This window comes from Salarias fasciatus, chromosome 12 (assembly GCF_902148845.1).
Source record: "Salarias fasciatus chromosome 12, fSalaFa1.1, whole genome shotgun sequence".
NCBI classification, from domain to species: domain Eukaryota; kingdom Metazoa; phylum Chordata; class Actinopteri; order Blenniiformes; family Blenniidae; genus Salarias; species Salarias fasciatus.
The window spans coordinates 7,343,079-7,482,388 of NC_043756.1; the positions used below are offsets into that span (position 1 = coordinate 7,343,079).

The following is a 139,310-nucleotide window of genomic DNA, read 5'->3' on the forward strand; positions in this document are numbered from 1 at the left end:
ACGACCCGCTCTACCAACTGAGCTACTGTTGCCCCCGCCCCCCCATAAACTATTTGTTTTGCATTATAGTCAAAGAGAAGGCAAAGATTATTATTCTGATTCATACTGATGGAGTTCATACAAGTAGATGAAAATTTCTGAAAATATTTGTGTTGATTTTGACTGCGTTTGTCTTCAGGCTTCAGTTTTTTGTACGAGATACCGTTACTGTGGTGAGACGCATTTCCTCAGCATTTCCACAACTTTTATCTGCAGACTTAATAATGGCATATTTTCAGTTTTGCATCTCTTTTCAGATCTTGCATATTTCTGAACTCCTTGTGTTGCTCTTGTTTTTGCAACAGTTTTAACTTCGTGATACTTCACCCCCCATAATTCAGCATAGTTTGCTGCTAATATCCAATATGACTGCGGACCTCTTCATATCATGTTTTGTTTTGTTCTTATGTGGGCTCAGTGCATCATATAAGTATTCCAGTGAAGGAACCTCACAGTTCTTGTTGTGCATATTCTTTTTTTTTTTTTTTTTTTTGGTCAAGTGTTGTTCTGGTCCTTTTATGGTTGTGGTTTAATTTTCCATTTATAGATCACATCTGGTTTTGTCTCCTCTGTCTTTGCTCGTGTGTACTCTCTCTCCCCTCGCCCTCGTGTCTTGTTGCTCTGCCCTCATGTCGTCCTCTGTGCTCCCTCACTGTGACTGTCCTTGGTCGTTTTCAGCGGCACCATGTCATTGTCGTCACAATCCCTGTGAACGCACATTATGTGTCTCTTGGTTTGTCCTCGGTCATGTTTAGTCTATTGATCTTTGGATGTACTTCTTTTCATCTTGTCCTTTTGTTTTTTTTATTTGATTTTCAATCTGTGTTCAAAGATCATTTTTTTATCCAAGTATCCTCTTTCCATCACCAACATCATAGCACAAATGTACAAAAGTAATTAAAAACACTGGATAAGGAGACACCCGACAGAAAGAAAGATGCTGCAAGCTGCTGAACGCCACCAACTAATGACAATCGAATAAAGGTCAATCACTCCTTGACCTGTGTTTAAAATGATCTGTCAGTAGCCACAGTCCTTCAGGATTGCTTAGTCTGAGCACAAGTGCAAAAGGAGAGGAGACTGGGTGCCAAAGAGCTCACCATTTCCTTGTGGTTTGGGTAGTAAACCTGCTCAATCAATGGAAACTCCTCTGGGCCCAGCTGCTTGTGGAGTCGAGACATCTGAGCGAACTGGAACAGACACAGATGTTTAGGATGCTGCTGTATGTGGCCACAGTAGCTGAATTCAGTGTCCTGAATTTCAATGGGGATATAATTTAAGCAGTACTTGCCACCCATGGTTTGTCACAGAAATTGTACACGGAGTGTAAAGAGTTGGCGCTTGGCACTCCAGCGTACTGCAGTCCAATCACTATGTTGCGGTGATCTCCATTCTTGTCCATGCTGAAAGCGTGCTGTCTGATCAGCACGAAGTCCGGCTTAAAGGATCTGGTACCAAGGAGAGGAGAAACAATTTAAAATGCATTGAAATGCAAACTCATTAGTCAGGATTAATTTTAGTTATTTGGAGAAAACGAGAATTCAGGAAGCATTACAAAGGCTTTTCAAACAAACACTTACTTCGTGACCTTATGTCCATTTCTGATTGCTTCCATATTCACATTATAGGAGCCAGTGGCATTGGCAACCAAGTTGATTTCAGAAAATTCTGCCTGAAAGGGACAATACTGATGTCAATGTCTGTCAAACGCTATAATGCAATGGCAGTGCAGATCACAACTAAAACAATCCAAGTGGGAAGTTCAGACTGTCGGTTTCCACTCCAGCTGTGTTGAACAACGTTCCAGTGAAGAAACATCTTAAGCGTGTTCTTCCTGTTATGAAGCCACAAGGGAAACAGTCTGAATATCAATGCAACTTTAGGTTGAGAGACAAAAATAGAAAGAGGAGATTGCACCTGAAGTAGAGATGATTTTTTTAGATCATTTGAGGACACCTGGGTGGTCTCAATAGACTCAGAGAATCTGATCTAGAAAGATTTTATATCTGTAAAGGCAACCTCAGAGAATGTCACTGATCCATTTTCAGGCTACACAACTAGTTTGCCTCATTAAAGTTTACTTCTTAAACGCCTATTAAATACAGTTTTTGAAACCAGATACAACAGGGAGTACTTCAGTGGGAAAATGACTGTAGCAATCCTATGAACACTCACTAAATAGTAAATCCAGTCAGCTGTTATGATTTTGATGATATAAAATCAGTTGTCCATGGTTCAGTTAGGAAAGGGACTAGTCTTATTTCCTTAAAATTGTGGGAGAATGTGATAAACACAGTAAACTGCTTTAAGACTGCTGAATCAGTGCAAAAAAAAAAAAAAAATCAATTCTCATTGATCTGTGATGGATCAAATGGCCACATTCTACTGAAATACACCAGGCCCTGCTTTTTATCTGTGCAGAAAATACAAATCACGTGTCGTGGTTGTTTTGGTTGATGGCACTGTCTTGGCCATCAATCAAACTGACATTTAAAAATAAAACATGTAACATCTCTCGATCAGAATTTAGCTTCTGGTCTCTCAATATGCTCATCATAATATGTATTTTTTAATCTTTCTCAAGGAGTAAACATAAATACTAACTCAGAATAAAATAAATGATTACTACCATAAACGTACCTGTTCCACCTTGATGTCTATATCACCATGGACTTTTCTTCCTCTGAAGACCTTCACCCTAAATGCAGAACAACATGCTGAAATCAACTGTTCTGTAGCATCAGCATTTTTTCTGCAGTGTAGAAGCTATAATAGTATATATATATATATATATATATATATATATATATATATATATATATATATATATATAAAACCATAATCCTGCTGAAAACTGCATCAAATATATATAAAAGCTTTCCACAGTACATACCAGCGTAAAATGCACCACAACCAGGTAAAATTCCACCTCTATGATTATTCATTGCTTATTCTGGGATTTTATATGTTAAAAATATATATATATATAACTAGTCAATTATCACTCTACATTTTGTTTTGAGGTAATCGTACTGTATTTAATGTACGATAGCTCGTGTAGTGTACACGTCTTGTGAGGATGATGTTGAAAAGGCTCGAAAGACCTGATGAGCGCTTTTTTTCTCTCTCTCTCTCTCTTTTAGCACAGTTTTCAATTACAAATACCTGTATGATCGTGGTGGCACCAGCATACACAGACCTCTACTGCACTGGCGTCATTTTTTTTTTTATTTGTGTGTTTATTTAGCAAAGAGCTGCTGATAGAATGAAAATGGCTCCTGCGCCTTGGGTCTGTTGCGCCTTTGCCATCTGGCACCAAGGAGCGCACTGACATGTCTGCAGGGTCTCTCTGACTGATGCCCACCGGCGCTCTCACGTGATGCACCTCGGTCTGCACTGGATGATGAATCATATGACCTTCTGGAAGTCAGGCCCCTGCAGCCCACGACCTGGCACAGATATTCGGTCTAGACGGAGCCGCGCTCCGCGGTGCGCGCGGCTCTCACCAGTCGGTCTGCTGGTCGTCGAGCACCAGCAGGATCTTGGCGTTGCTGGAGACCCCCGCCCGGTCCGCCGCCTCGGATAAGGTCGCAGCCGCAGCGGCCGTGGTCTGCTTGACAGCATTGGATATGGATGAGAAGAAGCCGGAGCCTCCTCCACCCCCTCCTCCTCCTCCTCCTCCTCCTCCTCCTCCGGTCTGTGGCTGGCTGGTGGACTGGCGCCTCTCCGGTGGCCCCGGCGACGCCGCGGGGCTCTGCTGCGGGGGGTCGGGCCGCTGGAGGTCGGTCATGTAGCCATTGGGGAGGTTGGACATGAAATTGCTGTCCGACAGTCGTCGACGAAGGTAGTTCATGATGGAGGCTGGCGGGGAGCGACGGAGAGAGGGGCCAAATATCCTCCCACTGAACGCGACTTACAACTTGGCTGATCAGTAAGAAACCATGAGCAGAAATCTGGATCAATGTCACCTGAAGAGAAATAAGTCTTGTGTTACAACATGAAGGCGTTCTAAATATTTAATGACAGCAATGGAAAAAAAAAAATCGTGACTGCACAGTAAACTGCTTGATGAGCTGAAAAGCACCAAACTGCCTCCGTCTGCTGAAATAACTCACACCAACACTGTCATTTCTCTCTCTCAATCCGAATAAAAAGCACCCTCCTGCAGCCTGTGGTAACCTCCATAACAAGCCTACCTGGGAGTGTCCAGACTGCTCTGCCCCAGGATGGAGCCGCTTCCTCTATCAGCTCTTTATCTCTCGCGGGGAAGCCTCGGTGACTCTGGCGTGCTGTGCGCACTCATGCAGGTCGTGCATCGGGATTCAACCTGCCCGTGAAATAAATAGAGGCTACAGTCCTTCCTGCATCACCGCCGTCCTTCCCCTCAAGCCCCAGATATATATTTTTCCGTCTGCTCTGCGTCACTCCCAGTCATCCTGAGGGAAAGTGCCTGTGAGGACGCATCGCCGTCAAGACGCACGGAGTGTGACTCCGCACATCCGGAGGCAGCTTCACAAATAAATCCACATTAATTCAGAGACGCATTACATTAATCTGCATTATCTCTATTATTTAAGACTGATGCATTTTACTGCACTGTTTTCAGGAGAAATTTTCTTCAGACGTCTTCAATATTTTTAGTTTTAGTCGTTGAGCTCGAAGGTTTTATTGCATCGGGTTTCCTGTATTGCTCTGTCAGTCTGTGTGACTTGACTCAGCTTTCTGGTGTGTGTGAAAGGGTGGTGCTGATGAGAGCACGGTGATATGTATGGGTGGAGGATAGTGCCACTGTTCGACTGCCAGGAGTACAATCAGGAGCAGCGCGCACGTCTCAGTGTTTGATGCAGTCTGAGTATGTTTTAATTATGAGGCTTGCCAACAGAAAACACTCAGGCTCATCATAAAACTAAGAACGGTGGCGAAGGAGACCCAATCTCTCATCAAACATGAATGAGACAGCATTTATCTCCCAAAACCCCAGAAACTGTTCTCCTCATGTCCCAGACTGAAAAAGTGAAATATAACTGTAAGCATACATTGACCCAACTTTTCTGTGCCTTCCTCTAAAATGGGCTGTTTAAGGATTTGCATTATTTTTGTATCCTTATTTCTACATTTATTGAATGCTGGTAAATAACACAGAATATTAATTAAATTAAATTTTGCTGTTCATCTCTTGTGCACGACTATAAAAATATTAAATCATACTCAGAATGAGCCAATATTTCTCAGGAGATGCTTAGATATGTCACACTTTAGTTATAGTTGATGATACATTGTGAATAAAATATTAGTTTATGGGGTTTATTTAATGTTTTGCATGTTAATGTATTCCCATTTCTGGAACATAGATTTTAGAAAAGGGTGGAAACTAGACCCACAAGAACTAAATATAATAATAATAATAATAATAATAATAATAATAATAATAATAATGATAATAATAATAATAATAATAATAATAATAATAATAATAATAATAATAACAATAATCATCATCATCATTTTTATTATCACATCTTTTAAATGAATACAAACAAAAGTAAGACTGATATCGCGAGAAAATGTCAGTGACACACTCACAGGCCACTTTATTTTAGAATTCCAGATAAAGTTCAAATTACATGGTAAACATCAGGATACAGCATAATTGGATTTTTTAAAATTTTATTCCTAAATCCTTTTTAGAATATTGATAACATCCAAAGAAAATGAATATGTTCTACATTTTCAGACAGCAATGAGCTTCCTGTGTCTCAAAAACAGAAGTGTTCAGCCAAATGGGCCATTTCAGAACTGATGCTTTTCATGCAAATTATCAGGTCTGATTTACAAAAACACATTAAAAAAACAAAAATCCAGTATTCTTCATTCTCAAGAGTATCATTGCTCCAGATAGCAGAGTACACTCACTTCAGATTTTAGAATGACCCTGATTTGGATAAACTGCGACGTTGAAGACAGACAGATACAAAATTATTAGCTTCCTAGCTGCAAAACTATCATCAACCTCAATTCTTCTGATGTGATTTATCCATTGCTGCCTCCTTCAATCCCGGGGCAGGATCCACCTGCCACGCAGCATCTCTCCCTGTCAGACGGCAGCCTGCTGCTGCCTCCACAGGATGCATATGGCTGTTGATGTCATGTGGCACTCTGCAGTGTTCAATAAACAATGTGACACACTTACTGTTTGGCTTTCAGGAGGCGAGCGCACAAGTGTTTCGTTTGATTTTGAGCGGAGTCGATACAGGCTGTAAGAGATGCGTCCTGTGCCTGCCCTATCCAGAGCCAGTGATCATCAGCACAGACCCACTGGGAGCCCCAGGCTCTGTGTAGGCTGCACTGTGGCGGGAAAGGCTTTAAGAATGTCCGTGCAGTCAAGCGATTCCCTAATTCATTTGTGAAACATAAAAGTACTGTTGCCATATTGATATATATCTTAACTGTAGCAGTTTGAATCGTAACAAAAGGAGTTCTGCAACTGTAGTTTGCATGTTTGATTTATAAAAATGTCAACTGACCTCCTCAGGATGATTCAGTAACTGTGATTTACGCTTTGACAAACCAGATTTTAGAACTAACCTGCTAGTTTAGTTTTTTTTTTAATCCATGGTTTGTTAGTGGTCGAACCAGTATTTGTTGTTTACCATTTCACACACGAGTCAAGGTTGTCAGAACATTATTCAGCTTGAGGATAGACAGCATAAAAACCACTCACAAACACAAAACTGCCCTGAAGCAGTGCTGAACGATCCCAGTCCTGGAAGTCCAGTGCCCTGCATGCATTCCTGTTTCTGACCATGTGCACTAACGCACATGAATTTAATAAGTGTACTATTATCATTATCCTCTCTGCAAAAGTCTGCCACTGAACTACACAAGAAGAAGATCTGATGAAAGTCATGAATATCGGCTAAGTTGATTTATTTCTTCATGAATTTGTCTCAGCCAATGTGCTGCTAGTACAGAGTGATCATTTCAATCAGATTTGACTAAAGTAATCTCATTCTTCACTTAAGCACACTCATACAGGTACTTGTGTGTGTGTGTGTGTGTGTGTGTGTGTGTGTGTGTGTGTGTGTGTGTGTGTGAAGTGAAGAGACATTGTATATGTTACAGTGTATTTTACTTTAACTTAAGTAAAGAAAAGAAAGTCCACACCACACACACACACACACACACACACACACACACACACACACACACACTATTGTTGTGGCATGTCACAGCATGTTGTGAACCATGCAGTCAGTGTTTTGAAGACACTGGCTTACAGTATTACTACTGGAAATTCACAACTAAATAGTTTTCTCATTGATTAACAGGATATAACTTGACTGGACTTTGAATAAAACTTGTTTCATGTCATGCAGACATTCAGACGGGCTTTCACATAATAATAATTCAGTCTTGCAATTTAGAAATTGGTGATATTATAAAATCACTCTTACTAACCTGTGTTTCTTCTAATGCTCTTCTTATGCTCTCTCTCTCTCTCTCTCTCTCTCTCTCTCTCTCTCTCTCTCTCTCTCTCTCTCTCTCTCTCTCTCTCTATTTGGTAAAGAACAATGTTGAAAAAAATCAATTTTTGCTTTAAAACCAATACACTGTTGCCAACTCCTCAGTCATAATCATTTAATTTGTATAGCTGCTCATTTGCATATCTAGGTCAAATGAGACGTTTGTGTCATTTAAAACTATTCAAAACGTTGCCAACTTCTCAGTCAGTAAAGTTCTAAATGACGTCATACAGAAAGAATCAACTGTCAAAGTGTGCAAAGTGCAAAGTGTGTCATGTGACAATACAGAGATACAACCCTAATCGTTTGAAGGCAGAGTTTAAATTGAAGTACAGACAGTATCAACATACATATATTATGTTTTATTGTTCTTTTAATAAAGTAGAAATTTAAAAGTAACTTGTTCAACGCCGCTCTTGAATTGGTCCACACTTCTGCAGCTTTGCTGTGAAGAAATGGAGCTGTTTTGTTCTTTCACTCTAACTGTAAATCAACCTGAAACAAGCGACCAGTTTTAGGATTGTCATGACTGAAAAGGACAAACATTTGTGTTCAGATGTAGGGAGTAAAAGAAAAAAAAGTCTCAGGAAGATTCTCTCAGAAAATATTAATTATGCTGCCTCCTGTCCTCACCAACAGGCAAAAGAAAAAAAGAATCTGCAACACAACTTTATTCCAGCGACTGGAGATTCACTCATTTGAATCACACCAGTGCCAGAAAACACTGAACACTGAATTGCGTCACCTCTGTTCCACTCCCTTCCAATTTAACGACACAGAACCACTGATGCAGAGTGACACACAGTGACTGTGAAATTTCTCAATGGTTTATTGATTCCAGTTACCCATATAGGAATTTTTTATTTTCCTCATCAGACTCTTTTGTGACAACAAACTGTTGCGTGAATCAGGATCAGAGGCATTACGACATTTATGTGCATCACTGGAGGACTGAAGTCTTCAAAAAGAAAAGCTTTCATAGAGTTTTCTGTCTTTAGACCGTCTTGATTGCTGTTTTTTTTTTTTTTTTTTTACGAGAAACACTCTTCCTTTTTTGGCCTGTCTTTCAACATTTGCTGAGTATTTGCTCTATTATTTCATACTCTGTCAACAGGCTACTACAGTGACACTATTTATCATCAAATCTCAAATCTCCAAAGACATATAAAACATTTGTTCATGTTATTCTGAGTATTTCAGCACCAACTGGATTACATTAACTCATCATAATACATGTGTTTTTAAAATTGCTGTGACTATAAGAAAATAAAATATAAATAATTACGAGAAACATGGAATGTCAGGCTGCATTTTCACTGTGAAATGACAATATTTTTTTTGCCACTTGTGGAGGAGCAAACGTGTTTGGTCGGCATACAAAGACGGCAAGCTTTGTCAGCTGATGATCAGACACGCAAAGAAACGCGTGAGCCTTGAGCCTTCGTCTTGAATGGCCACATTTCTCTTCATTTTAACACCACATTCTTTATATTTTAAAATGAAAACACCGTGTGGAATGTGTCACTCAGCAAAGCATGTTTTTCAAGGTATATGTCTAAATATGCACGCAAACACTTGTTCCTGAACATGTAAACTGCATTCTGACAATGCTTACCTGCTCGCTTGAAGGTCTGCTATTGCAACGCATGACTTAGGAGGGCACTGTTGAGCTTAATTTAAAGTTGACAGACTACTCTTGCACATGTATTCACAGCAAGAACATAAATATATGAAGAAAACTCCACAATTACTTGATAATATCAAACGATATTCTGGAGACAAAACAAAGAGGGCCTCCATACATCGCAGTGCTAGCATCTCTTTTAAAGAACCGAAGCATCTGAGAAAGTGCCCTCTGAGGCCCAACTCCGCACTATTCTCAGATGAGATTGTTCTCATGGCAGCAGCATTTTCAGGACTTAGGAGTCTTTGTCTGGCCATCAACAAAAGCCTTTGGATTACTGGTGAGGCAGGCTCAGAGTACAGCTGCGTGCGTGTACGGGCTGGCCAGTGGAATGACTGGAGCCTTGGTGGGCTAAGCGCTCAGAAAAATGCAGTTTGGTGAGATTGCAGATTAGGAAGGAGGGAGGGGGAGGTAGACAGGTGCTGAATCCATGACTCCATGCAGGAAAACAGGACACATTTCAATTTTAAGGAAGTTTTAAGATGGTTGTTTCATGCTGCATCAGTAAAGCAGTGAGTATGGGGAAAGCTTTTGCAAATGTTGTATTGTGACATTATTCACTTCACTTTCTGTCTTTCAGGCAGGTCTACCTGTGAGTGCACACTGCCTGCAATACAATAACAAGGCAGAGGCAGTGAGCGCTCTCTATTGGTCCAGACTGCAGCCAATCTGGATGCAAGGAGGGAGTCACATGGATGCTGCTGTGCCAATCTGCACTCACCTGATACTTTACCTGAGTGAGCTAAGACCCAGCATCTCATTACCTCTCCTATACTAACTATCACTGAGGCTCATTGTGTCCTGTAAACTGCAGCAGTCAAGGTGTTTCTCTGTATTTGCCTCCACTCAGACAAAGACAACAAATCATGGCTGTGGCCAATTTCCAGTACATTACTCGGATGAGCAGTGGATTCAAGGTCTACATCTTAGAAGGTAAGCTTGATCAACCCTGTCTCTTTTTTTTTTCTTTCTTTTTTACCTGCATTGCTTAATGACAGTAAACATTTGTTTTACCTGAATCGATAGAATAAACTGACTGATATGGTAAATATGTTTAAAAACTATAAAATGTGTATATTTACATGTTTTGGCTCCATGTCATGCCACAAGCTTTATTGATGTTTGTGTTTACAACATTGGTGTTTACCTCCTTTCTGGTCATGACATTCCAGTAAATACAGCATCAAATAGAAAAACTTGAAGGTGATACAAGTTTTAAAAAAAATACATACACAAAATAAGAATCTTTAAAGCGACACACTTTCAGCCGTCTTCTAACATAAATATGGAAAACTGCCTTTTCATACAGTTGTGTCATTAAAGCTTCTTGAAATAAAACGAATAAATAGAATTAAATATGAATGAAATGTAAATAGAATCAAAACCAGAAGGTCAGACAGCGTATTCCCTCCATTAATGAGGAAGAAATATCCACGCCTGAGGCAGTAGAAAATCAGCATAGGTGTGGTTATACCTGCCCCCCTCCACAATGGAGCTGTGTGTAGGAGTCACACACAGGTGTTGGAGTCGTTCCACAGGGGATGTGAGCAGACAATTAACACACGCACACACACACACACAAAAAATGATTTTAATGCAAAGAGGTATTACCAAAACCTTTTAACAGAGTGAGGTTGTTTCTGCTTTTATTTGTTTTAAATTACTCATTTGATGTTGTTGCTTTTTGGTTGTATATTTTAGCACACTGAGCTGTAACCATAGATCACAGTGTTGTTATGCTGCCAGTATACTTTCAGCGCTGGTGTTTGGACTGTACGCAGGACGCATGAGCTTATAGACAGATCCTGTCCCTATAGCTTCGATCAGACCTATTTAAGTGGCCAATACGCCTTAAAACCAACCGCTTGTGACACTTTTCTTATTAGCACACCCATGACACCGTGGGCTCCTTGTTGATGTGTTTCAACTTGTGTGAGTGCAGATGGTCTTTTCATGTCCTTCTTCACAGACAGGTGCAGCCCAATTTAGGGTCCCCAGAGCCTTTTGATGTTTGGCGCTCTATTCTACCGCCCAGCGTTCGGTGCGCCCTTCTGAGCGTGTGACAGGGCCTCATGCCAACATTATGCAGAAAAACAACATTTACCGTTAGGACTGAATCAGCTGTGCAGTGTTGTAACGCTCACTGATCAGGTAGATCGAGTTTTGCAGCTTAACGGAGTTTACGATTAACGGTGACATGCAGCATTTTCCCACAGGTAGCTGTCCCGCAGGTCCATGTCATGGATCAAAACAAGCAGTTACTCATCACGTTTTGTGACACGCCAAAATTTAATTTACCGAAATCACCAGTGACAGCCAGTTGTCCTTTCAGAATCCATTGTTCTCGTCAATGAATCATTAACTTTCTTCGTTGTGAGCCCTCGTGCTGATTCTAATCCTTCATTTATTTTGCTTTCACAGGTCAGCCTCACCTCAGGAGCGAAGACAGGTACAGACACATGGCGAATGACCGGGCCCGAGCGCCGGCAGTGTACCCCATCAAACGCAAGCGCAGCCACGACAGAGGTCTAACTCTGGAGGAAAGGTCAGTGGATCAATTCATAGATGCCATATTGAACATTTGAGTGAAATAAATGTTAAAAACACATCTCATTTTGTGATCGATGACTGTTTTGTTATTTCAGGCGAGAGCGTGCCATAAGCAGAGGCCACAGTAAGATGAACCAGAGAGCAGCGCCAGCGCCGGTGGCGTTCGGCTCCCGACAAAGTCCCACATCCACCCAGAGTCCAACGCCCAGCCCCACCAGCCTCCTGCCCACCCATGTGTACTACGCCCCAGTCATGGACGAGCCCCTCGCCCTCATCAAGAAACCAAGAAAAGACCCTGAAGTTACCGAGGGGACATCAAAAAGCACCGTGGCCAGTCAGATCCAGGTAATGTCAGTGCTGCGTGTGCTTTCAGTCAGCTGATCCCATGATATTTAAAACCATTTAGGGAAACGTGGACTGCATGTTCTTTTGTAGTCTCGGTGTAGCTCCAGGCTACCCACTGCAGGGGTACGTCTCACTGTGAATCCAGAGGCATAGCCATCCCACTTCTAAGAGTCCATGCAGGCCTAAGCTTGCCTGAGCTATGCTATCCAGCCGGATTCAGGGAGAAAATGTGAGCAATGGAGGGAGGAATGCCATCAACAAGACCAAACAGACTGCTTTTTCCCTGGCTTGTTTATACCGCCACACTGGGAGGGAGCTGACTTTTCATGTGCAAACCCAACCTGTTTAATCAGTTTTCAGATCATTTTTTTGTTCTCAATTTTGAACTTTGCATGCTGTTATTGTTGCAGTTGGGTAAAGTACACTGCCAGCTTCAGGCAATATCAAACAGGGTCATAGAAATGTTATAAAGGAAACATCACTGAGAAAAAGATTTCTCAAACTGATTTCTTGTATCTTCTATTCCAGGTGCGGCCCTCTGTGATCACTTGTGTGTCCTCGTTAAGAAATCCTTCCAGCAAGCCGGAGCTCCACAGAAGCCACTCATCGGGTCAGTCTCTAGACGAGTTCACTCACCAGACGGTCACTCCCTCGTCATCACGGTTTACCGAACCGCACACTTTTACTGACTCACCCGGGTGTGTTTCTCACGTTTCTTTTCCATTGTCTCGATTCCAGTGATTTCTAAATCCAACTACGATCACGTCCTGGAGGAGCATTTCCAGAGGAGCCTCGGAGTGAACTACCAGAAAGCCCGCTCTCAGCAGCTCTCCATCAGCGTCTCTGTCGACGACCACTTCGCCAAGGCTTTGGGGGACAAGTGGTTGCAGATTAAGTCCAAGTCGTCCTCCTGCTCTTCCACACCTCCCAGCAGTCCGAGTCTCACCCAGTCCCCCACCTACAGCCACAGCCCCAATCTGTACCACAAAGAGTCCGCCGGCAGCTCGCCGCCGGCTTCCAGCCACTGGTCTGCCAATTAGAGCTCTGATGGAAGATGGACTTTTTGAGGACTTGTAACATTTCACTGCGAACGGCTCGGCTTGTCCTGGCGGTGGAGACGCCAGCGCGAGCGCTGAGAGAGCGAGCTAAGAAATGCAGAACGTGCCGTCACCGTGGACCTTGACGTCCCAAACGCAGACACATGTAGCACGGAGCAGGGCGTCCTTGCTTTGTTACATTTCTACCCTCTGCTTGTTGATAGCGTCTGAGATACTGTAGATGGTAGTGTGGGACGATTGAAAAAAAAAAAAAATCAACTAAATAATCCTTAAACATTTCTTTGATTTTGTGCCGTACTGACAATTCAGCCTGAAAATTCAAACTGTAATGTATTATACTGTATTTATATTCAGATTCATGTGGGTTCCTTATAGTCCAAACGACTAGCCTGTCTGCTGTATAATATTATGCTTCTGAAATGTACACAAAACAGAGTTTTTGAAAAAATTAAAAAAAAAAAACTTTAAAGAATACTTCAGTGTGTGTGTGTGTAAAGAATCTTGTGCGTAAAGGAAACGTTTTCAGGCGGGAAGGTTGTGAACCTGCAGTCACCTTGTAAAAACCAAGGAGGGTGTTGTACCAGACAAATTGTGTTGTGAGTCACAGCGCGCGTCTACAACGCGTCCGGCTTTTAAACGACATCTGCCGCCGATAGTTATTGCTTCACTTGGAAATTAAATGGATGTGTGAGCAACTCATTCTGGACTTTTTTTTTTTTTTTTTCCAGTAAGTTAGCGAGAATGCAGGGAGCGTGTTCCAGCAGGCATTCGGTCTTGTGTTCTGGCATTCCTGTCTCCTGAGAAAATGACTCTGTAAGATCCTACAGATCCTGTTTGGCAAGGGAAAGGAGGGAGGGAAGAGGGGAAACAAGGGTTGGGCTAACATAGGCCTGAGCATGAGAACCAGCATTGCTCTTCAGTTACTTATTTGCATGTTCTGTCTTGTTTCATTTTAAATATGACACACTGCGTTTAAAAACACAAAAAAAAGCCAAAATCTTCTGTTTAAAATTACAGTGTTGGATAAATTTCAGGGGGCGAGGATTACCCTGAATGCACGGACAAGTTGCACATCTTGGGAAATATAAATTGCATTTCAAGGGTGGGAAAAAAAGGGAACTGAATGTGCTGTAAACAATTTAACAATTACATGTTAATGATGAGACATGTACAAACCAAAGTTGTTCCGGGTGGAGTCCCCAAATCTAGACAACACTTCTCAAAGTGGACACTCAGTTTACACCTGAATGCAAACTGGAGCAAATAATGACCTGACTGCTGATCATTACTTTTCCTGATTAAGTCACAAACTGGTCTTTCGGCATTGAGAAGACTCGTCAGCCAGTGTAACCTGAACAGGGGCTTTGATGCCACCTAGAGGCCCCGAGGTAAAACCTTGAACAGCTCACCGTGTCAGATGGTCTCGTGTTGCACAAACAGATAAAACACAGCTCTGTGTGTAAACTTGTTGGTGAAAGAGAGCACTGGATAAACGAAGACATCTTTACAAATTCAGAGGAACGTACTCAGCTTTCTGCCTTGGGGTGACTTCACAGTTCTTTCCAGTAATAAACCAGGACATGGGTTGTGTATCCAAAATGTGAAGCTTGTGTGTGTGTGTGTCTGTCCTCAAAACATTAATGCGTGACACCACCCTGAGGTGGGAAATACATCAGTAACCATCGAGCCGTTTCAGTTCTAGAACGATTCCAAACATCTCCATCCATTCGACCCTAATATTTGTTTGTTTGGTGTGAGTTATTTTAAACACTTTGCTTTATGTTAAATGAAACAGGTAGAGCCTTTAAGCGCTGCTGTTCAGCATTATTATGATGAATGTAGTTCATAGTTCAGATTGTATGGCTCAGCCTGCCATGAGAATCCGAGGAGGGAAATTTCTCATGCTGCTGCAAAACAAATGCACATTGTTGTTCCAGGCAAACAATGACTGATAATTACAATCCTGCATACCTTAAACCCGACAGAAAACAACATTTAACTGGTGGCAATAGTAATTAAGTGTGCTTTAAAGCACGAAAGATCGGCCAAGCCTTCTGGGAAAGCGCTAGAAATTGCTCTGGTCTGTCAAAAGTTAGATGACTGTCAACAAATGGAGAATCATTTTGTAAATAATTAAAATTCATGCACAAATCTCTTGAGAACATGATTGGGTGAAATAACCGTGTAGCTTCTGTGGCCCTGTGGATGATTCCTTTTCAAAGTTTTTCTCAAGCTTTTTTAAATCGACTGATTAAACGCAGTTATCTTGGCTTATTGTTTGACAATGATTATTTAGTTTTTAGAGAAATGGGTGTTCGCTGTCACCAAGTGGTAGTGTCACTGAACCTGCCGCGGCATGAAAATGTGATATGAAAAAGACTTTTTGCTCAGTTTGTCTCTTATGCCCGCCTTTTGTGGAATCACTGTTTACACAGATGCATAACCTCAACGCTCATCCTCCTTGCAAACGCTGCTCACAGACGGCACCATTCTTTGGCTTTTGGATTCAATTGTTCAAGTTTGTAACAGGGGTATCCAAACTTTTACTTTACTTGATTACATTGGGAGTCTAAAGGAAATTGACAGTCAGTATGAGATGCTGATGCTTCAGTCTTTCAGAACAAGCCAGGAATGAGAGAGTAAACTGTGTTATTCTTGGGAAAATATGCGTTATCCTATTTTCATAACACAGAACAGAAGGAAACTCAGGCTGTCAATGGGCCACATGTTATATAATTTGCATGTATACAACACAATCAGGCTGTCAGCATGAGTTATAAATAGATATTTCATGTTGCATTTAATCATTTAACCTGTGTAATAAATAAAAAGTTTTAGCTCAGAGGGCTTTATAACATTTGACTGGGCTGTGATTGGCCATGGCACTGAACTTCAAACATGTCTGGTAAAGTATAATTGAGTCAGATAAAGAAAAAAAAGTAACTAACAACAAATTACCTTTTGTTATCAAAGACAAAAGTTTTCCTTCTTCTTCTCCTGGTGTGAATACAATGAGTGACTCTTGTACCGTAAATGAAATAATTAAGATAAATGCTACAATAATCGGCCTATAATTAACGCAAAGGGTATAATTTATAGCTTATGTAAAGCTGCCAAAGAAGCTGTCAGACAAAAAAGCTGCATCATCTGAGTTCATTATCCACTGGAGTGGATAATGAGCATTTATTTGGGATATTCTCAGCTGATTGCAATTGCTAGAATGTTATCATCTTTGATACATAATAACATACATAATGACTGTGTGAGCGTGTGTGGAATGTATCAGACACTGTGCTCCTGCTATACAAAGCTAGCGTACGGCAATTATTTTTGTTGTACTACATTGGTATATTGGTATTTCTTGCTTTGAGGAATCACATGCTTCAGAGGGGTCAGAATATTTCCACACAGCGTGCACTTCTGAGCACGTGTCACCGTTTCCAACGACATCTTCCAATAAGCTGTCGATAAATAAGTAATGAAGAGGAACTCATCAGCACATTTGGAAGCACTGTTAGGGAAAAAGCTGTTCCTGCTGACGCTGGAGACAGCCTAATGGCCTCCTGGAGTTTCTCAACAAAGGGACCCACAGTGTTCCAGAGGAGAAGCCAGTTGATCAGTAACAGTTTGACTGTTGCTTCACAGTTTTCTTCCGTCTTGCCTAACAAGCGACGCACACCACAGACGATTCTTCACAGTCAGGACTTTTCTTTGATCATGTCATATAGTGTCAAAAGATATTTATCTTGTGGTGAAGAACAAATGAATAAATCTTAATAGAAAATAAGAACAGAATGAGATAAAATTAGAGTGTTGACAAGAGTGCTGTTCCCAGCAGGGTCTGGTTGAAGGGCAAACTTGTAATAGATCGAAGTTTTTTTTTCCCAGTGCTGAAAAATATGGGTTATTGGGTTGATTTAATGTGATGCAGGGGTCAAATAGTTTTATCTACACATTCTGATGAGAATTTCTGTGCAGTCCCCCTCTGGCAGACGTCCGGTGGAATCATGGACATGTTGCAGTATTCAGTGTGCTGCAGGCTGAGCATCAGAATCCAGTATGAGAGTCAGAGTCAGATTTGCCCATGCACACTGAAGCATTTCAGCTGAAGATCTGTGTTTGCACATTTACTTAATAAAATTAATCTAAGAGTAGATTATGAGATGGAGGATCAAATCATAAAGTTATACACAAATCTGATGGATGAATGGAAGTGTTTGTGCTCCAGGGACATGTGAGTGTAGTAGTTAGATTTCTGTGTCAAAGAGGAGCGAGCTCCAGTTTGAGGTAAGTATTTTTTCTATGTGGAGGCATGTTCTCGATGTGCATGTGGGGTCTTCATTGCATACACACATTTCAGACTGTATGTGAATGTGGGAAACATGCCTTTTTATGCCTGGTCTATGTTCCAGCCTTGGCCCACAGTCAAGTTATGATTTACATCTATTTGCACAACAGACACACTGAGGAGAAGCTGTGTGGGAATAGCAGGAAATCGAACCTTATTAAACAAAAAGAACATCACATGAATAATTAATCAAGAGAGGAAATCTGAATCGTGTATTTGCGGACGCCTCAGTTGACCAGCAGGTGGCGCCAGAGTCTGGCCAACGTAGTTTCTGTAATAAACAGACGGAGCAGTCATTTTAACGCTCAAGACTATTTCCAGGAATATTTAGGTCTTTTCGATCGATTGTATAACAACGGCAAAGCCGTGATTACTGCAAACACGCCGTCTCCTTGAATACGTTTGCCAAATTACCTCCAGGAACTGATGGAAGATATATTTAGTCAAAACATGAGACATTTCTGTCTCTTTACGCTTGTTGGGAAAACACAATTTGGGGATAAGGCGAGGGGCGACATAATCGACAAAAAACTGTAATTGTTTTTTCCCCCTAACAACAAACAAGATAAACATTAGCTTTGCTGTGTGTGCAGCCTGTGTCTCATGACTGGAAAGGCGTGTTCTCGCCCAGCTGCTTGTATATAAGGGGTCGCGGAGGCAGGAGCGCCTGAACGCAGCAGGCCGCCGCTCACATCCTCCTGCAGCCCGGGCACGAGCAGCCGAGGCCGCGCGCACCTGACCGCAGGACCGCCGAACACTGAACACACACACACCGGACACACGGAGTGAGGCCACACACGTAAGTCTCACTTTATTATTATCATTATTCATATTATTATTAATAGTGCTGTCTTCCTCCTCCTTCGTTTTTCTGCTTTCTGCCTTTACTTTTCACGGAGGCGTCGCTCCGTTTGAATTATGCAACAAGGGGATTAACATACCGCTACTTTCCATACTGATGGCGAGTTTGCTGAACATTAAAAAAATATCTCTATATATACATTAACTATCTTTTACTTTAAATTAATGTTTAACTGGATTTACTTGCTTTGTTTGGTTTTTTTTTTTAACTTGTTAATAGAATTGTATAATATCAAGCATGCGCCTGTGGCTATAAAATGCAAGTTTATAGTCGAAAACAATTACTGTGCATGGATGGGGTTTATTTCAGTATGATCACAAATCCGATTAAAACACCTCTAGAGATTAAAAAGCCTTTAAAGAGCGAAGTCACTTCCAGTAAAGCTCCTGTACAGGTTCCAGTGGAGGTTTTTAACATCAAAAGTACACTGAAAATAGCATTTGTGTACAACATAAACCCCTTAAAGGCTTTGTCATGTTTGTCACGTAAAAAGTTCACTTCCAGTTTCTTTTGCTCCTCTAATATTTAACTAAATTTCCACCCGCTTCACTCAGTAATGTGAAAGCTGAGTGTGATAGAGAGGTTTAACTTGGTGAAACCAACACTTCCCTCTGCTGTGGCTCAGTAAATCACCCAGGCTGATGCCACTTGGTCACATCAGGCTGTTTGGGCCTGTAAAAATGTACCCTTTATTTATGGTCCTGTAAATGAGAAGTATTAATCACTAACCTGTGTATTCATGTCTTTTCACAGTGTGTATCATCCGAGGCTCGCAGTCACAATGGATGTCTTTCCCTCCTCTATATCCTGCTTTTTTACAATGAAGCCGACACACAAACTCTACATATATAGCTAGCAATAAATTAACAATCCTAATAATTTATCAATATCTTAATATTTTCTTTTCCCATTAGACACTTTAGATCAACTGAAAGTTTTAAATATATATTTTTTTGGTGATTTTTTTATTTAAATAAACATAATACCTCAAACAACAGTGATAAACAGAAACAGATTGGCTTGGTTCTTCTGACTCTTTTGAATAAATTAGTAGTAATGGATACAACCACACTAGCATCTTTGGCAGCTGCCACCACTGTGGCCGTGGCCTCTCAGACCGACATGTCCGGCTACATGTGGCTCCTGGTGATCGGCTTCATCATCGCCTTCATCCTGGCTTTCTCCGTGGGCGCCAACGACGTGGCGAACTCCTTCGGCACGGCGGTGGGCTCCGGGGTGGTCACTCTCCGGCAAGCCTGCATCCTGGCCACCATCTTCGAGACGGTGGGCTCGGTGCTGCTGGGGGCCAAGGTCAGCGAGACCATCCGACAGGGCATCATCGACGTGCGCATGTACAACGGCTCGGAGCACGTCCTGATGGCCGGATCCATAAGCGCCATGTTCGGTGAGCGTTCAACTCTGGAACGGATTGTTAATGTCTGACTGGTGCAGCGAAGGTCACGTGAAAAAGCTCTTCTCCTGCTTGTTGCTCACAGGCTCTGCTGTGTGGCAGCTGGCTGCGTCATTCCTGAAGCTCCCCATTTCTGGAACCCACTGCATTGTCGGAGCCACAATTGGCTACTCCATGGTAGCCAGAGGTCACCAAGGGGTCAAATGGATGGAGCTGCTACGCATTGGTGAATATGCGTCATTTGTTTGCCGCTGTGTTTAAAACTATATGCTATTATATGAGAGATTAATGTCTCCTTTACCTGTCCTCTGCTTCTCCAAGTGTCATCCTGGTTCCTGTCGCCGGTGCTGTCGGGAATCATGTCTGCAATCCTCTTCTATTTTGTACGCAAATACATTCTGAACAAGGTGAGGCTTATCGTTCCCGCATGCAAAGTCATTTGAGTTCATCGGGAGTCCAGGAAGCTTTTTGCTGTCACAATATAAAACATCTGTTTTTATAACAACTTATCCTGCTTTGAAAATCAAAACAAACAAACTGTCTTCATCTCAAAGCCACATTTTTTTCCAGTTTTGTGTTTTAAAAAACACTGAACCAAGTACAGATTATTTGGTATTTCAAACTAACTCTTTGAGACTTCAGCGAAATGACCTGAGACACACTGCGAGGGTGAAACAACATCATTTTGCTCAAATAGAAGTGTCTGCCATTGGCATCATCAAGAGCTGGTTCAGGCGAACAAAAAAAGTTAGAGTGTCGTAGACCATATTCAAGTAATCATAATTTTCTTTGAACTGCCTGGAAGTTGTTCAGGAGCTCCGAGCTGGAGGGCCAGACTCTCCCACAAGGTCACATGATAAATCTGAAAGCTTGTAAGATGATTAATGAAACATTTCAGCTGCTCATTCATTTTATAATTAAATCAAATCTGGACATTTTTGTAAAAAGCTGGATGTTTTCAACACTCAGATTTGGAGAATTACTCAGATAAAACATTGAATTCTGAACCAGACATGATGTATTGCTCATTTTCCATAACAGCTGCAGGGCAGATACAACTAATTTTTTTTTTCTTTAATAATTTTTGATCCAACACCAGGAAAGTAGTTGAGCTTTTCTTTTTAACTTCCCTTTCTCAACAAAATATTAAATTGAATGCTATATTTTATTCTTGCTTTATTTCAAATTTATCAGATCAAAAACAGTACTGGAGACTTTCTCCAGAATCAGAATGAGCTGTTTGAACCAGCTGGTCATTTCCTGCCATTTTTTTACATTACACTGTGGTCTGCTACCAATGGGACCATAGAAATGTTCACTGCACAGGAGCAAAGTTACTCGAGTATAAAAGTACTCTCTGCTCCTGAAAAGGCCCGTCTTCTCTGACCTTATTACCTTATGAACATAATTGTTAAAGAATTCGAATATCTCACATATACAACAGGTTTCTCTTTCAGGAAGGTTTCACCTCTAAAAACAAATGCACACATGACCCAGATAAGTTTGTTTTCCCCCAGGCCAACCCGGTCCCCAACGGCCTGAGAGCCCTTCCTGTCTTCTACGCCATCACGATGGGCATCAACCTCTTCTCCATCATGTTTACCGGAGCACCCTGTGAGTAGCACGTCCACACGACACACCTCCTCTCATTTCCAGTGTTGATTACTGCGCCGTGCGATCGCAGCAGCTGTTGAAAGCCCTGCACCAAGCTGAGGCGAATACATGTGACAGGCTGCACAGAGGAGAGTTGACAGTCCTCTAAGGACAAGAAGTAGGTGTCAAATGAGGGTGTCGTTTAATCAGAGTGTTCCTGCCGCTACTGATTCTCGACCATAAGTCTCTGTAAATATGAGGATGAAAACTTTGGGCCAGAAGGAGCAAACACAGTAGGGAGTAGGTAGAGTAGCAGGGATTCCAAGCAAATGCAGCTATTAAATGGAACATTTCCATTCCTTTTTGTTTTGTTTACAGGATTGAACTTATCAAGAAGTCAACTGGCCTGGGCCCTTCACTGAAGGCTGCAGGCCGGTCAAGGAATTTTACACACCATAACTCCAGCTTTGTAAAATTACAGCATAGTAGAGAGTGTTCCTTTCACACTGGTGTGGTGAAGTTACAGAAAAACAATTTTCTAGATGATTTCATGAATGTTTGAAACCAGTGTGGCTTCACATACTTATATGTGTAAGTTGGAGTAAGCCTGCACAACATCTGCTTTTACAAAGGAGCCTTTTATTTAACGTTAAGACGTTCCTGTCGTCAAGTAAAGCAGGTAAGTTGCACTATTTAGAGGTTAAAAAAAAAAAAAGAATTATTGCCTTACTAACTGATATGAAACGTAACCAAGCAACAACAGCGGTTCAGCTCTTCAGTGGAATGACTTGAAGTGCCAGAGCTTGGTGTTTTATCACTGCGGTGCAAGACTGCCCTCTCTCACTATCTGATGGGGGAAATGTGTACGCTCACTGATACTCTTGTCTCTGAGGACACACTGAATTATGAGAACAGGCCGTTGAGACTTTGTGCGTAATTTCTCAAGAATCACCTGACCTTGCAGTTTACAAACAGGAAGAACACTCTCTGTTATTTACTAAGAAAAAAATGATGATTTTTCTTCAATCATCCATGCTCTTAATATTTTACCTTGGATTTTACAAGCAAAACAAGAAGTACTGGGTTGTTCTGTGCTAACTATTTTATTTCAGTGGTTTATATGAGCAGCATAGTTGTGTATCAATAAAAGCACTCGATATGTTTGCTTCATTTTCCCTCTGAAGCAGACTTTTCTCTTGTATCTTTGATTTGTGTGCACAGTGCTGGGTTTTGACAGAGTGCCATGGTGGGGAACCATATGCATTTCTCTGGGCTTTGCCTTCGTCACGGCTTTGGTCGTTTGGTTCGTCGTCTGCCCACGCCTCAAGAAAAAAATCAAGAGTGAGTAAATGTCATCACCATGCAATCTGAAAAGTTTGTTCGCATTGCTTGTTTCCAGACTTGAAGATGGTGGCATAAGTTGCATACCCAAAATAAGTGTTGAAAAACAAATTAACCCATTAATCAAGGCATTTCACTCAAAGTCAGTTTCGCATTAGAATTTTTTATTGTTTTACACACTTACTTCACTTTTTTAAAACATTATAAATGGTTAAAAAATAGTGTTTTACAGCTTTGCTATGCTTATTTCATCACTGGAGTCTTATTAATAACTTGTTAATGTGAAGACTTGGAAACAAAGTAAAGCAATTATTGTATATTACACAAGATGCTACATTTCTTTGTCTCCATGGTTTAATTGAATATCCAGCAGTTTATTATACTCTGCTACAGATACACCATTAAAATCTGCAGTTTTTTTTTATATGATCAGTAATAATCAGTCATGTCTTCTTGTGTATCACTGTTACTGAATATAAAGATGTGAATTCTGTCATCCTTTGCTGTAAATCATTTCAGTGGAAATAGCTGCTGCTCCATGTGAAACTCCGCTAATGGAGAAAATCACCAACAAAAGTGTTCAGGCAGAGCAGGCCTCCGTGCCTCGTGACCTTCAAGATCAGATCCCCACGGCAGACAAGGTGGCTTTCAAACTCGGAGGCTCAGAGGAGGCTGATTTAGACAACAACGACATGGACACCAAGGATCTGGATATCGTTAATGGTGAGAAATATCTGGCTCAGTCAGTGGCAGAATATTAATCTGCTGCAATTAATATCTACATTCAAGGTCACAGACTGAACTGGAAAAAAACAATGTGTTTCAACAGGTTTGAACGGCTCTGTTGGCCCGATGATGATCACCGATCCTCACAGTGGACGGTCCCACACCATCCACAAGGATTCTGGGCTTTACAAAGACCTGCTGCACAAGCTCCACAAGGCCAAGGTGGGCGACTGCATCGGGGACAGCGACACAGAGGAGCGGCCCATCCGGAGAAACAACAGCTACACCTCCTACACCATGGCCATTTATGGGATCCAAGGCGATCCGAAATACAGGGATAGCATGGACGGTGGGCAGCAGAGGAGATCGAGAGTGGACAGCTACAGCAGCTACAACTCAACGGCCACGAACGAAAGTTCCGTCCCGGATGGGAATGTGAATCCAGAGGCTGGAGGGGAGCCTGTTCCGGAGGAGGATGAGCTGGAGGTCGACCAACCGGCCGTTTCTCTGCTCTTCCAGTTCCTGCAGATACTGACAGCTTGCTTTGGCTCCTTTGCTCATGGGGGCAACGACGTCAGGTATGCAAAGGCTGCGTTTAAGAAATTCATTGGAATTGACATGGGTCTCTACCTATTTTTAAGTGTACTGTTTTTATTACCAGCAATGCTATCGGCCCACTGGTGGCTCTTTGGCTTCTGTATGAGAGTGGCTCAGTGGTGTCCAGTGCACCCACACCCATGTGGTTGCTCCTGTACGGTGGCACTGGTATCTGTGCCGGACTATGGGTGTGGGGCCGGAGGGTAATCCAGACTATGGGCAAAGATCTTACTCCCATCACACCTTCCAGGTATGTTGCACTTCTCAATTCAGCAAAATCTACAATCTATTTTATTGTCAGAATGCGCGAACATATTTCTCCGTCTTTAGTGGATTCAGCATTGAGCTGGCCTCCGCCATGACTGTGGTTGTCGCGTCTAACATCGGCTTACCTGTCAGCACAACCCACTGCAAGGTAACGAGGAGTCAGACGTGCGAAGCCCCTTCAAGACATGTTTTGTTGTTTGACTGTCATGCTCTTTGAACCCAGGTGGGATCTGTGGTGGCGGTGGGGTGGCTACGCTCCAGGAAATCCGTGGACTGGCGTTTATTCAGGAACATCTTCATTGCGTGGTTCGTGACAGTCCCGATCTCTGGGCTGATCAGCGCCGCCATCATGGCCCTCTTCATATATGTTATTCTTTGAGGTTCCCATTGTACAGCTACATTGTTTCTTGAGCTGATGGATTGCTTCCAACAGTTTTTTGTTTGGCTCTGATGAGCCTGTACCAATAAAAATGTCCCTTTGGTTCCCTTTTTATGATTTTTATTGTAGTGTTCAGTGTCAGGCATGACTGCTGTTTAATCTCTTGTGGACGAGTCCATGAACTATGTAACATCTAAAGCCACTGTTCAAATATCAAAGACTGTGATTGTGTATATCTTTTTGTATATTTGTAAAATAGACTTGTTCATAAAATCAATCAGTTTTGACAGGATTAAAGCAGCAACACTCAGAATCTGTTTGCATATTTTAATAGAGCAAAGAATAAAATTGCTGATTTGTATAATGTATTTTGCTCACTATTAAACTTTTTGACACAGATTGATACTCTCTGTGTGACTTTTGTCATGGAGGAATCAGTGAATAATGAACAAAGCAACATTGTGACATGGCATAAATAATGTATAAATAAACATATAACATGTCACACAATCCAAAGGAGCCGCCTGGAGGAGAAAGTGCTGGTGTCCTTCAGCCCTGCCACCTTTGAAAGTGCGCTGACTGAGTCATTATGGGTTTTGCTGTCTGTTCAGCTGTTCAACTCTGCACAGAGTTACGTCCATCCTCGGCAACAGCTGCTCAATTTGCTGCCTTCAGGCAGGTTCAACTCCTTGAGATGTAGGATCAATAGACTAAGGAGCTGTTTTTGATTTGTGCTGTATAAAGTGGATTTCATTTGAGCTGATGTCTGCATGTTTTACCTGTTTTATCTTAAGCCGACAGCAAAGGTTCCCTGATCCTGCAGTGACTTCGAGTGGACAGCAGAGGACACTGTTGTTCTATGTTGCACGTTCAGACAGGAGTCTGGTGAACTGTGTGATCCTCATAATAAACATTTAACAGGTGAATATGTAACACTTTCTCCTGTCCTGCACAAAAACACCCATACACATTTTGATTGAAACTATTCATCTAAAAATAGGATTAATATCTGACCAGTTTTCTTACTTTAAAACAATATTCTGCATCCTAAAGGAAACTAAACCAAATCACATTTTTATTCTCCTTTGGTTTTGAATTCATGTTACAAAAAAAAAAAGCAAATAACTGTTTAAATAATAATAACAATTATGATTGTATTATAATAATGAATAACGTGTAATAATAAATAATACTGTACCCACCTGTTTAAGTGTCATATAATGTTGCAGGTGGAACAGTGGTTAGTACTCCTACCTCAGAAGGTCGGAGACCTGTCCAGGGTGTATCCTGCCTTCACAACCCTGCTCAGAATAAACTGATGGAGAAGATGGATGGACAGAGACATGTTTGATGAAAGGCATTGTAGTCTGTTTCCACCTATCTGTGCCTGTTTGCCTCTGGAGCATTTTTATTCCTCTGAAGTGTTTATATCGAAGCTGTTCTTTCCAAACTCAGCTGATAAATCAGCGCTGAAGGACCCCAGGAGTCTTGGAAACTGTCTTTTCCCCTCCATTTTCCATAAAAACTGAGATTTCCTTTCATTTAAGGGATTAATTGTGTGGTCTGACACAGTTTTTACAGTTTTAAGAACAGGACATTGTTGAAAATACATTGCAAACATTCCAAAAATGACTTGAATGAGACAGACAGATAGATAGATAGATAGATAGATAGATAGATAGATAGATAGATAGATAGATAGATAGATAGATAGATAGACCCACAATAAGGACATTTTGATTAATACAGCAGCCATTAAGAGAAAAATAACATGAAAAATAAATAAATAAGTGTATAAAAACATGACAGAGCAACCTGCAGAAGTTGCCTCCGATGATTTCCTTCCTATTTCCCACCTCCCGCTGCTCCTTGTGCCACCGTGGAGCTTTATTCTGAAACCGGACACCGGATGTTGCATTTTTTTCCCCCCCTCAATATTTCGTGAACTGACACTTTTCGTGCTTTGGTCGTTCATACATACAGGTGTTTCTCTCTGCGGGCAGCGGGGGTCTGCGTGTTCACCGTGGCAGTGCGTGACAGGGGGAGATGCGCGTGCGTCTCTGCGCTCCACCTCACGCGCTGAAAACCGCACAACTGGGGCATGCGTTTACTCAGCACAGCGCACCAACAAGCTGCTGTAGTCTGTGGCAGATCCACGGGAAGAAAACGGCGTCTTAGGTCGGTCTCTCTATTCTTTATTTTATTTCTTTTTCGCTTCCCATCCCTTCCGTGTCGGATTATTTCAGGTTTTGGAGAGAGGTTGCAGTTTCTTGTTTTAGTGGGGATATACCGCAAAGACACAGATGTGAAACGGCAGGTGCGTTTAAGAGATTTGCACCTTTTTTTTTTTATTTCCCCCCCTCTTCTCTCTTCCTCTCTGCCCCTCTCTGTCTCTCTTGCGATCAGATCTCCATCCGGAGCCTGTGATCATGCAGCCCACACCTGACAACTGTGAGGCACCTCGACAGCAGCCTACAGGTCTGTATCACTACCATCATTTCAAGTGTGCTGTGCGTGGAAAAGCATCCAGCCTGAGCTTTTAACGCCGAGGATACATAGAAGCGACAGAGACTGTGTCGCCTGTGTGTTGTTTTGCTCCATCTGAGCAGCTCTCTGTGGAAGATATCTCCATGCATCATTATCTAATGACACTGGTTTTTGCTGCTTTAAGAGCACACGCACTCACAGGCAGTTTGTCCTCACTCCAGTCTGAGTAAACAGTATTGCCAAGAGATACAGGCCATTAATGGTGCTGTAGCACCGAGCACATTAGGTTTATGTCATCTTCTCTGAAACAGCACCTGACTGTTGAGAAATAACTCCAGGGATAAATCACAGCATTTGTTTACCGCCGTGTCTTTCCTCCTTGTCTTGTGTTTAGAGAGTGTCTCCTGTCTACCTGCTGCAGATCTGCTGTGGTTGGCTGTGGAGGACTGAGACTCTGCAAAAGCTGCAAGTCTCATCACCGTCAACATCTGCCACATCAAACAGGACAAGACACCAGAGGACCGAGACTGCTTTTCAGCTGATCAAAGGAGCAGCCGTCAGAAAGTACCTGTAGACGATGACTCCGGCGGAGCTGATTGCTTGAAAGCAGCATGAGATAACTGAGGAGTACTGTACTAACCGCTGATTCGAGCAGTATTTTTTTTTTTTCCCCTTTTTCTTTTTTCCTCTCTCTCTCTGCTGAAAATGTTCCGGTGTGTCAGTTGACTGACGGGGTTGCAGTGGTGTTCTAGCACGGGACACAGCCAGCAGGGGAAGCGCAGACACCACAGCAGCAGGGAGGGAGGAGGGGGAGGAGATGGCTCGTCCGGGATCGGGGCTGCTGGTGCCCATGAGTGGCTTGGGGTACCCCCCTCAGAACCTGGCCAGGGTGGTGGTCTGGGAGTGGCTGAACGAACACGGGCGCTGGCGGCCCTACAGCGCGGCCGTCTGCCACCACATCGAGAACGTGCTGAAGGGGGACGCCCGGGGGAGCGTGGTCCTCGGCCAGGTGGACGCCCAGCTCTCCCCTTACATCATCGACCTGCAGTCCATGCACCAGTTTCGACAAGACACAGGTAAGAGGAGGGGGGAAGCGTGTTGTCTGTCTACACAAATGTCACAGATATCAAGCACAGGTAACGGACGCAAACACGGCAAGAGCGCCCTGTGGTTCCCTTGTCTGAAATACATGATAAATAATTTATACTCGGCTGCCCGCACGACAGATGATGTTATCTGGTTGGGACGACAGGGCGAGCCGCACTGTGGCTGCTACACAAACCCTGTTTAACTTTCAAGGGAATAAATGAGTCCTGAATCCCCCCCCCGACTGCTTCGGGACTAATGCGGATGAGCTACAGGTATTGCTGAAAGGCGCTGAAACAAACCCAACGGGAAGCATCCACACGACAAAATGCCATCAATTGTTAATTCATTTAGGAGCATCCTTCTGCAGCTGCTGGAATGCCACGACCTTGCCAAAGGTCACCACGTCTGACGGGCTGTGCATCCATCAGGCACAGAGCCATATTTCAGCTCATTCTGCTCACCTCATTCTATTCATCCAGTGCAGAAGAATGATGTTTCACGTGTGGCTTGTGATTCAGCGACTGTAAAACTCACTGTATGAGCATTAAATCCTCAGATTTCTCACACATTAGACAGGAGAGTGTGTGCAGTACAGTAGAATCTGTAAAACAGAATTGAATAAAGGATCCCACTCTGTCTGTGAGGCCAATCAGAAAGTTTTCATTGTGGATTATGTGAGACAGCTTGAAACCGGCGTTACTGTGAGTGAGGGATCGGTTGCCTCTGGCCATATAATGTTGACAGTGAATGCTCCCGAACACCCCCACTGCTGGTACGGCATGTCGCTTCAGAGTAAAATCCACCCAGCGCAGCCTTTGTTTGCTTCGCTGTAATCCTCTCTGATGACTGCTACCTTTTTAAATACGACCAGATGTTTTTGTCATTCTCCACCAAGGCTCAGCGCGCTCCTCGTGTTTGCCTCCGTGTATGAATTCACCTTCCTGCTGTCTCAGTGTTTGAAGCAGAAATATGTAGGAGGTTGTAGTAGACATCTGTTAGAATCAGCCGTGGATAAATCTCAGCTCTCCGAGCTAGCTCCTCATGTGACTGTGCCGGAGTCAATTATAAATCTATTAGCTATTTATTGCAACTCCTTTCGTGGATGCTTTGGGGAGTGGACAGGGTCATGCCAGCAATAAAGCAATGCTTTATCGTTTCATTGATGGGGTGGAGCGCGGGGAGTAAAACTCTTCACACTTTCAAGTCGCGGGCGAGTTTCTTACAGTATCTGAAGGTGTTATGTAACATCAGAGCGTCACGAGGTAGAGAGAGGCGCACATGGGATGCACAGAAGGTGACCTCGCTCTGCATGGATCGGCATCATGTCACCTCTTATGAATCTGAAATTGTTTGCTTGCATTTGCATTAATACATATTTGTGCAGCCGGGTGACATTATTGCTCAGAATACAGAAGAAGAAGCAGAATAAACTTGACTTTTTTTTTTTTATCTTTATAGCATCCTTTGTTTAAATCGCCTCCGCTTTGTGGGAAAAATGATCAAATGTCATGAAATGTACCTCTGAATATTTAGAACAGAAACCGTTGAATTAAGTAGCTGCTGTGTATGTGAAATTGAAGTGTGTGTGTGTGTTTGTGTGTGTGTGTGTGTGTGTGAGCGTGCGTGCGTGTGTGTGTTTTACAGCTGGGTGTTTTCAAACTGGCTCAGTCTATAAACTCTGTGGGATGTGAAAGTGGTCAAATGGGAACCATAATAGAAATATTTAGAAAAATGGAGAGGCTGCCAAAGGACCATGTCATTATCCTGCACAAGCAGATGTGACCACTTTTTAGTTTTTTTTTTATAGGCCATATTTAGTGGCGAAAGCTCTCTGTTTCTGTGGTGTTCCAGCCTGTGTGCAGACAGTGTTCCTCTCAGATGTTTCTGAGTGTGAGGTTAGCTTCGGTCTGAGTTGAGATGTGTTTCTGTGGACCGGAGTATTGGCGGCAGCCTGGCTCTGCTTCAGCTGCTGGTGTTTTCCCCTCTGATTGAACGTAACGCAGAGCAGCACATGTGTCTGGGCTCGACTGGCTGTGAGATGAGCCGCTGAGCCGTTTGTCAGCCATTACCGCGGCGCGGCGGCCGGGCCTGACGTTTATCGCTCCGCGCCGTGCAGTTCGGTGTGTTGCCTTCCCCCTCGGCAGGGATAAACCTGTCACGGCGGGGCCGTGACGGACAGCATCCTGGACGGCCGTCGCCTCCTCTCCGTCCTCTCCTGTCCCCTAAACGCAGGGCGGACCACCGCCAGGCCCCTCGCCTTCGCCATCGATCGAAGCTCCCGTGAGGCCGAGCTCCGAGGCCGTTGTGTTGTTGTCGTGTGAGCGTTTGGCACAAAGGGCCTCGATAAGCTTGTTTTGGAGCGGATCGCGATGCATCTGTTTCTCATCGGATGTTTGCTATATCTGTAGCTCAGCAGGTCACCCGCAGCCTCTGCTCTGTTGCAGGCTTATGGAGCGTCCCTGTGGGGAAACCCCATTTTGTCGCAGAGCCAGTGATCTCGCCCTCTTGAGGCTGCTTCTTGGCGAGAGCCGGGAAGAGGGTTGAGTGTGTTTGGTCACAGTGAATATATGTGTGTGTGTGTGTGTGTGTATGCCCGTATGAGTGAGTTTGCTGACGTTTGTGCGGGACGCTGCCGGCCTGCCAGCTGTGGTGACGGTGTCCTGTCGGGGTGCCCTGCTCTCCTGTGGGTTTGGGAGGATCTCCTGTGGGCGGCGACCGGGCACAGTTACTCTGACTAATGAGACAGCAGCTGTAGTTTATCTCCATGGCTCTCTGTAATCAGAGCATCGCGACGAAAACACACACACACACACACACACACACACACGCCACATACAGCAGGGCCCCTCTTTGGAAGGAAAGACTTAAAACACATCTGTATTTCATCGGCATTGAAAAACTCAGGGTATGGATTTCACCGCTGTATGTTCACTGTGGGAGAACGGCGTTCTGTGGTGAAACCCTGGTGCTTTGAGCGCTTGAGAGACGACTCAGAGGCTTATATAGGTATAGTGTGGATGGATATCTGGCTGAAGGCGGGGAGAGGATTGACTCCCAGCCAAGAGGGATCGATTCATTCTCCTCCCCAGAGGGGCATTTGAACCTCGAAACACTGCTGTGGACTGATCCCCTTTCACTACACCCACTCTCACAGCAAAACACAGAAGCTTATCTGCCATTTCCATCATACACCAACACTTGTGGCCTGTCTGATGGATTTCATGCAGCAGGTACCGTTGCTTACCTGGCTTTTAAGCACTGAAATCGCTCCCATTTTCCCTTGTGATGAAGTGGTTGCATGAAACGGTAACCAGATCATCCGCATTTCTCCACATTGACGGGCCATCATTTCAAATTAGCGGAAACGACGTTCGCTTCAACGTGAGCCGAGGTAAAGGTTTTAAATGCACGAGACAGCGTTCACAAAGCAGAGAAGACGTATCTCACCAATGTTACAGCGAAAGTTGCTCAAAATGCTTCTAAATGATCTTAAAACACTGGTAGTGCTGTGATTTTTTTTTTCTCTAGCAGCGTCAATAGAGTGAATAGAAACATATCTCTTGCAGGAAGCTACCTCAGTATTTTGGATCAGTTGTTACAAACTCCAAATGCATGATGCATGATTATATTTCCTTGAAAGCATATGCACAGATTAGACGGTACGGTGAAACTGTGCATCAGTGCAGCATGAAGTGGAGCTGTAGAGGCTCCTGTGCTCGCTGCTGTGAGATGGCCCGTGTGTGACTGCAGAGATAACCCCTATCAACAGCTGCTGGCTGCTGTTTTGCCAGAGCGGAGCTGTATTTGTTTTGGTTGCGGGAGCCGTGAGAACCTCCTCCTCTCGGCTCTGTTTCCCCCCCCCGCTAAATGCCCTCGCCGGCTAATTACAGTGGAACACCCCAGAAGACAAAAGATCTCGTCTTGTGTTTTGTGCTGAGCTGACAAACAACGCCGGCTGCCGTAGCAGTTTTTACACTACCTGTTCACTCGCAGTGAAAATGTGTTTGTGAAGATCGTGGAAGCGGTTGCCTCACTCGGCTTTTGGCCTTTTTTTTTTTTTTTTTTTTTTTTTTTTTTTAATGTCGTTTAGCATGTAGTATGCGCGTGTGGTAACTGTTTTGGTGGTCTGTGGGAGGAAGCTTTAAAAAGGATTCCTGCTATGTATGTGCTAAAGGTCAGCTGCTGTATGCATCAGCCCTGGCTGTGAAATCCTACTTGCGTCAGAAGAAAGCAAAATGAGCAAAGCGTGTAGAAAGAGGACTTTGGACTCTAAAGTTAGTATAGAAAGGTGAAGGAACGAGTCGAAACAGAGAAGCGGCTGAGTCAGCTGGAATCACACGTGACAGTACAACTGCATGTCTCCCTCTTGTTTTTATATTTCCAATCCTTTTTAAAATCCTTAACAAACTGGACATTGGAGAACTGATTTTATACATTTCTGTTACCAACTCAGCAAAGATGTCATTGAAAGGACAAATTGGAGTCTAAAACTAATATTTACTATTTTTAAACAGCCTGTTTTATAACTGAATGTGATGTAGAGATCGTGGAAGGGAATCACAGTCATCAGTGAATTCCTTAAGCAAAACCATGACTGTAACAGATCCACTTTATCAGCCCCTTGGGGAAATTACTTACCTGCTTTTAACACATTCTATTCATAGTTAACCTTAACTACACATACTAGGAGCACTGGGCTTCCACGGCGCAGCGCGGCGTCCGGGGAGCTGATGCTGTAATAGAGGGATTCAAACCTGTGAACCTCCAAACCCACCTCTCTAACCTCAAGGCCACTACAGCCAATTTTCACAGTAAAGGCTTTCAGCAGGCTTCCAAGAGTCTTTTTTTTTTTTTTAATTATCATTATTAAGCAGCTGGTCAATCTGATAGATGAATTTATAACATTCGATTTATATCTTCTTGAATAAATGTAAAACGGATATGAATGGAATTAAAATGCAAGTGAAAAATGGTAAAACATACACAAAATACAGAACTATGTAGAAGGGAAAGATGAGATGACAGCAGAATATGGAGACAGACTGAGTAGTAACGGACGCTGAGTAGCGTCCGTTATAAATCTGCCACCTCTCAACGCAAAAACCAGCAGCGGCGGTTTCATCCCTAAATGGGAGTGTTTGGTCAGAGAGGGTCTTTAGCAGGAACAAAATGGTGCGTGTCCATTAGGTTAAGCCGCCGCCGGGCTCGGGGGTCCATTACAGCCTCCAGCAGCTGGCTGAATTCCACTCGCATGTCGGCAGGAAGGAGATTGGGGATGGAGGGGTGGGAGCGCACGGAGGTGAGGAGAGAAGAGGAACAGAGGGAGAGGTGGAACGTTTTCCTGATGGAAAGTGACAGTCACAGTGGAGGGAGGGATAATAACACTGGAAAGAGCCTGGGCTGCAGCACACACACACACACACACACACACTCACGTTTTCAGAGCTTTGGGCCTCGAGGTGTGCTTATTCCAATTACCCGACATTCTACCTGCATCTTTCATCGATGATCTGACTCCACATTTTGTTTATAGATCTTTAATGAGCAGAGACAGATGTTTGCCAGTCAGAAGTCGTTTACTGTAAGATTTCTGGAGCAACTCTGGCTTTTCTCCGCGTGAATGAGTGAATTAAACACGTCGGTATGTGTGAGAAGGTTTTAATACTTTAAACACGGAGCAGTTGCTCAGCAAAGTGAGGATTTAATCCAGTCTGAATATTACTGCTGCAAACATTAACAGGCTATAATAGATCATAAAGAAGAAATTATTCATTTCGGTGGTTTTCAAAGTGCGGGCCGAGCAGCCGTGCACTGGGGGCACCAGAGAGCTTCTCAGGGGGGCACAGCAGCAAAAATTAAATCTAGAGGTCATTTTTATAAGAGATCTTGGTGAAAGGAAGTAGTGAAGGTTACAACAATTAACCGTTTTAATAAAATATATATTTTTCCAACTGACTTATGATGTTATGGAGCTTGTTGAAACCAGCTCTGTCCTGTGTTTTGGCATGTTTACAGCTCTGTGGTCCCTGTTGCTTTCAGGTTTAAAATAAACTTCAAGCTGCAGCCGGGAGCGAGAGAAGCCCCGCTTCATCTCCCGCATGAGGCCCCGCATTTTGCTGCAACCTTTGGTCTGTCTAGCAAACAGGATATAAAATAATGAGCAGATGTTCTTGGTTTTGCCAATGGGTTTAGAGTGCAAATGTAGTTTTTTTTTTTTTTTTTTCCTGATTAAAATGAAAAATATGATGCTTCCAAGCAAAACAGTCAGACCGACTTCAGTCATGTTTGATGCACACTGTACGTTGAATAATGTGAACCATTGTTCACATTAAGTGAAAACTAACAAATTATTGAGAAACACTGCGAAACGTTCTTTTCCTGATGGTGCTTTAGCGTGCCTGTTCTCTTAAGGAGTGACCTTGTTTCCCGGGTTGCGGCGCTGGGCTCTGCTCTCCGCACATCCTTATTGCATTAGAGTGACGAGCAGGCAGCGCGGCCTCTGGCAGCCTGAAGCGTCTCTCCACATCTCCTTTTAACTTCTAATCCAGCAAGTCACCACTTTTAACTTCTGAAGTGGATATCTTACTTTTTGATCAAGGCAGCCGCTTTAAAGCTGCTCCGCGTGCTTATCGGGCCGGTCCGCAGGTCGTCTGCCTCGGCCCGCAGAGGATGAGATGAGGCATCGTTGCTTGAATGAACTATCCTCCATGTATTGGTTCCGTTTATTGACTCACCACAGCGTCCTCACTCGCTTTTGTTTGTGAAAAGTCATTCTCCGAGTCACTCCCAAATCTGTTCATTCATTAAAAAAAAAAAAAAAAGAAAACGCCACTCAAGTCAACAGAGTTGCGTCAAAATATGACGGAGCGAATGTGGATCCATCTGTTGTGTTGACAAAACTATTTTCCATAGCTTCTCCGTATGCACGCTCTTCAGTATATGTCGCTTGTGAAAGGGACACAGTGTTCCTGCTGTAAGTGTCTGAGGGTCGTAAATGGTCGAACTTTTACTGAAAACATCTTCAGATCGAGAACGGAGCTGCGATGACGCAACTCGGGCTGCCAGCGCTTGAGAGGAGACGAACTCCGACTCCCTTGATCAGCCTCAGCGAGTGCAGAAACACAGCGCGGGACTTTTTGTTTTTGGGTCTCAGCATTTTCTGTCGTTTTTACAAAATAAGTAAACACTCTTACCGAAGGCGCCGCGGAGGCGTGACGAATCACTAAAAGCCAAAATGACAAAGGGGTTTTTCAAAAGCATGTTAGTGGTGAGACAGTTGTCTTTGTCCCAGCGTTAGCTACTGTCTGAACACACACATATACACACACACATACACTCAGGCAGGAGTTCGCCCAGACGCAGTCACGTTCAGCCGCTGCTGCAATTCTGTGAAATGTCCTCATTTCGCTTCTGGCTTCTTGTTTCTTTACAAGCTGCTTTTGGAATCTGCTCCCTGGGGATTGCAGAATAACTTTATTTATTCCACATGAGGACATCTCAAATGAACATGAGCACATATTAGATGAGACTGGAAAGGTCAGCGTGGAGGACTGCGCGAGCATGCTAATGACTTCCCCTTCTGCTTTAATTGTGCTCTGTGTTTTTGTGGTTGGAGCGCAGCCGACGGGGGAAACTACAGGTTAAAATGTGGCAGACATCAGCATGATTCACATGCATCTGTTCTCATGTGAAATTGAGAGCTGTTTTCCTCTTGCGTAGTTACACTTGTGGTGTCTAGCAGTGACGCTAAATAGCTAATCTGAATTCTCTGCATTGCCTGCTCACTCCTTTTTTTTTTTTTTTTCTAATATTCGTGCAGCAACATCATATCTTTGTGTTTACTGCTCATAGTTTTCGCACCATATCTGGAACAGTTTTCTGCACTTGTTATCTTTGTAATGATTGTGTTTGCCCCAATCATTCCTGTGAGCAGGTGCAGCCATCCAGAGCCGTGAACTGGTAATGAGAAACTTCAGTCTGGTATTGTTTTATATCAGATAACTTTCAGGCTTATTGAAATGTATTTTCTTATATTTCAAAAAAAATATATAGGGAGAGAAATGTGGCTTTACTGTAATCCGAGATCGTAGACAAAAGCGAATGCAGGGAGCCACTTCTCTTTTATGATAATTAACAAAGTAGCTCTGAACAACGTGTTCGCCACAGGACAGAGGCCAATAGTAACACGGTTAAAACTCACTTGTAGAACAGTGCTGGTTGTTCACAACAAGTTCTGATCCTCACGGAAACTGTTGTCGTGCAAACTTATCACAGCGAAGTCGGTGGTGATGATGAATGAGAGGAGGAATTATTATTTCAGAACACAGGAAGGTTTCATGCGTTCCACCATTACAACACATCTTCTGATTATTTTCTGCCTGGCTGCTCTGCAGAATATCAATGTGCAGCTCCCTCCTCCTCCTCTTCCTCATCTTCCTCTCTCTCCACGTCACCTGTTAGCGTCTCTGAACCGCGGCCCTCGGGGAGGGTCCCGGTCCTGCGACTGGTCATCACGCAGTCGCCTCTTCTGAGAGGAATATTCAGCCGGGCGCTGTTGGCAGCCTTCAGCTTCTCAAAAGCGCTGCTCACACACAGTCACTATTTTCTTTCTGAGATATTGCTCTATGAATGAGAGCTTTGAAACTCTCCAAGGATTTATACCTTCAGCTCTTTAAGTCTGTTTTATTAGACAGACGTGGTAATTCCCCGCGCTGTCTGTTGATTGCATGGATGCATTTTAGCACAAGACTTTTTTTAAATGCATATTTTAATTCTTGAATCAGATTTATTCCTCCAAAAAAAAAAAAAGGAACTGCAAAGGAACACTTAGGAGATAATTTCTGATTTTCTGAGGCTTGCGATTTTGGACCTTGACTCTCTCCGTCCAGGCACGAAGTGAAATATTTAAACTATTTCACTGTAAACGACTCTCTGTAATCCAGGTCTTTGGTGTGGAGTTGTGTGGTTAATATCCAAACATCTACAGCTGCAGGCGGCGCCTGCGGCTGAGCCGTGGATCCTGGGAGCTCTGAGGTAGGTAGCATCGCAACAGGGTAGCATGCATCGCTTTAAGCCCGCTAATCCCTACCCCAGCAATCGCCCTGTGAGTGCAACACAAATTGAATTTCAAAGTTGACCCTCATGTGTTCTGGAGTAATTACGCCGTCTCAGAAAATCCTAAATGATTTATTCATTACTCCACCATATAAATTATGTAGGTTTCCTACAGCTGTTCAGGCCTGAAGTCATCCTCTTGAACTGATATCACACTGAAAACAACCTTTCATTATGATAACGGCGCAGTAAAACGCGCTCTTCCTTTAAAGCACAGTTTCACATAACAACATCATTCATATTTCAGCACCTTCCCTTCCCTTCCCTTCCCGTTCCTCCTTCTCTCAGCAGCAGAGTGGAGGACTTCTAAGAAGAAGGCTTTGTGAAACGGCTGGTTTCTACATGCGTTGACCCTCCGTGGGGAGAGTCACCTCTGTGGGCTTTGAAGAGGTCCACTGGACTCGGTGTTTGCCTTTAAGCTCGATGAAAAGCTTTTAGCAATCCCGCAGTGACTTTGCAACGAGGACATGACCCTGATTTTATTCAGCCGTGACATTTAGCCTCTGACAAGCATGAGCCAGTTCCCTGAATATCCTCTTTCCCCCCCAGAATGACTTAATATTCACATTTAGAAATTGAAACGTTCAAACACGGCTCCAAAAATAAGTGAGCTCTAAAACTGAGCCATTAATATTGGGGGGAAAAAAATGGATCTCTTCATTAATTTTCAGGTGTGAACCAGAATGTGATTAACTTTGTAATTCAGCAGGGAAATTCAAAGCGGAAGAGGAGCATGCCTAAGGAGAGGTGAGCCACGACGCAGAGCTTCAGGTGAAGCCGGCTTTGGGAAATCTGTCGCTGTTTGGTGGATAAAACGGCGTCGCACTCAAACCCTCTTCCGTGCAGTCCGACCTCTCTCACACCACGTCCAGTTTACTGCTGATCAAAGCAGCCCAGCGTAGTCTGGCACAGTGACAATCCGCGTTAATGTAGCCAGACGTTTCCTTTGATAAGTCCCGGCCGTGTCTGACAGGCATGAAGCGCGTTCTAAGAGCCCGTCTCAGCAAACTCATTTACTGCGTCATGTTCATCTCAGTGAATCAAACTCTTTTCATTCTCCACTCCGCCGCCATCAGAAATCATCACATTTTAGTACTGCGTGATTAATATTTCCACCACCGGAGTCTCTCTCATGTATGTTCAGTAAGTGTTGAGCAGTCAGGAAGCCCGGAGGTGGTTATGTGGATATAAGGAAGTGAGTCAGAAGTCTGTGACGTCTGAACACTGACCAGAGATGAAAACCTTCTTCCTCTTTCAAAGCGTTTAGTGTTGCGCTGCAGTTGTTGAATTCACACGGCGATCTCCAGTGCAGCTTCCCGTGTGCTCACACCTCGCGGAGAGCCATAAATTCATCAGGCAGTCATGTAGCAGTTAGCGCGCCGTGTACGGCGTGGCAGAGGTCATCCGGCGGAGAGCCGCGTGAGCGATTCCTCAAAGTCCCCGCCGATGTGGTTCGGCCATCAATCAGCTTTCTGCTGACTGCGCATAACGCTCTCTCTGATGTACAGTCTGTCTTTGCGCCGCGACGGCCGACATGAAATATTGTGTCGTTGCAGACGTACACTGCGGCGTGCAGGCATGTGAGCAACGGCACACGTGTGTCACTTTCTCCTGCTGAGTGGCCGGAGAAGCGAGCGGCCCTCGTCGGGAGGATCGTGGACGTCTTTGAAAAGTGTCATGCTCGTACATTATGCTGAGAGCTGTTTCTATGATCACTCTCACTATGTAAATAAAGAGGGAGGATAACCCCTCTTAGTCTAATGAAGTCCAGTGCAGCAGCGCCTCGGACTGCCGCCTCTGGAATTCTTATAAATAATAGAACTCTGACACAGTCCAAAAGCTTTCTCGCTTTCTGGAGTTATCACAGGTGATGGAACTCGCATAAATGATAGAATAACACCTTCTAGAATTCTCCCAAATAATAAAATAATTTTCCATATTCTGTAACTGTCAGACAATCTACACCTCTCACATTCTGCAGTGTCTTCATATTACAGAGCAAACATGTTTTCTAAAATTCTCACAGATAGGAGAACTCTCACATTCTTGCGGAAGTGTTGAAAGGGTTAATCATACAACTCAGAAAAATCCAGGGAGACTCTTAATTGGTCTCGATATCTGCAGTACTTTTTAAATACCTGTAGGACAAGTTTTTCAGCTTCACTCGAGCTCTGCTGTCAAAGTTGTTTTCTAGTGTGTGTGTGTGTGTGTGTGTGTGTGTGTTGTGACATTTGGTTAATACTTTTGGCAGCCAGTGAAATTCCGTTGTCAAAGTTGATGTGTCAGGAGCAGAGAAAATGGACAAGCGTGAGGATTTTAATGGTTTTGACAAAGACTAAACTGTGAAGGGTTTTTGAGCTCAGAGTGTTTTCAGAACTGCGGCTCCTTGGAGTTGTTCCCAAACTGCAAGTGTTCAAGGATATTTCAGAAGTGCTCCGTAGAAGGACAAAGCTGTGCCTTGGCAGGGTCATGGGTGGCCATGGCTTACTGGAGCAGGTGGTCTGATGGAGAGGGGGGGGGGGGGGGTTTCCATACATGTTTTTTTTTTTCTTTTTCTTCCATTTTTTTAAGTGCAATCAATCGAATCATTAGAAGAAGAAACAGAGAGGGTAAAACTACTGCTTGTGCTGCGGAAACACACATTTTGAAACAGAGATAATTGCAATTTTAATGGAGGTTAATTAAAATTCTTACTTTAATAGAATTTTACTAATAAGTTATGATTTTTATGAGCTAACAACAGGTAACATGATTTAGAAAAACATGACAAAGCCTGATATTCAACCAACAGTTACACTTTTTTCTCGGATGTTGCGTGACATTATTTGGTGACACTGTGACAGAATTGGACTGATGCCATGATAAGAAAGTTTGGGAGCACCCAAGCAGAAGAAGTCATCAGCTGGCAGCGATCGGGGATGACAAGAAAAAGCCTGTAACATACGGGGTGTGCGCAGGCAGAAATCCCAGGAATGAGTCAGTCTCACATCTCGAAAGGCGTCCTTGTCGGAAACTCTGCGCCGGCCATGTAAAATGTCTCCGCTCTTCATCCTGCCGGGCCGCAATCTAAATCTCGTCTTTAGAGGATGAAGGGGATGCAGGAAGATTGTGTTTCCCGTGTGTGAAAGTGACTCCTCTGTTAACAAGAAACCTGTTTTACTGTAACCTTGACACTTCTCTTTAGAAGCGCTGGGCTTTGGCATGCGAGGCCAAGGCTGCAGGTTTGTGTGTGTGTGTGTGTGTGTGTGTGTGTGTGTGTGTGTGTGTGTGTGTGTGTGTGTGTGTGTGTGTGTGTGTGTGTGTGTGTGTGAGACCACTGAGCCTGGAGCGGTGCCTCCTCCTCCTCTGTCGCCGCGGTGACGTGACGGCATGGCGCCGACATGCTAACGAGGTTCCTGCTGGACGTGATGAGGCTGAAGTGGTGTGAAGTGGAAGCGATTGTGTTGAAACGCACATATGCACACACTGTGCGTTCAGTCACACTCGCCGCTTCTGCTGTGCACACACACACACACACACACACACACACACACACACACACACGCCTCGTGTGCATGAACTGGACACAATCGGAGTGAGTCAGAGCGGCCCGGCTCAGCTGAGGATGGTCACGACATCCGCGGCGTCAGAAGGTTGTTTCAGGGTCTGTTGCTGCAGTACAGGAAGTTGGCAGGTGGACAGCGCTCTAACTTCATTTTCTCAGGTTTTTTTTTTTTTTTTTTTTTTTAACTGCTCTGTCTTCCCGTGTTGCCTCAGTAAGTGCAAACTCTGCACAAGTGCAAAGTAACTGGCCAGCGTCTGGAGCCAGGCTGTGGGAGACTTTGGAGAGTTTGGGATGGGGGGGGGGTTTGGGGGGGTGCATGAGGTTGGTTGCAGTGGGAGTTAAGCCACTTTTCTTCACCGCTTTGTCTTGCTGGCAGCAGAACTGTATTAGTTGGGCTGGTTTTTTACTGCAGTGTTCACGTTCGAAGCTCGGACAGAAGTGAGACATCCTCCTTTTTTTTTTTTTTTTTTTTATTGTTCTTTGGCAGAAAAGCCTCCACTCATCACATGCCTCCCATCCGCTCCCTCCCTCCCTCCTCATGTACGCACATAGCATTTCTACTTCTTTCTCTCATTCCTCCCCTTCATCTGGCTTTTTTCCACCCAGTCTCCTCCCTCCTTCTGTCCTTCTTTTCTCACGTTTCACTCTCCCTTTCTCTCCCGTCTTCCTCTGTTTCCTCTCCTCTTCATCAGTGTCTGCCTTTTCTCTTGCAACCAGCCGCTGCTGCTTTCCTTTTGTTCATCCATCACGTTTGCCAACAAAGAGACGAGGACGCTTAAGGGAATCCGAGTCACCATTCACCACTGTAGCTCATTATAAAGAACCGCATTCTGGGGGAAGCTAAAAGTGTCATCTCAGTATAGAAAATGAGTTTCAGTGTGTGATTTTTGTAGAAAAAAGGAGCCAGAGAAGTGAAATACTGTAACGCTGAATGCCGTTAAAGCAGCTTAATGCCAGACTGTCATGCTCATTATGACGCTCTCTGATCTCTGGGTATTCGTTAATAAGCAGATAATGCTCTTACAGATCAGCGAGACTTTGATGTACAGGTATAACAACAGCTTTTCCGAAGAGAGGGCTTTCACATCTGAAGCCTCCCTGGTGCCTGCGTTTAAATGAAAATGTAGCTTCTTATCAGATCCCCATCCTGGAGCATCAGATCTCTTTTAGGCAGATGTTTTCTGTTGGTCTGTGATGCATTTTTAACCACCACGCAATATTCTTTATCATCCCTAATAGCCAGCTTGGTTTATTGTTTGTGAAGGCCCTTTGTGGAAGATGAAAGTCCTTTCTTTTTTCTCAGGCTGTGCTGTGGGATTTTTTTTTTTTTTTTTTTTAAACATCAAACACGCTTCAATTATTTTATTTCCCCCATACAGTAGACTTTATTAGCATATTCATCATGTGTTCACTATTCATATGTGGGGTATTATGAAAGCTGTATGATGATAATTCATGGTCTGCGCCTGTAGTGACGCTGTGTGGTTTGCAGCGCTGTGAGACAGTCACAAAACTCCTGTGTCCAACTGTGTTTGAACCACAGAGAGTTTATTTGCTTTCCATTGTTTGGATTGTTTTTAATTCAGAATGGATGTACCGCCAAGTTGGTTTTGTAATGCTATAATATCTGATGTAATGAGAGAAATAGATTTTCAGATCTGCATAAAAGCAGCAATAAATAACTTGTTAAACAGTGACAACAGCGGCCTCTCTGGCCACTAGTGGTAATTACACAAAGTCATCACGTTTGTAGTAATATTTCTTAAACAATACAGTGAAAACTAAAGTCTGTAGCATGTAGCAGGGTGAAATTTTCTCAGAGGGATCGAAGCTCTCTGGTCAGTCTATTACTGCTCTTCCAAAATATTTCTTTAAAATCCGTCTCTCTCACAGTAATTACAGAAACTTCCCCATCAAACTGGGGAAGTCACATGAAATGAGTAAAAGAAGGAAACTAGAATTTGGCACTCAGAAAGCGCAGACCTCAGGTGAAATCAGTCACCAACAACAATAAGAACACCATATATAAATATAACTAAACAGATGTAAACAAAGTCTGTCATCAATTTAATTACTGAGGCCCTCTGTTGGATAGATACAGTACTACACTGGTCAAATGAAAGTCGTCACCCTAACATAACTCAGCAATAAAAAAAACAACACAATGACATGCAGAGATGCATAGCAAAGGAAATAAACAGTCCAACATAGGGTGAAATCACTTACAGACGAAGCTCTGATCAAATTTTGAAGAGAAGCCAACTTGTGGCGATTTTGTCATGCTGCTGCGCGACTGTTCCGTCCGTGAAACAGGTTCGACTAGGAACTAAAACTAAAGTTCCGCTGGGCGGTACACCCTATCGGTCAGTGATAAAGAATCCTTTAAAAAATTCCTGGATCCAGACAGTGATCCGGATCATCACCAAAATTTAATGGATTCTAAGTTAGCCCAAGACCCACCTTTCCACAAAGTTTCATTGCTATCCGTCCATTACTTTTTCCGTAATGTTGCTAACAGACCAACAAACCAACCAACAAACCAACAGACGGACGTGATTACATAACCTCCTGGTGGAGGTAATAAAATGTATTATGTGTCATGCTGTAATAGCAAATTTGGGTTGATGTCAGACTCCCTGAAAATATTCATATTTAAAGGCTTTTTTGTTTTAAAGCTGTTTCGGCCCATATGCGATAAAAACTTAAACAAAGGCCTGCAAGTGACAGATTTTCTTTCAGCAGCAGAAGTCAGCTGAGCAGGTCTTTACATAGAAGCCAGCAAACCTGTTTGACTTACAGTTATTCACTGTGGTTTATTTTATTGTTCTATTGTCTTTTTTGAACTTGCCCTTCCATTCAGGACATGGCTGAACAACATCAGCTAAGCATATCATGTGAATATATTTATCCTTTCAGATTCTTCATAGTAACAGTGTTCTTTCTCTTGCCCGGTATTTCCAGTCCACCAGCTGTGACTGGGCTGTGTTTTTTTTTTTTCAATTTCCCACCAGCTCTTCAGAAAAAGAGCAGTTTCTTGACTCTGTTGTTTTAAGGTTTTTTCCTTCATTTTTTGGTACTTTCCGTCTCCATCCTGTGGCCACCATAGGAATTAGTTACAGTCATCAGTCTATACAAAGTTTTTATTTGGTTAATTGCACAACTTTTCAAATAATCACAATAAATACAATTTTTACTCTGCATTTACATTCCTGTCATTTTTACATCAAGAGAGAATTGAATGCTCAGTGCACCAAAACAATATATTGTTCAGCCATTATTCTGCAATAAAAATAGTCTTCTGATTAAAAAAAAATAACACATTAAACTCCACTTGTTTGTTTCTGATCATCATTTTTTTGGCGGGAAAAGTTTGTAAAAGAAGCACAACCTGCCCTTCTGGTCGCTCCACTGATTGTGGCCGCACGGTTAGCCCTGTCACCTCACAACAAGCATGTTTCATGTTCGAACCTGCAACAGGGAGTTGCTCCTGTGCGTGCTTGTTGAGGGCAGATTATTGACTCTGATTTGGCCACAGATGAGGATACGTGCGAAAATGACAGAACAGTACCACACCCCGATGTTTTGGACGGAGCAGGTGTTCCACATGGATGGATGAACTCATATCCAGTCACCAATAAACAAAGACCACAAACTGAACTATATTTACTTAGATTCCTCTGAAACAAAGTGAGGCAAGCCAGATCTGATGACTGACTGACTGCGTTATAAATCAGGTTTTGAGCAGTGATTAAACCATAGTGTTTTTTCTTACAGTTAATAGCTAAACTCTACATGTGAGATAAACCGTTAATTCAGTTTTAGTCCAGTGATTCCTACCTTTTATATAGATGAAGACAAACTTTAGTACCTTTAATACCGATCACCCAAACAGTAGGAGGGCCGCTCCGTCACAACGCAGCAGCAAAGAGAAGGTGTTTTTCTGGCGAAGCAGACGTGAGAACGCGGCTTGAACAGCGCTGCGGTGGTGTACTTTACTTTGTTGTTAAAATAACACAAAGCCGCCGAGCGTGGAGTTGTGCTTCACACACAGGTGACGAGCGGTGGCTGCCTCTCTGCGGCGAGAGCTTAAGTAGAAATTGACTTTGTTTTCCTGCTGTGATGAATTTCACCTTGTGTGACTGCTGGGGATTGTTGCTGATTACTGAGCCTGGAAAGCGGCTGTTATATATTTTGATGTTTCACCTTTGCTGGCTCCAAGTTGACTGAATATCCCTGTTTGGATGAAGCATTGCCGCCGTGCTGGGAACAGCTCGGTGTCATCAAAACTGTGCGAAACCAAACAAGGAGTTCAAAGAAATGCATCATATTATAATACGGGCATGCCATAATTGATGTGCAGTAAGGCTGAAGTGATTGATCCTCCTACACAAGACTGAAGCACTTTTAAGATGTTTCTGTAATTGTTTAAATTTGAATTAAATACAAAGAACAGAGCAAGTAGCATCTTTCAGTACTCCCTTTATTCTACCAGTTTTTTTCTTTTTCACACACTTGGAAAGCAAAGTTTCTTTGCGTTTGTGTTAAGAATTAGAAATGAAACAAGCTCCTCATCTCTGTCAGCAGTTTGATAAACCCCATGCTGTACCGTCCTCCACCTCGAAACTGCATTGATTTGGTGGATTGCTCTTTAATGCCCCCTGCTGTGTTGCCAGGATTACATTTTAAAACATAATCCTAATAAAGACCTTTTATATGTATATAATTTTTTTTTATTTTTGCTACTGTTGCTTTGTAATTGCTGAAATATTTTTACCACATTAGTTTAACTTCTAATATAAATGGCAACAAAACTTTAAAGCAGCTCAATAGAAATAATGCTTGACTTAATTATCTTAATTATCATGAAAGTCCTCATATTTTTACTGTTTGGTGGTGCCTTTTAAAATTCAAATATTTAATGTCTACAGAGTACAGACTATCAGTAACATCAGTTATACAGTGTGGACGTCAAACTAAAGACCCCCAGGTAAAAACTGGCTGCAAAAGGTTGTCATCATAGCACGATGACAAAGAGTGGAAAAAATGTTTTTGATCCTTTTCTTAAGTAACTGTTCCACTTTTTCCACTAGAAGCTGCATTATTTCATAAGATTGTTAATATAAGAACCGATAGCCACAATGGTCATATCTTAAAGATCAGCAGTGCGGTGAAACCTCACTACGTTATTTCTATTGATGAAGCCACACCAGCCATACCATGAGCACGATTTGGTGAAAACATGCTCACTGACAGGTGAAGAAACCCCAGATTCTGATTATCGACAGGCCGATTCCCATAATCGTTGGAAGAGAAACATTATGACGGATAGGATTTCACTTTGAACTTTCTTTTGGAAGGAAACTGACCATGATAGTTTATGTAATTACCTTAAATTTAAACGTTTTCTGGACGCATTAGTTTCCTTTTATTCGTTATTGGAGGTCATTATTGAATCCTTCACTGATAATACCCAATTAAGGTCAAATTTGGGTGTAAAGCTCTGCGAGAGACAAAACATCAAAGTGAGAAGTTTTAAGATTTTGAGTGTTTAATACTTAAGATTTGAATTGATTTATCGGATGTGTAAATGTTTTTGAATAAATATTTTGACCTTCACATGAACATATTGAATATCTTTGACGTTTTTAATTCAGATTTAGGAAAAACAAATCTTTTTCTTTACTCTTAGCATGAAATAAATGTTGCGTCTCGTCTCTCCAGCAGAGACTATAAATGATGAGGCTCTAAATATCCCTCGGAAAGCATGGAGACGTATGAGGCCGGACCTGTTACTGGCCTTCTTTCTTCTGTGGTTAAACGGAAAAATGCTGCACCCTGGCTTAACAGGCTCAACACAGCTCCGGGGAAATTGGAGAAGCTTGTCAATTATGAGGATATATTATGGAGCTCGATCTGGGAGCTCCTCGTCTGACTTTCCTCCCACAGCCGCAGCGCCGGGCGCAGTTTTAACCACAAGGTGATGCGGGCTCCCGTTCAATGACACAGATTCCTCGCCTGCATCCGAAAGCAGAGCGTTGTGTGCGAGCGGGACGGGGTCCAGTGAGTGACAGAGTGGAAAATGTGAAGAATGGCTCGGTGCGACAGCGCTGGTCGAGATCCAGCAGAGACGGAGGAGAGCGAGGGAAAAGCTGCCGTCAGCAGCGGCAGAGGAGGTGACTCCGCCGGTGCCGCTCTCCGGGAAAAGGCTCGTAGGAAGGTTCACATACGGGCAGGCGGGCCTCCCTCCCGCTCCGCTTCCTCTCAGCCTCGCCGGGGACGGCTTCCATGACAACTGAAGCCTTCCTTGAGTGTTTCCGTGACAACAAAGCGTTGCATTTCAGAGCAGCTGTTCAGGTGTTACCTGTGGTAACACTCCGCTGACAGCTTCCATTAAGGGTCCCTTCCTCTCGCCTCTCCGGATGGCCACGCCACGGAGGTGTCCGGTCACAGATCTGCACGCTCGCTGCCTGATGTGAAAAGGCTTTACTCGTAATATGTGTTTAATCTTTCCATTTATCAATTTGCTTGATCTGTCGCCGTGGTCCGCAGGTCATCCCAGCTGATGCTAGAAAGGACACGGCTTTGAGTTCCTTTGACTGACAGTCACAATTTCTATTTTCCAGTTTTTACTGGCTATTTTAGAAAATAAATGCAATATGAATGGATTACATGAATAACTGAATTTCATTAAACAGAGCCAAAGGTCAAAATCATGTGATAATTAGAAAACAAAGCAAAAAATGCTCAAAAAAGAGGAGGTATAAGCGTCATATCTCCTCTTTCTTCACTTTGAGTTTACTCATTTATGGTAAAAACACTGAAGTTGAAGGGAAACACGTAGACCTGAAGATAGATACAGCTCTCCTTTCTCCTCAGTAAATTGCATCATGTACGTCATTAATATAAAATGCTGTGGGAAAAGGTCAAGAAGTCAGAACGCTTTCATGTGAGCACATATCTGCACAAATCCCTGTCAAGATAAGGAAGTGCAAAACTTTTGTTCTTTCCCAATAATGCTCATTAGTAACTAGGCTACCGCAACAAAACAGCAGCGTAGCTGATGACGACCAGCTCAAAGATCACTGATCAGAAACAGGATGCAGTAACGTGGTGCAGCTCCAGCATGCATTAGTAAAAAAGGATTTGACCCACAAATCATGCAGATGATTAAATACGTTATATATTCTAACAAAACTGTCTGATTCGGAGGTGAATATTTTACCTAGGAAGTACTGATGATGCTGTGCAGTAGAGTAGATTTTGTCCCACACAGTTCTGCTTTGTGGCTAAATTACATCGTTAGGCCCCGCTGTATTTCATCCTTAAAGTAATTGAACAGATCTGATAAAAGCATAAAGTGAAACTAGCTGCAAACCGTCACTTTGCCAATCTGCTCTCTTTTCCTCGTCCCTGCCTGGGAGGGCAGTGAAGGATGTTGCCATTTAATGATGCACATCCTTCCATTTAACAGAGTGATTCCGACAGGCCGTCTCTCACTTTAGGAGGAAAACAAACCCATTAAGTGCGGAGACGGTCTCGTATGGCGAACAGACTGCGGGAAGTTTCCCCTCCGGCTACGATGTGAGAAGCCAACCAGGCTCACCGTGAACCCACCTGGCCCTGCCCGGCGGCGGGGTGAGAGTCCCGCGGCGAGGCCCGACGCGGCGATACATCACACGGCTACAGTCTGCCCGAGGGGAACCAATCCGGTGTTGGGAAAGGACAGCTGGAGGACATCATGAGAGGGAGATAAGGGGTGACGGCGGGGGGTGGGGGGGGGGGAGGCAGGAAAGATGGCTGCCGAAGGGACACGGGGTCAGACGGGAAGTGGCCACACTCTCGCTCGGTTTCCTGTTCGGAAGAACGCAAAGGGTCACACGGAAAACATCAACAACCCTGCCCTGGCTTTTTGGCAGACACACAGTATATTCAGCAGTGAATTACAGCAGAATAGAGCTGCGTGTTTTGATTGGGGCTTCCCACATGAAGCCACTGGGCTGCTGTGTTTTTCTGGCCTCTGCTCTTCCCCCCCTCAGGGTCCCTGATGAATATTTTGCTTTGTCCGCGCATAAGAATGCAAATATTTAAAAAAAATCCTCCTGCATTAAATGGATATTTGCTTTTTTTTTTGTCCCTGTTTTTATCACCGTCATTTGCTTTCACAGCAGTTGTTGCTTAAAAAAATAAATATGAGATGTGGAACAGCAAGACGGTCAGAGCCGCAGGCAGAAGAATGAGCAGACAGTCATGTCATTCCAGGAAAAACTTAGAAGAAAAAAATCTAAAGAAAATTGTCACAAACAGGTAAAAAATGATCTAAACTGAATATGATGAGAAAACTGCTGTTTTCAGAGCAACGCCCAGACCAGAGACTACCACAGTGCATTTTTTAAGTAAATGTAAAGACAGCTGTTTAAATGAATGCTTGGAAAAAGTAGATAAATAAATAAAAAAAATGCCGATTTAAACTTTAAGTGTACTGAAGTATAGTTTTTTTTTTTTAAGCAGTCAAATGAAAAATGGTGTAAATGATTCATGTGAGACACTATGAGATGTTTTTTATCTCAAGATGACATCCCCATTTCTATAATATGTGTGCTTCATGCTTGTGGGTGCAGCTTTATCCATCTTCTCTGTGGTGAAAAATATCCATCCATTCTTCTTCTGTGCTGCTCATTTATGTGCAGGGTCGCAGGGCGAACACACACACACATAGGGTCACTGTGGGAGGAAAATCTACACTGCATTTGAACCTGGACCTCATCACTGTGAGGCTGGAGCACTAACCGCTGTGCCGCCATTTGAGCAAAGAATAATGTGTCTTTTAAATTTAAATCATCTTGAACTCAGTGAAGTCAATGAAATAAATACAGAAAACTTTATTAGGAGTAGCTGATTGTAACATACTTTACCTGCTTTTGGCAAAGGAAATGAGCAGAATTCAGTAGAAGTTATGACTCGGTCCTCCACAGTAGTCCTAGTTTTTCATATTTCTCCCCTTGGTGAGATAGATACTCTACCCTTGTCTTGAAAGGAGACTTATGTGAACCACTGTTTCTGCTTTTTGAACCTATAAGTCACAATGTAGAGAAATTCTGCAGCTTATGTGATCCATCTTTTCAATCTAACAAGTTTTGCAGCTGTTCTGACCGAGCAGGTTACAGTCAAGGGTCTCACTTTGCAGCGACTCTCTCTTTACCAGCCTGCTCCTCAAACGTCTCGGCCACATTCGACAACAGTTCTATAGATGGAAAAATGTCCTATTCATACTGAATATGCTCTGCACTTAATGTCATTTAGTTCACTTATTGACGGCACATTTATCTGTTTCGTGATCGACCTCGTTACGGTACTTCCTAGACCGAGGACTCATATCTCCTTATCTTTACACCATCTGACAGCCTCATGCTGCAGCGAGACGAAAACGTGAGAAGTGACATGAATCTGAATACTTACTAAAAACAGTGCACATCTTTTTTGTGTTTGTTTGTTGGTTTTACGCCTGCTGTGCATGAAATTTGCAAATGAAACTGAAGCCAATATCATTGATTTTTGGACTGAAAAGTAGAAGTTTGTGGTGAATCTTAATATAAAAGTAAAAGAAAATGCTTTCCAAAAATGCAAATATAGTGATAGTGAAGCTTCGATACATCTTACACTTTTTGAAAAGAAAATTAAATATTTGAAATCTTGTAATTTTAGCCCAAAAGTCATGAAATTAAAAAAAAAAAAAAAATCACTATAATAGCCAAAAAGATACAAGTTATTTTTCTCAATTTTTTAAAAAGATTTGAAATGCTAAAAGAGTTACCTTCAGAATGATAATTTGGTTTTTTAGACACACCTGTTGCTGGGACAGTTCACTCATGTAAGAAAACGGCTTCAAAACAAATCAAACCATAACCAGCGTTTTTGCCGTGCGACAGATGTGTTGTTTTCAGTCTGAACGGTTGGACAAATGTTTGAGGACTGCCTCAGCTCCACCCTGGGGACAGCGGTATATAAGCTTTGGAAGAGGACCATCTGGGTGTTTCGGGGGAAAACAGAAGAAGAATTGGGCTCCGAGCCTTGACAGTCATCATCGTATTAAGAGTCACAAACTGCGGCGCAGGCTTTGAAGCCCGGGCAATGTTTGGTTCTCACTTGATTTTATCTCAAGAAGTCTGACTGCCAAACAGCCGTCCCACTGAGCGCTGTCGACTGTTTACAGAGAATCTTACAGTTAAACACATTTCATTCGCTGGGCTTTGTCACAGCTCTCGTCAACAATCCGCCGCACTTACTGTCTGTGCGAAGGAGAGTCTGTTGTTCTGTCTTCATCAAACCTCGATGTTCAATTATTTACGGAGCTCGGAACTTGTGTTAATCACAGCGCAGAGCCACGCCGTGTGGAGATGTGCCGTTATCGATCGCGGACGGGAGCGTGCAGCCGTGCTCAAAGTGTTGAGTGTAAAGCGTCCCGCGGGAGCCACGGCGCCGAAGGGTTCGAATGCGTGGCTCGCCGTGATGAAGCCTCCCACGGCTGCAGATAACTTTACAGGGGCAAGGAGTGACTTTGAGGGATTCTGCATTTTAAGTTTTGTCTTTATTGTCTTCGTTTGGAAATGTGAGAAACTGAGCCAGCAAGTTGTGAGCGGGCACGAATGCAACTGGCTGGGAAAGTCGTGCATGGCTGACTGACTGAAGACGTGAGAGACACAGGCAGCTGGCTCACTGAGCAGTCATCTGTGAGTGTGCGCCTGTGTGTGTGTGTGTGTGTGTGTGTGTGTGCGTGCGTGCTCACTTCTCAGCAGCTCCAAATGAAATTAGCCATCAAGCTGAGTCCTTTAGCAGCAGTCTGCAGCAGCGACTCAAGGTCAGACTTACTGATTCTGCTGATGCATTTTATTCTCCAGAGCCCGCACCGCGCTGCCAGATGAGGGGATGAGGGGTAACCCCACCCCCCCCACACACACACACATACACACCCGCACCCACCTCCACCACCACCTCATTCCTACACCCATTCATCCCGTGCACACACTCCCATCCCTCCATTATCACCCTGGTCCTCTCTGGCATGGGAGTGTGCATTTACCCGTTAAATTAGGTGGGGAAAGGGGGGATGGGGGGGGGGGCGACGCGGAGTGCCTGGTTACCCTTTGCTGACGTGCAGTACAGAGATGGATAGGCTGAGGTGTCCTGATTTCCCATGTGACGACAGTAATTGTGTTATAATGGAGGTGGGAGCGGAGTGGCCATCAGCACGGCAACAGAAACACAAAGCCACTGGCTCAGTGTCCTCCTCCTCCTCCTCCTCCTCCTTCCTGTTGACATACACAACTGAATGCAGACTGGAGGACATTGAAAGTGTGATGTCTGCGTTTCTGAGAGGCCCTACACACGGTTTCTTGAAGTGAGGCCCCTCACTGAGCGTCGCTCCTTGCTGGTCCCTCGGGCGCACGCTGACATGTTGGCCCTTGTTTTCATCAGCGGGTTCAAACTGCTGTCTCAACACTTGTTAGTTCATTTAATGAGCTTGCAGCTAAAAAATCATGAATCTGCATCGTCTGCATGTCGAGAGTGATTATTTCCTCTTTTATAAAATATAGAAACTAAATCTCATCATGCACCGGTGTAATTTGGATGTTATATGATTTGTAGAAAATAAGCTGTTCTGCACTGGGAATAGCCTCAGTGAGGAAATAATATTTTATATTTCATCCATCCATCCAAGTTACCCTGATAACATCATCAGGGAGATTTATCTACCCTTTGGAGGTTTTCCTGCTGAGCCAGACACCATTATATACAATGGGAAGATATCATCTGTGTCTCATTTCCTTTGATTTGAGACCTTCTGGTCTGTAAAATAAATGTGTGGTGGAATCATTCTGGCATGCAGGATCGAAGAGAGGTCGAATTAAACGTGCTGTTTCATTGCATTATAAAAAAAACGTAATGAATAATGGTTGGAGAGGTTTTGGAGAAAGACTGTGGGATGGTGTGGGGTCTGGACAGGTGCCGGAAAAACAGGTTTGAAATAAATTTGGTTTAGTTTGCATCAAACAATGAAGATCTATTAGGAGATGACAGGTCCAAGACTTCTCACATCCTGTGTTCGGACTGCTCAGATGTATTGGGTCTTAGCTGTAGTCGTACATGAAGTGACTTGCATTAAAGTCTCCAGTGACTAAAAATGTTGAAATTCAAGTCACTTTTCTGCCCTCAGTATTTACCCAGACATGTGACAGTTTCCAATAATGTTCTCCTCTTCTTCTTTACTTCCAGGCACCATGAGACCAGTGCAGAGGAACTTCTATGAGCCGTCGTCCGCCCCGGGGAAAGGGGTGGTGTGGGAGTGGGAGAACGACAACGGCTCGTGGACGCCGTACGACATGGAGATCTGCGTCACCATCCAGAACGCCTACGAGAAGCAGCACCCCTGGCTGGACCTGACCTCTCTGGGCTTCTGCTACCTCATCGACTTCAACAGCATGTCCCAGACCAACAGGCAGAGCCAGCGCAAGCGGCGGCTGCGGCGCCGCATGGACCTGGCCTACCCGCTCATCATGGGCTCCATCCCCAAGTCCCAGTCCTGGCCCGTGGGCGCCAGCTCCGGCCAGCCCTGCTCCTGTCAGCAGTGCATCCTGGTCAACAGCACCAGAGCCGCCTCCAATGCCATTTTGGCCTCTCAGCGGCGTAAGCTCTACGGAGGGACGGCGGGCAACCCGGGCGCCACGGGAACCCTCACCGTGGTGAGGCAGAGCAACACCTTCGCCGGCACCTCCCTCTGGTCGCCGACGTCCGGCTCCTCCAGCACCAACAACAACAACATAAGCGTGGGAGGCGGGCAAGCCAACGCCGAACAGGTGCAGTCGCCGCTGTCCTCTGCCAACTTCCCCTGTTCCCCCGTGATGCCGTCTCTTTCATCCGCTCACGGCCACCACGCGCTCACCATCAACGGACAGAACAACCTGAACCGGCCGGGCACCCAGCGCATTTCCGTGGGGACTGCCAGAGGAGCCATCCCGCCAGGGTAATGATATTTGCGAACACAGTAACATGTTTTACCTGAAATTCGTCCTCTGGGTCCTTCCTGGAGGCGGCGCTAGCCTTTTACTCGCGACAGCGTGGGCATAATGCTCAGATTCGGTTGAATTCATAGTTCCGCCGAGGCACAAGAGCCAATCTCCATGTCTGCTTCACAAAGCTTTACCCTGAATGTGTCTGGCGTGCCGTACACGTTTTCTCTTACTCCACTTCCCGCTCTGCTGATTTATGACGGCTCTCGTTAACGCGCTGATCAATAGATCTGCAGAAAAAGCTGGGCTGACTCTCCCTCACTCCACTCCGCTGAAGAGGAGCCCTTCTCTCCCATTTTCCTGAGTCTGCCTTTGGGTGCTGCTCAATAATGAGCTTATGTTGGCCCCAATAGGCGTGAAATACTGCGGCTCTTCTGGATCATTCTGTTGCTTCAGCCTTGAACTCATTTGTCAGTAACACACTCTGCTGTGTGATTGTTGTGTCGCGGGACACAACGCAGTTTTGACATGGTGTGTGTGTGAAATACCCGAATCTGCATGTGTGTGTGTGTGTTTAACAGCATTTTTGTTTCACTGGTGTGTGTGTGTGAGTGTGTACGCACAGTCAGACATGTGAAGCGGGCTCTGGTTTAGCTGTGGAAACCTATTTGCCATGGAGGCAGAGCTCCACTGGGGAAGAATGAATAATGGATCAAGGAAAAATGGGAGCTTCAGCAGAGCGCTCTGACCTCAGAGCGATTCAGAGAAAGGAACTCGGGAAGAGAAGTGTGTTAGCGTTGTAACCGATACTTCAGTCCCTTATCCTGCTTTCTCCTGCTAAAATAAACCCTCTCCTGATCTAATTTGATTCCATTTTGTTCTCACCGCTCATGGGGAGAGACACACTTACTGCATGTTTGAATAATACCATCCTGCACCGGGGCGTGAATGCTTTCACTTTCTGTGGCCTATTTCGGTGTGCAAGAAGTTTTTATTGCTCGTGGCAGGCTATGAATTTATTTTATACTGTAAATAGGTGGAAAATTATGCATCATCCAGCATACTGAGCAAAGGTGTGTGTGTGTGTGTGTGTGTGTGTGATGGAGGAAAGCGACATACCTGGACCCTGCTCGGAGTCATTTCTCCTGCATCTGAGTGAACTCGGTGAGAGCTCAGGTGTGCAGGCTTGTGGAAGCGTCGGGACTCTTTCGTCTCGCGGCGCAGACGTGTTCTGCAGAGGCAGACCGAGCGAGCGCGTGCGAGAGGAAGAGGCAGAGGTTAAGGAGGGGTACGTGGGTTCCCAGGCGAGTGGCTCGACGTACAGGATGAGTGTGGTTAACATACAGGCAGGAGGACATGACAGCTCGCGAGCGCACACACCAACTGAAATGTGAACTCCCTCGCACATTCCCACGAGCGCGCTGCAGACAGATAACAGTGGAACCCACACAAAATGTAAAACATCAGATCTGTTTTCACACACCCACACCCTAATATAAGTGTTGTTGGGTACAACGGAGGTATTTGGCTCACAAAGGCTTGTTTACATTGGTTTATTTTTCCGTTCTCCCTATATAAATAACCCTATAAGCAGCCATCATTTCTCCATGCGGTCCTATAACTTGCAATGGGATTGATTTTAGCTTTTACATGAGATAACACAGCATCGTATATGCTTTTATGACGGATGTGTCATTGAGGATGAATGCTGCAGTTCACATATTGATCTTTTTATTGTCGAAAAGAACCAGGGCTCGCAGGCGGCGGGGGATCCGGGGACTGGGGGCTGGGGTGTTTCTGTCTCACTTGCACAAATATTAGAAGTGGCACCATCTGCTGGCTTGTGTCAACACATCAGCTTATCTTATTACTGTGTAGCCCACATATCACCACCTGCATGCTGTAGTAGCGACAGATGTAGACTGCCATCGATTTTTTTTCTTCTTCTTCTTCTTCTTTTTTTTTTTTTATTACTGAGCTCAGATCTGATTCACGCTGGAAGCAGACCTGCAATCAGAATCGTGACAAAAGTCTTGGTGGCGAATCCAGTCTCTGGTGGTGGATGGGGAGTTAACGTTTGTTTTGTTTTTGTCACGTCATGGACATTTTTTAACCTCTTACATAGAACTCATTGTTGATTTTTAAAGAAAATAGTATTTTAAAACATGCTTGATTGAAAATATTTCCAACCTAATATGGTAAACTTGTTCTATTTCATTAACCTGTCAGCTGAATCTGTACTTGACTTAAAAGAAATACGGCACAAAATACGAACAATAACAAGTCCGTGTAATAATTTTAAATATTTCATCCTCAAAAGTGTAAACATCGAAATGTGAACTCCAGGTGAGATATGAGAAAAGAGGCCGATTCAGCTTCTAGTATAAAACATGCTGTGTGGTGGAATTTTAGTAGATCAAAAGAGATTATTTTAGGTCTCTAATGTCAGTCAAACCACTTCCTCCCTGACACCTGAGCGTTCAGCAGAGTTAAACTGCACGGCTTCATTCAAAATGGTTGAGTAGCTTTTCTTCGTGCTTCGGGGAGAAGTAAAAACCAAAAACTTCTTCAGTTAAAGCTGAAAGTCTGCTGCGTTTACGAGCTCTTTGTGTGAAGAACACTAGTCTGGGTTTTGACTGGAGGGCTGTTAGTGTGTCGAGTGCGGAGATCATTATCCCTCAGTGGGCTGCTCCGCCGCCTTGCTCCGGAGCGCCCCGTTCAACAGAAATTAAACCTCCGAATAAATGAATAACTCGTGAGAGCACATGCATTCCAAATGGGGAACATTTTGGGGAATTGTTGGTGCCATTACTGTTTATTTTTGGGGCATTTCAGGTGCAGTGTGACATGCGCCCCCACCTCCCACTGTAGCGGGTTGGAGAGGTGGGGGGGGGGGGTCGGCTCTCGCCGCTTCCTCCTGCTGCTGACATCAATATGCAATTAAGCAGTGGTGTAGTTCTCTTCATCCTCCACCCCTCGCTATGCCTTTATGGTGCATAATAAACAGATGAGGAGATATTACTCCTCCGTCAGCACTTTTTCAACTTGGCTTAATGTGGAGAATCACGTCTTATTAAGTCCTTCAGGCGGGTTGGAGACGAGCAGGAGACGGAAGAGGGGCAGTGACCCTGACGACCCGACTTTAAAGGGGCCTCGATTAATTTGGCGCTAAACCAGTATGTTAAGCTGATTTATTGGTTTTAAATCAGAATTCCGGCTGAAACAGAGCTGTGGCTTCTGCCTTGAGCCGTCCAGTTGGAACACACGTGGCCGTCTTGCTGCGCGGCTCAGCTGCTCGGTCTCTTTTGGAGCGAGCGCAGGTCAGGAGGAAGAGGAAAATCAGAGCTGGCAGCGCGAGAGAAACGCGGAGGTGACAAAGTTCAGCGAGGTTCGCTGAGTGCGCCTCATCAAAACTGAGGTGCTGTCACCGTGGAAAAGAGGCCAGAGGTCAGCGCCTGTTTACTGATGATGAGCTGTAATTGCTTGCAAGACACAAGCGTGAGCCAACAGGCCATTGTTCAACATCATTGATTTTTACTTTCTTTATTTATTTATTTTTTTTATCTATGGAAATGCAGTGAGTAACGATCGCCGGTGGGTGTTTGATGCAGAGAATTTTTTTTTTCTTTTAATGAAGTACATGTGCTTTTACCTACAGGCAAGTCACCAATTGTCTTCAAGCTTATGTTTTTAGACTGTAGAGAGAAAACGCTAAAATTTCAAACTGCCAAAAGCCCCCAATGCTGGACCCAGATATTTTTGCTGTGAGGCGAGAGTGCGTACCACTACACCACCGTGACCGTGCAGCCGCACGATTTAATTCCTGCATTGTTGATAACTGTAAACAGGATGTGAGCAGAACGCATGTCTCCTCGGCTTCATCGCTCAAGACGCAGCGAGGACAGACTTTTATATGAATAAACCATAAACACACTGGAGGAAAGTGATAAGACAAGACTGAATTAATCTCACATCGGGGAAAGGGCAATAATCACAGCAGCTTCATGAAGATAAAAAGTATTTAGCTTATCCAGTATTCACACTATTTAAATAAACAGAAGGATCCTAGTGTGTTTAGACTCGGCCTTTGGTGGCATTTCTCAGGAGCGATGACTGGAGCTTCTACAGCCTCGTATAGAGATTGATCCCTGTGCAGAATATCACCCAGGTTACGATGCCTTTGGCCATCAGGAGCTGCAAGTGGTTGAATTTCCCCAAAAAAATACCAAAATTTCGCAGAGCTACGCCCTGTGTATAAAAAAAGAAAAGAAATCAAAGAAATGCAAGGCGTCCTGTGATCTTATGAAGTGTATTGAGATCGTCAGTTCCAGGCTTCAGGGGGTTTTCTGTGTGAAGTTTGCATGTTGTCTTGGGGTATTTGTGGGTTTTGTGTGGTAACTCAGGTTTCATCCATTAACTCAAGCCTCAAAAATCCTGAACTAGGGAAAGTGGTATAGAAGATGGATGGATGAAGATTCTCTGGCGTGTTGTAAGAGCTTTCATTAAACTAAAAAGCCATAAAGATGAAAAGCATTCCTAATTAATGTTATGTTACAGCTCCTTGACAGACCTTCTGTGCGGTGTGCCTGCAGTTTGTGTGAGATGTGCTCAGTGAAATGGTGTTGAGGGCTCTTGTGGTGTGTTGTCCCATTTCCTCCCCTTATGAAAATTATTCTTTTTTGATGACAATGCTCTCTGTGAGCACCCTAAATTATACATGCTCTCATAAAGGAGGGGTATCTTGTTCCTGGTGTGTTCTGATTTGATTAAGGCCTGAGTGCATGTTTAGTCGAAGGAGAAATCCTCCCTCTGGGTGGCACCTCTTTTTTTTTTGTTTTGGAGAATTGGAATCAGCTTTAGCTGATTGCTTTCACTCTTCAGCGTTTACTGTCCAGACGTACAGATAGACAGCCGGCATCTGTTGTTGAGTGAAGGGCAGCTCTGTGCTGTGAAGCATGGAGGTGGGTTCACCCGTTACTTCCGCCACTGTGGTTTCAGCTGTGAAAACCGCTGCATATAGTCTCTGCATTATACATATATATATAAAGTATCTCCAGACAAAGTTCACCCTTCTCCGCCTGTACGTCACTGTACTTTCATTTTGACTCATATCAGTTCAGCACACATCTGGATTTAGCAGATTTCTGTGTCTTCGCATCAGCTGCAGCCATTCCTCATTGCTTTTTGTTGCTGTTGCTGTTGCTGTTGTTGTTGTTGTTGTTGTTGCACTCAGCTTTCTGAAAGACTTCCCCTGGCACAGGAACAGAGCTCTCTAATATCAAAGCAGTCGCTTGATGCAGATTTGTGCAGTGCCTTGGAGCCGCTGTGCCAAAGACCTCATCTGCTTCGTGTTTCAGCTACAAGACCCAAACAGCACACACAATAGCAGGACGGTGTTGGGGACGTGTAAAGAGCTCGATATGACTATTTCAATGCCAGAGCAGGTTTCTGTTGGTTTGACTTTTTAATACAAGTCATTTAGACACAGTGAGAGAGATTCAGACGTTCAGATTTCTTTCATTTTAACAGCTCAGCCTCCAACTAATTACTAACATTTTGAATTGAACTGTGCAACGATATCCAACCCAAGGACTCTGTAAAATTAGCTGAAAGCCACACAAAGACGGAAACCACTTTCAAGACAATTTAAAAGCAAATCCCTAGTAATTTCACACTTTGCGACTTTAATCCAGGCACCTATTAAATATAACTTGAAATGACGAAGCATAAATGAACATTTCTATCCCGAAGATCCTGACTAGTTTTACGTTGGCCGTTAGTACAAATGAGATCTGTCGATTCCTTATATTACTGAAAGGTTCTCGCTCTAATCAACAATCAAAAAGCAGGTTCTTGAGCTTTGACAAGAGTCGTGTGGTTAGAGTCTACGACTCATTCACTTGTGCTCGCCTCGGTGCCGCTGGTGCCTGCGTCCGCTCCGCTCCACAGATCTGGAGGAGTGCGTAAGTCAGCCGTCGCTGTCGTCCGTGTCGGCCGTGAACTCCAACCTCTCCGAATGTCGCGCTGAATCAGGCTCCGCCGCACTGCTTTGTACATGAGTCAGGCTGTCTCATCCCATCGCGGCTGTCCCCGTCTCTGTGCCGGAGCACATGTGACATTTTAACTTAAGTGTTTTCTCGTGGCGTGCGGAGCAGAACTATCTGCTGCTCTCAGGTCTTTTTCAGCTGTGGGGAAATAAGTGGCGCTGAACTCTCGGGACACTTTACTGCCCGTTTTAGAGGTCTCTGAGCAGTGGGAGAATATTAAAAAATATAGATTTGAAGGTGGTTGTTTTACAATAACAGCAAAACGACCTTCCTCTGTGTGGCATCTGATCTGTGCTGGTTTTTTGTAGACATTAGTGACTTCATTATATAAATAAACTGAGGGTGAAACCAGCTAACTGCTGAATTGAACCCAGACTCCATAAACAAGACCTGGACCTTCTAAAGGAGGCTCAGACTCTTTACCTGGACTTTTTCACTGTCTACTGGACTTAAATAGACATTGACTCTTCAAACAGACTCTTAAAACTCGACTTGAGAGTGCGTGAAACAGCTGGACCCATCGAAAAACCAGATCTCAACTCTTTCAACGAAACCCACTGAAGTAAACCTGATTTGTTTACACCAGAATTGGATTCTTTGAACTTGACACAGATTACTCTTTAAACTAAAGTCACGTAGAAAACAGATTTCTCAGAAACCAAAAAAAATTTCTTGGTTAAAGATTGAATATATATATTTTTTTTTTCTCTTTTGTTTTCAGTGTTCCTGCCCTCCCGGTGAAGAACCTGACCGGCTCTGGACCGGTACACCCGGCACTAGCAGGTCAGACCACATCTGCTGCGCAGCTTTGATTTTACTGCACACAACTGTTGTTTTATTCCAATCAAAAATTACACATATAAAGCTTATTTATGTGGACTTTTTTTCTCAAACGGGTATGTCTGTCTGTGTTTTTTTCCACTCCTCCGTGTGTGTCTGTGTGTGCTTCACATATGCATCAGGTATGACGGGTATCCTGATGTGCGCTGCAGGTTTGCCAGTCTGTCTGACTCGGGCGCCGAAGCCTATTCTTCACCCACCGCCCATCAACAAGAGCGACATGAAGCCCGTGCCGGGGATCAACGGCATGCGCCGCAAAACCAAGAAGAAGCACCTGAGGAGAGGTGAGACCCAAGAAAACGGAAATTATGCTCCCAACGACCCATATCTCACTCAAAACCATTGTGGGTTTTTTTTTTTTTTTTCTGTCAAGTTTTAGCGAAGAAGAAGGAAATGTTTTGAGGAGAGGGACAGACCAACTGCTGACAGTCAGCAGATTGTCTTTGTCCTGCCAGGCTTCGCAAGATGTTTCCATATCAGCTGTCTGCGAGTCTGTTGTTCAGCGCGAAGACAAAACCACCAAGCAAGCTGTTTCAGCATCCAGAATTGTTCTTTAAACGCCTTGTGTTTTCTCATTGGCCCCTCGCGGTCATTGGCCCCTCATGCACAACGCCCAGGTCTGCTCTAGTGTATAGTAAGAGCTCAGATTTATGAGTAAACATATTGAAACTTTGATGAAGCGTTTCATAGATGTAGCACCATTGGCAGATTGACGGCGGCACTTTTAAAGAAAGTAATTAACAAGGTCTGTTGCATTGAGCTGGTTTGAAAGGGGCTCCGGTGTTCCGCCGGACGGTTCTTGGCTTGAATAAGTGCCGGTCGATGCGAGCTGTGGAAACTGCTGCCCTCCCACGGGAGCCTTTGTCCTAATTGATCAGTGAGGCTGTTTGAGCTTCCATCGCTGCGCCGCACTCGTCCTTTCAGTCAGCCCCTTTCAATCTCTCCTTTACTGTACACAAAAACCGTGCTGTGTGGAAACAGTGTGGCAACAATCTGTTTTTCAGGTCACATTCTTTCCTATGATTACCCCGGAAGGGACTGACACATGACTGTAACTCTGTAAGGAAGATTTCTACGGAGGAAAAACTCATTATGCTGTAATTATTGGGAAAAGTGAGACATTATGCAGATGTTGTCAATTCCAATTACTTGCTGCTGAAACCTAAAGCTTAGAGTCAGATGTCGATAATCTTTATATGGAATGTATATCATCCCGAAATAAGTTCTATTTCAAAAATATTGACTTGGTTAATAGTAAAATTGTGCATTTAGGAATTAGTTGGTGCAAACAAGGCATGAACTCCTACTCACTGGAGAGCTTTGAATTCAATGGGGATGATTTTTTTTTCTTGTTTAGAGAGATTTAGCTTTATCCCTCTTTGCTCTGAGCACAGAAAATGGTCAGAGAGGCTTTTGATCCAGCTAATGAAGCCGTCAAATAGCAGCCGTCCGAAATACGTAATTGAATCTCGTCTGTCTTGCTCTTCCTTTCCTCCCCTCTCTTCACAACTCCGTGCCTCCTCTGCCTGTGCCCTCCCTACCTTCAGCTGTTTTCTGATTGTTTTTTTTTTTTGCACACGCTGTGTCTTTTCCACGGCTCTCTTTTGCTCTGTTCGCTGGCTGTCCCTCAAATGAACAAACAAAGGCTCCGGGGGAAAAGAGGTTGCCTGTAAGCGTATTAGGGGTGTAAGCTGTGGGTGTGCTCTCAGCCATGCTAGCCTGGTCGCACACGGGGATTATCAGAGAGTGTGAGGAAGGCTGTTTGGTATGTGCCAGTCTGAAGGTGACCTCCTCTTAAACATCACCATCGCGAACATGCACACTCACACTGTTTAATCTGACTGAGGGTGTGTTATTGTTGTCTGGTAAACGACACCATGCGGAGGTGGAAGCTCGTCTTTTATTTGTGGTTTCTGTAAATCACAGATTCTTCTGCTCTTTGATGGTCACTCCTGTCTCTTGTATTTTATGACAAAGGGAAAAACCCGGAAGATGTGGTTCGGAGATATACAGAGAAGATTAAAGTGGTTCCAGACGAGGTAAAAGGAAAAACACAATGCAGCACACGCAATGGACAACAGGAGGGGGGGGTTTAACCAAGGGACGCATTCAGGAGTGGAAATCACTCAATCGTACATTCATGTGCATGTCGAATAGAATCTGAAGTATTTTGTTCGCCTGTCCCAGGACTGTACCATCTGCATGGAGAGGCTGGTCATGTCGTCCGGCTATGAAGGCGTCCTGCAGCACAGAGGCATCAAGCCAGAGCTGGTGGGCAAACTTGGCAAATGTGGGCACATGTACCATCTGCTGTGCCTGGTGGCCATGTACAACAATGGCAATAAGGTGGGTAAAAACTCGAGAGCCAGACGCTGTTATGATGTCAGTCTCGGATTAAAATCCAAAACTCACAACGTCTTACAGCTTGAGTGTGTCGCACGGCGCTGGCAGATAATCACACCTCAATATTGTTGTGCACAGATGGGGATTTTATATTGTCTCATTAGATCAGCAGATCAACCTTGACAAACGGTGTATTTTGCAAAATCACCATAAATACTTTTCACAATTGACTTGCATGTAACACCAAATTCAGATAAAAGCACATTGTGACTCTGAATGGTCAGTAAGTGTTCATTTTGTCTCCCTCTCTGTGTTCGCCTGTACAGTTCAAGCCCCCCGCAACCCTATGTTGGAAAAATAGTTGTAGAATATCTATTAAGCAAACTATTTGTTTTGTTTTCCTCATTTTTTTCCCTTTTATATAGATTTCTTTTTGTAGTTCATATTAGAATAAATTTAATAAAGCTCCCATGTTTTGATTAGAAGCTGAAATCTCAGACTGTTTGCAGAGGTTATGCACTGAATGGGTTTTTAGGAAGGAAAAAAAAAATGTATGATATCTAAGAAACAGAAACGCCTTCCTTTTTCTGCACCGTTTTAACAAACTTAAATAAAACGCTGTTACGAAAGTGAAACACAACTTTTGGGAATACACCTTGTTGATCATAGCGGTTCTAACATCTTACTGAAAAAAGTTAGTGGAAAATGAAACTGCTACCATATTTAGATCAAAAAGTAAATTATGTCTACCTCTTTGTTTCGGTCTTTTGCAAAACATGCCTGCTGCTCGGTGCTGCGCAGCCGTCCTGCTTTGTGCATTTCGATGATGAAGAAAGCCGTCCGCTGCCACCAGAACAGTGGCGACACGAAACCAGAGCAGCAGAGGTGTAGCTCGACAACCGAAAAGAAAAAAAAAACAAAAACCCACACAAAGCTCTGAAAGTAGAATGAGAGCTGCAGCATCGTTGTGGTTTCATTGCCGTCAGAGATTTGTCTCACATTCACCTTTTTCTTTGGCATATTGTTCAGAGCTGTAATTGCACAACACACTCTGAATGCTACCACTCACTGAATCGGATTGTTTTTATGATTATTGAACAGCTTATATTTTAAGTATTTCACATTTCAGTATTTTATTCTGTTTTGTTCTCATCTAAAGCAAAACAAAATCTCTTTCATGAAAGAATAAAAGAATTGTAACATTACATTCAAAATATTTTTTTCCTCTAAATAATCCCATGAAAGCAACATGGATGTGTTAGAACAGAGTTAGCCAACTCATCGTTTTGTCAAAACATTGTTTTTTTAACTACCTGAGCATTTTTACACATATATAGATATTTATTGTCATTAAAAACCACAGTGATTTCTTTGGGAGTGAATTGTGCTCTATTTACCAGTGTTATTAAAGTTCTAAGGCTGATTGTGTCCAAATTACAAAGTGAGTTTATAGAGTTGCCATTTATGTTAAGCTCTCCTGTTTTATTTGTCTTCTACACAAACAGGATGGCAGCCTTCAGTGTCCAACATGCAAAACCATCTACGGGGAGAAAACGGGCACCCAGCCCCCGGGGAAGATGGAGTACCACGTCATCCCCCACTGCCTGCCCGGCTACCCAGACTCCAAGACCATCCGGATCGTCTACGACATTCCTGCCGGGATCCAGGTACGAACCGGCTCACTTCTCTAAATCCACTGCACTGCCTCTGTGCCCTGATTCACTGCCTCTCCCCTCTGAGTCTTTGAACTTTCTACTACTGCTGATCCGCTTAAGTCTGACGGACAGTCAGTCCTGCAGGAGGGTTCAGTGTCCGGTCGCTGAGGAAACAGCATTTTCGAGGATCGCAACGGTGGATATGCTCAAAGTTACAACAATTCGGAATGCAGGGCAATGCGAAGGACGCGTTTCAAATCATAGAGCACATTTAAAAACAACACCACACAAGGGAGTCACGTGGTTTTCCATCACATATCCATCAAATGAATCAACGTGTGTATATTTAGGCACTAGAACCAGTGGAACTTTCTACAACAGAGGTCACATCTGGCATCTGTGAGTGGACAGGATAATTTGCAGCCAGAGTTTGAGATGGTGGGTTTGGAGGCGGGGGCTTTGTGTTTCATCCCAACTGCGTCTGTGAGCGGGCTCATTAGGGTGACCTTTTCCCTCCAGCAGAGTCCCGGTGTCCCCTGGGCCACAGTTAACTGCAGGTCATGTGACCACAGAGGTCACAGCCAGCAAACATTACTCCACATCATCTCTTTTCATTCCTCAGTGAACAATCGGCTCGTCCTTTACAGCGGCAACAAATGGAGTTTTAAAACACGATGAGGCGCAATCATATTTGGGATAAAATAGAAAGCAAATCAGTTAAAAGGCAGCCTTTTTATTTGAAAATTGAAAATAAAATCGGAATGAAGGGCGAGGCTTGTTTGTTGTATAAGGTCAATATCTCGATTACGCTTGAGCTTTTTCCATTATTGGGACTCAGAGTTTGTTTTTCTGTGCAGTACTCAGGATTTCAGATTCTGCTGATGACCTGTGCTGCATACGTCTCCCCTTTAGAAAACCAGTGAAGCTTTTTGGAGCCTTGAAAACATCGCTGCGAAGATAACTGGATATTTACCGCCACATATCTCTGAAATGATACTTACACGCCGCTATTATAAGCAACGTGAACAATAAAGCTTGTCCTCTGGGTGCTGTTGACATTTTCCGCACTGTTAAGTGGTAATTGGATTAGAAGGACTTGTAATGTTTGTCTTTATTCTTGACATTTCCACCAGACCAATGAGCACCCCAACCCGGGGAAGAAGTTCAGTGCGAGAGGTTTTCCTCGACACTGCTACCTCCCGGACAACGACAGAGGCAGGAAGGTGAGTCCCACAACATGCTGATCCGGCCTGTGCTGGTGGCGAGGTGGAAAACGACGACGGCCTGGTCTGTGTCTTCAGGTCCTGAAGCTGCTGATCATGGCCTGGGACCGACGCCTCATCTTCACCATCGGGACGTCCAGCACCACGGGCGAGTCGGACACGGTGGTTTGGAACGAGATCCACCACAAGACAGAGTTTGGTTCCAATCTGACTGGCCACGGCTACCCGGACCCCAACTACTTGGAAAACGTCCTGACGGAGCTGTCGGCCCAGGGGGTCGGCGAGGACAACCTGAAGGACTGACGGCTGCCTGAGCCGGAGGACAGGACCGCAGCCGACCACGCTCCGTCATCTCCACCAGAGAGCGGCGTCACGGGCCGACGTGCAGCCGACTCTTTACCCCCCCCCCCCACCCCAACACACGACTAGATCCAGCAGAAGTGATGGCGCGAGAGCAAAGGAAGCAAAAAATCCCCCCCTCCCCCCCCCTCCCTGCTGTCCCCTGATTCACGGATGCTGTGTCCATGGCGGAGTGTCTCAGAAGGCTGGGGTTTGATGTGGATGTCAGTCCCATCTGTGATTCAGACTGAAGCCGTCCAGATGCAGCCGGGATAAAATGCCACGGTTCCTGAGGTATATACGGCATATGAAGGTTTATTTGTAAATGCTAAACTCTCCGATGCATGGTCCTGATGAGAAAATATCTCCAGTCGGGGGAAGAGTAGACGGAGCAGCTGTTGCTAGATATTGTGGAGATACATTTTTCTGAGAATTTCCCATATAAAAAGAAATCTAAGTAAATCTATTACATTTTTATCATGAATTGCTGATCAGTCACAAGAGTTACAGCTTGAATTTTTTTGACTTGAAGAAGAAGAGATTTGATGATGTCATTCCGGATTATCCGATGCGGCGGCCGGGTTTTTCTGTAAAAGACGGGAATGTGTTGAGTGTTGCATGACGTAGATTCCACAGAGCTGGGGAGTAGTTTGGTAGTAAATGTACGTCGTCTGGTTAACCTTGTGGACCGTGAGTGAGGGGAGGCGTGGAACAGACGGGGCGAGCGTCTGACGAGTTGCTGCGAGGTGTTGTAATTTCGAACGGCGGAGGTTGTGAAGTGGAATCTGTGCTCATGCTCCAAGGTTAAACTCATTTGTTTTGTTGACACTCGGATGGCGCCGGCCTCTGTGAATATAAAGCCCGCATTATTATTCTCGCTGTTGGAGCTCACGCAGGCGTTGGCATGATCCATCATGCTGGCCATACATGAGGAGCGAGCGTGGCGATTGCGTGCTCTGAGGCATTAATGTGCCGGCTCCGGGTCCTTGAGGGAGAATACGCTGAGCACACAAATGGACGCTCCTCTTTCAAACACACAGATTACCCTTGGAGATCCAGCTGAGGCGGCGCCGCTGCTCGGCTGTCATCCGCGAGTCTCCAGCGAGCCCGTTTGCTGTTGGGGCGGCTCGCCGCTGGCGCGGGGAGCATTGAAACATCTTATTTCCTGGATGAGTACAGAGTCGTTAGGGTCAATCCTGCTGGATTGCCTTGCCCCCAATCTCCTCCTCCTTTTCATCCACACAGCCCCTCAATTGAGGAACCATGCAAATGCTCGCCTGGTGTGTTGTTGGTGAGGAAGTATTTCCCCCAGTGCTCCCTTCTCCCACTGAGACTCGGTGCCCAGGAGCTAATGACTTTTCGAAGGTCCTCGGCGGAGATCTTGTGATGTTTCTTTACTCTGAGATTAAAGATAACCCAGTGCTGCAGTATAGATGATCAGTTTTAATGCGCAGGGGTGCTGGGGTTGGGTTTATGATGCGGGCACCCAGCTGGGGGGTTAATCTTGGGGTGAATCATAAGTCTTCCATAGCACTTTGAGGCAACATTTTTGTTTAATCTGTCATTTATTTTTAGAGGAAAAAAAGTCTTAAAATACAACTAAATCTGTCTTTTTTTATGTTGATGTTTATAAACTGGCTTGCGATGCTTTAAAATATATAAATATATATGTCTATAATATACATTTGCAGATGTGACATACCTTTAAATTCAAGCTCAATTTGAGTCAATGGTGTAAGTTTAATTTATTTTTGTACTCTTCTATATAAAAAAAAAATATAAAGACTGTCCCACATATCTATACACAGGCACATATTAACATGAATACATAAAAATCTGGCAAAGGTTTTGTCAGTATGTCAGGGACTGAAACATGTATGACTTGTTATGGACGTCTTATATTACAAATAGTCTTAGCGTATGCTGCTGTCGTTACCTTAATGTAGAATCTATGTAGTTGATTCCCTGAGGGACACCAATAAAAACCAGTCAATGTGTCTGTAAGGATTGATGGGGGAGCTTTAGCAGCATGAAGAGGGCCGTTCCCCGCCTCCCTGCGAAGGGGCCATTTCACTTTTTCTACCTGTCCAGAAACATGGGAAAAGGATGCATTCTGCCATTTATTTCAGTTTGGTGTCAAGGTGAAAACAGCCTGGGACAGAGATCAGCTGCGAATACTCTTAAGAGTTTGTTTTAGCCGACTAAAGCGACTTAATGGCAAGATCGGAATCATATACACATTGAAATACACGTTCTTGCTCAGTGTTTGTGTTAATACTCGGTTTTTATAGCTACATCTGTGCATCGTACAGGTTCATCTCAAAAAATGGGAATATCATTGGATTTTCAGCTATTTGTACTCCTGTTTCCCCACTTGAAGAACAGAGAAGTTAGTTCTTGACTGGGATATTTGCTACTTTTAGAGAGAAATGGACACAGTGTGCCCAGATGACGTGTTGAGGGAATGCTGCAGGATCTCCCAAATCTAATAACAGTGATGTCAATCTTTTCCCGCAGCAGGAAAACGAATGTTTCTGTTCTAATTGAGCGCATATAGATGTTAACCCTCTCATGACGGAAGGCCACATGGATTCATTTGGATTTTTGAAATATGATTTTAAAGATTATGCATATTTTCCATATCAGCTGGCGATTCTAGTCTAATTTTTTGAGATGCATCTGTACTCGTACCGCACAGTTTCCTGACAGTCGCTCTTTGCAGCGTCGTCGTAACTCAGCCACCCTTCATGAAGCGCCGTGTCTGTGATCAGCCTGCATCCATAACGCTCGCGGCAGGCTTGGATCTCAACAGATTTGCAGCTGTTTGGCTCGCAGCAGATGTCACATCATGTATCAATGCAATATTAAGCCTTTGAATACAATCACTTTCAGCAGCATCGACTACGAGGAGATTGGAATCGTATTAACCAGCTGACAGGTAGAGGCCTTCAAACGAGTTGTTACGTTATTCTGGAGCTGTTGAGTAAAACTGGATGCAAACTTTTTATAGCTTCTTCTTGCGTGTGTGTATGTGAGTGTGTGTGTGTGTGTATGTGTGTGCAGGCGGCGTGTGTTTTCTCTCTCGGCTGAGTAAGTTCAACTTTCTTGAATGTACACGAGCTAAAACAAACTACTAACAGTAATTGTCAGTCTTTTTAGTCCCGAGTTTCAAGACAGTCGTTTCTTTGACTTGTTCCATTTCGAGTTTTCTCCTTCATAACTTTTCGATGCCCTTTGTAAAAAAAAAAACAAGAAAAAAAAGATATGAATGAAAAGAAAAATGGGGCAGCAGGAGCGAATGCTTCCAATCTATCAGGGAAATTTCTCCATCTTGACTCAAGTTTCACCAACTAGAGAAATCCAAATGATGGCTTCTTTGACTTTTTCCTTTTCCATGTGTTGGTCTTGTAACACGGACGATGCAGGCCCTTTAGACTTTTCAGGTGTGTACAGAGCTAAATGGGAATGGCGAATTAAAAAACGCGGTTTGATGTTTGTCTCACTTCAAAAGCGAAAGAGATGGTTTTTATGCAATTTACTATTTTTAAAGATCTATTTCATGAGTTTGTGTGTAGCAAGAAGGCTGATTTCATTTGGTTTGAATGACAGTGGATGTTTTTCTTTACGGGGTTCCTACCTCCAGGTTTATAAACAACAGCGATCGTAATCCGGAGACGTTCACATGTATTAGAAAACATATATTTTTGATGTCTTTTTTTTAACGGACTCTTACATTACATTGCTGTATTACTCTTATTAATACTCATTCCATTCTGTTATATTTGATCAGAGATGGGATAAGGGATGAATTATCACTTTGTCCTTACATATGAAGTATTTACAGTTGTACTCTCCTGTGGTGTCTACTGCAAACTATACTTCTCTCTCTAAATGATCTTGTGTGGATATACTGAGTGTTTGTGTCTGTTGGTCTGTGTGTGTGTGTGTGTGTGTGTGCGTGTGTGAGTGAGTGCCAAGTGGGCGTCTAAGTAGACAAAGCTTAGGTTCATGTCCTTTAAAGATACAGTAATGTTCTCCTAGAGGTGCATGTTAACCGAACTGTGAGGCGATGCATAGCTTTTCTGCATATGAACCCATCCTAGCTTCTTTAGAAACATCACCCTGGTTTACTGGTGATTTAGCACTGTGGTTTTTGCAACTTACTCCAGTTAGATAGAAAAGAAGAAGAAAAAAAAAAAAAGCCTATATTTTCTCCTTTGGCTTTGGTTTCCACAGATGGGGATGTGATAGCGTTTGGCTTCTTCCCCTTTACTTTTGTGACAACATGTGAAACATCTGAATGTTTTGCATTTTAAGTGCCCATTTAATTGACATTTCCGAATCATGAGTTGCGCGGTTTTCTCTAAAGCGGCGTCTGCATATTGCTGTTTGAAATGGTTCACAAAGAGAAAATGAGAGCAACTTAAAGCAAGATGTAGAGAGACATTGATTAACTATAAAGGGCTTCTTAATCTATCGGTCTTTATTGAATTGTGATGACCTTGTTGCATGTTTGTGTGTTTCTTGTGGAACAATAAATGTGCCCTCGATGGGGGGTGGTTTGTTTGACCTTTTGTCACCTTGACTTTTTAAAATGTGCTTCCTCGCCGGTGGTTTCTCCTCTTTCATTTAGCCCTGTGCTCCGCAGCTCGTGTGGATATAAATGAGCCTTTCTGGGGACGAGGGCAGCAGCAGCGACACTTCACACTCGCTATAAATTTGCTCCATGGTCATTTTCTGACCCGGCCTGCTGCGTGTCGGTCGGGTGGTCCGGTCCATGCTTCTGCACGCCTTTTTTTTTTTTTTTTTTTTTTTTTGATCTGCCATGCCCAGAAGAGATCACACTTGCCATTCTGCACCCCGGCTCAGCTCAGGGAGTCGGCCCCGTCCTCATCTTCCTCTCTAACAGCCCTCCTCTCGTGCCTAATGAGGAAGACTCGGCTGCATCCTCGCAGGTAGATCTGCTCTCATTAGCATTTAAATAAGGCCTGGAGGTGGAACGGCGACACCCTTTGTTTGTGCGCCATAACTTAACATTAGATTCCGAGCCTTGAATTGTGGAGCGTGGCTATGGTGGATTTATTAAAACTACCTCTAAATTCCCACAACGGGGGCTGGTGTTGTAACCATAACACTGAGCCGGGCTCTGCGGTGTGTCAGGCATGATGTGACGTTCGCTGTAATACAAGAGCTGAATTGATGTCAGCGCTGCTCTGAGTCAGACCTTCCACTTTAATATGATCCAGAAGACAACAGGACATGAGTCAGAAAATTAGAGACTTGGGATTGATCTCTTCAACAATGGAATACATGCATTCGTAGCAAAAAAAAGTCAGATTTATGAGAAGCATTCATTTTGATACATTTGCAGCCAATATGTTACGAGTGCTCTATAAAGGGTTAATGATTAGTTTATTGAATAATACATCTGTGTTCACAGAAACAATCCACTTGGAATAAACCATTAATTTGCAAAATAAGGTACAGGCAACTTTTTTTTTTTCTTCATTTAGAGAACATGTAGTTCACTAACCAGTAACATCTTCTCTAGTTGTGCAAAGACATGAGTGGCAAATGAAAAAACATTTCACGTTTGGGAAGCTGTAAATAGCGAGACACTCATATAGGCCGTCTGTTGTGACGTCTGGCATGTGCACGATGGCAGAAAACAGGCATGATGAATGTTTCCTCAGATCATAATCTGAAGAGGCAGGCAGTGCGAGGTTATCACACAGATCTGATTTCTTTGATTTATTTCCTGTTTTGCTGACAAACTGAACAGCACTGTCTTCATGGGGAAAAGCTTACAAGTCTCATGGGTATTAACAGTGAACCAAGTAGAATGAACACATTTAAACTGCACTTTATCATTAAATATGGCCTCAAAGTGAGAATAACCCCAGTTTGGGGGCCTTTCTGTCTGTGTCAGAAATATTTTAAATATTTATACTTTAAATTGTCTGCCGGTGGGAATGTGAGTCTGTCTCTGTGTTTATACAGGTAACCTGTCCAGGATGTAATCTGCCCTCCCTCACAGTCTGCTGAGATCGGCTCCAGCCCCCACCTGAGCCCGAATTTCATAAAGTAGTATAAAAGATGAATAGATGGATCTTTTTAAAAGCACGTTTGGCATCTCAAGCAAATCCTGACATTGGTGAGCCAAATTCAGTAGCAAGAAAATCTCCCAAAAATGAGTTACGGGACATAAATGTTGCTTCCGTTGTCTCAATTATGTCGACGGTTAATTTTTCTTGATGAATGGACTTTCTATTACTAACAGGTAAATATTACCCATAAAACTTTAGTCGCGCTACATAAACTGTAACAGAATTTTCAATAATAAATCACATCAAAACATTTCAGGTGACTGGCCATAGCACCAAACAAAAGGGACCAAAGCAACATTGAAAGCATTCGTTATGCTCACTGTACAGGCGGTGTGTGATACTGTGGCGTGTGTAAATCATATCATGATCTCCTGGTGGAATAACCTGTAACGTGTCAGTGCTACATCGTGGCCACGATGGTTAACTGCCTCAAAAATACAAAACGTTGAGAAAAGCCATATCAAAACAACTTATTACATTCAGGTACTGTAAATTACAATAAAACAAGCTTTTTTGCATAAAAATGTGTGACTGGACGTCTGTACAGTATCTCAAAATATATAAAAGCCATGCAACAGATCGCTTGTTATCTACATAAGAAACATCGAGTCAGATCATGCTTCAAAGTCCCTCGCCTCCATCTATCCTCAGGTATCATAATCTCTCCCCGGCGCTGTTGTCGGTGGCACTCAGAGAATACAAAAAGATTAAAAGTGGCAGAATTCCCTCTGCTCTTTACTGCCACTGGGAATTGTACTAAAAGGTGTGGAGAGGTTGTACCATGTGGCCATGCAGAGAGTGGTTAGCTGATGCTCACTCCAGCTGCATCCTTCCCTCCTCGACCCTGCCCCTCCCCCAACCCTCTCCCCAGTCGTTAATGTATCTCATTGCAGTCTAGGGATTCAGGATGACACCGGTGGCATCCTCTTTTTCTCTGCGCTGGAAGGTGGCGTGCGCCTGCTCCAGATCGTCGATCACCGATAACAGCCGGGCAGCCAGACTCTGACCCGACTTCAGCAGATGCACGTTGCATCCGGCGCCATCTAGATCATGGGAACAAATTTACAATACACCGACTGACGACCGTTCATAAATATCATCCTTTATATTGAAATAAAGGCAACAAACGTGATGAAAACATAATTCCAGACAGTAACAGATACACATACCTGGGTGAACGTCAGAGTTGATTGTATTTTCGTTATTGCTCAGTATCTGATCAGCCTCCGGCATCTCCACGTATTTTTTCCTGCAGTATCAGTCAGAATCATTTCATATGATCACTGCCTAACCTCTGAAAGCTGCTTCATCCTTTCATCTTATGGCAGCTGAATATTTGATTCATTGCACAGTGAGGAAGCAGCAGCAGCAGCACAGAAATGCACTCCTGTGTTGCAGCATTGACCTCTAGTGTCCGCTGCCTGAACTGCATTAAGGAGGCACGCAGGACACGTTGGCAGACAAGACTGACCTGAGTTTGTCTCTGCCCTGGAGAAGCTGCTTGTAAATGGTCTGAGTCTCGACGTCGGGATCCAGGGGGTCGCTCCAGTCACCCAGAGTCACAGCAGAGTGGGTCCGACTGCAGCCTGTAACTGAGACACGCCGCCATTTTTAACTCCGACACGCTGCGTAAGAGGATCACACAAGAAAATTACAACATTCTCTTATAATTGAGGTCAGGAGGTCATCATGCAGAAAGGCCAGAAAGTGGCATCTCTGCTTAATGCAGATGTCCTTTTGGCTCCAGCGTGTGAGAGAACCCAGCATGAGAATGTACATTATAATTCTGGCATGCTGTTCTGCAGTGGAGCAGTAAAAAAAAAAAAACACGACAGCAACCAAGTGAAATTTCAGTCATTAAATATGGATTTTTCTGGATAGCATCCACTTTTGGAAGACAGTCATAGCTTGTCTGCCAGGAAGGGAGCAGAAAAGTGTCATGTCATGCCCAAAGCCTGCATGTTGATGGACGACACCATTTATGCGCCGTGAGCGTGTTAATTCCAGACAATCATTCAGACATCCAGGAGGTAATTCGGCGCGATTTGTAATTGCAAATTTGAGCTTAAATTCTCATAACATTACCATAAAAATAAGCTAGATAGTCAGGCCACGTCCTGAGGGCTCATACAGGCTTGCACAGCATTAGAAGTAATAAAAGCAGGATTACCAGCACGGTCCGCCTGCAGGCAGCAGGTCCACTTGCCACTGCGATGAGCCCCCGGGTGGAAAGAGGGCAGCATGCGCTCATTGTAGATGCTGACTTTCCTGATCGCAGACAGCCACTGATTGAGCTCGTTCACATTCTATTTAGATTAGAAACACACCGTAAGCCATGAGTTTATTAGACCGATCCCAGCCTATTAAATAAATTTAGTAAAATGTCTCACTGTCAGCCTAAAGAAAGGCAGATAAACGACCCTTTAAAACAGAATGCAATGATTTCTAAATCTTCATAATTTTATTTTCAAATGATTTGAGGTCAGATGTCTCCAGTTCAACATCTGATGTGGGACACAATGCAGGTTTATGAGGTTTCTCATTACTGCATTGTGGTTTCATTTGATATTCAACACAACATTCCCATTTCTGTGTATTCAAATCATATGAAAATAACGAACAAATGCTAAAGTAAGTGTAAACAAGTGATAAACTGCAATAGCCCAACTGTTGGTGGTACTATGCACCTTGCACTGGATGTACATGGTGTGCAGCTGTCCGTCGTTGTCCTGGGTGATGACCTGCATTACATTCTGCTGCTGAAAGGCATTTTCATCCACCCTCTCCACGGCACACACACACTGAATAGGGATTGAAGAGCGCACCTGCAACACAGTTCAGCCATAAACCACAAGGCCAATTAACAACAAGCATGTAGATGCTGGCAGTGTGTCATGCTTGGCCTCGGGCATTTCACTCTAAGGTTTAAGAGAAATCAAGGAGACATTTCATCACAGAGCAAAATTAATGAGACTGTTTCTGATACTGAAATATTTTACACACGTTGACCGGCGAGAAACGACGTGAGACGAGGAGGAAGTGATGAAGATGAGACCACCGTGGCAGCAAAGGCTACTTTAAAGTGTAAATCAGCCTCTTCCAGTGGGAGCTAGCCTCCCTGAGACTGGAGTGCTCCGATGTGGAGGAAAGGGGCCAGGATATTGTCTGCAATCTGATTTGCAATGTTAGCATGAATATCCACAGCCTTCAATTAACCCTCGCCTTTATTCCAGCCACACAAAGCAAAGACTGGCTCAAAGAGAGGGCTTTTTAGGGGGCCGGACCAGGCTGCTCCCATCTCTGTCTCCTTCTCTCTTTCAGTCACTGGTTGGTGAATGAGAGGAGATCATTATCACAAGGTTAGGCACCACATGGTAATAGCATTAATGATGTTCCCACAAAAAGATCAACGCAAATGCACTGAAGCAAGAAGGGGATGACCAGAATGTTTCCTCTTTGTGTGAACCCAGTTGTCCTCCGAATAGCTACTAATTCATCATCAGACATGAGAATGGAGTAATGGATGATTCACTTTACTGTGACTTTGTTGTCCAAACTTTAGTCATCTGTTTTTATATTTCGTGACAGATTCTGTACTACTAATACAGATATTTGCACATTCAACTAACCATGTTGTAGGCGGCATTTAAGAACAGCCACGTCCTCTAGTTGTGAAGACTCGACTATTTAAAAACAAGCGACTTCCTGGAAATCGACATAATCTCTCCTCAAAGTAATATATATGCTTTTAATCCAAGCATAATACAGATGAATTAACACTATGCAAATAGTAGTGACATATACAATGTTAACAACAGGATTAGGGTATTTATTTCCAAGAGGCTGCATTATTTTAATGGTGTGCTTACATTATAAGAAAAAAACTGAGTCCTCACCAACACAAAGACGGCGGAGCAGATTACACCTGAGCTTAAGTCGCTGCAGCTGGCTGTCTGTCAGTGATTAATTCCAAAATGTTATTCCTTATCTCTAAAGCCTTGACTGGTTTTATGCCTTCATTACTTGCTCTGGCTTTCCAATGAATCATAGATTTAACTTATCTTATTCATTATTTTTTAATAAAGCTTTTAATTTTTATATTGTCCATTTTATTCTTTTTTTTTTTTGCAAATTTTTTTTTTTTTTGTAATCGTATTGGTGTTTCATGTTGTAGCTTTATTGAAGCTGCATGCTGGCACTGTGATTAGCATGCATGTTAAAAAAAACATGCATGGGACGCTAACTGGTGACCCTAAATTACGTGGTTCATATATGAGTGTGTGTGGTTGTCTGTCTGTGCTTAGCATCCAAAATGACATTAATTATGTTTAACAGTATTCATACATTTTCATTTTGCGTTCTGAACAAACCTGCCAGTCAGGAGTCTTGGCGTAGGACAGCGTCTCACTAGTCAACCAGAAGTAGCGTTTCTTAAATGCAAAGCGGGACAGCAGCTGGGGCCCTTCCGCCTTGTGCTTGTGGAGGTAACCCTCTTTGACTGTGACTGAAGGCAGGAATATTGCCCTCTGAGGCACTTCTGACACTGAAGAAGAAAAGAAAGAAACAGGTGTAAAAGTACTGAATGGTGTCAGGTAAATGCAATTGCATGTACATCCAGGCAGACACAAGATGGTGCTGTGTGGAAAAACAAACGGCATACATTCTGTCGTTAAGCTGCATATGCTATTAATAATAGCATATCAGACACCTTCCATCTCCACATGAGGGACGACTTCAAAGAGGAATAACAAGCATCCACTTTTGTTCAACAAATCCACCTGAAGAGCAGTAAATGTCAAACTGGCCTTTGAGAGAAAAGAGTGGGTGTGATGTGAAGAAGCAGGCTGAAACATGATATGTCAGGGGGGGGAAGATGTTTCACAACAACAGCCTCACTGACACATGACGGTAAGAAAGCGGCCAAGACACGTTTTGTAAGCAGCGCCTGTGGCTTCTCACTCCAGCTCCCTGCCAGCTCAGTAACCATGTCACCTCTTTTGTAGACGACCAGCTAGTTATGAATATTTCACCACATGGCTACAGTGTTGTTTCACCTACTCCTGATATGAACTGGGAGCTGTGACACTGACAGATGGCGTGTAGCTGATGAGCTCGGAAGCGTGACCCCCCCCCCAGACTTTACTTTTGATCGTACGTTTAGCCTCGAGCTTGAGTGGAGTCAGCCTTACCGACGTCATGATCGATGTCGATGAGCTTGTCCAGGAAGTCTTTGACAGAGGCCACACTGCGGAGGATGATGGGATGCAGCGGCGCCATCCACTGCTCCTTTCCGTGACCCAGCTGCAGGCCCAGGTTGCCAACACTTTGCAGAGACTGGTAACCAAAAGGACACCGCCTTAACTCTGCATTCGCATCTTCAGCACATCAAATCTCCAGCAGCTGTAAGAACTCAGCGAGTGACCGCACATCTCAAAGTCCAGGATCAAAAAGGCTCCCGGGGACAAGCCTGCTGTGAGGCCCTTTGTCCAGCCCACACCTGGCCTAGGGTGCGGAGGAAGTCCCTCCAGACAGCGGCTCTCTGATGCTCAGCTTTGAACCGCAGTCTCGCATGGAGGTAAAAATAACCTGTGGCCTGTCGCTGTAGAGGACCCATGGCAACAGCGCTTCAGCACCACGGACAGCGACCACACAAACCACATGCAACAAAGAGCAATGTTTTACTTTGGGACACGTGACCACAACGCCCCGTGCTTAATGATGCTGGGAGGGTTTATTTCAGTCACATTAGTTTGAAAGCATGTCTACCTTTCAGTTTCAGTTTTGTAAAACATTACTTTGCAGCAGAGTGAGATTTTAGAGCAAGGATGGAGGAGAACATTAACGTTTTTCCTTATCAGTGCATTACTGCTGATATTTAATCAATTTCCAGTTTAAACGAGGAGCCAAGTGCAGAGGTATGGCGACTACTGCAACGTTTCCAAAGAAATATCGACTCTAAAGTGTTTCCTGAATATCAAATTGAATAAGTAAACAGTTTCTTCTGAGACGGCTCAGGTTTAAGAGGCGAACAGTATATTTAAATTTGGTGCTCTGAGTTTGAGGTGTTTTGTTTTACGTGCCAATTAAAAATTTAGTATCTGTTTCATTATTCACACTGCGCTCAGAAAAGGTAACAAAAGTAGATTTTGCTGACCAATCAGCATTATGTAATTCCATCAACATGCTGTATCTTCTGTTTTGGTCCATCGCTGCATTTAAAATGAAATTTGTGCTTCATATTTATTTATTCACACCTGAAGCATGGAACTCCTCGCCGCTGGCAGACAGCGCATAGCTTCACCTCCAGAGCATCCCTCCCTTTAACGGTTTGTTTATTTCTGCACTCAAGTGCGATGTCTGGACATGAATAAATTATTCATGGAAGTGTCTTTGCGTATGTCTGTGTTTTGAATCATACCTTGGCCAGTAGTAACAGCGTCCTGCTTGTGCGGGTGTCTGCGTGCTGGTCTCGCAGCTGGAACAGTTTCGGTGTGAGGATTGCAGGAGCGAAAAATCTCAGGAAGAAGAACCCACTGATGGCCAAGTACTTCACATCCTGCAAATATCAGGAGGGTAGATCAATAGGGGAAAAAATGAATTGACAGGAGCAGTGTGTGAAATCCATCACGTTGTACGCGCTTCCGCAGACTGACCTCATTCTCACGTTGAGTGAATTGCTCCTCGACTCGCTTGTGCAGTTGCTTGAAGGCCACTCTCATGACGGGGGGACACTGATCGACCGAGCCCACGATCGAGTCGATGATGCTGGTTAAGTAGCTGTGCAGCATTTCCACGCTGCTGTCCCGCACCTCCGCCTCTGACACCGCACCCTTAAATGAAATCCGCCTTCAGAGACAAAGAAAAGAGTTTGTGAATAACTCCATCGCAGCAGAGAATACAAAATCAATGCTCACTAACGTAAATTGATGTGGCTGAATTTTGTAAAGGCCGCACTCAATGAAATGTAGTCCAATCTACCGTCTATTTACAGCGACTCATATAACCTCCGTGTTTATGATCATGTCTTTACATACGGAGGTGTGCTGTTCCAGAGTCTGGACAGACGAACGGTCACGTATTGAAAATCTCTCGAGGGACATGCCGGCAGGGACCGAAGACAACAAATCTGCTGCAGACACAGAGGACGCGAGATCCTGGATCTCCCTCCATGACAGAGATAGACATCTCAGGGGGGCTCATGGCTGTTGCCAAGCAACAGCCCTCCCTGTATTTTTTTTTTTTTTTTTTTTTTACATTTTCTTTTCCTTCTTTTCTCACATGCGTGTCTTTCTCTCAGGAGTGAAGCGCAAAGGAAGAGAGCAGTCTCATGTGGCTGATTTCTCTAACTGACCATTTTAACACGTCGGTTCTGCACAAAAAAAAAAAAATCATAAATAATAAAAAAAGAAAAAAAATGAGAAATGAAAAAGGAGAAAAATACAATTTAGGGAATATTAAAGAAGAAAACCAATAAAGAAAAGAAAAAAAATCTTTGAAAAGGAGAAGATAATATAATATTATTAATCATGTTTAATTATTTATTTTGCTATTTTTACGTTTTAAAAAATCAGTCAATGCACTAAACAAAGCCCAAACAATAATCCCTATTTACACTATGAAATTGTACTAGTAAATATTAATTAAACAACAAAATAGGACAAACAATAAATTAAATAAAATTTCGGATTGAAAAATTTGGGAGAGGGAAAATGACTGAAATAAATGGATAAAACATAATGAAGTTTGATTTGATTTGATAACATTTAAAAAAAAAAATAGTATTATTGTGTTTCGATCCAGCAACAGGTGTATTTTCGCTTTACCTGGTGCGGTTCAGGTCGATCTTACATGGGTCGAGCTCAATGTACTTCTTCTCGTCAAAGATGCGGTTAATGATGGGCTTCAACACCTCGTGCAGATAGAGCATCCCAACAGCCTGTCAGCAACACAGCAACACATGTTGAAGCCACCTCATTTACACCTCTGCTGCAGGGATTTCACCAGAATTATGTAAATCTACACAGGGCAGAGTGAACAGGGGAACCATAATGTGCTGCATGAGGAGATCACAACACACATGTGACTAATTCACTGCACTTTCAATAAAGACAGGCGGTGTTCAGGATGAAAAGGAGCAAATATTGATGAGAGGATTTGAAATCACTTACAGAGAACAAGCACTGTCTCTCACAGCCGAGAAAGAAGAGAAAAGCTGGAAAAACGCACCTTCATGAACTGTTCCATGGCCTTGGAGGCAAGAGAGTTGGAGCGAAACAAAGTGTTTGGATCAGCTGTGGGAGGGAAACAGAGGAAGACTCATTTCAACATCAGTACCACTACCCAGGTGCATCTTAAGCAATTCATAAATAAAGATTACTTGCACGAATAACACATAAACTAGCTTGTTTCAGATGTTCCTTGAACTTAGTAAAAATATTCAATATAATTTAATTTTTCAAAAACTGATTTTTGGATTTTAATGATTCATAGGCTTGTTTGTTTTTTTTCGGGGGTCGTCATGCTTCTTTATATTGTACCAAATCATCTTCTTGTCACAGCCGGGATTCAAACCCAGATCCTCTAAACTCAAGATCAACATTAACCTAACTGGTCTTAATACCCTTCAGGTATGGCCATCGCGTTACGGCTGATTGGTTTCAATAACACACACTTTGTATTCAGCTTGAAGCTTGCTGAAGAGTCTCCTTTAAAACACAAACAGCACGGCGCCTCTGCTGAGGGCAGGGTGACCTTGATACAACATCAGTGTAAATCCTTCAGAGTGGCGATACTAAAATATCCATGATGACCGGACCGGGCTGCCAGGTGAAACATTCAGACCTCCGGGGAGAAAAGGCGGCTTTTTCCTGTCTGCTTCGTGGGTGTACTGTACACTCGTGCCCTCTCTGTGCCCAACTTTAATTTCTGGTCGCTCGGCTCTCCGTCCTTATTCAAGCAGTTACCGTTTGGATCATGTGGAGTTGCTATGGAAACTTAGGCACTATGCTTATTATCTCAAACTACACCAACAGAAGCTAAAGACCAGAGCGCAACTCAGTGTGAATTGTCACGGGGGTACGGTGCGGAGGCAAAAACATGACTAATCCCCACCACAAAGGAGCCATGAAAAGACTATTGCGTGAGTGAATAATTGGCATCATGGTAGTAAATATAGCGCTGGTAGGCTTTTCTGCCCACACACAGACCGGGACTGCTGCGGACTTCATGTCAATTCAGTGTTAAACAGGAGGAACCCAGAAAGGATCATTCACAGAATTCTGGCAGGACCCGAAGTCTGACTAATACGGGCTGACTAACGGTGACAAACTTGGACGCTAACATGCATTGTGCAATCACAGCTGCTGCATGTAAAATGTTTGCATCATGTGATGACAGTACATAATGATTTCAGTTGTAGCCATAAAAGGCAGAATATTTTATCCATTTTTAAGAATTAATACCTTGTGAAATAACTTGATTTAGAAATAATTATGTATTTCCTGTTAAAAAAAAAAAAAAAAAAAAAAAAGAACTTCCAAGTGGAGGAGATGTTCTCCAGGTTTGACTGACATTTTGGAGCCAGCTGTGTTGCATAATCAGAGTGAGCAGGTGTGTGTGTGTGTGTGTGTGTGTGTGTGTGTGTGTATGTGTGTGTGTCTACACATTAAGCGGCCGCACACACTCCCACCGATGGGCTACTTAGGGTCACCGATTATCTTCACATGCATATTTTTGGACTGTGGAGGAAAAACAAAGACCTACACTTGCACATACAGGAAGACATGGCCCTGATTTAAACTTCTCACTCTCAGACAACATAATAACTACTCTCATCGGTTATGTTGATGGTTTAAGAATTTTACTCTCAGATTAAAAAGGAATTTCTATTCTATTATTCTATTCTGTTGTAACACAGTGTTTGTCAGTATGAACACGCCAGACTAATCCACTGACACAAAACAGCTCATGATAATAAACGTCGCAGTTCACGCAGACCAAAAGCACATTTCCCATGATCTTACTGGTGTGGTGGACCTCCCGGGTGTTCAGGTAATCCAGGAAGGGCACCACCAAGCCTTGTCCCAGGTAGATCTTCACCAGAGTCATCGCCACATCCTGCCTGCTCTCAACCGTGGTCACGTCCTCCAGCATGGTCAAAGCACTGCTGTCCTCCACCTGGTGGGAAGGAGACTCATGTCACGTGTTGGGAATCACCGTAAAGGTGGAGCGTGAGGGTAAATGGAGAGTTGGAGACGGTGGGAGTCGAGGTGAGTGTGGAGGATGTCAGAGGAAGACACTTCGGAGAGGAGAAAGTCATGCACACGGCGGTCTCTTGAGATGGGGATCGTGAACAAATGAGTATCAGTGCTGAGGAAAGCTACGATGCTGACCTCCGTAGGGGAGATTACCGACTCGACCAGAAGGTCAATTAGTGGCTGATAGTACATGGACGGTAAGATCCGGTCCTCCACCAAGCGCACCTTCAGACGCAGCGCTCCCAGTTTCCCACTGCAAACAAAAAGCAAAACCACAACATCTCAGACGGCGGAGATGCTCACTGTACCTTCATTTTGCTTGAGGAAAGCTTAGAAACAGTTATTTAAACAGGTATAACAATGTTTAGAAAGTTGCCACCAAGCTTATTGCCTAACACTGAACACTTGCGTTCAGATTAACAGAGTCTCTATGAAGGATCTCAAAGTTTTCAAGCAGTTAAAACTATATTCTCAACTTACTGTATATCCAATCCACAACCAGTGGAGATTCTTCGTCGTTTGAAGCACCAAAACTAAAGTTTAACTTGATTTTTCAAGTAAGTTCAATACTTTTCTTCATTAAGACATCCTGAAAAAGCACTGAAATCTTTAAATTTAAGCAAACTAGAGGAAAACCGAAGGTCTATTTTTCGCAGAAAAACTATCAGATTTTCTGCTGCTGTTTTAAAAAACATTCTCGGGTCTGTGAAAATCCTCTCAACATAATGTTTTATTACTTCAATTATTCTATTTGAAAAACAGCCATTAACAGTGCAAGTCGTTTCTTAATGAAGCATTAGGACTAAGTTTAGTCTGACGGCATCCTTTCGAAGCTCCCTCAGCCACTCTTTGTTCTAGAAATAGATGCTGTTAGAGACATCACTACATACTTGTCAACCTTCATTTAAAAGCATGATGGATGCAGGATGGAGAAAATACAATACTTTCCCTGAGTACAAAAAAAAGCTGTAATTTTTCGTCTTAAAGTTTCCACAAGCAAAACATTTCTCAGATATGCAAACAATTAATGTTCCCACATTGTGCTAACAAGCACGCCCATGAACCTCACCCAGCATCAACCTCATGGTTTCCCAGGGGTAGCAAACGAAACCAGCCCTCTAACAGAGGTGTCTTGTGCAAACAAGCGAAAGGGATTTCCACCTAGGGAAGGAAAGAATAAATAAAGATGCAATATTAGATGAAAACAAAAGCATAGCCCTTCTGATTTCATTGTTGGAAAAACTGCACAAACGAGAAGTAATATAACTAAACATGGCACGAAATCTTAAACAAACAAATGAATAAAACTGCAGTTTCTTCTCACCTTTCCCAAAAAGTCATTTTTGCCCACCATGTCCCAGTCCCAGACCTCCACAGTAACAGTCCCCTCTGTACTCAGCTCTTCTGGGTCCAGCTCCAGCTCTAAAGTCTCCGCCCAGTGAGGGAAACGTGTCTTTTTGATGATCTGCAAACCCAGTACAAATAACTTAATACACCTTATTTCCCTTTGATAATAACATCAAATATATAACAGATTAATAAATACTCAACAAGTACAATTCATACCTCATTCTGGATCTACTTAAATGTAAAAGAAACATTGTATACCATTGGAAAAACAAACCTGTTTAGCTTTTCTGATTGGTATCACATTTATAGGGAAGAGGGTTGCACCCAAAAAGAATTTACCACATCTTTTCTTCCCATGCATAACAGCTTTGGCAAAAATATTTATCATCCAGAGGCAACATTTACATACTCAAACACAAATGTCTTAACTTTGTGTGCATTGTTGACATGGGAATAGAGCAGCACAAACATCCAGCTCACCGAGGTCTCTGCGCTGTGGTTGTTAAAAATAACTCTTGCGAAGGGATCAGAGGTTCCACAAATGTCTCTCGGAGCCAAGTCTCTGCAGGTATCACCAGACCAAAGGACAAGAGGACTGATCAATACACGAAAATGTTCAGCAAATTCCTGCTACTTGCACTGCAAATTAAATTAGCTGGCGCTTTAGAGCAAGGGCGAAAAGCCTAACAACTCCATCCTACTTAACCTTATTCTTTCAGAGTTAATTTACATTCATCCGAGCATGTTTGAATAACACAGTGTCAAACCCTGACTGACATGCTCATTAGTGATCTGCCTGAGAGGGAGAGATTGTAGCCTGGGACACACAGATGGGGCAATGAGTGGTGTGATAGTGGCAGCATGACTCAAGGGGAGTGTGGAGGCCTGCGGGGGGAAGGTGATAAGATTTGAGTTCAGAATTACGATGGAGCAGCCAGGTCTCTCTGACCAGGAGCTGAGCTGTCTAATCTTAACTCAAATGAAGATACCATCTCAAATCGATAAGTCTTTATGGTTTATCTATTTCGATCACAAGCCTGATATCTAATGTTTGAGCCACTGCAGTTTGTTGGAATCTTTATGTGAACTCATTTCTGTCTCATTTTCTCAGCATTTCACTTCACCTGGCTTCAATGACTTGACAACGCAGGCTGATCCTCTCCGTGTCTTTCAGCAGCTCCAGACTCAGGTGGATCTCTCCTTGGACCTCTTCATCGGGGTCCACTCTCGTCAGGTTCATCCAGCTATCAAGCCCTGTTCACACCACACCGACAGAACATGCTCTGAAGCACTGACACTTCAGACAAACACTAGGAATGACAGTTAATGACAAACTGTTGCCAGTCGCATGACGAATCTGATGGTAATTTTATCATGATTGTTATAAAACTTGTTACAAAACACTCAATATAAGAGAAATAAGAATATAAACTGAAAGAGAAAGAGACTAAAATCTGTGTTTATGGACTGTGGGGGAAAACATGCAAACTCTGAATGACCAGTTTCAAATTCGGATCATGACTACAGCACAGTGTAGCCCCCATATCAAACTATTATCCTAAATATAAAGATTTGTCCCTTTGTAAAACAAACTAATTGAAACCCTCACCTCGAAGTTTGGAATACTTTGGAGGATTTCTTTAACGATGTGAGGTTTTCTATAATAAATGATTCAATCTCTCTGCTATACTGGCTTTATTTATATACAGGCTCGGAGGCGGCTGGAGGCACTGGAGCCAACAGTCAAATTACACCCTAGACAAATTACCAGTCCATCACAAGGCCAACGCAGAGAGATGCACATACACACACTCAAACACACACTCAGCCCTAATGGCAATTTATAGTCAATCAACCTAACAGGCATATCTTTGGACTGTAGCACGAAGCCACGCAGACAGGCGCTGGAAATAGAAGCAAACAGGACTGTCCTTGTTGTGAGACCACAGTGCGAGCCTATTTATGAGTTTCTCATCATAACGTGCCCTGAGGATATACGTGCATTATACACAATCAAAATGAACTGTGGTTATTTTGTGTAAAATCTATAATCCCTGCAAGCACAATACAAGGAGCACAGTCAAACACAGACTGCGGCACAGTCCTTGAGAGTCTGAAAAACACGCTCAGTATTTTCAGTCGTTAACATTCTTTCTTCATTCTTCTGGGAATAAAAACTAAGAAATGATACATTTTCATAACTGTGAGGAAATTCATGTGAGGGAGTAACTGGTTCAGTAGCACCCTGTAGCAATGAATCATAGGAGTGAAGGCCAAGCCAGGTGGCATTCATCAGCATGCACCAAAACACACCTCGTTTAAAACACTTCAAGCAATTCAATAAAACTACAACACCATGGTCACATACAATCACTTAAATGCCGTGAGTCCGGCTGAGACAGCATCCGCACAGCTCCACTTGATGCTGTGACTGATTGCCAGAATGTGAAAGCTTCTGTGCAAGATAGCCGCTCTGTAAATGATTCAAGGCCATTTCAAACGCTTTGGTTGTTTTCTTCATCTGACAGCGCTGCGGGCTGATTCATAATACAAAATAGAATGATCTCAGAGTGTAATGTGACCAGGAAAACGACGGACATGACAAAAACAAATGAATTGATGAATCTGAGGTTAAATGAGCAGCTTAAAATTAACCTGTGAAGAAGTACTGACAAACATTCCCAGTATAAAAAAAAAGTCAGATCACTTCATTCACTCTGACTTCTGACTCCATCATGGAATCCATGTAGGTTTAACCTCCTGAGCTTTAATCACACACTCCTCGAGTCAGCAAGAGTTCACATGTATTCACCTTTAGCTTGAGCTCCAATGACCTCTTTGCTCAACGTAATCTTTCCAATAACATCATCGTGCCTGTGGAAAAAGACAGGTTAAAAAAGCATTTTTAGATTAAAGGTAATGAAGTAACACTCAGATTTGCTGAGTTGAATCATTGCAGTAATGCCGGTCATTAGAAGAGGAGAGGGAAAAAAGCAACCTTTAATCACTCAGTCTGGGCGACCATCTGCCTGCTGATGTTTGTTTATTCAAACAGTGTTTTTCTTTCCTAAAACATGAGGTTTCAACCCACATATATCAACTCATGAGCCAAGACAAGAAAGCACCAAGGACTATACATCAACTGCCCGACTGGATGTAAAGAGAAGCGGCTAAAGATGGAATCATTCGGATGGCAGCGTTACCCGATCGTGTCCTCGTCCATGACATGAAACGAGAGCGAGTGGAACCCCATCGGCAGGTGCAACGTGTACTCTTCACCCCAGAAAGGATTGAGGTTCTTCCACACGGTGGCAGTCCTGAAAAAGACGTTTGACAGAGGAACATATCACAGGAATGGATGCAGCCATGGAAAGCAGCGGAGTAGATGACAGAATCCAAAACACTCACTTACCAAATGTGTAAGTGTAGAACAGATCTCATGCTTTGCAAGTGATATGCAGGAAATATGAGAGTTCAACGCTTCACTAATGACTTACAGTGTAGTTTTACAGAATAGGACAGAGGAATTATTTCATTGCTGCCAAACTCAATCGGACAATCCCCCCTACGGACATACCTTCAAACGTCAGCATCAATCCAAGAGTGTTTATTTTATTTTTGTGGCACCAAATAATCTATTGCTTGTTTTTACATTGTTGTAAGCCAGCTTGATGTGCTGACTGTGCAGGATTTTGAAAGATATAGCAAAAAGGCCTCCACTCCATCAAAGTACAAACAGAGAAACAGACAATGCATAACATTGAAAATCAGTAATTAACCTGAAATGAATCTTTGTGGACAAAATGACAGTACTTTAAGAAAGGTTCCCAAGCCCAATATGGACTCTGCATATTTGTGTTTGAACCCAGTTTCTCTGCTCCTTTAGCATTGATAGGAGTGTTGACAGCCTGTAAGGTTTTCTTGCATACTCTCGTAGAAAGAACAATTGTTTTTCTCAACACAAGATACAAGAGTTACTTATCTAAGAGCTTCACAAAACAGACTATTTTGTATTCTGTGGTGGAGGGAGAAAGCGGGACATTGTTTTTTTTTCTGTTTGAGCTGAGTAGAGTACCAATATTGTCGGCAGAATCAAACGATTTCACCAGACTCTGCATTGTTATAATAAACACTTCTATTTCTGAGAGTACACTGCACTCATTATTTCCACCAGCCTCATCATCCATGAACATCACACTCGAGGAGTCAGTTGGCCTGTAACACACTACAAGTGCAACATAATTAGTGAGTGTCTGCATTGAATCATTGCGCCGTTTCCCTCACGATAACAGATGGAAACACAGCTACTCAGTTAACCTCATGTTTTAGTTTTTTAATGTATTTAGCATTAAAACTTGATGGATGTAAAAAAAAAAAAAAAAAAAAAAAAAAGGGGTTTCACACTCATACTGAAGCCACCTCTGCTCTGGTGGATCTGCTCCCACCTCCCAGCATTCTCCTTGCTTACACCAGTGCTGTGCTCCCTGCAATAATTGATGTACCTTCTCCATGGTTACCTGCGGGTGTTTTAAAGGCCAGACCAGTATCAAGTTCTTGGTGTTGGGGGGGGGGGGGGGGGGGGGGGGGGGGTCATGCTGTGTAGGCACCGCCACAGTAGATCACACACACTGCACTATGGTTTAACATGAGCAAACTGCAGCACTGTCAAACCAACTTCATATATGAACATTAAAAAGCATTAAACTCCCCATTAACTCACGAGGCAATGTGTGGATCTACACGAACAAGAAGCTTTACTTAGATTATTGTGCACATTACCACACAATCAGAGCGAACTCACCTGGCCACAACTTCATTGTCAACTTTTACAATGCAGTAAGGATCACTGGTTCCAGATCTGAAGATGAGAAAGAGATGCAGCATAGTAAATATCACTAGGAGAAACCTTAATTTAATCCCATGTTGCCTTTAATTACGCTCAAGTTGATTTCAGTGAATAGACCTAACGTCGAACTGCTTTAATTAATTCACAGTAAATTGTATGCTAGATATTTCATTTACAGGATAAACTGTTCCTTATATAAATTTGATAGGCAAAAATAAACAATACTGATGATGTGGGCTAAATATTGTAATGGGAAATACTTGCGGACAGAAGTGCATGCCATTCAAAAAATTACTTACACGTCTTTGGCCGGGAGGTTTCTGCCCTCGACTATGCGGAAATAAAGAGATGTGTTTCTGGCCATCTTTCAGTCGAGTGAGATAATAATCCAGTTTCGCCTATGTCTCCATACGCGCTCTTATAAATAGTCCTCTTCCCCTCCGCAAGTGAGTTTTCTTCGATTCATGACACCTTCAGCTCGTGACAGCGCACAGCCCACCAGAGGCGCGCGTCTCAGGCGCGTCTCAGACGCGCACCCACAGTCTAGCAAGACGAGCAGGTCAAACCCAGCGGACCGCAGCGTGGGCAGGTCAACACGCCGGTACGAGGTTTTTCATTCAAGGGATACTACAAGGACGAATCCTAAAAAGAAAAATCAGATTTAAACAGCGTGAGTCACAGATTGATGCATAAAAGCATTGCAAATTATTATCCCCAGTTCTGATGCATATCACAATTGGCTGATGTGATTATCATCACGACATTGTCCTAATTTGTATGAAACGTAAAATATATGGTCATACCTGGTGAGCGCGTGCCCCTCGCATAGGCGCTCTCCTCTGGGACAGTGCGCCATCTGGCGAACGTGTTGCGCTACTTCAAGGATATTTCCAGTCAGGCATTCTGATGGCCAGCAACGTTGGGTCCTACTTAGCCTGATTAGCACTTGATGCTAAAAACAAATGTTTTCATTCTGTCTAAAGTGGCTTTTTTGTTTCAGCGTTAGAAGTCGGTGGACACATAAAACTTTATAATATATAACTTAGTACTTAGCGTATCCAATGTTTGAAAAGTTTAATTAGAAGCTTGAACCTGATAATTGAGTTTTTGAAGAGATGGACATTTACGCAGGAATCATCGGCGATTCAACCAAACAGCAAGAAAGGCATTACTATCTTTTGTCTGAGCTGCAAACTTTAGTCAAAGGTCTATCGAGGTATTTTGGCTTCTATCACATAATTCATTGACCTAGCTAAAAGCAAGCAGTTCGTGATTTGTGATGTGACGCTGTTCATGTGAATTAGCTCCTTTCAGCAGCGGCTGTCCTACAACACGCTCAGTGACCTGGCTCTGGCGCTCATCGACGGCACTGTGTACGAGATAGTGCAAGGCCTCCTGGATATCCAACATCTGACTGAGAAGAATCTGTACAACCAAAGACTGAAGCTGCACGCTGAACACCAAGGTAGGTGATCACGGTTTGCAGAAACCACACAGGGACAATCCATCTGATTTTAACATGAATAATTAATAACTGCACTGTGAGATCTGAAGCCTACTCACGCCAGACGATAGTTCTGCATCACAGTAAATATGCTGTTATTGCGGCAGTTGTGATTTGTACATTTTCTCTTAATTGCGTTGAAATACTTAAACTTTTATTGATCCTGTCCGGTGTGGAAACCCAATACAAAATGTGCAAGATTTTCCAAGTATAAAATGATAGTGTAATACTCAAATTTATTGAGGAAGTTTCATGGATTAAGCCCTCAAATTATGGTTTTAATTGGCACACGAATGAATTATGCTTTTGTGTGTTTAGGCCTCAAACAAGAGCTTGCGCGAAGGCACAAAGACGCTCTGCAATCATGCAAGTCACACAACCTTGCACTTCTTAAATCAAACCAACAGGCAGAGTTAGAGGTAAGAATTGAAATATTGATGCTTCTGTTTACTGAAAGGGTTATGGTAATGTCATGTTCTTATTGGTGTAATAATAGTAATATTTTTGTCACTATAGGCACTGGAGATTCGTGTGAAAGAGGAACAAAAGATGATGGACAAAAAGATTGTTGTAGAAATGGATCAAAAAGTGATTGACCAGCAGAACACTCTGGAGAAGGCGGGAGTGCCGGGGTTCTTCGTCACCACAAATCCGCAGGTTCATGTCAACAACTGTCTTCTCACTGCAGTCCAAATGCTTACTAATGCCACATTCAAAGGCAGGTGGCAAATAGAAAAGATGAATTTGTGGTGGAGGCAACTGTCCAGCAGGAGGCGACATTCATCCTCACTAACTTCACTTGCGTTGCTTTTCAGGAGCTTACAATGCAGATGAACCTACTGGAACTGATCCTCAAGCTGCAACAGAAGGAATCACAAGCAGGATTACTATGAAAACCGTGAAGAAGGAGGCCAGTTTTGAAAAAAGACACTCAAGACAGACCTACAATGGCTGCAGCCCTTATACTTTCTTGAATTTGAGTGAGGTTGAACAGCTCTATCTCCAAGACATCGAGGAAGTATTTAAACACCTGCTGTGAAGTTGTCTGTCAAGAATCAAGCACAATGTTATCAAAGCTCTTCATCTGAGCAGAAGCAGAACATGACGGCTTGAATGCTGGGTCACACAAAGTTGAAATGAGACGTCATGTCAGAAATTATTTTGCACATTTTGAAAGACAAAAAGAGATTATTGTGACTTTTGTGTTGAGATTGAACCTTTGGTTGTTAACTGTGTCCTGAGAGCAGTCAGCAGTCTTTGAGTTGAGTAGTTAGTCGTGCACAGAGGCACAGTTTTGAACGGCAGTAGTGTTCTGACACCAGATGGTGATTATAGTTTTTCTTCTTCAGAAACTAGTTCGTGTGGCCACTTTTATTTATTGTACTGGTGTGTTAACTGTCACAATGTTAGACATATTTTGTTTAGACTGTCTTTGAGTAGCTTTTATATGCATTTTTGATTATCATGGCCACTTAACCATTTGTATATTTTAATTTTTTTATATAAGTTAAATTACCTTCTGTTGTTTTGGCCCAGATTACGTTTTAAGGTAGTTTTGTGACATTTATATGTTTATTTTTGTAAGATTTGAGTTTAGGTTAACATGTACAATCATTTTTTCATAAAGATAATACTGACTTAAAGTTTCAACTGGCAAGCAGCTCCATGCAGCATAAAGAAATGGCCAAAAGAAATTGACACGTTTGAATAAATGCAAATAAAATAGTTACTGACTTTCTCCATTGACTTGCTTTACTTATTTGTTAAGTAACACCACTGAAGTTGTGTTTTCGGTGCATCTTTCCACATACAAGTTTTGATCAGAAATATGGATTCATTCTAGGTTTATTGAATCATGAATTGTTTCAAAAAGTTACTGAGAATTTTGAGTTCACCATAATTTGGAATTTATATAGCATTTTAAAGAAAGTTTTAAAAGCAGGTTGTTTGCTATGCTCTTGCCAAAACATGTCTTCACTGTCTTGAAATCTAATGCTCTGCTGTAAAACATTTTGCAAAAAATATGAGAGGTTTTTATTGTGCCTTAAAGCCATATCTTCAGTCTCCTGCTCCACCTTTTAAAGAGCGATCCGGCTTTTTGGTTTACTGTGTGTTGCTGTGTTTGCTTTGCGATGGGCTGGAGACCTGTCCAGGGTGTAACCTGGCCACGCCCACAGTCATCTGGAGCTGACTCCAGCACACCCTGCTCACCTGAACAGGATAGACTGGTACAGAAGACAGGTGGATGGATGGATCAATGTTTGCTGGGTCTGAAATTTCTGATGTGAGTGTGTGTGTGTGAATGCCCGTCTCCCTGTTAGGTCAGGATATAGTCTGTCTTTCTCATTTCAGGTGGGGGCCTAAGTTGAATAAAGCATCATGAAAGATGGATGAATGATGAATAATTAAACAGTAAAACAGCTTTTGCAATGTTTGAGTTTAATGAATCTGCACTTATTCCTCATTGGTATACATTCTAAAGAAAATATACGTATATTTCCATTGTAACTCTTCCATTTTTCGATACCCTGGCTGTAGAGGGAGGCTCGTGGACCCCCTGCAGTGAGCCTCCCAGTGGGACTCCTCCGGATCACCCAGCTGGAGAAGGGTGGGGCGCGGCGGGGGGGTCGGCTGCGCCTTTAAGAAGCCGTCCAGCAGGCAGCGCGTGTTGGTTTTCTCCTCCAGCGCACCTTCTGCTCCATCACCGCCGCGCGCAGACGATGCAGTCCGGTAACTTCTCCCGGCCCCGGACCCGCTGCAGCGCCGCCGACAGCCCGTGAACGTCTACGGTAAACACGTCTATTCTGCTGATTTCATCTGCCTTTAACCGCAACGATCCAACAGACTCACCTTACTCCGATTTAAAAAAAAAAAGAAAAAAGTGCGGATGAGCGCAGTGTTTCCAGCTCAGCGTGATGCACTCACGATCTTCGTTTCCATTTTGTTTTAAATTATTAATTCGGCATTTAAAAACAACGCCTTTTCCCTTCTCTGGACGTCTGTTCTTGTGCGACGTTTCAACACTCAAGCTACACGGCTGTTGTACTTTATTGCGCCGCTCTTATTTCTAGAGGGGAATAAAGCGTTACGTAATGTTAATGGAGGCATCCTGTTGTCGCCATATGCCGATCGAGGCCAGGAATCGGATGTTGCACCGCCCGGGCCGGGAGGATGAAGTCTGCTGGCATATTCCGGAGGAAAAATACCAGAAATCAGCTTTTGTCGCTTTTGTTGTAATTTTACGCGTTTGAGTTACGGATGAGGCGGACTGGCTGTGGAAGGCTCGTGGTTTTATGGTTTTAAACATAAAACATAACTAGTGTGCGTAATAATGCATCAAGAAATTTTACTTTTAAGTCATAAATATAATCATATGCCACACTGTTAGATATTCTCAACTGAAAAACTATATTATGAAAATGCTCATTGTAGTTTTGCAGTCAACTGTTTTTGATCTCATTTTCTAAAAGTGGCCCGACATTACTAATCAGTGATGTTGAAATTAAACAGCTTTCTTGAGCAAAAAAAAATGTCTGTGCTTTAGTTGTAATTGTCATGAGGAAACCACATCGAGTATGTGTGCAACAAAGCAATGAAATCCTCTGGTATTATCTGATGGGGATCTCATTTAGTAGAATGACACTACAGAATCTAATGCCACGTGCCACAGTTTGATCCATCCATGCCTCACATACTGTAATATTGTCTAGACTGCCTCACAGCCTTCTTGACTCCTCATACAAAAAATGTTCTTTTAGAATTATTTGATATTCCAGAAGTCAAAAAAACACTGCACCTCTGTTGAGAAAGTTTACATTTTTTACCATTTCATCTAATGATATTCTACGTACGCATATTTATTTATACATTTATCAATAACAGAAAAAATCTTCTTGATACATTTTGCAACTTTGTCCTGTTATCATTGGGCATTCTTTCACCCAACAAGGAACCCAAAAGGCTTTCATTTATCACTTTGTCAAAACTTCCAGGCCTCTGAACTGCTGTCCTATTTTCGACTAAATTATTTAATAATCCCGTGTCAAAAATGTAGGAGATAACATCCCATTGATTCTGAGTTGTTTGGCTTAGGTGACTTGTTTCTTGTTTTGTTTTTTGTTTTTTTCATTTCTTTGTTGTTTTCATTGCCAGCACTGTACCACTTATTGACGGGGAGGATTTTATAAAAGCCTTCTGTGCTTCTTTCCTCTCCTGCAGAGTTAGATTGTATTTCTTGTAACTCTGTATTATAGTCTTATTTTGTGGAAATAAAAAAAATATTGTGGATGAATATAAAGGCTAAGCTTTGATGTAATGTGTAAGTATAATACTTCCCATATAGGCCTTGAGTGTACCGTATGTCTGCTAAGTGTGAAGATGTTTACATACAGTCTCCTTATCATGTAGTTCTTCCAGTTCTGATGTCTACATTTGTACTTAATGTGCTGTGTCTTGCAGGTCATCTTCATACGGATCATGGAACCAGTTTGACTGATACGCCACTGATCTGCCCAGCTGGCCCATCTAACTCTGTAGCTATGGCAACTTGTCCGAGAGGCTGTGCGCCTGCCGTGCGCCTTTGTCAGAGACTGAACCGACTGAAGACGTTAGAAGAAGACATGATGGCGACGTCACTGAAGCGCTGCCTCTCCACGCTGGACCTGACTCTGCTGGGTGTTGGTGGCATGGTGGGCTCCGGACTGTACGTCTTGACTGGAACAGTGGCGAAAGACACGGCGGGGCCGGCTGTCATCATATCGTTCCTTTTCGCCGGTTTCGCATCTTTGCTGGCCGCCTTCTGTTACGCAGAGTTTGGAGCACGCATTCCCAAAACAGGATCCGCCTACATGTTTACCTACGTGTCAGTGGGGGAGATTTGGGCCTTTCTCATTGGCTGGAATGTGATTCTGGAGAACATGATCGGCGGTGCTGCTGTGGCTCGTGCCTGGAGTGGCTATCTAGACTCCATTTTCAACCACGCCATCCAGAACTTCACAGAGACCCACATCATGCAGTGGAACGTGCCCTTCCTCGCACACTACCCCGACCTTCTTGCCGCAGGAGTTCTAGTAGTTGCCTCGTTCTTCATCTCCTTCGGTGTTCAAGTGTCCTCGTACCTAAACCACATCTTCTCCACCATCAGTATGGGTGTCATTATTTTCATCTTGGTGTTTGGTTTTATGCTGGCTGAGCCGGCCAACTGGAGCCAGGAACAGGGGGGCTTTGCACCCTATGGGATGTCAGGAATACTTGCAGGCTCAGCCACGTGCTTCTACGCATTTGTAGGCTTTGATGTAATTGCGTCCTCAAGTGAGGAGGCGAAGAATCCTCAGAAGGCCGTTCCCTTGGCCACCGCCATCTCCCTTGGACTGGCAACAACGGCCTACATCCTGGTGTCCACGGTGCTCACGTTACTTGTGCCCTGGCGTACACTAGACCCCAATTCAGCCCTGGCAGATGCTTTTTTCCGCCGTGGCTACAGTTGGGCTGGGATCATCGTAGCTGTAGGCTCCATTTGTGGTGAGTGTCAAAAGTACAATTTATTTGGATGTTAGAGCAGAATTTTAAGCAAATGTATTTATTTCTCATCGCCTGATTGTCTTTGTTTCTTTCATTTCCAGCCATGAACACTGTGCTACTCGCAAATCTCTTCTCTCTGCCTCGTATTGTGTATGCGATGGCCGAGGACGGTTTGTTCTTCTCCATCTTCTCAAGAGTCAATCCCATCACCAAAGTTCCTGTCAATGCTATTTTGGTCTTTGGGATTCTAATGGCTACCATGGCTCTAATTTTTGACCTGGAAGCCTTGGTTCAGTTTTTATCCATCGGCACTCTTCTCGCCTACACATTTGTTGCAGCGAGCGTTATTGTGCTGCGCTTCCAGCCTGAAAAAACCAGCTCCAAGGGAACCGCCACCACATCCCCCAACCCCAACGCTGAGCCTTCCCCGATTCCTTCAGAGTCCCGCACCATCAATGAGGACACTGAGGAGATGAAGCAGTACGAGTCTTTCTCCGACAAACTGCAGTTGGTGGAGAGGCAGAAGCAGAAAGAGCAGCGTGGAGTGGGGCAGCTGAAGGCCTTCTGGGAACCGTACCTGGACAGAGTGCTGGGGGATTGTGAGCCAGGCGAGGTGGTGGCCTTCAGCGTGATGACGCTGATCGTGAGCTCGGTGTCCCTCTGCGCAGTGTTGGAGTTTGGAAGCAAGCAGCTGCAGCTGCCTCTGTGGAGCTTCACCATGCTGATCGTGATTTTCAGCTTAGCTTTCGTTATCAGCCTGGCACTTATATGGGTTCATGAGCCCCAAAAAAACAACATAACGTTTCAGGTAAGCTACATTCAATTCAATCATCATCAATAATATTGATTAAATACATTCAATAAATGATGAAAGTTGTATTTGTCATGACAAATACTCTGACCATGACTCCAAAGTGACTGTAGTGTTATTTTTGTGTAGGTTCCTCTGGTCCCTTTGACTCCAGGTATCAGTATCCTCATTAATGTATTCCTCATGCTGAAGCTCAGCCTCCTCACCTGGATTCGATTCACTGTATGGATTGCCATAGGTAAGAAGACAACGGATTTACTATTTCGCAATTAAATTCCTGCTGAATAAATGCATTTTCGGTCCAAACAGAAAGTGACTAAATAGATTTACAGTTATTGATCACAAAACCTTCTTTCCTTACAAACACTTAAAATAACTCATTAATACTTGCATATGCATCATATAGTTTTAATATTGTGTTTGTCATCGGTCCTCTTGGGATGTACTTGGTGGTTAATTGGCGTTGATGCTGTCAGCAAGGGTGGGATGCCTGGTGAAAACATGATTATCTGAATTAGCCTAAGGCCTCTCTGGATCAGTAAACCATTTAAACGCCCCTGTCAGACTGTTGCAAGTTAACAAGATGCACACTCGAAGAGTATCACGCTTGACAGAGCCTCTGGCTAAGCTCACACTCTCTGGAGAAAGAGGGCTGGACACTGACCTCCATAATTTAATTAGAAGGAAAAGAATGGAAATTCTGCATTAACTCTAGTCAAGTGCAAAAGTATGCATTGATGTAGCACTAAAACACAGAGAGGATAGTGCAAGATTTTATGAGCAAGAGAGTCAAGCTTTCGGCATAATGCCTTTGGAAAATTGTTTGGCAACACAAGAACAGTGTCAGTGCTGGTTTGTTCATGTAGAAGTTTTGAAATTCCCAGCAAGTAGTGAATAACAAATGTTACATTCAAAATGGTATTAAAAACGTAAGATTTCATCTTGAAGCACTGCTATTATGGAGTATGAATATTATTATTCTGCACAAATACGTTTTGTGCTCAACACAAAACCATTTTAAACCCACTTTTTTGCTTCCTATGCACATTGCTATTGAAATTCAGATAATTTCTCTGGTCAAAAGTGCTGCATGGTGTCTCTTTCCCAGGTCTCTTTGTGTATTTTGGCTACGGGATCTGGCACAGTAAGGAGGGAATACGAGAACTGCAGCCCAAAGACATGGCCGCCCGGTACGTGGTGCTACCCAGCGGCAGCCTGGTGGAGACGGTGCAGTCCGTCCAGCCAGATGGTCAGGTAGACGCCTCAGCGCACCACATCAACGCCTCGGCTGCCTCCACAGCCGAGGAGAGTGCAGGGAAGAGATGATGTGTTACTGGATCCATCGTTACAACTGCCTGTTTTTGTCTGTTGTCTCCAACTCATATGCTGTACTATTATTAGTGTATCCTTTGTATTTCACTCCTCTCAGCGCGTGACAGTCTGTACTCGTTGCTCTGCAAATGTATGCACACCACAGGATGGGATACACTCTCTCTGTCTTATTGTGAAACTTATTTGTATATCTTGTAATACTTGTGTACAATAGAGAGCTTTATTACAGTTCTGTGAATCTTTTTTAGGATCAAACCCGTGTTTTATTCCTTGGAACCTGCTCTTTTCTTGCAACTTTTCCAGTTTGTCTGATTCCACACAGATGTAGGTTGGATATGGTGCTTTCTTAGTCACAAACAATGCAGGATTTTTTTTTTTTTTTTTTTTTTTTTAAGATACAGTCATGGAGTAGAAAAAATCAAGATGAGACTTTTTTTTGAGTCTTTTAAAAATGTTTTTGTTTGTTTTTTGTCTAAATTAATGACAGCCCACATCATGTATTTTTTTTAATGTAATGATGCGTAGAGTAAGCAGTCATCATTCATACATCTTAGGTTAAGAAGTAAAATGCACAAAGTGTGAGTTTACATTTTTTGCCTTTTCTCAGAATTTGCTGCCCAAAGCCACAGAAGAAAGAAACAGGCTTTAGTCATTCTGCTCCATTTACTCCATCTTCTCCTTTGGGTGTTCATTTGCTGACTCTTTAAATGATTTAATCATATAGTATAAGATACAGTATGTATTTATTTTTCTATTATTATAAATCATAGATCTATTCTATACAGGTCTTATTAGCTTAATCTTTTCTGTTTTTGTCTCTTATTTTTGCTTGACATGCTTATCTGTTTTTGATGTTTTGCATGGACATGTATTAGTCTCTATCAGTAATTTGTGTTGACATTTTCATTTGATGAACATTTGACTTCTCCCTTAATCTCTTAAATCTCATCCCATGACCCTGCTCCTTTCTTGCATTTGAGCACAATATTTTTCCCACGATGCTTTAGAAAGCAGCACTTTCCTTTTCCTCCACACTGGCACCAGATTTTATATCAAAGCACATTTACTATTGCATATGATCAGTTTCCTTAGTACTGATATAACCTGAGAAATCAGTTAGACAAATTGATGTACTGTCTCGGCCAGCACAAATCCAGTATGGGAGTCTTCACACACAGACGGCACATGCAGGCAGACATTGGTCATTAAATTCCACTGTGGTCTGTTTTGTATCTCTGAGGTCTCTCTAATCCCACCAGATTTGCAACAGTCCCTATCGCCAGTTTGCAGCTTGACCTAGATTAGCGACAGCCTCGTGTGAGAACACTCTCAAACCGGACAAATAACATTCCCACTGTCTGCACTTGTGTCAATGTTGAAATTAGACTTTTTTTTTTTAAATATATATTATAGTAAATAAAAATGATGTCTATTCTATTTATATCCTCTTCAGGTTATGTTTGCATGTGTTACATAAAAAAAAACCAATGGCCTTAAATGTGTTGTAATGAATGCAGACTGTTCTCAGAAGCTGAAGCTTTTTGTTTCAAATAGTTTAGTCGCGCTATATATTTGTCTGTTAAAGAAAACCTCTCACACAGGACTTCATGCTTTTGAATTATGAAACCAAATGTGGAAGAGAATGTACAGCAGAAGGTATTTTAGCACAGTTTCGAGAAGGATTTAAGTTCAAGAGATTTTTTTTTATACAACTTTGCACAGTTTGCATACAATCGTCTGGTAATTGTGTGTCACAGTTAAGCTTTTAATGTTGCAGCCAGTCACAGATATTTCTTCTGTGGTGCTTTTTTAAGCTGATCTCTATCTCTCACCTTTTCTGTTTTTTTTTAATGCACTTTTTTTTTCTTATTTCTGAATAGTATTGTACTCGGTACTTGCACATTAATGTCTCATATCTTTCAGTTAGAGTGTATGTTTGTGTAAGATGAAAAAGACTTAAAAAAATAAAATGTTTTGAAGCAGCATTTACAAAAAAGAATCTGAATTGTGGAGTGTCTGCATATCACTGCAAGTATCATTCACATCTGACACAAACCATCATAATATATTGTGCATATACTTTCAGTCCAAGCCTTGGCAAGGCAAGAGTGCAGGGATGATGAGATCTCAAATAATCCTCTTATTTTTGAAAAGACAAAACAAAAAAAACGTGTATCTGCAGAGCCTGCACTGCTCATTATTCACTTTTATTTAATCAGGAAGTCCCATGGAGATTCACTTTTACGAAAGAGACCTATGAAAATAGCAGCTGTAAAATGAAGCGCTATATTAAAAATTACATAATGGATACATTTGTGTATCTTGAGTTTAAATCATCAGGTTTGTGCCAACATCAGTCTGATGAGAAATATTGCTGCAGAGAAGATCTCAGAAATTGAGACAGATTAAACTGGATCAAACTACAGGTAATTTGTTGAATTTTGGCATGGTATGAAGGTAGGAATTTTTAAGTTATCATTGTTAGTTTTGAAATGAACAATGAAATGAGAATGATGCTCACCTGTGCCCCCCCCCCCCCCCCCCCCCCAAAAAAAAAAAAGTTCAGGAAAGTCGGTTTAGAAAGGAATTGCAACAATGTATCATTTTAATGCTCATTTGCATATCGAGGTCAAATTAGACAATGACGTCATTTAAACTGATACATTGTTGCAATTCCTTAGTCAGTCAGGTCAGTTCTAAATGACATCACATCTAATTTGCATATCTAGGTCAAATTGAGGAATTTATTCTGTCAAGTGTCCATTTATTTCAGTAATCATTAGGAAATAAAAAACGACGAAATAAAATTCAAAGACGCACGAAATAAAAAACGCGAAAGGACGCCGCACACCACTGAGACTGATGATTTCTGACCCTCCTCGTCTACCGTAGCAAAACACTTGCTTCAAATTGGAGAAAAACGAAGTTGAATTAGCTGTCGCGCCTTCGGCTGTGTGGACTTATTTTGGCTTCCCACGTAAACGACGAGAGGTGAGAAGATTGTGGAAAAAACAAGAACCTTGTGCTAAATATGCCGCTACAGCGGGGAGTACAACTACCATGATAAACACTACATTTTTTTGCTTTTTTAAAAAGCATTTGGTTTTGAACTGAAGACAGGTATCAAGAATATAGTTATGCTGTAGTTATCCTGTTTATTACAGCAACAAAACACTTTTTTATTGAGATTTTATGTTCGTATTTGCACTGATTTTGTACTTTTTTCAGAAAGAATTTATTTGTCTTAATGCAGCATTATTTTTTTGTATGTCCGCATAAAGGATAAAATAAAGAAATTAAATTTTTGTTTAACTTGCTACTGTTGGGGATTTTCTGTAATCTTTATTTTGTATCTTGAGTCCTGTTTCGTATTTCGTATCGTTTTGTGAGTTGACCATTTCGTTACACCCCGAGTAATTATATATTCTGTATCCATATTCTTTGTCATATTTAAGCACATTTTTGCCTAGTAATTACTTACTTATTACTTAAATACTGTAAGTTCGTTACTAACTTTTTTGAAGAAGTAACTAATTTTAACTACTTACTTTTTTAATAAGTAACTTGCTCAACCCTGGTTGTTATCAATTGCTTATTATGAGTTTACTTATGCAGACCATCATCAAATTGAGCAGCATGTTGTGTCCGAACTGAAATGAGATTAACTCTGAAATAAAGAGTAAATCAGTCATTCGACTGACAAACACAGTTCTTCCTAATTTCTGACTCGAACAACACTGGTTACCATAAAATTATTTGGTGAAGTTACTGAAATCATTTCCACTTATCGTGAAAGATGTGTAAATGAATTCCACACAAGCTTAGCCACAAGCATAGAGTTAAGCAAAGTAAGGGATTAACTCTCAGGTCACACGTTGTCGATGAGGTGAATGAAATGACACATCAGGTGTTCATTTAAGCAGTTTGATGAGATGTGAATCTGTAGAAACTGATTAACTCTAACCAGGCATTCACAGACATTTTCTCTGATAGACTCATTTTACATCGCTAAGCTCACAGCGTTTAAAATAATCTCCTTAATACAAGCCTTCAGGTGTGTGAAGTAAAAGTGAACTAACTCATCTTAAATAAATCACAGTGTATTTGTGGTTTTACAATTGGTGTATGACACACTGGAGAGACAGATATAAAAGCCAAGCAGGAATCCGTAAATCCTGCACTTGTGTTGCTATGGAAACACTCCCCCTCCCCTCCCTTGTAGGAGAACGTACAAACAATGACACGAACATCTGTCTCCATGACGTTCTGTCATTTTCAAGGTTGTACCAGCCGCCTATTTACCTAAAACCACGTGGTTAATCTGCTGTGAAGGCCACCTATTCAGACTCCCTCAGGTTCTTCTGAGAGACAGATCAAATGTCTGGAAACATAATATGAAGCAGCCATCAACACCCTCTTTTAAAAGCTGTAAAACATCAGGCATCCTTCTGTGTGTCCCCAGAAAGTTTATTCAGAACATTTTTAACCTGCAAGGAAAAAAAGATGTGGTGATACACATTGTCAGAACCTCCCACAGTGGCAGTGCAAAATTACAAATACTTAATATGTGCTAAAAATGTATGAGTCACCTCTAGTAATTGCCAACAAGCTTTACACAAAACAACGCTTTGGAAAGATAGTTTGTGTTTATACACCTTCAAGGTTTTATTTTCTCTTATTATTCAAGCCTCTACAGTGAGGGTGCAGAAAAACACTGCGCTTGTTGGCATGTTTTCGAACAGGAGTGGACTTTGTGTTGAGGTGGAGTGACTGGAGGTGAATTTGCAGGGCCGCGGGGGAGCTGGACACTCGATCCTGTGACCTGCTGTCTGATTCTTCACCACTTTCTCCTCCACTTGTTTCCTTTCCTCTGTTACTGTATCCCATCTGTGCTGCACTGCTGCTCTGCCTGTCGAACCAGGAACCAAATGCAAACAATGGAACCACTGATATTCAATTCATCATTTATTTATGGAGTATGTCTTCAATGTTAGGGTTAGGATAATGCTGTTGCTGGCACAAACTTGAGTAGTAAAATACTTACAATGGTTTCCTCTGCATTAGTGTCTGGAGAGTTTGTTGTTTGTCTTCTGATGGAATGGAAGGAGAATCACCCCATGCCTGCTGGGGTACGTGTTCCTATTGACAGTTCCAGTCGCATACACAAAATAAAGTCAAAGGCCAATCACATGGTTATGAAGATTATACAAACCAATTCATATGTTCACACGTTTTTGGAGCACTGGAAATGTCCTACCCTGGTGGCATTTTGTCGTGCCCTCTCCTTCAATTTAAAAAGACTCTGTTGCAAAGTGACATTTTCCTGATCAAGAACTTCAATTCGAATGCTGTTTGCTTGCAGCTGTTGCTTCATATCCAGAACCACATTACCTGTAGCTTGTTTGAAAAGAAAACATACGAGTAAAATGAGTAAGCTTTTCACGACAGCACTACAAAAAGACATGTTCTGCCAAAAAGATGACTACACTGATCACTAAATTCACACTTTACTCGACCAAATAACAATCTTGGCCAGACAACATGGTGAAGTAGGACATTATTGCAGCCTCACCCATGATGAGCAAGTGCACAGGAGCAGTTTTTACACAGTCTAATTAACATTCTGCATAACATGAGCATAAATAAACACGAGAAAGGATTTATGCATACACAGCAACATGCTTGCAGGTAGCACTACTCTGTGGATGATTTATAATTACTTACTCTGCGGCTGAGCATGAGCCAGGGGAGTGAGATCTGGGAAAGCCACCAACAGTTTCTCCCTCTCCCTTAAAGATCGTATGTGTTCCTTCAGCTCAGCAACACTGTGTTTTAGCTCTCCTACTTGCAGTTCTAGGGTCCGTTTCTCCCTGTGAGCTTCTAAACACAGCTCCTGATGGATGAAAAATATTTACAAGAGTATCGGTATAGAAGTATCTCTGGTAATGTATAATAATGACTTGTGATTTACCTCATGTTGAGTAAACTGAGTCTGCAGTTTTTCCTTCTCATGTGTCACCTGGTGCAGCTGGTTGTGGAAGTCAGCCTCCAGCTTCTCTCTCTCCAGTAGCTCCCTCTGCAGGTCCTCACACTTTTCATTAAGAGTATCTACTCTCTCATCTAAAGATCTTTGCTTTGCTTGCATTGACTAGACACATAAACAAAAGAACCAAAGGAGAAAACAGACTAACAATATTAATGATACAATACTTTCATTTTTGCTGCCTGGCAAATTTTTGTCAAAGACAGCCAAAGTCCCCAGTGTAAAAGAACATACATGTTGCTGTGATACTGACCTCTTTTTGTTGACACGCAGTCTGGTATTTGGCAGTCTCCTTGTCCAGGAGGAGTTGAATGTCAGAGGTTTCACACTCTAATTGCTGAATCCTTTGTCGTAGTTTACAACGTTCCTCTTCTTCTATTTGCAGAGTCTTCACTTTCTCCTGCAGCACACTCTTGTCGTGCTCTTAAAAAAAACACAATCGCACAGCATAAGATGTATTTTCCATGTAGTTTGAAAGGCTGATAATTAAAAATATGGCACTGTGGTGATTCGAGCCTTAAATGTGCTTACCAAGTACTTGCAAATTGTCTTGTTGTGATGCTACTTGCTCCTTTAGTCGAGAGTTAGTCTCTTCCAAGGTCATAATTTCTGGAGCAGAAATATTAATTATGTGACAACAACTGATTTCAGAGAATGCTCTTCATGTTTGGTCACAAGTTTACGCACCTCTCTGAAGTTGCTGTTGCTCGTCTTGCAGTCTTTTCTCTGTTTCTTTCACGGCTCTCTCTGCTTTGCGCAGTGAAAACTCCAGCTGGACGCTGTTTGCTTGGTGTTTGTCGAGCTCTTGCTTGAACTCTTTTTGTGTTTGTGCCAACTGGGACCTCAATCTCTCCCGTTCTGTTTCTGCAGCTGCCAGACGCTCTTGGAGAGGCTGCACCGTACCCCGCACGTCCCCGAGATGCTTGCTCAGCCTTCGCATGTCCCTGAGCTGCTCGTTGCCCCACTGAGCAACATCGGCTGCTGTCATGTGTCCAGGCTCCAGAGTGTCCTCCACAGCCACCAGCAGAGGCTGCAGGGATGAGGGGAGGCCCTCGCTGTCAAACAGACCCACCAGAGCAGCTCCTGTCCGTCTCAAAGTGGACTGCACTTGATGGCATGCATCACAGGGAGTGAGGGATGACTGTATTGTTTGGCAGCTTACATTATGTCTGTGGACTAAAACACTGCCAGCAGGGTTGTGTGTCAGGCCAGGAGGCAATGAGGAGGCAGATAAAGCACGTCTGCATAAGTCAGTTCTTGAGCTCCCTTGTAGATATATGGGCGTTGTTGTCTGTGTCTCATCAGAATGAATCATTTTTGACCTTGTGAGGTCTCCAATATCTCTGCAGCTCTCCTAGCAAAAACAAAAATACAAGTGTTAAGTTTGAGATGTTATCATCTGTTATATTACACCGACTGCACAAAAGTGTGTAATATGCTTACCTTCATTTTGGCAAACTCAACTAAATTGCTCCAACAGCTTCTAGCAACAAGACCTACAGACATGCATCCTTTCTGCTGGTTCTGTTCCCTCCTTGAGCTGCTTCTCAGCTGCACAGCATATGAACTGAAGCTTTGTAGAAGCAGCAGCAGCCTTTTCAAGACAAAAAGGGGAAATTGGGTTTTAAATGACGTCTTACAGTAATGACATTGTAAAGCCATTATATTACCTGTCGATGACCAGCTCCAGCAAAACGATGTGTGAGTGTTGATTGAAAGTGTCCTCCCCGTCGATGAAGTCGTACCGCTCCATCAGAGCCAACATGTCCAGGTGACAGGAGAGCTTGTCTGGGAACTTCCAGGAGGGGAAGCGGACCGGTCCGGTCCGAGAAAACACTTCCAGAATGGCGCCCTGGAGGTCCACCAGGTCTTTCCGGAGGCTCTCGATACAATCCCGACGTCCTAAAAGTTCACTCATGTCTCTTACAAAATGTCTTTCTGTTTGTCTCGGCAGTGGATTATTTACATCAAGTCTCTATGGCAACATTCAGAAATTGACTCAGAGTTCCAGAATGCACTGCGGCGCGTTCCAGGAAGTAATACTCCTCCATTGGGTCAACGTCGGCGCGACGCAGTAAGTATCAATCACAACAAATTTACAGTATTGGCCATCCTAGGCTGCGTTCGAGGAAAAAATACGTGTTATCAAACCTTGTTCTAGAACTCTCATTCGGTCTGTGGCTCCTGGGTCTTTTCAGGTAGTTTGTGGTTCGACGGAAAGCCGCCGCCATGCCGCCCGGGCCTGTTCAGATCATCCAGCCGGAGAGCAACAAGGTAACGACCCGCTAACCTGGCTAAAGACGCTCATTCACTGCCTCTTTTCACAAACTCACGATCGATCAGTCGACTCGCAGCTTTTTAAGTGACACGTTGGGTCAATATTTTAAAAGTTAATCACCTAACACCCGTTTTACTGCTGGTTAAGGTGCGTTAGCATGTTAGCTTTGAGTGTCATTTCAACTCAATGACCAAGACTCCATTCGTTTGCTGTCTAATATTGAATGTTTGAACAAATGGTAATGGATGTGGTTTACTAATTGCTGTTTGCATAGTAAGTTTCTGAATTGTTGTAAAACTGAAAATATTTTCTATACAATTACATAACTGTGTGTATTTTGTGCGCAGAATGATGCACCTCAAGAAGAAACCCCAGCCACCAAGCCTATCGTTGGCATCATCTACCCTCCTCCTGAAGTGCGAAACATTGTTGATAAGACAGCCAGCTTTGTTGCCAGGTTGGTTACTCCATATTCAATCCAAAAAAAGCTGCAATCTTAACAATACTGTGCAGATATGATGTAACTACTTTTTATTTCACAGGAACGGACCAGAGTTTGAAGCCAGAATCCGTCAAAATGAAATCAACAATCCAAAGTTTAATTTCCTTAATCCCAATGACCCTTACCATGCTTACTATCGACACAAAGTCAACGAGTTTAAGGAGGGCAAAGCACAGGAGCCATCTGCAGCTGTGCCTAAGGTCATGCAGCAGACCATGCAGCAGTCTCAGCAGCTTCCACAAAAAGTAAGAGCCAGCCTGCTTTTTCATTATTATTTTTCTTGTTCAAGTTTATAATTGATGTGTGATTTTTACCCATAGGTGCAGTCACAAGTCATTCAGGAAACAATAGTCCCCAAAGAGCCTCCCCCGGAGTTTGAGTTCATAGCAGATCCTCCATCGATCTCAGCATTTGATCTGGATGTTGTCAAGCTCACCGCCCAGTTTGTTGCTCGCAATGGCCGTCAGTTTCTCACTCAGCTCATGCAGAAAGAGCAAAGGAACTACCAGTTCGACTTTTTGCGGCCTCAACACAGCCTTTTCAACTACTTCACCAAGCTAGTTGAACAGTACACCAAGGTGAGAAATTTTCCCTCTCTCATATTGATGTCCCATATTTGTGAAGTGATTATAAACAGTGTCTTATTTTCTCTGTCATTGTTAGATTCTGATTCCTCCCAAAGGCCTTCTCACCAAACTGAAGAAGGAGGCTGAGAACCCAAGAGAGGTTATGGACCAGGTAAGTTCTTGCAGCACTGAATGGCTCTGAGTTGGCATTTAAAAGCAGAGAGCCTGTGTTCACTGACTGTCCTTTTGCACACAATCAGGTGAGGTACCGCGTTGAGTGGGCAAAGTTTCAGGAGCGCGAGAGGAAGAAAGAGGAAGAAGAAAGAGAGAAGGAACGAGTGGCGTATGCTCAAATAGACTGGCATGACTTTGTGGTTGTTGAAACAGTGGATTTCCAGCCTAATGAACAAGGTAATTTAATCACAATAATTCATATAATTTCGCATGTCATTTGTTAATTATAGCAAGAATAATGGAACTGTATTGGTTTGTGTTTTTTCCAAGGCCACTTCCCCCCACCAACTACACCAGAGGAGCTTGGTGCTCGCATCCTGATCCAGGAGCGCTATGAGAAGTATGGAGAGAGTGAGGAGGTGGAGATGGAGGTTGAGAGTGAGGATGAAGAGGATGAGCGGGAGAACCGAGGCGACGGTCATCCTTCACAGCCGGATCAAGACACACAACTTCAGGACATGGATGAGGTTCGAAACAAGTTTTCATTTACTTGGATTGGATTATTTAATGCTGTCTTTTAAGTCATTACATTTATTTTGCAGCCATCTAAATGAACAATGTTAAATGCTGTTAACATATTTCTCTTCTCCATCTTAAGGGATCAGACGATGACGATGATGGTGTGAAGGCTCCACTGCCACCAGACAACCCCATGCCACCGCCACTGCCCCCAACTCCAGACCAGGTCATTATTCGCAAAGACTACGACCCCAAAGGTAACTGTCCCTCCATTTGTGCATAATCGAGGTATTACTCTGTGACGTGTGTCCTAATTTTTTTATCTTGTCATTACAGCTTCCAAGCCTCCACCTTCAATCGCTGTGCCGGATGAGTACCTTATCTCACCAATCACTGGTGAGAAGATCCCAGCCAGTAAAATGCAGGAGCACATGCGTATTGGTCTGCTGGATCCACGCTGGCTGGAGCAAAGAGACCGCAGCATCAGGGAGAGGCAGACAGAGGACGAAGTCTACGCTCCTGGTTTGGATATCGAGAGCAGCTTGAAGCAGCTGGCAGAGAGGCGTACTGATATCTTTGGTGTGGAAGAGACAGCCATCGGTAAAAAGATCGGTGAGGAAGAAATCCAGAAGCCTGAGGAGAAGGTAAGAGAAGTTGTTTTCAGGTGCTTGTTTGACAAGGACCAGACAAAAATCGTCCTGAAGAGTCAGTTTAAGTCTAAAAATGGTACAAAACAAAGTATTTGCTCTCTTGCCCTCTCACTAGGTAACTTGGGATGGCCATTCCGGAAGCATGGCTCGTACACAGCAGGCCGCACAGGCCAACATCACTCTGCAAGAACAGATCGAAGCCATTCATAAGGCCAAAGGTCTGGTTGGAGAGGATGACACCAAGGAGAAAATCGGCCCCAGCAAGCCGAGTGAGATCCATCATCCTCCTCCAATCCCCTCCTCTGCACCCAGTTTACCTAAACCCAGTCCTCCGGTCACTGCAGTGCCACGCCCGCCTGTCTCTGTAAGCCACTTCACATAAAGAACATCTGTGTGCTCCACGCTGCATCTGTATTCCCTAACCCGTCGCTGTGTTGTGTAGGTGGCCCCTCCAGTGCGCACCACGCTCCTGTCTGCTGTTCCTGTAATTCCAAGACCACCTGTGGCGCCGGTGGTGCGCCTCACACCAGGGCAAGTCATCGCACCGATGCCTCCCATGATTCCTGCTCCACGGATCAACGTGGTTCCTATGCCTTCATCAGCGCCTCACATCATGGCGCCCAGACCACCGCCCATGGTTGTTCCGGCCGGTAAGATCCAAGATCCAGCCACTTAGGACATTTAAAGGAGCTCATCGGTTTCCTGAATTATTTTTCTTGTGTTAATTTGGAAACCAGACCTTAGGTTGTTATTTTAACATGAACTGATCTATTTTGTCTTTCTCCAGCATTTGTCCCAGCTCCGCCTGTTCCACAGCCGCCGTCCGCTGCTCCTGCACCTCCTGTTCACCCTCCTCCACCCCACGACGACGAGCCACTCAGCAAGAAGATGAAGACAGAGGACAACCTCATCCCAGAGGACGAGTTTCTTCGCAGGAACAAGGTTAGTCGATGTCTAGATTACTTGAGGAAAAAAATATCTCAATCACTCACTCAGTTTCTTATTTTTTAAGATGATTATATTTGTATAGTTGAGCAGCTGTGCGAGAAAGATAAGCCTTTGCAGTTTGCAATTCACGTCTCACGTCTCAACTTGACATTTTTTGTTTTAATTGCTCCATCCCAGTGGAAATACACAAAAAAACATCTCATCAATCTGAAAAACATCAGGTTGATGAGGTTTATACTCTTGGTTCATCTCAGCATGTAGTGTGTTTCCAGTTCAAAATACACATTTGGAACATTATACAGAATTCCAGATGGAAACCCAAAGAGCACGGCTGTAAACTGACCTAAATTTGACAAGTTAAGTAGATGAAAACCACATCCAGCCTTTTAGCCTTTTCTGTGGAAACTGTCATCCAAGTCATTATATTTCTGTTTCTTGGTTTGAAAAGCAACTGCTGAGCCAATCGAAGTTAGTGTCTGATTGCTTTGTCTCAATTTCATACATGTTTTGTCTTCTTCAGGGCCCGGTTGCTGTTAAAGTTCAAGTACCCAACATGCAAGACAAGACCGAATGGAAGCTGAACGGCCAAATACTGAATTTCACCGTTCCACTCACAGATCAAGTATGCTCATTTTGCTTCAACAAGTCGTTTTTTTTTTTTTTTTTTGGGGGGGGGGGGGGGGGGGGGGGGGGGGGGGGGGGGTTTTGAAGAGTGAATACAAATGTGGCAACTTGAGCCTAATGTGTGTGTAAATGTGATTTGTCCACAGGTTTCTGTTATTAAGGTGAAAATTCATGAAGCTACAGGAATGCCAGCAGGAAAACAGAAGTTACAGTATGAGGTAAGAATTTATTTTTTTAATGTATTTAAACATGTGGACATCTGCATAAATTCAAATGAATCACCATGTTTTATCTGGTTCTTTTCAGGGCATTTTCATCAAGGACTCCAACTCCCTGGCTTATTACAACATGAACAACGGTTCAATCATTCATTTGGCCCTGAAAGAGAGAGGTGGAAGAAAGAAGTGAGCCAGAGCACCAGAAGAAAAGGCCCTTCGGTGCTGTTATGTCATTTTAGTTTTATGGAAAATTATGTTCCCTCTTCCTTACAATGTAGTTTGAGGAGCACGGCGCTCTTCAATGATGAATTATAATCCAGGTAGCAGGTGTTATGTCTCAATTTTTGTCTGTTGGTAACATGTAAAATTTCATTGTTCATTCATTTAAATAAAACAATTGAAAAATGTGTTCTACTTGTTGCATAATGTGTTGGATGATCACAGTGAAATTCATCACATGTTGAATGCAGGAGGGAGGATATCGTTGGTTTTTGCACAGCTGGTGTATCTTAGTTTGCTTCTGCAATACAAATACATGCATTTTCTGCAAGGTGCTTGATTGTAGGTTGTGTGAGGGACTGGTGACCTGTCCCGAGATGTCCTCACCCCTGATCAGTTGAGTTTACAGCACATAATTGGATAAACCAATATAGGTAATGGAAGATATAGACTAAATGGAAGGGAAGGTGGTTACAAATAGCTAAGATGTTTGCATCAGTGCAAACCATAAACATAAGTAACAAACAGTAGTTGATCAATTGTGCAAAGTGTGAACATGACTCACACTTTTATGTTTGTGATTGTTAAACTTTATTACCTGAGGCAGTAATGAATTGGAGCTCACAATCATTACTTACAAACAGGTTAACAAGTAGAAATAAAGCCTGTTTATTTTACAAAACCAGTCAAAGCTGATCATTAGATTTCTCCATTATTATTTGCCTCAAGCCAAAACTCTGAACCCACGTGAGTCAAATCAGCTCCGTCACACAAGGCCATCCATCTGAAGTGTAGACCAAACTGAGATTAATGTCAATCCAGACTAACAGCAGACATCTGTGACTCTGAAGCTTTTTGATGTAAAATATCCTGTCATTAACCCATCGTTTGACACATGACTGAGATATTCTGTGTTGGATTCAGGAAATTGACCCGATCTGGGGTTTTGCGGGGGTTTTGTGTGACCACTAGAGGTAGCCATAACATCGTGGGAGCAGCAGCAGCAGCAGCAGCAGCAGTCCGGGACGGCAGAGGAGAGCCACACTGGCTCCACAAATCTGTCCAGCAGCTGCCTGGGGATGACAGGACAGCTCTCCGAGACTGTAAACTAGAGCTTTAACCGGCTGACATGGTCAGTAAGTGAATAACTATGAAAAGCGGAATGCTAGCGGAGTGTTGGGTTAGTTGAAGTTGGACTTCATTCAGTCTGGAGTTGGTTCGAGCACTTGAAGCTAACTCTGTTAGCAAATCGCCGCGAGCGAGCTAACGTTAAATCAGAATCTGCCTTTAAGTTAACCCAGCGCGCTCAAACTTAACCCGTTTGGTGCTTTTATGGTTTGTGTCGCGGAGATATATGTTTCTTGTGTCGTTTTAAAGCGTGTAGCTGTGAAGTTCTAACATCTGGGGCGTCGATGCAGTTTGTTTGGAGCACAGATGCGGGAGCGGAGCAGATCTGACTCGGGCTGTCAACGTTAGCTGTCCCGGCTAGCCACCTAGCTCCCCGCTAGCCATGGCCAAAATAGAGAACGGCCGTCAATCGGCGGACACAAGAAGCATCAGGACCATCAGCAGCAGCCGAATGGACGACGAAAGCTCCCTGGGATCCGACTCGGAGATCAATGGCTTCACCAGCGACCGACAGACCGATAAATACGGATTTATTGGCGGGGCGCAGCAGTACTCGGAGGACTCGTAAGTTTGCCTCAACTCATCCAGCTGAGATTCATTCGCTTCGAACCGTGAAGTCTGTCAATCGAATCGATGCAAAGTTGAAACCATGATAACGGTGTGATCAAGCCACGGAGATTGTTCAGATGATACTGTGTGTACAGACAGGGCTGCTCTTCCCACCAGCTGCGTGGCACCGTGTCTGTTTCTCTCAGCAGTCACCGCTTCAAGTTCACTTTCAACAAAGTGCATCCTTCTCTCCCAGTACTGTTACATTAGGATGAAGAGTTTTCTTTCTTATACATTAATTTAATCGTGAACAAGGGTGAAAGAGTAGTTCACGCTGCTTCGTTGTTACTTTGAATTAATCCATTCATGACCTTTTAGACAACATAGTGTTTTTTTTTACTATGGGAGTCCTTCATTCTTTAGGTTTTTATTGAGGCCTTAAGTTCAGATGTCAGTACTGGAATAGTGAAAGGAGTTGGTGAAAGTTGTGCCAAGCACCAGCTGGAAAGAGGTTTTCTGTTCTGCTTCAGTTTTGGCAGGCTGGGATCCACAGCTCTGGTGCCTCTTGTTCTGCAGGGCCTGGCTCTTTCTGCACATTTTTATAGATCGCCTCAATCCCAGGGTTTAATTTACACTGCCGATGAAAGTAACGTATCATTGTTTAAGGGCTTTGCAGGCTGAGGCTGGAGTTTTACTGATGCAACATGCAGCCTCCGCTTTTAACTGAAAGAGGGCTGTCCCAAAGTTACTGAAAAAAAAGTTCTTTGAAGACATTTGAACCCCACAATTACAGGCTTGTGCCGATGAGATAATTACATATCCTAGTAAAGCATAAGCCCTTATTCATAAGGGCATTTTCTTTTTCTGTCAGAGAATGTCTTGTAATGCTGTTAGCAATTTCTCTTGGCTGTAAACTTTTTACAGTTGAATTACTCCATCAAGCAGGCAAATCCCAAATGCATTTTTTTTTAGGTGAATCCATCAATAAACCAGTTGCATCTGAGTTTGTATCTTTTTATAATCTCCAAACAAGGCTAGGAGTTGTTATTTTTGACTCCTGGTTTATTGACTCTGTATGGATAATGGCCACTGACGCGGAGCAGATTGCACAGGGAGAAAGATAAACAGTCTCTGTTTTTCTTGTTTTTGTCTCACTCCCTTGAAAATACCAAGCGTTTCGTCCCGCAGCTGCCTAACCATGTCTTTGCTGTCAATACTTTTATGCCAGGAAAATGTGAGTTGTGTATTGTTAAGTCTGGATGGGTTTAGTAGTGATTCGATGTGTGTGATGTGGCGCTGATCTTCTCTCCACTGTCTCTGCAGGGCTCAGGACGTTCCTCCAGAGGTGCTCAGGCAAAGGGAGGTGAAATGGCTGGACATGCTCAGCCACTGGGACAAGTGGATGATCAAGAGATTCAACAAGGTCAGCTTCGGGTGTTCACTCATCCATTGCTTCCTCCTGTACTTTGTAACAAAGCGCATAATGCGAATATCCAAACTGACCAGAAGGAACCAGTACTTTTCTTGCTGTGAGCCTGACTACTACACCAGCTAGCATATAGTTTGCCTGAGCAGAATCTGATATCTCCCTTTTGACGGTGCTCTGGTGCTCGTTTGTTAACTATTTCCCAGCAGGCTCTTTTCTAAGGAGTTCCGTTTCCATGATCAAACAGTGTACTTTGCATATTTCCAAGTGTTTGATTGCACAAGGTCTGCACTGCGCACACAGTGTTTGCACCTCCACTCGTTCAGCTGGTTTTTGTGCCGAGCGCTCTGTGCGATTTACATCAGATCTTCACTTCATTTCCATGAGTCAGCAGCAAGCCCGGACACAGCCCATGTCTTTCTCAGCTCGAGCATCACGTGACAAAGTAACAGTCTCAGATGAAGGGTGGGGCCCGGTTTGCCTCTGAGCGGGCAAATCTTTAATGAAGGAGCGAGCAGATTGGGCTGAAGATTCAGCAAATACGGCGCTGAACTGGCAGCAGACGCAGAGGCCAGGGAGAATCAGCTGATCTGTGCAGAGGGGCAGATTGGTTGGCATGTGACGGGTTCGTGACTTCACCTTTATTTACTCCACTGTCTTCTGATGCCCCTGTGATGACATGAGGGAAAGAGGACATGCCAAACCTGTCAGCAAGATCGACTTAAAGAAAAAATGTCTGTGTCAAAATGGCGTAATAGCACTCCCTTCAGTCATAATACTCGAACAGGAAGAGCCGTACTGAACTAGGAAATTGTGCTTGTTTCATATCATAAAATAAACTACTCATGAAAATTTAATGGAAGCTAAAGAATAAAAAATGTACCTTATGTCAGTTTGTCTGTTGTCTCAACAAAGGCTTGTTAGTCTTTGTAAAAGATAATAGCTGATCTACATTTACACATAACACGAGGAATGATAAGCTTTCATCAAGGGAATGTTTTCCAGTACTGCTTTAATCACAGATTGGGTTCATAAAGGCCACTGCTTCATTTCTTGTGTGTAACCACCCTATTGCGTAATATTTCTCACTAAATGACCAGTCAGTGGCTTCAACCACTGACTGTACAGAACAGCTTTAAGACCGTTTCCGTTGTCATCCTCGTTTCCTCAGATGAAGTGGTTTTGATCCATGGTTTTATTGATGAATATCTGTTCTCCTGTGGCTCAGGTGAGGCTGCGGTGCCAGAAAGGAATCCCTCCCGCCCTGCGAGGCCGTGCATGGCTCTACCTGTCAGGGGGGAAGGTGAAGAGAGAGCAGAACCAAGGGAAGTTTCAGGTCAGCCAGCTTCTTCTTTCATTTCCTCATCGAAGCTTCTTTTGGAATTGATTTTAGGCTTATTTCATTTTTGAAACTGTGGCCATGCGTCAGATGTACATTTTACTTGTGAGAGGCCTGATGAGGCTAACATGCTAACATCTGGTATTAGATTTTATGCACCCAGTTTCATTTGGGTGTTAAATCAGCCCAGTGGCTCATCTTGTAGTCAAATATCTTCAATGTGGTTCAAAAATAAATCTTAAATGATGCAGCATGTTGTCACTTTGTAGGTGATTTCGATTGTCCTCCGTGTGTTTTGTCAGGAGCTGGACAGTCAGCCTGGAGACCCAAAATGGGTGGATGTGATCGAGAAAGACCTCCATCGACAGTTTCCATTTCATGAGATGTTTGTCTCTCGAGGAGGACACGGGTACGCCGTCGGACTTGATGCGACAACCCCCAATAGGACTGATTACATCGCCTTGCTTGACATTAAGTCTGTGTAAACATTGTGTGCGTCTGCTTTGATCCCGTGCAGGCAGCAGGACCTGTTTCGTGTTCTCAAAGCGTACACGCTCTACAGACCGGAGGAGGGATACTGCCAGGCTCAGGCTCCCATCGCTGCTGTGTTGCTCATGCACATGCCTGCTGAGGTACTACATCCTGTCTCTCTCTCACACGCGCACACACACACACACACACACACACACATCCTATAAAGTCGTTTTAATTGTCGATGTGGTCAGCGTGTCTTTTTTTTCTCTTGCTTTTAAGGGCTCATTGCTGTTTTTTTGACCCTGCAGATCCAATTTTGATCTTAACAAGGAGGTAGACTATGCTAGTGATGTAATCTGCACACGTCCTTGAGCTGCTCTGGCGGCTGAGTAATACATGAACTTTTAGAACAATCTGATTGCAGTCCTGTTGACTTTATAAGGCTTTCGGCTTTCTGAAGTCATTTATAGGAAGTTCAGTCGAACCAATTAGCCAAACCCACACAGTCACTGAGTGTGTTGTCTGGTTGTTGTTGTGGGATCATGTGCTCAACTCATTCAAGTTTCCAGCTTTGCTGCCTTATGTGACTGTATATACTATCTTAAAATATTACGTGCAAATTCTGTTGTGTGATAAGTGAATAAAAATGAATATCTGCAGATGATTGTTATGAAGTGGGTTTTTTTTTAATACAGAGCTTCATTTAAGATGAAAATGCTTTAAGGTATAATTGGTTTTTAAGTTTGACTCATGTACAGTCCATTGATAAGTGGCAATGGGATTTATAAATTTACAGCAACCAGCTTCTGGCAGCCGATCAACACACTTTTCTTCTTCCACTTGCTCCATGTTGACACAGCCATTACTGTGTGGAATCATGGAATTATTTTGATTTTTTTTTTCTTCTTCCGTTTAAAGTCAACATTTTCTCTGTTATCTGGCTTCCACGTAGACAGAGGAACACAGGGCTTCCTTACATCATCAGTATTTGTTTCCACAGGATGCCTTCTGGGGGCTGGTCCAAATCTGTGAGAAGTATCTGCCCGGCTACTACAGTCCTGGCCTGGTGAGACTGAAACACGTGAAGGCCTGCGGGATGACTTCAGCTGCTGCTGGATATGCAGATCATCTAGTTTATTTTGACTTCTCTAGCTCAGTGGAGTGACGCTCTGCGATGCATTTTTGTTGCCCGCAGAGTGTCTGACACACAGATTCTGTGGTCAGTGGGGAAAAAAAAAAAAAAAAAAAAACCCACCTGGGCGTTGTCCGTAATGTCAGGCCGTAATTTACTGTGGCTTATGTCTCTGGCCTGCTGCATGAGGGAATTAAGTTTGTAATGATTTGACTTGGTGATTTTTTTTTTTCTTTTTTCTAATAAAGAATTAAACTATAAGTGGAAATAAAGCCTTAAATTATCTGTTCATGTAGAGACAAAGAAGATCGTTTAAAATGTGGGAAACAATAAGCAGTAATATGATGCGTTTGGGCTTGGATCAGGTTTCAAGCCTTTTAATTCACAGGACAATGGTTTTTATTTCCTCTGTCAATACTTTTCTACCTGTCCCTCTTTCAGGAAGCAATACAGCTCGACGGAGAGATCCTGTTTGCTCTGCTGCGACGTGCTTCCCCGCTGGCCTTCCGGCATCTGGAGAAACATAAGATCGACCCCATCCTCTACATGACGGAGTGGTTCATGTGTGCCTTCTCCCGAACCCTGCCCTGGGCATCCGTGCTGCGCGTCTGGGACATGTTCCTCTGTGATGGTAAGAGCCTTTTCCACACGCTGAAGGAAAACAGTCATTCAGAACATCTTCGCACTAAAACCCGTTTTCTTCCTTGTTCCTTCAGGGGTGAAAATAATCTTCCGTGTCGGTTTGGTGCTGCTTAAGTGTATGTTGGGAACCCGTGAGAAGCTGAAGACCTGCCAGGGCCAGTATGAGACTATGGAGCTCCTCCGAGCCGTGGAGCCCCGCTACATGCAGGAGGGCTTTCTAGTTCGAGAGGTAAGAACAAAGGCATTGAGGCATTAACGGTTCACACGACTGAGATTTCCATCTGCAAAGGCGACAGTGTTCCTCCCCGCTGCAGGATTATATTGCTCCATCATGTATGCCCTCACTAGTCTGCACTTCTTATTAGATGCTGAACTGCATCTGTTTTGTTGTATTTGCATCATGCAATGTGCAAAAAAAAATGTAATTGAATCAAATTTATTCTAATATATTAACCATCTAGGAGCCAGTGGCGAAGATATAGTTTCTGCAGTCTGGGCTGCAAATAATGAGTATTTCATTCACTGAAATGGGGGGGAAAAAAAGTAGTTTGAGGATGTTTTATAGCACAATTTACAATAGTTCAATTCATGTTTTTTGGGCTCCTTCAGAGCAGATTAACACAAGACCGGCAATGCATGGACACACTCTGTGAACTGCCATAAAAGGACTTTCTTACGTCACTCGCTGCCCATGAAGCTTTGCCAGTGTGTCGCACGACTTAGCAAAATGTTCCCGAAATTCATGGTCAACACTCCTAATAGTCTATTTTATGGTTTCGTTGTTGAAGCCCGAACAGTTTTCTTTTTTGCCTCATCACGCGTGCAGATCACATGATCAGCTGCGGCGGATCGTCTCATGTTTTCAAAGAATTCTCGTCACACATTTACATTAAAGGCAGGCTATAGGCGTGGAGAAAGGCTAGGCCTCGCTCCACATGGCTTTTATTTCCTGACAGTGAATCCCTCTGAGGCCACTGCAAATCACTTTGGATGCACACGCCTTTGTCGGACATCCAGCTATCACTGGAACAAGACGGTTACTACACCTTAATGATTCAGTCGGAACATTCCACCGCCGATACAGCATTTCTGTCTCTATCAAACATGGATCATAAAACTCTTGAGTTGACAGAACTGACTCAAAGAAACGGAAGAGAGGAGTTCTCCTCCCTGATCGTGGTTATCAAGGTAGCATGTCTGTTTTGTCTGACATGTTTGGTTGCTCTGGGAAGCAGCTGTGCTGAGAGTCACGCCTCCTTGTAGTTCCTCATTCTGAACAACTGAAAACAAAAATGTTGCTGCTGTGGAAAAACAAGCAAGTGTTTTGAGACAGACTTTTAGTGATAAGGCAGTTTGTTGTATGAACATGTAGCAAAAATCGACATCTGTGCCTGTGCAGGGCTTGAATTGATAGTTTTTAAATGTCTTTCCTCACATGCTGATGGCAGTCGGATCAGGTTTTCTTTGTGGAGACTGATTTCAGTCGGCTAACAGATTGTTTTATGCTGACAAATCAGCCAGTCTGATATCTTTCTTCCTGTAAGAGACAAAGAATACAGTCATGGTCACAATCATTAAAAGACCTGGCGAACAATTTATTAATGACTTTGTAATTTTGTGTGATTATTCCGGAGGTTTCCGTGTGGCTGAGCATTATGGGGAAAAAGAAGTGTTGTAGAGCTGGGACGGACGGTGCCAGTGTTTTGGCTACTACTGGTTTCCATGGTAACAGTTGCCTGAACGGTGTCTGGTGGCTGTTAGTTTCAGCAGATGTTTGAAACGTGCCGTAGTTTCTCAGGCGCTGAAGAGAGTCTGGTTTGTGGAATCTGGAGAAGTTTACTCACAAGTCAATGTGAGTCCACAACAAACATATCTAACCTCATTTGAAACAATAAATAATATTTAGGACTTTTTTTCTGTTTATTTAGAGGAAGCTAAAGTCAATAAGAGTCTTAGGAGTCCTTACACTCTTATTACATAGAGTTGATAGTTTTGAAATGTGAGAGTTTTAGAATGCTGCATAGTTTTAGTTTTAGAATGTGTGACAGTTTTACAGTGATAATTTTTAGATGTTTGATATATATATATATATAATCATGACCCCACCTCTCCACACACACACTCACACACACACTGCACACTCACCCTGTTCATGTCTCAAGTTTGAAGGCGGGCACAACTGATGAAACAGTTGAAGAGGAGGCGTCACTGTGCAAATAATGGATCCTTAATTGATGCGTATATTCGCTGATTCACCGGTGATTTCTGACGGCAATAAAACGAAATCTGCAGAGAACCAAAAACAGGTTTCATCCAAAAGTTCCACCTCTTTCGTGTTTCCTTCATGTTTTCTGTCATTGTGGTGAGCTCTGTCAAACATACGGTCCGTGGACCAGATTTGGGGCGCCAGAGGGTCCAGTCCGGCCTGTCAGATGGCTGCACTTGTAGTTCTAACATTGCTGCAGTTTGATAGTGACTTTGACCCAGAATTGTATTTGTGGTTACACTTCATTGAGAAAAAAAAAATATTGGTTATATATATCTCATGTCGGCACTTTGAGAAAAAACATTGAGATCAGAATTTTGCTTCATATCGCCCAGCCCTGGAAGAGTTTTATATGATAGTCTGTGTTGTTCAAAGCTGATATCGGTCTTTCTTTGTCATGTTACATTGGTTTCTGGGATGATGTTCAGAATGTTGTCTTGTTCTTGATGTGAAGTTGGAGAAAACAATACGCGCTCATGACTGTTGCCAAGAGAGGAGAGCCTGAGAGGGGAAATGAAGTGACACACAGACAAATTGAGCAGAGCGCTGGCTCTCCACTGTCTGGTTTTTGTGTGAGTCTCTGTCTGCTGGAACAATACCCCCTCTTATACGCTGCTGAGTCGACCGTGGGTGCTGGTGGATCCACAGCGGCCCAGCGCCCTTTGACATTCACAGAGTTCAGATTTTTAACGCAGTGACCAAACATGAAAGCAGCATATTTTCTGGTTCTTGTTGCTTCACTTCAGTGTCCGGCTGTGACCTGACATGACGTGTCTTTTCCTGTCGCAGATCCTCGAGGTGCCGGTGACGGCGCGAGACGTGGAAAGGGAGCATCACTCGCAGCTGAAGCGCTGGAGAAAGAACCGCGGAGAGCTGAACTTCAAGCCGCCACCCAGGATGCACGGCGCCCGGCTGATCATGCTGGCGGAGCCGCCGCGGCGCCAGGACCTGCAGCAGAACCCCACCATCGTGCTGGAGGGGCCCCCGACCGCCGCGCAGCTCAAGAAGGGCAAGGAGGAGAAAAAGAGCAAGAAGAAGAGGAGCATGAAGAAGCCCAAGCCCATAGAGGAGATCCCTAACCCCTACCCTCTGCTCAGTGACCCTCCGCCGGCGCCCTCTGACCCCCCTCCGCCCCCTCCGGACGTCGGCGTGACGCCGGAGCCCGTGCCACAGACAGACTCGCCTCAGCAGCAGGACGCCCCCGCTGCAGAAAGCCCCCCGGCCGATGAGTCCACCCTGCAGCGATCCACACAAAGCCTTAGCAGCACAGAGCAGGACACGTACCTGTAACTCTGCAACCATTAATGTGTGTGTGAGAGAGAGAGTGTGTGTATGGAAGTTGACAAAGCACCAGCACGATACCAGTCAACAAAAAGCCAGCCGTGCCAAAGTTTCCCACTGGCTGCGTTACTATTAACGGACTACTTTGTACTCGTGTATTCAGTTTTAGACACAGTTTTGCCTTCGATATCTTCAGCACACACTAAAGCAGACTTGCTGAGTGTAAAAATACTTTAACGCTTTGTGCCATCGCTCACCGTGACGCGGACGCCGCCTCTTCCCGCGACGCCTGCCGCGTCCGTCCAGACCTGGAGTCTTACTGTCGTCTCTGAAGTGAGGAGCACAGTGTTTGGTTACGGTAAGGCGGCGCCAACGTCTTTAACATTTCTGTTCGGTTTCCAGTTCAGTTCAACACTATCAACCGGTCCGACTGTGCAGCTGAGGATGCAGACTGAAAAACACACGGCGCGTCTCAGCTTCTCGGGTTCATTCCAGAGTTTGTCCACTAGAGGGCGGCCTTCCAGAGGTTTCTGCTTTTCATTCCTGTTAAGTGTTTCATCGAAGCACAGATGAGATTCACTGAGTTTTGGGAGGTAATCTTCGATTGAAGACAATACTACACTGACCTCGTAAAAAGTCCTGAAAGTTATTTATTTAATGAACACTTCAGATGGGTTGTTACATAAAGGATCACTTCATTCAGAGCGAGTCTGTGCTCTTCAGCTCCTCACTGTGCCAGACACCTCCAGCCTCTGCAGAGCGGCAGGACCCCCCCTGATAGCCGGGTCAGCGGGGAGGACGGCGCTGGACATTCCTCACTGTATCGCACATTCCTGCCTTGGTTGCAGCTAATCCATTAAACGGCGCTCTCTTGCCAAATGCAGATCTTGCATATTGTACATGCTCGTGCATGTTTCTGCTGTCGCACTCGGGTAGGCGAGTGATTGCAAATCATCTAATGGTGCTGACAGTTTTCCTCTTGGCACTATTTGGTGTCCGCCTGGAGCCAATGAGACATCTGGTCAAACTTTTTTATTTTTTTTTTTCCAAGTGTATTTTGCTAGAAATTCCAAAGCAAACTAAGACTGCGACTTGTGATGTACACTTGTGCTCTCTCTCAGGAGATCATGGGATTTCAAGTGTTTCTGGGATAATCGTAGCATCTCGTTCCTCTTTTAACAACCTGCCTTATATGTTTGGGAAACATTAAGACCTGCAGCAATTTCACAACACGTGACAATCTTTTTGTTTCTCTGTGACCGTTACAGTTTCTTCTTCAATTCGTCGGAATGGTAAAGGGAGTTTTAACATGAGCACACACTTGTAAAATGTGTTTAATATATTTAAAGTCTGTTGAAAGAAAAAAAAAATAGCCTTGCTTGGTCAACTTCAGAAGTACTTTGGGCCTTTAAAAGATGACAATTTTCAGAGCAGTCACTTGCCTTTATGCAATAGTTTTTCTGTTAGTTTGCATTTCACACCTTATGTTTTTCTTGAAGTTATTTTAATTTAATGCCGTTTTTTGTAGATATGACATGTAAAATAACATTTATTTTTCACTCTGCTTCTGTATATTGTGCAGTTTAAAAAGAAAACAGATGTTTCTAAATAATCTGCGATGATATTTTAGGCCAACATTTGTAACACTAGAAAAAAAAATGGATAATTTGGGATAACGGTTACAATAAAACTGACTTTTTTTTTTACTCTATATTTCGTTACAATGTACTTCACAGGTTCACTTCGGTTACAGGTAAAAAAACAAAAAAATCTTGGCCATTTTATGTAGAAACCTGAGACATTTTTATCTGTATGCAATACCTCCTGCCCACCAGCAGATGGAGCGCCAGAGTCATCGGCCTGAAGTGAATTGTTTGTCCATGCACATGTTGGCCCAGAGTCTTGATTACTGTGCATTCTGTTAATGATGTCGTCTCACATGTAACAATAACCGACAAATAGGTTACATTTCTTTTTTGTGTTTTTGTTTCCAACCTGCCACGGTTAAGAGTGATGTGACAGCTCGACTTCCTAATAAACATGTACAAATGTTTCAGTTGTATTTGTGTGCTTTATAAATCCAGCATATACAATTGCATATTACAAATCCATTGGAATCTCGGTCTTAATGGCTTTTCTCCCACAGGGCTTGATTGAAACACAAATCTTGATACTTTTTTTATTATTCGTAAATATTAAATTTGTATTCAGTTAAATTTACCTGCATTGAATACCTACATTCAGATTACATTCCTCAGAAGAACTCTGAGGTCAGTCAGCTCAAATGAGGTTTTTTTTTTTTTTTAAATGTACCGTAAATTAGTCAAATCTGCTGAAAAAATCCATTAATTGCCAACAAAATCCCAATGCCAATGGACTGGACATGGATTTCACCCACTGCACCTCTGTGTCGCTGTCAGATTCATGATTTTACATGGTGTGAATTTAAATAATGTAACATTAGAATTCTCAAAGTGCATATGCTCAAAATGTTGCTCAATTACAGTAGTACTTGTCATTTTCTGGGTGTCTTGCATATCTGAAGCTGGTTAGATGGTGAGTAACCAGCACAGGACAGCTACAGCTCTGTGGCCAGCGTGTTTTAGCTTGCTGCCTATTCCATATTTATGTTTAAGGAGTTTCTAATACAGGTCGATCACAGGTCAGTTACTATCCCAATGCTGTGGTTTGTTTTTAGGGATTTTTTTAATGTAACCTCAACGTGTTGCTGCCGATGATGCCAATAAATGCAGTTATTCGCAGCACTTTAGATGGATTGTAAGCTACGAACCACATCTCACTTTTGTCAGTTCTAAATTCAGTCGGGATGTAAACAGCTGTGTCCTTTGTGGAAGAGACACTGTGACTCCAGGCAGCTTAGTTTTCTTCTTAAAAGCAGTGTGGAAGATGGATAGATGAACAGTGGGACGATCATTCGGTTGGAACAGAGTCTTTGGACTTAACTTGTTATTTTTGTCTCTTTAATTGCTGCTCTTCAAGGATGAATGTGTGTGTTTGATCAAAGGCACTGTCGAACCAGCTGTTTCTAAATGTTTTAAATACCGATGTCAAGTTAACCAGCCAAACGATCTCAATGTGACGGTCAAACAAAGTGAAACTGAAGTTTGAACATGACTGGATTAATTTGTTCTGAAACCCTTGAATCGTCATTGCTGCAGTTGTTTTTTTTTTTACCAGAGTAAAGAAACAACCAAATCTGCCGTGAAAACTGTAAGGACGAGCAGCAGCTCCAGTCAGGTGGAGCATGCCTGGATTGTGGTTGACAACTGATCGTATTTCACAGAAGAAAAAACTGACTGAAAACAACTCATCAGTATTGGGTTTCAATAAGAGAAGAAGCACTGGGATTTGGAAACACAACCCCCAAAGCACAAAAATGTCGATATCATAAACTGTATAAATCATGCTGTGATCACAATACTCAACTGCTTTACACATTTTTAAAATTGTGCAGCTGGACATGTTGAAACTCTTTTTATTTCATAATAATCTCTCTCTCTCTCTCTCTCTCTCTCTCTCTCTCTCTCTCTCTCTCTCTCTCTCTCTCTCTCTCTCTCTCTCCAGATAAGACAACATGGCACAAAATGTTACAAAGTGGGAGTCAGTGGTGCGGTGCCTATCTGTCTGGGCACCCTGACTGTGAGAGAAACATTGTGCTACACTGTAGGAGTGTATCTGCAACATATTTGACCTTTCCCCCTTCCAGGCTTCTTCTCCAGCTTGCAGGACCTCCCGCCCACCACGGAGGTCATTCCTGCTCCTGTTCCTCGTTTAGACTAATAACAGGTTGCTATTCTTTTCTTAATTCGCTGTGTGAACCTTTTCCTCCACCTTGAGGTGAGGGATATTTGAAGTGTTTGCCTCAGGCTTTAGAGAGTTCATTGCAAATTGCAGCCTTGGCGACCCCAGTAAGCCGGCCAGCTCGTTTCTAATTGTCCAGCAAGGTGTGAGCTGCAGCTGTTAACCTCTGGTCACTGAGGGTTCAGCACAGACATCCAGAGAATTTAGTAGATGAACTTAGTTTTCTGATAATACTGCTTATTTTAGAGTTACCTGGAAATTACTCCAGAGCTGACTGAAACGAACTTCCTGCGCTCCAGCGTGCCCACTGCGTCTCTCCACCAAAGACCATTCCAGACCATTGTGAGCTCTGCTGATGTTTGCCCACATGAGGCACAGCAACAGTTAATCGCCGAGGTCCCAGAGGAATGCATGCACCGTCACGCCTTCCCCCTTTGCATCGGACACCTGGCCTCCTTTCAGTGCCACCGTGCCATTTACATCTCAAAGGGGGACGACCAAGAAGGCGCTCTCTGTGCTCCCTTCCTCACTCCAGAAATGATCTGATTTATCTCTTCATCAACGGAAATATATGCTCTTGGAGGGCCATCCCGCGCCTCTCGTCCCCAGCGAACAGGGCTGGGAGAGGGAGCAGTAAAAAGAGAGACTTGTGGTCGTCCGTGTGATCCCGGACCCAACGGACCCCTGTCACAGTGCTTGATTCATGTGATGCGGGCGACTCTCTCTCTGCTCCCAGGCTCGATGTGTGAAGGCGCTCGGAGGTGGTAAGAGGTGGCGGCGGGGCATAACGCCGAGCAAAAGGCGCCTGTGTTCCTGAGGTATCCGATTCCCACGTTTGATGGAGCATGACAGGTTGGCTCGGGTCACATTAAAACGGCCGCGGTAACAAATACGAGGGCGGGCCTCCGCCGTCTGAGCAGGTGAACTTTTCGGGGCAGTGGGAATGAAAAATTATTTATGGCGCCGAGGGAAAACATTAGTCTTGATGCAGGAGGCATGGAGAGGGGGGGATCCCGGTGCACGGTCCAGGGTGGATAATTGAATCATCCCTGTGTTGTTGTTTCTGCGCGGGCCTCTAATGTTCATCTGTCAAAGAGAAAGCCCTCCACTTTATCGCCCTCTAACTGCATTATGGATCACTGTCTTCTTTTTTCGTATGCAGACCTTTTGAACAAACACACATATCAGCCATTTTCCCCTGCAGGACAGGGCGCTATGATTAGTAATTGTCTGCAGTCTGGAGCCTCACTTTGGATGAAAACATGGCGGCTCCTTCTCCAGATGGAGCTTCATAAATATTTTCTGTCTTTTGGCTCCAGTGAGCTATTTTAGACTATCCTAAACACAGACTGTTAAATAATGTTGTAAATAGTTTTTAGTGGTTCAGGTCTGGAGCAGGACCTGCAGGCTCGCTGACTGTGAGGCTCTGCTTACATTGGAAATGCAATTTTGGCACCTCTGCTGTTCCCACTGTATAACTTTGCTTCCATTTAGGGCGTACAAATAACTGTAGATATGGCTAAAACTCAGCGGGTAAATTTAACATAGAATAACACCCAACAATTCTCAAGGGGGGCCTTAAGCAGAGTGCTTTTAAAGCCAGTTCAGGTCTGGTTCCAGGGACTCTCAGAGGACTCACTCCACTCTGTTCGGGACTGTAACAAAGTTACTGAGGTGTGGAGGCCGTTTGCTTGACTTTTAGAAATGCTTAACCCTCAGGAATATTCATATCTGATTCAGACAGTCCATTTAAAAGTAAGGGAGCTCAAGGAGCTTAATGAGATTTCAATAAAAGAATATTTGTTTTTCATACGGACACTTTACTGGTAAATAACAGTTCAATCTCCACTGTGTCAAAAAGTTCCTTTCCATTAAAACCTCATGGGATTATAGCAATCACAGTAAATACTGCCCGGTATTAATCACATCTCTCATTAGGTATCCCGGAAACTTTGATTATTTATCAAAATATCAACAGATGGGGGAAACACATGGCTTTGAGTGGTTTGTGCATTCACTTATGATTTACAGTGGAGTGAAACAACTTCAAGTGGTGTTTGTCAAAGAGCCACACACCGGAGAAGTGGTCAGCAGTCTTGCCTCATAGTGAGAGTTTTCTTGAATTTGAGTCCAGGTTGGAGTTTGCATGTTCTTTCTATGAATTCATGATAATCCCCAGTCCAAAAGCACAAATGTCAGGTTAAGTGGATGTGACTGTCTGCTATGTTTTCCCCGTCGTTGGCGTAATCTTTCCTTAAAAATACAAATCATGTTTCTTAATCTTCAGGATGTGCTGCCTCTATGACTAAATTTTTGTTTTCCTAAAAATTTGTTGTGCATTCAGTTGATTTCTTGGAGTGAAAGTAGGTTTATCTGTAATCATAAGTTTTTTTTAATATATCTGGGCTGTAGTTTATGCTGATTGTGATGTATTGATCTTCATCTAGTTTGGTACATAACAAGTAAAATGAGCAGTTATAGCCAAGTAAGTATTGATATCAATGAAAAGTTTAGACCATCTACATTAAAAAAAAAAAAAAAAAAAAAAAGATGTTTTCAGTCTAATAGGAACACGAGACAGACACAACTTCAAGTCACTCATCCAGCAGGTCTTTATAAAGACCACAGCCGCTTAACTCCACCATCATATCACATGGAGTGACTGGCTCGTCTCTGTCGAGTGAGATTTAAGCGTGTGAATGGTGAAAGGTAAGTGGAGCGTGGTGATTGTATCTGCTAATCACCTGCCTGCCGCTCGCAGCCACAGGATATTTCAGCCCCAAACGACGGGCGTGTGTGTGGGTTGGGCGGGGGGTAAACGCTGCACACCTGTGTGGCTCTCATGCTCCTGGAGGAGTTTCAGACGTTTCATTTAGCCTCCGTCAGTTACCCCCCTCATCCCTACCCCTGCACCCATCCTCCTGACCTCTTAACCCCCGACATCCCCTGGCTGAGCGGCGCTGGAGGCGCGCACAATTATGGCTGTGAAGTCTTGTCAAGTAAATGGAGCAGAACCGGAGGACAGTTTTTAACGACGCTGCCGAAGCCTTTTTACTTGTTTCAGTCTTTGTTGATAATTAAAGCTTTCACAGTAGCTTATTTATTCATCTGTTAGGATTAACTGGATTTTTTTTAACTCTCTTTAAAAAAATCCCCTTTGTAATGACAACAGTGAAACAACGTGAAGTTGACGAGGCCCCTGTTCACAGCTGGCTCCTGCTGATCCCTCTTTCTTCCGCCAACTCCGAATTTTGGACGTCTCTGATAATCATTAATGAAGTGACCCAGGTAGAGAATCGGCCGTTAAATGGCTCACTCGGGGTGTTTGTTTACTGGCGAGGGCCTGCGGAGGCTCCTAGCCGGTGGGTGATGAGTTACAGACACAGATGGCGGGCATCAGAAGGGCCGGCTGGGGGCAGATTAGCAGCCTCCCGGTGTCTGAGCAGCCTGCTCCCACTCCCACTGAGCCCCGGAGGAGCGCCTGTCTGTAACTCTACTCGCCGCGGAAAGCCTGGTGTGTTGACGGAGGCCGGCCACGGGCTTATCTCGTCTCATTCCACCAGCAGCGAGGGGCGAGCGAGCTGGAAGCTCCCAGAGAGAGAGAGGGAGACGGGGTGGGGGTGTCTGTTGGGGCGTCTGCCCAAAACAGCCTTGTTGTGAAAAAGTAATGCTGTTTTCTTTAGGTGGGGCAGATTTTCTAATCAGCGGTAATTTAATACCAGTAAAAATAAGGCCATATGGGAGAGAGGAGGAAGTTTTTTTTTTTTTTTTAATGTGAAATATTGCTAAATATCTGAACTCACCTGGAAATGCTCCAAATATTCACTTAATTAATTAAATGTGAGTTTTTTTCTCAAATGTTTTGCATAATTTCACATTTGACAAGTCACCTTCTTCTTAAACTGATATTGCATCTAATTTCTTTTAATTTATTACAATATTTCCAACTGGATTGTCAAATTTTGACATTATTTTGAATATTATGCAGATTATTTTCAACAATGTTTCACTTTAATTTCAAAATATTTCCCAACATTTGTTCTTACGTTCGTCGTTTCAGTTTATTTCAAAATGCTGATCATCTTTCCTGGACTGAATGCATCATTTTAAGATCTTAGCATGTAGGCATTGTACCTTGATTCATGCAGAAAATTGTGTTGTGGTCTCGGCCTCAAGTGCCACCTTCATGAGGATGTGGCGGTAATCCCCTCCGCTTGAGCTTAAAAATGCCTACAGTGCAGATTTGGCCATGATGCTATATTCACACTGCACTGGACAGGAAGCACAGTTCAAACAGTCCAGGTCAAAGGTCAGCCAGATGCAGAAAGGTGGGTGCAGGATCGGGGGGGAGGCTGCAGGTTGGTGTTTATTTTATAAACAGTGGGAGTAGATTAGTATTGGAGCCAGGCTCCGTCAGCCATATGGGGAGGATGTCCTCCGTATTTAGGAGGCTCTTAGCGAACCATTGTGTTCGTCGCTGCAGACACACCGTCACTGGCATCGTCCTGGTCACCACTAATGATGACTTGATGTTGTTGCCAATGCACATGTGCAGATTCGGGGATGTGTGGTCTGCGCTGCTTCCATTCCGGGCATAATAGCGTATTGAATGATTGTGTTAGTAGCGCTTCAAGAGCTCTTGAGTCATTAGTGGTGTTGGCACACGCGGGCCCTCGTCACCGCCGAGCTGGAAGGTAAAAACAGGAAATGAACGGACCCCCCTCCCCCCCCCCCCCCCCCCCTTCCCCACACACACAACCTCAGCGCCAGCCTAATGAATCCTGCTTGAAGATGTTTGTGTGTGGCTCATCTCCTGGAGTCTTGCAGCCCCTTTCCTGCCATTGTTTTGGGGGTTTTTGTGAGATGCAGGAGCAGTAAAGCCTCTCTGATGACCCCGACTGTCAGCTCTCGGCTGGACCAAGGGCTTTCCATCAACATTTAAGGACTTAAGCAAACATGTTGTTAGCTGCAAAAGTCGTAGAGTATCATTGATACACATACACCAGCGTTAAATCAAACCTGGAATATTTTCATTAAGTCCATCAGGAAAAAAAAAAACATGAATTCTTCTTCTGGGATACATAGGTTCTGCGTCAAATTCTTTCTCAAGAACGATTTGTGCACAAGAAACATACATGGATTCAACATTATTGATAAAATATCAAAATATCTTACGCAAATGAAAGCTTTCCCAACAGTCTTCACAAGATCCTTCAGTTTTCTTCTGAAACTAGAACACACACCTAATGTTTGAGTAATTTCTGACCAGAGAGCCGAGATAAAGAGGCCGCTCTCACTGCGGAGCCTCACAGAAAAATACCACACCGGATGAAAGTTAAGTTGCATTGTAAATTTTACGTTGCATGTTAATGCATGGTATTTATTGAAACTGTGTAAGTGCATGAGGATTTTCTCTCCTAATATAAATCCCTAGTGCACTGTGAAGCAGAAACAAGGAGGAGAGGGATGCATCCACTAATCCAAAACTGAGAGAATAACCTCGACAATTTCATCTCAGCGCTGGAGTGATTCATCATCCTAACAGCTGTAAAATGTCTTGAGGACTGGCAGCTTGACACTCCTCCACACAGGGACGCTGATAGCCAGATAACCTGTTAAACTGTGCCAGGACACTGCAGACAGCTCTGCTGCGGGGAAACAGATAAAAAGCTCCCTCTGATATACGGCTGCCAATAAATACTCTTTGTTAAATTATCTAAAAGCAGACACGTTTATGGCTTGATTTATGACCACAGGCCGATCGAATTAATGAAAGGATGAAATACCAAAAACGTGTTACAAATGTTACTGTCACCATTCTGGCTGTTTTAGATGAGTGAAGACAGCTGGAACGCGGCCTGCTGTTTCTGCACATCATTCGGTTCCTATTGCCATTATAATGATTGGAAAAAAAGGAAAACTAATCATAACAACATCAACAATAATAATTAGTACTGTAATAGCAGGAGCAATAGTCTTGATTGAAGATAACCGGTGATTTTAAGTCAATTCATTGCTTACAGTAAAGACTCTGCTTTTAATTGAACTGATTGATGCTTGTTCTCTCTACATGTATGGATGTTTCAAAATCTGGAAATGATTAATATTTGTTTAACAGCACTCCTGATTGCAGATGGGGGAAGGAATTCCTAATGTTGCTAATCTACTTTGACAGACGCTCACGTGGATTGATTTCTTTGGGCGTATTATAATGTTTCATGGGGATAAATAAAGGATGTGTTTCTGAGCTTCTTTCTTTTAAATCAGACTACAGACACTCTCTTGAAGCAGTATATTCACACACAGCTCATTTATATAGAGGCCAGATGAGAAGAAACCCGAGCATTAAGCAGGAGCCGTAAACCTCGCGGACTATTTTGATGTTCATCGGGTTGGACGGGGCCTTCCAGCAGAGCCCCTGAAGTCATGTACTGTGAGGAAGACGAGGTGTGCAGCAGCTGATAAACTGACTGAGGAACGTAAGGTGAGCCTGTTTCCCATGGAAAGAGCGAGAGATTGGCTTTTCTGATATTCACAATGAGCTGTGGGGGATGAAGCGGCGGCTCATGTGTCGGCACAGAGAGCGCTGTGTCCTCCGAGCCGCGCGGACAAAGCTCCTTCATCTCCAGGCTCCGGCTGCGATGGAGGAGGATCAGGCTGCAGTGGTGGGACTTGTTAACACTGCTGGTGTGGAGGGAGCGGCGCAGGTTCCAGGTCCAGCCCGTCGGGCTGATCTGGTCACAAAATATTGTTGGTTTTTACTGGATTAGGACACACAAGGAATGATTGTGAATCAAATCTGTTCCGCCGGCTTGCTCTCTATGTCAATAAAGGCATTAGTGAAGGGTTCAGCAGCAGGACAATTCCCACATTTTGAACTTCTAATCCTACATATATACACACATATTACACTCACACCAGTTTCACTGAGTAGCTAAAAAGCCCATTGAGACTGAGGTTTAGAGAGGGATACATCTAAAAAGGCAAGGGAGAAGAAGCCTACTCCAGCTTAGCCTGACTTTTGTGCACAAAGAGTTGCACCATCTTTCATTTTGAAAGTCAGCACATTGAAGGTTGTTAAGCAGCGTGAGCCCGATCGTATTGCAGAGCGCATGCATGACAGTATGCCTCAGATATTACTGGTACTGTCTTAATACCCATTTATTAAGTTGGAGAACCCTGTTATAGCTACAATGTATGAGCTCCCTTCCGTACAGTAATTACTACCTGGAAATCATGGTTAACGTATGTTTTAATTTAATTTCAATGCACCACAGTGACTTTTGACCTCAGCTGTAATGAAAATAAACCACTTCTTAACGGGACAAAATAAATTTGATGGAGGAGCAGCGGGTGAAGCACATCTGGCGTTCGAGCCGGAGCCACGGTTTTGTTCGTGCATTAGAATGAACTCATTACACCATATCATAAATCTTGCCGTAGCCATGATTGCATCTGTGTCCTGTTGTCACCTGAGCTCGAATCCAGACTTACATCTGCTCTTGGCCTCGGATCGTGATCGATGAAAGCGCACGAGAGGAACGCACTAATTCTAAATCTCTGAGAAACACATGAACAGATGAGCGAGTCGGAGATGTTAAATTAGGTTCGCCCTTTTTATTTAACTGCAATTATATGGAGCACTAACAGATAATATGTATTGCTTTTATTACCGTGTTGGCTGAGTGGGTCAAATGTGATTCTACTTTCTCAACATACCGAATGTATGATTGTTGCTGTCTGACGCCTCTGAATGAATCGCAGGGTAACATGAGGAGACTGTCCTTGGAGCGTGGAGACGGCTGAAGGAGTGGGGCCCTGAGAAAAAGGAGTTCACCGAGATGGCGTGCTGACCGTGCTCGGCGAGAAGATTACAAAGGAGAGGAGAGAGCATGCCAGTGATATCAGCAGGAAGGATAATAAAGGAGAAGGTGGTTCCTGTGTGATCCCTCCGGAAAAGCCCTCCTCCATTCACAACAATGCCTCAGGTTTACAGAGGGCTGGACCCTCGCTGTAGGAACACCCGTTTCAGAATCTTATCTTTGAAATTATATGTAGGAATAAAAGTGGCAGTAAATAGACTTCACTTATATTTATTTTTCATCAATTCAGTCTCAAAGCTTTCCACACTGTCAGCCACATTCACATATTAACTCACACACCAATGGCAACAGCTGACATGCAAGGAGCTGATCCTCCTTTTGGAGTAATGTGTGGTTCAGCGTCTTGCACAAGGACATTTCAACATATGGACAGAGCAGGATGGAGGATCAAACTGCCAGCACCGCCAACTGAGCCATGGCAGAGGAGACGACTTTTAAGGCCGCTCATTTTATGGACCAATTGAATCGTCACACTGGTGGAGATGTTGAGAGGTGGAGAAACTTGAGATGCAATGAATTCCCAAACTGAAGACATTTCCTGTCTGCACACAGAATACCTCTTTGGGTTTCTGCATCTCTAACTTTTCTGTTTATGATTTTATTATACATTTTAAAATAATCTTGAGCTCTCAGCTGGAAAGAAAACCACAAAAAAACGAACATTTCTTTATCATTTCTGCATCTTCATGCTGTTGGTGATGTTTGTGTCTGCTTGTTTTCATGCTGGATCCAATCATGTTGGAACTCTTCCTGCTCTCTGTGGTTTGTTTACATCTCTTCCTAGTCTTATTGTATAACTTGAGCATCTTTTAGTGGAGCTTTGTGACTTTTTCCCCCCTGGTTAATGTGCCTGTGAATCATTTGGAATATCTGTGGTTATTTTGATTCTCTATAAGTTGTTTCATCTCCTTGCGGTTGGGTTTGGATCACTTTGTTGTTGCAGTAAGTCATCTGGCATCTCTGTGATAAGTTAATGGACTTTGGGTTGAGAGATGTTGGTGGGATTTCCAGTAGCAGTACCAGTAGCTGAGGGGCTTATGGGCCTGTTTTTGTCAGATCATGATAATATGCTGGCAAAAGAAGCTGAAATACGAATCCAAAATTTAAAAAACCTTTTTTTAAATTGTTCCAACACATAGCCTCTCTGTCATCGTCCCTCAGTGCGGATGTTGACTCCATGTTGGCTTCCTTTACAGATGAACTCGTGTGTTTCTGTTTCGGTCCCTCCAGATGCGACAGGTGCTCTCAATTTCATCTCAAATTAGCCACTTCTAACTTCTGTTAACCTCCATGTGAGCGGTGAGCCGGCACCAGTGACGTTAAAAGGTTCAGGCCCAGCCGGAGCGCGCTGAAGAAGGCTTTGTTGGGCTGCGTTGCGTTTGCAAGCTGTTGGTTCCAGTTGAAAGAGCCGTGAGGAACCAAAGCGTGCCCCAGCTGACTTTTAATCAGAGGCGCCGGCACGCCGGGTCGGTCATAGAGCAGTGGGCCTGTAATTAGAAGACAATGGGCCTCTCTCTGGTGAGGGCTGATGGGTGGCCGCAGAATTATTGATCAAAGACGCTGGCACAGGAAGAACAGGGCGAGAAACAGGCCTGGTATAGATGTGTGGTTGTGTGAACAACAGGTGACATACATCTCACAGGCACGACACTAACCCAAGCCTGCTGTGAATAATTATATCTTGGAGAAAATTTGCCGCCCAGGCGAAGCTGTGCTGGTAGAAAGAAAGATGTCCAATTCAAAGATCATTTTTGAGCAGAGGGAACACAAGACACCATTATTGTCCAGGTGTATGACAGCGGATGGTTCAGGATCTCAGGAACAAGCCAACTCTTTTTTGCAGAACCTGTAAAAGGATTGTAATGAAAAAGAAAATAACTGCAGTTAAATTATTTATTTTCATCAAACACACATTTTATGGCTTACTATAGTATGAACTTAATGAATACATACTAAAACTATAAAATGAGCTCATATTAAGATAAGTCTTGAGGAAAAATATGTGCAGGCTGTCAGTTTCTTTGTGTGAGTTTTACTTAGGACACAATCGCGATTTGGCAGCTCTGCTCTCCCCACTTATTTTATTATTTTTGTCTGTTAGTGAAGGAGTTCTGGTAGCTATTAAGGAAAGATAGATTTAATCTGGCTCTGCAGCAAAAATAATTCAGCAGAAGAGGAGATTCGTAGACCAGACTTGAGGTCAGATGACCCCAGGATCCAAGAAATTGTTCTTTTTGTTTTAGTTCTTTTGCTTAAAGTATTGATTTTTAGGTTAGTTATATCTTTGCAATATATATCAACAACAGTTTTTAGTGTTACTTTGACTTTTGGACATTCCAGATGTTCACCTTATTGTGGATTGAACAATCTGTTTTTACACTAATATCATCAGATTGTTTTCCTTATACTCATTAGTTTATCATACAAAGCCTGTAAGCTTCTTCCTCTATTCACTCTATTGTAGAGACACAATATCATGGTCACTTACCAAAGAGTCCCTAAAAAAAGTTATTAAATCTAGCTTAGTGCCATCTGATACTTGAAGGGATTTTCTAACTTGAACACGGTTAAGTCTACCTTAACTATTGTAAATCCCTCTTAGAGTTTTATCAACACGACCTCTGACCTTTTTAGTAAGATCAGTCAGTTCTTGTTCTGCAGTCATATACGGGCCAGAAAGAGTGAAATACAGTAGCTCATTCAAGTATGAATAATCCAGTGTTGGTTTCATGGACCTGTGCAGCACACGTGTGTGAGTTCTTTGTGACGAGGCCTGGATGGACGCAGATGGCCAGGTGGACGAGGTCCAGCTGGGGCTCCACCTCTCTCCTCCCCTGGTCGACATGCTTCAGAAATCCTTCTGATGTGGGAGAGGTTTCTGTGGTCAGATGAGAGGCCTTCCTCACGTCAGAGCAGAGGTGAAGAGGTCAACAAGTGCAGAAAAATCAAAATTCTTACAGATTTCAGTTTGAGTCCTGCTTCCATATTCAGTCATTCAGCGTCATTCAAGCTGAGAGATTATGTAACCTAATGAGTCTTTAACTTATTCTATCACCTCAATAATTTAATGAGGATTTTCTCAGCAAGCTGTAAGAAAAATCTCCACATTCTTTGGTTAATAGGAGCCGATGCTGGCTGCCGTCCTGCGCCCTTTTCGTACGAACTGAGCTCTCGCTGCTGTAAGTGTAATTATGACTGGTCGTGAAGGATCCGGAGGCCCCTCAGGAAGTCATATTAAAAGTCCAGTGACGACAGGAGGAGCCTCACCAGCCCGTGCAGTGTTCACGCTGCTGAATGCGGCGCTGTACTCTGCTGATTGCTGTTCCAATTTACAGTTTTACATCGGAGCAGCCTCCTGTGGGCAGGAGGAAGGGAACATATATGTGTTGTTATTCTCACAATACACAACTGAGAAAACAGCAGTGAAAATTCTCAAGGTCCAGGAAGAGACCGGGAGGATCCTCTGATTCACACCATGACTAATCTACTGTTTTTCACGAGAGCAGCTAATAATCTTCAAAACTGCTTTTCCTGAGAGACCGGCAGCATGAAGATGCAGCATAGCGTGAAAGGCTTTTGAAGTCTTCCTCCTTTCTCTTCCCACACTGCGGGACACTAAACCCGCTCACTGTATCCCCTGTTCTACGAACACTCCGACGTACAGGGCTTTTCATGTTGACGCAATTAACTCCCGGTATTTCCCCCCGCTTTGTAAAATCCTCCACCTCACTGACAAAGTGGAGGCTCAGTGCGCCTTCAGCCTACAGATAAAAGCCAGAGGTTGTTTCTCTTCCCTTTTTTTTTTTCTTCTTTTATGTGGGAGAACCATGTGCAACATGCAAACTATGTATTGAGCGTATTGGAAACGTTACTCACACTTTATGTTTGCTGATTTCCTCTTGAGCTCCATCATCCTGTCACGTTCTCATCAGTTACACATCCACTCTCTTGTTTCCTCTTATCCTTGAGGTTCAGTCTACAGCCTCATCTGTCTCCGACACTGGCTTTTTCCAACCTAATGTCAAGGAGAGCTGGCGTCCTTTACTCCTGACTCTGGATGGAAGGCAGCGTTTAGCATAGAGTCATCACAGGCTGACAGAGAGGGACGGTCACGCTCTTTCACATCTTACTGTGAGTCAGGAAGTATTTCTACCAGGAGAAACCTCAAATGACACGACTGCTGCATTTACATGATGTCTTCAAAAAGTTATTAAATTATTGTGTATGTTCAACAAAAACTATTCTAAAAGTACATGGAAATATATTAGATTGACTGATTTCAAAGTTTTTAAGGGTAAATTGATTTTGGTTCACCTACTCTTGCATGTATCCAAACACGTATTGTAACAACATTTTGTTGTCTGTTACATTGGATCAGCGCATATTGGATCAATAACTGCACCCTGGAAGAGAGCAAATAAGACAACATGCAAACTCCATACAAAAAAACCTCGAAGCCCAGACTCAAACCAGGGTCCTAAACAACATTCATCCATGCAGCCGAGTCGAAAACACGGTCAGAAAAGAATGACAATGCAACCACAAGGAAATAAGAAGTCACTGTTGATAAAAAGAAAACTTGTCAACTGATAGAATAAATTCAAACTAACAGGATTTCTACCTACAGAAACTGGATCCAGAGTGTGTTTGACTTTTTTCCTTTCGGAGTGAATCAATCAATTGATCACGCTCTAAAACCTTTGACATTTAATTTCTTATATAACGTGTCCGTCGACTGCAGTTAGGACAGATGAAGTGACGAGCGCAGGTTTCTGGCCTCTGCCTGACCACAGAGTATCAATACCTCTGTCTCACCTCCACCCTGCTGAGCCTCTCCTCTCTTCCTCTCTACTGCTGCTCCTGTTTTCTCCCTGTGAAAACAGGAAAAGGGTGTGTTTGAAGAACTAGAGCCTGCGGAGTCAAGCCGTTCGCCGACTGACCGTGTGTGTGAGTGTGTATGTGTGTGTGTGTGTGTGTGTGTGTGTGTGTGTGTGTGTGTGTGTGTGTAAGCGGGACTATAATTGCTCACAGGGAGCCCCTGAATGCCTTTTCCTTGTTTCTTCAACTCTTTGGAGATCAGCAGTATTTGCTTTGGGCATTGTGCCCCAAAGGCAACATCTTAGGTTCGCTGTGCACGCCATGCTATCTGAAGCATGTCGGTGCATGTGGACCCTGCACACATGACTGAATTACCAACTCGCTTGCAAAATATGAGCGAATATCTCCATGTTTCACTACACATTTTTCTCTGTATGAGAATAGGGAAGCGGCGGGCCTTTGGGATGTGCAGCACGGCGGGCAGGGTACCGGCTCGGGAAAACCGGGTCTGCTGGGGATTAGGAGTGAGCTGTGCCTTGTCTGTTCGCCTCCCAGCAGGAGCTGTCATGTCATCCGTGGCGCCCTGCCACTGAGCTCCGCTCCCATTGGGCGTAAAGCAGGGGCCAGCGTCAGGTCACTCCGCTGGCTTCTTCAGCTTTTTACCAGCCTGCCCTCCTCTCACACAATGTACCACGGCCAGAGTACATGCGATCTGACAACCCACGCCCGGGTAACAAAAGGAAAGAAGAGGCCTGAGACAGCGGCCATTCTGTGCATGCTCGGTGTTGTTGAACCGTAGCAGTCAGACTATTAATTAGAGTCCGAATTGATTTTTGCGTGTGGTTCTGAACAAGCCAACAAATAAGTAAAAGTTGTTTGAATCTCAGGAGATGAACTTTGTATCAACACTATTCGTTGAATGAATGAATCATTCTTGTGGTCAGTGACGTGCTGGTGGTATTCTGTCAGTCCAGGTCAGAAAGATGCTGAAATGGAATGACAGACATGTGGAAAACCTCTGCAGAGTTATGCATGAAAACTTGAGGATTTGACCGAGGCTCTGTGTGCTGTATTTTTTGGCACGTCTTTCAGACAGCCTGCGAAGCAGCAAGGAACTTTTGAATTTCATCAGCAGCAGTCATAGAAAAGTGCTGTTCAAAAGGTTATAGTGTGAATTTGGTGGGTTGATCTGCAGGGGCAGCTGGCTGTAACTTCAGAGGCTCTCGGTCACGAGAAGCAGCAGCTGGATGGCAAAAAGGAAATCTCAGTGTCTGCCTCCGAGACTCGCATCTGAACTTAAGTGGAGTCCACACTGTGCAGGGTCTGCCGAACAATAACAGCAGCGGTGGCCAGGCTATTAACAGAACCGTCCCCGGCTGGTCCAAGCGCTCCCTGCCTCGCCTTTACTACGGCCACACTTACAATGTAATGGTGTAATCCTTCCTGGGAAATTTATTATGAGACCCATAAATCTTTCCGAGCCAACCTCTCATTTCCCTCTTCAGCCATGCAGCTGTGAGGACCTGAGTCCCTCCGTCCCCCTTTTTCCTCTGCCAGGCCAGCAAGATGTCAGTCCTCTGCTGCTTAATAACTCCGGGTCCAAAACGCCGACTTCCTCTTCTGTGCCGGGTCACACGTTTGACCCATATTCTGTTAGTGCTCTCAGAAGGTGAGC

General features: G+C 43.4%; 10 protein-coding genes across 19 annotated transcripts in view; 7 read left to right on the forward strand and 3 right to left on the reverse strand.

Annotated features, from left to right (window-relative positions):
• syn1 (synapsin I) overlaps nt 1-4,001 on the reverse strand; it is an 8,479-nt gene extending 4,478 nt beyond the window's left edge. For both annotated transcript variants that reach the window (XM_030104403.1, XM_030104404.1), the window contains exons 1-5: nt 3,546-4,001; nt 2,680-2,737; nt 1,620-1,711; nt 1,331-1,487; nt 1,140-1,229 (exon numbers count right to left, since the gene is read on the reverse strand). In XM_030104403.1, coding sequence (XP_029960263.1) covers nt 1,140-1,229; nt 1,331-1,487; nt 1,620-1,711; nt 2,680-2,737; nt 3,546-3,892 — 744 coding nt within the window. In that variant the 5' untranslated portion in view covers nt 3,893-4,001. The remainder of the gene's footprint in view (nt 1-1,139; nt 1,230-1,330; nt 1,488-1,619; nt 1,712-2,679; nt 2,738-3,545) is intronic.
• A 6,024-nt stretch (nt 4,002-10,025) lies between these two features.
• Nucleotides 10,026-13,550, forward strand: vgll4l (vestigial like 4 like). Its single transcript, XM_030104412.1, has 5 exons — nt 10,026-10,179; nt 11,668-11,791; nt 11,892-12,141; nt 12,670-12,751; nt 12,880-13,550. The coding sequence occupies exons 1-5, from the start codon at nt 10,113-10,115 to the stop codon at nt 13,179-13,181; spliced, it is 825 nt and encodes a 274-aa protein (XP_029960272.1). The 5' UTR covers nt 10,026-10,112; the 3' UTR covers nt 13,182-13,550.
• A 4,676-nt stretch (nt 13,551-18,226) lies between these two features.
• On the forward strand, nt 18,227-25,122 carry slc20a1a (solute carrier family 20 member 1a). The gene is made up of 11 exons (XM_030104411.1): nt 18,227-18,346; nt 19,163-19,814; nt 19,906-20,046; nt 20,142-20,227; nt 21,338-21,434; nt 22,635-22,754; nt 23,274-23,477; nt 23,584-24,058; nt 24,142-24,327; nt 24,408-24,492; nt 24,568-25,122. Exons 2-11 carry the CDS (start codon nt 19,466-19,468, stop codon nt 24,721-24,723), a joined length of 1,899 nt encoding a protein of 632 aa, XP_029960271.1. The 5' UTR covers nt 18,227-18,346; nt 19,163-19,465; the 3' UTR covers nt 24,724-25,122.
• Nucleotides 25,123-26,707: 1,585 nt separating this feature from the next.
• On the forward strand, nt 26,708-70,977 carry dtx1 (deltex 1, E3 ubiquitin ligase). Of its 5 annotated transcripts, none has more exons than XM_030104406.1 (11): nt 26,708-26,901; nt 27,130-27,201; nt 27,605-28,286; nt 53,228-53,975; nt 60,730-60,791; nt 60,971-61,132; nt 62,826-62,887; nt 63,036-63,194; nt 64,697-64,858; nt 65,980-66,069; nt 66,148-70,977. In XM_030104406.1, exons 3-11 carry the CDS (start codon nt 28,028-28,030, stop codon nt 66,370-66,372), a joined length of 1,929 nt encoding a protein of 642 aa, XP_029960266.1. In that variant the 5' UTR covers nt 26,708-26,901; nt 27,130-27,201; nt 27,605-28,027; the 3' UTR covers nt 66,373-70,977. The 5 variants fall into 5 exon arrangements, with proteins under 5 accessions (XP_029960266.1, XP_029960269.1, XP_029960267.1 ...); XM_030104409.1 differs by having other exon boundaries at nt 27,632-28,286; XM_030104407.1 differs by lacking the exon at nt 27,130-27,201 and having other exon boundaries at nt 26,708-27,040.
• Nucleotides 70,978-73,374: 2,397 nt separating this feature from the next.
• On the reverse strand, nt 73,375-89,888 carry rasal1 (RAS protein activator like 1). Of its 3 annotated transcripts, none has more exons than XM_030104202.1 (22): nt 89,771-89,888; nt 89,267-89,609; nt 88,923-88,979; nt 87,325-87,438; nt 86,934-86,995; nt 85,246-85,375; nt 84,602-84,683; nt 84,096-84,236; nt 83,841-83,932; nt 82,997-83,024; nt 82,538-82,691; nt 80,742-80,806; nt 80,339-80,451; nt 79,169-79,361; nt 78,934-79,071; nt 77,705-77,849; nt 76,886-77,058; nt 75,203-75,340; nt 74,686-74,821; nt 73,987-74,107; nt 73,685-73,764; nt 73,375-73,558 (listed from the first exon to the last, which is right to left on the reverse strand). In XM_030104202.1, exons 2-22 carry the CDS (start codon nt 89,329-89,331, stop codon nt 73,410-73,412), a joined length of 2,376 nt encoding a protein of 791 aa, XP_029960062.1. In that variant the 5' UTR covers nt 89,332-89,609; nt 89,771-89,888; the 3' UTR covers nt 73,375-73,409. The 3 variants fall into 3 exon arrangements, with proteins under 3 accessions (XP_029960062.1, XP_029960061.1, XP_029960060.1); XM_030104201.1 differs by having other exon boundaries at nt 82,925-83,024; nt 89,771-89,887; XM_030104200.1 differs by having other exon boundaries at nt 73,376-73,558; nt 82,907-83,024; nt 89,771-89,886.
• A 15-nt stretch (nt 89,889-89,903) lies between these two features.
• Nucleotides 89,904-92,209, forward strand: dgcr6 (DiGeorge syndrome critical region gene 6). The gene is made up of 5 exons (XM_030104204.1): nt 89,904-90,183; nt 90,272-90,432; nt 90,790-90,890; nt 90,988-91,128; nt 91,287-92,209. Exons 1-5 carry the CDS (start codon nt 90,083-90,085, stop codon nt 91,362-91,364), a joined length of 582 nt encoding a protein of 193 aa, XP_029960064.1. The 5' UTR covers nt 89,904-90,082; the 3' UTR covers nt 91,365-92,209.
• An 889-nt stretch (nt 92,210-93,098) lies between these two features.
• Nucleotides 93,099-98,509, forward strand: slc7a4 (solute carrier family 7 member 4). Its single transcript, XM_030104203.1, has 5 exons — nt 93,099-93,260; nt 94,930-95,991; nt 96,093-96,799; nt 96,932-97,040; nt 97,911-98,509. The coding sequence occupies exons 2-5, from the start codon at nt 95,010-95,012 to the stop codon at nt 98,126-98,128; spliced, it is 2,016 nt and encodes a 671-aa protein (XP_029960063.1). The 5' UTR covers nt 93,099-93,260; nt 94,930-95,009; the 3' UTR covers nt 98,129-98,509.
• Nucleotides 98,510-103,187: 4,678 nt separating this feature from the next.
• Nucleotides 103,188-106,116, reverse strand: ccdc157 (coiled-coil domain containing 157). The gene is made up of 8 exons (XM_030104539.1): nt 105,848-106,116; nt 105,621-105,771; nt 104,865-105,531; nt 104,709-104,786; nt 104,431-104,600; nt 104,106-104,282; nt 103,859-104,027; nt 103,188-103,531 (listed from the first exon to the last, which is right to left on the reverse strand). Exons 1-8 carry the CDS (start codon nt 106,093-106,095, stop codon nt 103,359-103,361), a joined length of 1,833 nt encoding a protein of 610 aa, XP_029960399.1. The 5' UTR covers nt 106,096-106,116; the 3' UTR covers nt 103,188-103,358.
• A 78-nt stretch (nt 106,117-106,194) lies between these two features.
• Nucleotides 106,195-111,063, forward strand: sf3a1 (splicing factor 3a, subunit 1). Of its 2 annotated transcripts, none has more exons than XM_030104538.1 (16): nt 106,195-106,251; nt 106,376-106,451; nt 106,803-106,912; nt 106,998-107,204; nt 107,286-107,535; nt 107,621-107,695; nt 107,784-107,934; nt 108,028-108,224; nt 108,356-108,473; nt 108,553-108,860; nt 108,982-109,230; nt 109,309-109,516; nt 109,654-109,808; nt 110,335-110,436; nt 110,585-110,656; nt 110,745-111,063. In XM_030104538.1, the coding sequence occupies exons 2-16, from the start codon at nt 106,407-106,409 to the stop codon at nt 110,844-110,846; spliced, it is 2,349 nt and encodes a 782-aa protein (XP_029960398.1). In that variant the 5' UTR covers nt 106,195-106,251; nt 106,376-106,406; the 3' UTR covers nt 110,847-111,063. The 2 variants fall into 2 exon arrangements, with proteins under 2 accessions (XP_029960398.1, XP_029960397.1); XM_030104537.1 differs by having other exon boundaries at nt 106,998-107,202; nt 107,278-107,535.
• Nucleotides 111,064-111,895: 832 nt separating this feature from the next.
• LOC115397973 (TBC1 domain family member 10A) lies at nt 111,896-122,528 on the forward strand. 2 transcript variants are annotated; one of them, XM_030104540.1, is made up of 10 exons: nt 111,896-112,007; nt 112,294-112,567; nt 113,876-113,975; nt 115,207-115,314; nt 115,620-115,726; nt 115,835-115,949; nt 116,792-116,857; nt 117,365-117,554; nt 117,640-117,794; nt 120,621-122,528. In XM_030104540.1, exons 2-10 carry the CDS (start codon nt 112,386-112,388, stop codon nt 121,119-121,121), a joined length of 1,524 nt encoding a protein of 507 aa, XP_029960400.1. In that variant the 5' UTR covers nt 111,896-112,007; nt 112,294-112,385; the 3' UTR covers nt 121,122-122,528. The 2 variants fall into 2 exon arrangements, with proteins under 2 accessions (XP_029960400.1, XP_029960401.1); XM_030104541.1 differs by having other exon boundaries at nt 111,904-112,567.
• Nucleotides 122,529-139,310: the final 16,782 nt, after the last annotated feature.

What these genes read in the sequence shown, in the direction of transcription:
- dgcr6 (XM_030104204.1), top strand. Translation starts at nt 90,083, where the DNA reads ATGGACATTTACGCAGGAATCATCGGCGATTCAACCAAACAGCAAGAA. An exon ending in TTAGTCAAAGGTCTATCGAG is followed by an intron (nt 90,184 to 90,271) that starts GTATTTTGGCTT and finishes CATGTGAATTAG; the next exon opens with CTCCTTTCAGCAGCGGCTGT. An exon ending in ACCAACAGGCAGAGTTAGAG is followed by an intron (nt 90,891 to 90,987) that starts GTAAGAATTGAA and finishes TTGTCACTATAG; the next exon opens with GCACTGGAGATTCGTGTGAA.
- ccdc157 (XM_030104539.1), bottom strand. Translation starts at nt 106,095, where the DNA reads ATGAGTGAACTTTTAGGACGTCGGGATTGTATCGAGAGCCTCCGGAAA. An exon ending in CTGGAGCTGGTCATCGACAG is followed by an intron (nt 105,772 to 105,847) that starts GTAATATAATGG and finishes TGTCTTGAAAAG; the next exon opens with GCTGCTGCTGCTTCTACAAA. An exon ending in CTCAGTTTACTCAACATGAG is followed by an intron (nt 104,028 to 104,105) that starts GTAAATCACAAG and finishes TTCATCCATCAG; the next exon opens with GAGCTGTGTTTAGAAGCTCA.
- sf3a1 (XM_030104537.1), top strand. Translation starts at nt 106,407, where the DNA reads ATGCCGCCCGGGCCTGTTCAGATCATCCAGCCGGAGAGCAACAAG. An exon ending in CTCAGCAGCTTCCACAAAAA is followed by an intron (nt 107,203 to 107,277) that starts GTAAGAGCCAGC and finishes TTTTACCCATAG; the next exon opens with GTGCAGTCACAAGTCATTCA. An exon ending in AGTTTCTTCGCAGGAACAAG is followed by an intron (nt 109,809 to 110,334) that starts GTTAGTCGATGT and finishes TGTCTTCTTCAG; the next exon opens with GGCCCGGTTGCTGTTAAAGT.
- slc20a1a (XM_030104411.1), top strand. Translation starts at nt 19,466, where the DNA reads ATGGATACAACCACACTAGCATCTTTGGCAGCTGCCACCACTGTGGCC. An exon ending in GATGGAGCTGCTACGCATTG is followed by an intron (nt 20,047 to 20,141) that starts GTGAATATGCGT and finishes TGCTTCTCCAAG; the next exon opens with TGTCATCCTGGTTCCTGTCG. An exon ending in GCAAATACATTCTGAACAAG is followed by an intron (nt 20,228 to 21,337) that starts GTGAGGCTTATC and finishes GTTTTCCCCCAG; the next exon opens with GCCAACCCGGTCCCCAACGG.
- vgll4l (XM_030104412.1), top strand. Translation starts at nt 10,113, where the DNA reads ATGGCTGTGGCCAATTTCCAGTACATTACTCGGATGAGCAGTGGATTC. An exon ending in CAAGGTCTACATCTTAGAAG is followed by an intron (nt 10,180 to 11,667) that starts GTAAGCTTGATC and finishes TTGCTTTCACAG; the next exon opens with GTCAGCCTCACCTCAGGAGC. An exon ending in CCACAGAAGCCACTCATCGG is followed by an intron (nt 12,752 to 12,879) that starts GTCAGTCTCTAG and finishes TCTCGATTCCAG; the next exon opens with TGATTTCTAAATCCAACTAC.
- LOC115397973 (XM_030104540.1), top strand. Translation starts at nt 112,386, where the DNA reads ATGGCCAAAATAGAGAACGGCCGTCAATCGGCGGACACAAGAAGCATC. An exon ending in AGAACCAAGGGAAGTTTCAG is followed by an intron (nt 115,315 to 115,619) that starts GTCAGCCAGCTT and finishes GTGTTTTGTCAG; the next exon opens with GAGCTGGACAGTCAGCCTGG. An exon ending in GCTACTACAGTCCTGGCCTG is followed by an intron (nt 116,858 to 117,364) that starts GTGAGACTGAAA and finishes TCCCTCTTTCAG; the next exon opens with GAAGCAATACAGCTCGACGG.
- rasal1 (XM_030104200.1), bottom strand. Translation starts at nt 89,331, where the DNA reads ATGGCCAGAAACACATCTCTTTATTTCCGCATAGTCGAGGGCAGAAAC. An exon ending in ATGGACGAGGACACGATCGG is followed by an intron (nt 86,996 to 87,324) that starts GTAACGCTGCCA and finishes CTTTTTCCACAG; the next exon opens with GCACGATGATGTTATTGGAA. An exon ending in CCATGGAACAGTTCATGAAG is followed by an intron (nt 80,452 to 80,741) that starts GTGCGTTTTTCC and finishes TGTTGCTGACAG; the next exon opens with GCTGTTGGGATGCTCTATCT.
- dtx1 (XM_030104407.1), top strand. Translation starts at nt 28,028, where the DNA reads ATGGCTCGTCCGGGATCGGGGCTGCTGGTGCCCATGAGTGGCTTGGGG. An exon ending in TGTACAACAATGGCAATAAG is followed by an intron (nt 63,195 to 64,696) that starts GTGGGTAAAAAC and finishes CTACACAAACAG; the next exon opens with GATGGCAGCCTTCAGTGTCC. An exon ending in ACAACGACAGAGGCAGGAAG is followed by an intron (nt 66,070 to 66,147) that starts GTGAGTCCCACA and finishes CTGTGTCTTCAG; the next exon opens with GTCCTGAAGCTGCTGATCAT.
- slc7a4 (XM_030104203.1), top strand. Translation starts at nt 95,010, where the DNA reads ATGGCAACTTGTCCGAGAGGCTGTGCGCCTGCCGTGCGCCTTTGTCAG. An exon ending in AGCTGTAGGCTCCATTTGTG is followed by an intron (nt 95,992 to 96,092) that starts GTGAGTGTCAAA and finishes TTTCATTTCCAG; the next exon opens with CCATGAACACTGTGCTACTC. An exon ending in AAAACAACATAACGTTTCAG is followed by an intron (nt 96,800 to 96,931) that starts GTAAGCTACATT and finishes ATTTTTGTGTAG; the next exon opens with GTTCCTCTGGTCCCTTTGAC.